Raw genomic sequence first — 116960 nt, 5'->3', positions numbered from 1 at the left:
AATAGCAACTACAACCTTGACAAATATAAACTGACCCTAGCAATGGGAGAAATGTCAAACAATTTTTATTAACATAATGGAATACTATAGTTTTTGAAAAATTTCAGATACCCCTTGGGTATCTGAAAATGTTGTCTATAGATTTTCATAGTGACTAAATTGCTAGCAGCTTTCATATTTTGGTAAGATTATAGATGACATTTTTTTCTTTCCAATTTCTCTTTAAAACGTTAACATGGATGGAGCTAGAGAGTATACTGCTAAGTGAAATAAGTCAGTCAGAGAAAGACATGTATCATAAGAACTCACTGATATGAAGAATTTGAGAAACAAAATAAATAAGCAAAGGGGAAAAAGAGAGAGAGAGATGAACAAGAAACAGATTCTTATCTATACAGAACAAATAATGGTTACCAGAAGGGCAGGGAGTGGCGGATGTGTGAAATAGGTGGTGGGGATTAAGGAGCGCTCTTGTAATGAGCACTGGTGATTATAATAAAAAAACTTTTAAATACACTTAATTGAGGTGCATTTGACAGAATAATCTGCATATATTTAAAGTGTATAATCTGACCTATGTGCACACTCATGAAATCAACACCATGAGAAAGATAATTAAACCTCATCCCCAAAGCTCCCTTATGTCCCTCTGTAAACCTTTCCTCTCATTCCTCCCAGTTTACTGACCCCTTCCCCCTCAATAATCCCCAGATAACCACAAATATAGTTTCTTTAACTATAGCATAACTTGTGGGGCACCTGGGTGGCTCAGTTGGTTAAGCATCTGTCTGCCTTCCGCTCAGGTCATGATCTCAGGGTGCTGGGATGGAGCCCCGTGTTGGGCTCCCCACTCAGTGGGGAGTCTGCTTCTCCCTCTGCCTCTGTCTCTGCCCTACCCTCCTCCCCGCCGGTGCTCTCTCTCTCACTCTCACTCTCTATCTCACATAAATAAATAAATAAAGTCTTTAAAAAAGAAACCCATAGCATAGCTTGCATTTTTTTATATTTTATATAAATAGAATAATATAATATATTTTTAATCTACCTTCTTTCTCTCAGCATAATTATTTTGAGAACCATTATTACATCTATCAACAGTTCCTTCCTTTTTAGTAATGATTTGTATTCCATTGCACAGATACGTGAAATGTATTGATCTATTCATATATTAATGGACATTTAGACATTTAGACTGTTTCCATTCGGAGGCAATTACAAATAAAGGTGTTGTGAACATTCACGTACAGGTCTTTGCATGAATATATGTTTTCATTTCTCCTGGGAAAATCCTAGGGGAGATGATTAAATATACTATGAACCCTAAAGCAACAAATGAAATGACAAAACAGAGAGCTATAGCTAATAACCAAAGGATACACATGGAATCCAAAAATAAAAAGAAAGTAAAAGAGAAAAAAGACAACAAAAATCAAATGGAACAATTAGACAAAAAATAAGATGATAGATTTAAACCTAATCACATCAATACTCTCATTAAATATGAAGGTTCTAAACATTCCAGTTAAAAGGGATTATCAGATTGGATAAAAGAGTAAGACATGCTGCCAACCAGAAATGCACAAATAGATATGCCAACACTAATAAATAGAAAACTAGAGAGCATACACTATATAACAAAGTATATATCAGAAGAAAATATCACCAGGGCTAAAGAAGGTCATTTTGTATGATAATGTGGTCAATTCATCAAGAGGACATGATAATCCTGAATATTTGTGCACCTTATATTAGATCTTGAAACTATATGAAGTAAAACTGATAGAAATATAATGAGAAATAAACGAATCCATAGTATAGAGATTTCAATATCCATACTCAATAATTGATAAAACAAGTAGACATAAAATCAGGAAGGATAAAGAAAACAAACAACACAACCAATGAATTTGATATAATTAACATTTATAGAACACTCCTCCAACAATAGCAGAATACACAGTCTTTTCAAAGTGCACCCAGAACATTCACTAAGATATGTTTACCAAGGTAGCCCATATTCTTGATCATAAATCAAGTCCTAATAAATAGAAAAGAATTTAAGTCATGCAAGGTATATACAAGGCATATCTGACCACAGCGGAATTAAAGTAGAAATCAATAACAGAAACATCTTTAGAAAATCCCCCAGTGGGGACGCCTGGGTGGCTCAGTCAGTTAAGCATCTGCCTTCAGCTCAGGTCATGATCCCAGGGTCCTAGAATCAAGTCTCACATGGGGCTCCCTGCTCAGCGGGAAGCCTGTTTCTCCCTCTGCCCGCTCCCCCTGCTTGTTCTCTCTCTCTCTCTCTCTCTTTCTCTCTCTCTGACAAATAAATAAAATCTTTAAAAAAAAAGAAAAGAAAAGAAAATCCCACAGTGTATGGAAACTGAATAATACATTTCTTTTTTTTTCTTAAGATTTTATTTATTTATTTGAGAGAGAGAATAAGCAGGGGAAGGAGCAGAGGGAGAGGGAGAAGCAGACTCCCCACCCAGCAGGGAGCCCGATGCAGGACTCTATTCCAGGACCCTGAGATCATGACCTAAGCCCAAGTCAGAAGCTTAACCGACTGAGCCACCCAAGGGCCCCTGAATAATACACTTCTAGACAACCCATGGGTCAAAGAACTCAAAAGGAAAATTAGAAAATATTTTTAACTAACCAAAGATGAAAGCAAAACATACCACAATTTGTGAGATGCCTCTAAAGCAGTACTTCAGGCAAATTTATAGCACTAAATATTAGAGAAAAAAAAACTTCTCAAATCCATGACTTTGGCTTGCACTTTAAAAAACTAGAAAAAGAGGAAAAACAAAAGAAAACAAAGAAATACGGTCAAAAAAAACTGGAAAAAGAAAAATATCTCAAAATAAGCAGGAGAGAGGAAATAATTAAGATCACAGCAAAGATCAATGAAATAGAAAATGGACAAATAATAGAGAAAGGAAATGATTCCAAAATGATGGTTCTACGAGATTAGTCAAACTGAGGGAAACCTCTAGCCAGACCATTCAGGATAAAAAGAAAGAAGGTACAAATTACCAGTATCAGGAATGAGAGAGATGACATCACTATGGATTCCAGAGATATTAAAAAGACGATAAGGCAATAGTATAATTTTATTCATTTAATAAATTAGTTGAAACAAAAATACTTGAAAGCCACTAACAAGTTTCAACCAAGAATAAACAGATGACTTGAACACTCATATATTTATAAAGATTGAATTTTCCCACAAACAAAACTCCATTCTTAAAGTGTTTTTGTACTTTTTTTTTAAGATTTATTCATTTTAGAGAAAGAGAGAGGGTGTGTGAGCAGGAGGAGGAGCAGAGGGGGAATGTGAGGGAGGAGGGGAAAGAAACTCAAGCAGACTCAGCTGAGAGTCTGGTTACAGAACCTGACGCAGGGCTGATCCCACGACCCTGAGATCATGAGTCAGATACTTAACTGAATAAACCACCCAGGCACCTGTGGCTTGAATCCTTGGTCACTTACTGAGACTTGTTTTATGATGTGGAGTATGGACTACCTTGGTAAATATACCTTTGTAGTGCACTTTGAAAAGAATGTATATTCTACCATTGTTGGGTGGAGTATTCTATAAATGTGAATTTACACAGGTTATGCAAGTGAATAAAGACTAAAAATGAAATTGAACCAATATAAAAAATTAGATTTTGGTGTTCATTAATGGGTTTCTCACCCATGCAAATTGCTTAAAATCATTACAAACATATGAGGGAAAATTATTATCCAAGCAAGGAAAGCCATTTACTGATGGCAGGCTCGTTAAATCACGTGTGATTGCAGCAAAGAAATATATCCAGAGAAAATAAACTTTTTTAAGATTATTAGCCTTTCCATTAGAACAGTTGCTCAGAGTAGAAGATATTAAGACCAACATCAATAGTCAATTAAGAAACAAGGTAAGTGATGTCAACTGGTTTTCCTGGACTTTCTTTTTTTTTAATGATAGTTTTTGAGATGTAATCATCACACCATACAATTTACCCATTTAAAGTGTAATTCAGAGTTTTGCAACCATCACCAGAATAAATTTTAGAATATTTCTATCACTCCAAAAAGAAACCCTGTACCTATTAGCAGTTTTTACTCATCTCCCTCCTAACCACCCAGTCATTGGTAACCTCCAATCTCTTTCTGTCTTTAGGTTTGCCTGTTGTGGACATTTCATACAAATGGAATTATATAATATATTGTCATTCGTGGCTTTGTTCAAATAGCATAATATTTTCAAAGTCCATCTATAGAAGAGTATGCATCGGTATTTCATTTTTTTATTGCCAAAGGATACATATTCTATTGTATAGACATACCACATTGTTTATCCTTTCATCCAGTTGACATTTGGGTTGTATTCCATCTTTTGGCTATTATGAATAATGTTGCTATGAACATTGTGTACAGGTTTCTGTGTGGACATATGTTTTGAATTCTCTTGTGTATATACCAAGGAATGGAATTTCTGGAACATATGGTAACTTTATGTTTAAACTTTTGAGGAAGTGTCAGTTTTCCAGAGCAGCCGTAGCATTTTACAATCCCAACGGCAATTTGCGAGTGTTCCAATATCTCCACATTTTACCAACACTTGTAATTATCTGTCATTTTTATTATAGCCATCCTCATGAGAATGAAGCAGTATCGCATTGTGGGTTTTTTTTTTTAATGTTTAAATGTTTAAATTGTATTTATTATTTTTAAAATTTTATTTAAATGCAATTTAGTCACATTGTGGTTTTGATTTGCATTTCCCTAATGGCTGATGATGTTGAGCATCTTTTCATGTGCTTATTGGCCATTTACATATCTTCTTTTTTTTTAAAGATTTTATTTATTTATTTGAGAGAGAGAAAATGAGAGATAGAGAGCACGAGAGGGAAGAGGGTCAGAGGGAGAAGCAGACTCCCTGCTGAGCAGGGACCCCGATGTGGGACTCGATCCCGGGACTCCAGGATCATGACCTGAGCCGAAGGCAGTCGCTTAACCAACTGAGCCACCCAGGCGCCCTACATATCTTCTTTAAAGAAATGTTCATTCAGATCTTCTGCCTACTTTGGAAAAACTGGGTATTTGTCTTTTCACTTTCTTGATGCTGTTCTTTGATGGACAAACGTTTTTAATTTTTATGAAGTCGTTTATCTTTTTTCTTTCATTGCTTGTCTTTTTGGTGTCATATTCTTTTAAGTTTCCTAGACCCAATTCCAACATGGAAGGGATTCCCCCACACCCAACACCAAACAATTCTTGGACACCTGGTGGATGTCCAAGAATTCAACTCAACTCTGACACTATCTACCCTAAGATAGCATCAGATTCCACACATTAAGGGCTCAGTCCTACAAGATGCCTTCTATCCCCCACTCCGGATACCAGACACAAGCCCCAGGCTATTACTTGTGCTTCTGACCGACCAGCTACAGATTGTGGAGGTTCTAAATAACCTCCTCCTTAGGTTCTTTTAATAAGCTAGAGCAGCTCATGGAACTCAGGAAAATAGTTATGTTTACCAGTTTATTGAAGGATATGATAAAGAATATGAATCAACATGCAGATGAAGAGATACACAGGTCAAGGTATGGGGTAAGCAAGCAGAGCTGCCACGCCCTCTCCAGGTATGCCATTCTCCCCCAGAAGCTCTCAGAACCAGTACTTTTGGGTTTTTATGGAGGCTTCATTGCATAGTGATGATTGATTAAGTCATTGGCCATTGACTGATTCAACCTTTCTCCCTTCTGGGAGGTTGGGGAGTAAGGTGTTGGGGGTGGGACTGACAGTTTCAACCTTCCAATCACATGCTAGGTCCTCCTGGTAATCAGCCTCCACCCTTAGGTGAATCCCAAAAGTCACCTCATTAATAAACAAAAGACACCTTATCACTCTCAACACTTAGGGAATCCCAAGGGTTTTGGAAGCTGTGAGCCAGAAACTGCGCACAAGCACCGTGCGCACAAATATATAAGAAATACAGTTGGCCATTCATATATAAATATACATTTAAATTATAAATCACAATATCACACTATCTAATAGACCACTGCCTAATCCAAGTCTTAGAAACTTATGCCCATGTTTTCTTTTAAGAGTTTTATAGTTTTAGCTCTTACAATTAGATCTTTGATTCATTTTGAGCTAATTTTTGTATATGGTATGAAGTAGGGGTCCAAATTCATTCCTTTGTATATGGATATACAGTTGTCCCAGAACTCTTTGTTGAAAAGACCATTGTTTGCCTATTGAATTACTTTGGAACCGTTGTTGAAAACCAACTGATGAGAAATATTAGGTATTATTTATAATTTCTCAATTCTATTAATCCATGTTGTCTTGACTCTTGATAAGCCCAGGGATGTTAAACCATACTGTCAGTTTGTTTATTCAAGGAATCAGTGTTGAGTTTGAAGTAACCAAAGAATTATCCTCTAAGAGTAGTCTGAGAATATTTTCTTTTTTTTTCAAGATTTTATTTATTTATTTGTCAGAGAGAGAGAGAGCACAAGCAGGGGGAGCAGCAGAAGGAGAGGGAGAAGCAGGCTCCCTACTGAGCAGGGGCCCACGATGCGGGACTCGATCCCAGGACCCTGGGATCATGACCTGAGCCAAAGGCAGACACTTAACCGACTGAGCCACCCAGGCGCCCTGTGAGAATATTTTCTACATGTGAGAATATTTTCAAAGAAGGTGAGAAAACACTAATTCAGTATAACCTGAAATTGATTGGATAAGATGTGTTACAATTGATGGTACTAATATGTGAGGAGCAGGATGAACAGATTTATACAGTTTTTGAAAATGTAAGGTGTCTAAAGTCTTGTGGCCAACATTTGAATTTATCATGTATTATTGAGCCAACAGTGTCAACAATGAACTTCATTTGTTCCTCTGGATTTAACCATCATGAGTTCCAGGAATTTCTTTCAGAAATAAACCTGGATATCCTGACTCTGCCACACAGTAGTTTCATGGTTTAGTAGTGGTCCAAGTATTGTTGTGATTGTTGGAGCTCAGGACACAGATGGAAACTTTTTTAAATGATGGTAAAATAATAAAACGTAAAATTTAACATCCTAACCATTTTCACGCGGCCATTTCAATGGTGTTAAGTATGTGCCCATTGTTGTGCAACCATCACCACCATTGCCAGTATCCATCTGCAAAATTCATCTCATCTTGCGAAACTGAAACTCTATACCCATTAAACAAAAAGTCCCCATTCTCCCCCTCCCCGAACCCCTGGCAATCACCATTCTACTTTCTGTCTTTATGAATTTGACTAGTCTTGGTACTCACAGAAGTGGAATATTACAGTATTTGTTCTGTGACTGGCTTATTTCACCTAGCATAACGTCCTCAAGTTTCATCCAGGTTACAGCACGCGTCAGAGTTTCCTTCCTTTTGAGGTTGAATAATAACCTCTTGTATGAATATACCACATTTTGCTTATCCATTCATTCATCAGTGGACACTTGGGTTACTTCCACATTTTGGCGATTACAAATAATGTGAAATGGAAGTTTTTATGAATGAGAACTGCCCTCCTCCACTGTTGAACACGAAATGGTTTGGAAATTAGCTTTTACTGAAGACTCAATAATGCTTCTTAATGAATTCAACCTAGAATTAGAAGGCAAACTGTTCATATGGGAAGACTTATACCGCAGCAAAGTTATTTAAGCAACAGTAACTTTTTTTGAAGACAAGCCATGTCAAATTGCTTCACACACTTCCTGTGCTGTCAAAAGTTACAATGAGAGGTAAAATGTGCATTACCACCCATATTTGCTACATATGTCTTTTCTGAGTTCAGTGCCTACAGAGTTTCTGGACTTCACTTCAGATATAAAGGAAATTTTCATATTTCAAAATCCACTTATCTGTACAATTGAGGACCTCCCATTCAATCTTCAATTAGAGGTGATTGCCCTTCAAGACAATGATCTGTTCTAAGGCATATATCAAGAGAAGAACCTAGTGAAGTTCTATACATTTTTTCCCAAGAAATGAATATTCCTTTTTTTTTAAGATTTTATTTATTAGAAAGAGAGAGTGAGGTCTGGAATCAGGACCTGAGCCAAAGGTAGACGCTTAACAGACTGAGCCACGCAGGCGCCCCAAGACATGAATATTCTTAATTAATATCACATGCCAACAGATCTATATCAGTATTTGTTAGTACCTATCTGTGTGAAAAGATGTTTTCCAAAGTGAAATAGAATTTCATTACAGATCAGCATTAACAGATGAGTATTTGAAAGCACTTTTTTCTTAATTGTAAGCTCTACACACCCAATGTGGGGCTTGAACTCAAGACCCCAAGATCAAGATTCACATGCTCTACCACCTGAGCCAGCCAGGCACCCCTGAATGCACTTCTGGTGATACGAAACACTAACTTTGGATGTTATTTTCACTCCCTGCCAAAAAAGAAAAATTGTTATCCTCATTAGTAGACTTGAATTACAAACCTTACTCAATCACTATATTTTGAATTTTATCAAAAAAATTTATGGAAAAAATTAAATCTATTGTTTTACACCTACATAAAATCCTTGATTTTGCCACTTGGCCTGCAAAGCCTAAACCATTTACTATCTTGCCTTTATAGAAAAGGTTTGCCAACTCTGGAGAGAAAGTGAAAGAGCTCAAGACCAAATCTGTATTCAGAAGTCAAGAAAAGGTAAAGGCTCTCCTGCAAATGAGCCTGAAAAACAACATCCAGGGGGTTAAGAGGGAAACTCGAAAGTGGGGCGTCTCTAAAAAATAGCAGAAGTGTTTCAAACCAGAGAGAATGGTCAGCGATATTAAATGCCACTAAGGTAAAGACAAAGATTCAACTTCGGCGTTTGGCAGTGTGGTGGTCATTGGTGGCGTTCTTGGTGAGTGGTTTCAGTGGCATGGTAGCAGTGGACAAGACAGGAAAAGGTCGGGAAGATGAAATAATACATAAAAGTATTTAGCACTGGGGAGACTGGGGAGCTCAGTCAGTTGAACGATCGACACTTGGTTTCAGCTCAAGTCGTGATCTCATGGGTTGGGAGATGGAGTCCCCCATCAGGCTCCGCACTCAGCAGGGAGTCTCCTTGAAGATTCTCTCCCTCTGTCCTTCCCCTGCACGTGCACGTGCGTGCACACACACGCACGCACATGCACTCTCTTTCTCTCAAATCAATCAATCCTGAAAAAAAATGTATTTAGCATCATGCCTACCATAGAGTATATACAGTAACTATCATTGAAGCAGACATTGTTGGTGCCCCATCCGTCTTCCCTTGCCTCTATCATTTCAAAACCGTTCAGATGTTCCTGATTTTGTTTGCTTGAAGACTCTCTTGCTGCTGGAGCCGGCTCTGCTCACATGCAACAGGCTGGAGCTGCTGGTGAATGAACATCCCCAGGAGCGGCCTTCACTAGTGACCTACAGGAGTAGTTGTATAAATACTCCAGCTCCCTCATCCCTCAGAGGGGGAACTCTGAGGGATGTGTTCTCCAGTTTTCTCCCGAGTTCCCTAGTAGTATTAAAAGTGGGAAATCCTGGCACTTATGCAATTTGGAACAACTGCCCCCAGAAATTTGATTCGTCATTTTGACACTTGAAATAACAGTGAAGATTTGGATTGATCATGGCCCCAGATGTTAATGGCCTCCAGCTCAGGTTGAAGAATAACTATGAAGTGGGACACTGAGAACTGAAACCATCTACATCCACAAGAGTACTGTCAGCATTAACATAATGTAATTATTTTATTGTCATCTTCAACATAGCTACAATTCCAGGGACATTTTAACCAGGAAGAGAAAAATTGCAAGAAGCTTTATTGTTCATTTCAGGAACTTCTCAAAATTCCATTTAAATGAACATCAGACTGCTCCGCTTTTCATTAGATGACTTTATTTTTTAAATTTTTTTCTCACAGTGCTGAATCTTTTCTATTTTTGCAGTAGATGGCTTTAAATGACTGTGTACACTGTGCTAAGCAAAATAGTGGCCCCCCAAAGATGTCCATGCACTAATCCCTGGAAACTTTGAACATGCTATGTTACATGACAAAGGGAAATAGGGTGGCAGATAGAATTAAGTTGCTAATTCAGCTGACCTTAAAATAGATCTTTCTGGGTTATCTGAGTTGGCCCACAGTAATCACCAGGGTTCTCAAAAGTAGAAGAGGGAGGCAGAAGAGAAAGAGTGATGTGATTTAAGAATGTACTCACCCAGCATTTGCTGACTTTGAAGATGAAAGAGGGTACAAGCCGAGGGAGGTGGATAGCCTCTAGAAGCTGGAAAAGGCAAAGAAAGGGATTTTCTACTAGAGTGTCCAGAAGAAACAGCCTTGCCAACAACCTGGTCTTAACCCAGCGAGATCTGTGTCAGAGTTCTGACTTATAAAATTATAAGATGATAAATTCGTGCAATTTTATTTTTATTTATTTATTTTTAAAGATTTTATTTATTTATTTGACAGAGAGAGACACAGCGAGGGAAGGAACACAAGCAGGGGGGTGGGAGAGGGAGAAGCAGGCTTCCCGCTGAGCAGGGAGCCCGATGCGGGACTCGATCCCAGGAACCTGGGTTCATGACCTGAGCTGAAGGCAGATGCTTAACGACTGAGCCACCCAGGTGCCCCAATTCGTGCAATTTTAAGCCCCTAAGTTTGTGGTAGTTTGTTAGAGGAGCAATAATAACGAATACACTCTCCAAGATTCTTAAAAACACTTACTTTGCTGTGTCCACTAATCCTAACCTATTATGTCATGATTGTCACCAAATCCTAATCAAGCCTCCTGATTGAAGAGCCCCCTTAAACCGGACCCCAAAACCTTCCCCCTTGGAAATGTTACTGAGACTGTCAAAATACTGATCTCTCTTACCCGTAAATAATAAACTCAGTTTTGCCTATTACCATATTGTTTGGGTGGTATTTTTGGGGGAGGGGAATTTGACAATTGTTTCACCCATGTGCCTAGAATAGTACCTGCTATATATAGGTGTTTAATAAGGGTTTGATGCATAATGAATTACGAGTTTCTAAAATAATATATAATGATATTTATGTAGATGAAGTTGTGACTTGGTATTTCCTAAACCTAGATGTGACTCTCAGAAAATAATTTTAGGGGCACCTGGCTGGCTTGATCTTGGGGTTCTGAGTTCAAGCCCCACGTTGGGTACAGAGATTACTTAAAAATTAAATCTTTTTTAAATTAATTTTTAAAAATCATGAATTTAAAGCCTGAATGAAACTTTGCACATAGATTTTTATATCAGCTTTATTCATAATCATTAAAAACTGGAAACTCGAATGTCTTTCAACGAATGAATGGATAAACAAGCTATGTTATATCTATATAATAGATTACTGCTCAGCAATAAAAGGGAATAAATTACCGGTACATGCAACAACAGTGAATGAATCTCAAAGTCATTATGCTAAATGAAATAAGCGAGATTTAAAAGGCTACAAAGTGTATGATTCCATTTATGTTACAGTCCGGAAATGGTAAAAGTATAGGGAAAGAAAGCATATCAGTGGTTGCCAGGAACCAGGGTTGAGGTGAGGGGTTCACTACAAAGGAGAATGAGGGAATGTTTTGGTGTAATGGAAATGTATGTCCTGATTATGGTGATAGTTACACAACTGTACACATTTGTCAGAACTCATTAAGAAGGATGCATTTTATTGTATGTGAATTGTACCTCAAAAAGTGACTTTAAAAAAACCAGAACTCGGGCGCCTGGGTGGCTCAGATGGTTAAGCGTCTGCCTTCGGCTCAGGTCGTGATCCCAGGGTCCTGGGATCGAGTCCCGCATCGGGCTCCCTGCTCCTTGGGAGCCTGCTTCTCCCTCTGCTTCTCTCTTTCTCTCTCTCCCTCTGTCTCTCATGAATGAATAAATAAAATCTTTAAAAAAAAAATAAAAAATAAATAAAAAAAAAAACCAGAACTCAGGGTGTCTGGGCGGCTCAGTTGATTAAGTGTCTGACTCTTGATTTTAGCTAAGGTTGTGATCTCAGGGTTGTGAGATGGAGCCCTAAGACGGACTCTGTGCTGGGAATTGAGCCTGCTTAAGATTTTCTCTCTTCCTCTCCCTCTGCCCCTTCCCTCTCCCTCTGCCCCTCCCCCTCTGAAAAAATTTTAAAAAATAAAAAACTTAAAAACCAGAACTGTACTCAGAATTGCTACCGAACAATACACATTGAATATTTTGTTAAAATCTTGCATGTAAATAAAACAATCATATATTTCTTTGAGTTTTTTTTTCCTCTTACAGCTATATGGTTGTTATTTTTTACTATTTCTCCATTCTGTGCAGTTGACTTACATTCTAGAACATAAAAATAGAGACAGAAAATTCACTGTTAAATGGATGCATCTGATTAAATAAAATAAGAGTTTTAAAATGTTACCTATTGAGAAATAATTCTAGGATTGTTTTCTCCCATTGCTGATAGGGAAGAAAATTCTTATTTGCAAAATGCCAAAGAAAGGTCTCCATTTTTAAAAAAAAGACTTTACTTGTTTATTTGAGAGATTGAGAGAACGAGTGGGAGGAGGGGCAGAGGGAGAAGCAGACTCCCCACTGAGCAGGCAGTCCAACGTGGGACTCCATCCCAGGACCCTGGGATCATGACCTGAGCCGAAGGCAGATGCTTAACGACTGAGCCACCCAGGCGCGGAAGTCTTCATTTTCTACCCTCAATCCCTCTTTTTTGTTTTTTAGGTAAGGGCCTCACTTTATATTGAAAGGTTATCGGGCGCCTGGGTTGCCCAGTCATTTAGCGTCTGCCTTTGGCTCAGGTCATGATCCCAGGGTCCTGGGATGGAGGCCTGTATCGGGCTCCTTGCTCAGCAGGGAGTCTGCTTCTCCCTCTGCCGCTCGCCCAGCTTGTGTTCCCTCTCTCGCTGTCTCTCTCTCTGTCAAAAAATAAGAAAAATCTTTAAAAAAAAAAAGAAAAAGGTTATCATGATCCTTTACAGAACAAAAAGCATATCATCATTTGATTAGCATTTGTTCCAAGTAACATTTATTCCAATATAAGTAAAGGAACTTTCTTGTAAAGTTTATTTAATATCAATTTGCATCTTAAAACTTCTTTAATTACTGTATAAAATGATAAATAATCTTCCTTTTACCCCTTGTCATCCCCACTCCCTCCCAATATAGCCTTGTAAATCTTCCTAGGCGAAATTTGAAGGAAAGCAAATAAAATTGGCACAACTTCTGTGGAGGACAATTTGGCAATATCTGTCAAAATTAAAAATACCTTTTGCTCTAAAGGTTCCCGTCTAAGGATTTATTGGTATAGTTGCCCTTTGTATGGTGTAATTAGTTATCAGTTGCTGCTTAGTTTGTGATAATATTGGCTTGGCAACAATCTAAATGTCCAGCCATGGGGATTGACTAAATATGATATTTGCATACAATGGAAAATTATACTGCCACTAGGAAGAATGAAGCAGTTCTTTATGTAGTGATATGTGATGATGTATAGAAGCAGAAAAATGTTCACCTTTAGCCCAGAGAGGTGACCTATAGCCCGCGTAGTTTAGATAAGGATCAAACAGGGGCTGATTGCTACATTCTTAAAGGGTCTCATGACTGCCTGTAAATCTCACTGATAGTTAATATCCAGCCGAATGATAAGCACCGGAGAAATCTTCCAAAACTAGTTTTACTAGTAGAAATTCGAGGAAGACGTTTATGATGTAATACTCCCTGCATATCCCCTCACCCTTGAGCTCTAAGCAGGTCACCACTGGCTTCATACAGCAGAAGTGCAGCTCCTTGCCCACAGCTCCTGTTCTCATGCTATAATAATAAGCACCTTTTTGCACCAAAAACGTCTCAAGAATTCCTGACCATTTGCTTGTGGCCCCAGATCGATATGGAAGGATATCCAGGATATTTTAAGTGAAAAAAGGAAAGAACTTAACAGGATATATAGTACATTATCTTTCCTGTAAAAAGAAGTACAACTTTTTTTTTAATATTTTATTTATTTATTTGAGAAAGGGCATAAGCTAGGGGAGGGAGGAAGAGGCAGGGAGCCCAATGCAGGGCTCAATCCCAGGATCCTGGGATCATGACCTGAGCTGCAGGCAGATTGCCAACTGACTGAGCCACCCAGGTGCCCCTGTATAACTGTATTTTCATGTTTATTGATAACATCTCTTGGGAGGGACACATTAGAAAATCCTAAATGATTGCCTCCAGGAGTATGGTAGTTGAAGGGCAGGGATGGGAGCAGGAATTATTTTTCACTCTGTTTCATCATAGTCCTTTTTGAATTTTGCATTAGTATACTTCCTCATTTTTATAGACATATATAGATAAAATCTATACAGATATAAACAGTGAAGCTTAAAAAATAATAGGTGGTCAATTCAGAATTTTAAAAAGAAAAAATTATATTTCTATTGATGTCGGTGAATTACCATTTGTTAGGGCTGATGAAAGCATTTTCTTTTTTTAAAAAAAAAGATTTTATTTGAGAGAGAGAGCAAGGATGAGTGAGAGAGAGAGAGAGGGGGCGCACAGGTGCACAAGCAGGGGGGAGGGGTAGAGGGAGAAGCAGACTCCCTGCTGACCAGGGAGCCCGAGGAGGGACTTGATCCCAGGACCCTGGGATCATGACCTGAGCCAAAAGCAGATGCTTAACAGACTGAGCCACCCAGGCACCTGATAAAAACATTTTCATACGCACATCCCTTATAATAGTTTATCACAAAGCTCCTCAAAAACCTTGAACCTTATCAAAAGCAATCTTTAAAATGCTTTTTCCAAAATGAGCAGAAAGTAAACAAAACAAAACAAGACAACACAGCTTCCTCAGGCTTCTTCACAGAAAGAAAACAGATGAGAGGCAGGAGATTATAAAGTGTTTTTCCAAATGATGAGCCAGAGGTAGTTTCTCTGAACAGTTACCAAACTGGGTTCTATGAGACCCTTTGAAAATCCTGTCTGGTCTATAACTATTATTTTACTCTCAATTAAATTACAGCTTGCCCTGACTGGCAGGATGTTAAGAGATGAAGGGAAGTGTTGAAAACGATATACTGAAGAACAGTCTTAGTGGCAGAAAATGTTTCGATGACGAACAAAAAGGGCTGGCGAGGCTTCACGGGAAGAAGCTCAAGGGAGGTTCCAAGCATCCTCCTGCAGTGAGTCCCTGGAGACTTCCTTTCTCTGCCGACCTGTTGAGGGCCGCTGGCCTCGGGGCACCGACGTCAGCACCGGGAAGCCGGTCTAGGGGGGGGCTTCGGGTTCGGCCAGACCCCCGGCAGGGGCGGACGGCCTGACCCCCGCCACCTGCCCCAGAACAGGTCCATCCGGCTCGGCCCGTCCCCGCCCTTCCGAACCTCGGTAGCGGCTACGTGCACAGGAGGGTGTGACCTGCAGGCCGGGTCCTGCCCGACCGCCCTGCCCTGAGCGGCCGCGGGACCCAGGAGCTCGGGCCTAGGCCGCCGGGGCCGGTGCTCCGCCTGTCCGGGGTCGTCCGACCCGACAGCCGCGCACGTCACCGCCCCCGTGTCGCCTCCCGTCGCTGCAGGGCCCCGCGGCCCCGCAGCCCCCCAGCTTTTCTGGCGGGGAGGGGCGCGGCGTCGCCACGTGACGCCTCGCCCCCGCCCGGCCCTGGTCACATGGGTGGCACGGCCGCTGCGTCAGTCACAGTCCTGGCTGCGGGAGCCGAGTCGCCGTCGCCGCCGCCGCCGCCTCCAGCGGACGGGGCGGGGATCCCGGTGCCAGGTCCTCGTCGGCCCGCCCCTGCCGCCTCAGTCGGCCGTCCCGGGCTGGGCCCGACAGTCATGGAGCGGGGCGGGACCTCCGCCTGTTCTGTGTGAGGCGCGTCGCCGCCGCCCCCGCCTGCGCCTTTCCAGACCTCCCGAACCCCCGCCGCCGCCCGGAGCCCCACGGCCTTGGCAGCCTGTCGCCGTCCTCCCTCCTCCCCCCGGGCGGGCTCGTATGCGCGTCCGGTGAAGGTGCAGGCCCGGCGCCGCCGCTGCCGCCGCTGGGAGATGGTTCGGGCCTAGCGGAGCAGGGATTGGAGGTGAGAGGGGCCGACGGAACTGGCTGAGGGCCGGGCCTGGCCGCCGGGTGGGGGTGGGGGAGACGGAGCACAGGGTCCGCCTGGGGGCTCGGGGAGACCTTCCAGGCCCGGGGCTGCTCGATCCGGCTTCGCCCCTCTTCTTCCCGTTTCACCCCACGCCCTCGGAAAAAATAAATAAATAAGGCTAACCCATCCTAACAAAAATTCCCAGAAATCCGTCTTTTCGCCGTTTCTCCTTTCCGCTTTCGTTTCTTAATCCGTTCCTGCCCTCAGAAATTCCATCGACTGATTTGTTACTTTTTAATACCCTCTTCAATTGGAAGTTATTTCTAGTTAAAGAGAAAATGGGCCTAGATTCTGGCTATCATTACCCAACTAGTTCTCGCTTTCCCTCTCGCGATCCTGCGCACGTCTCCCCCCCCAACCCCCACCTTCTCTGCAAAAAAAAAAAAAGGAAAAAAAATTTCCACCTTCGGCTAGCGAAGGGGATTAACTAAAAATGAGAAGGTGGGGGGTGTAATACTTGAATATCCCCCATAACTTCGCAATCTTTCTGTTATCCCGATAGCTTGTATTTGGATATTGATGTTTAGGCCTTTCCTCCAGCTTGCCTGTGCCCGGGGTTAATCTCGTAATTGACGTCAGTGCTTTGTTCCTTCCACTTTGCTGTTCTTCCACTCTTTGAGGATGGATCATGGGGTATAGGACTTTGAGGAGTATCCTATTGCTTTTTCGCTCACAATAGATATCATTTATAGGAAGTTGAAAGTACAAATCTGAAATGCTCGTGTGTGGAGTTCAAGTAAGAGGAAGAGTTCGATTTAGGGTTCTCGTAGTCAGTTGCAATTCAGAATTGTAAGATCTCTTTCCTGATGGCCTTATGGAAATTTTCACCTCAGGCCAGTCCCTTTTCCAGTGACCGGTATTTGTCTTGACGGAATCTAAGCTGTAGGTGTCTGTGAATAAGATGTTTGTAAATGTGACGTTTTAAAATATGTGTTGATTTTTAGGACTCAGGTGTTAAAAGCTCCAAGCTTTGTTTCCATATTGATTCTGCAAAGCTTTGTAAAGTGGGTTTTTTTTTTATTTAACTGTACTTTGACTTATCAAAATTGAAATATGTATGAGAATTTTCTTAATTTGGCATTTGATAAAGAGCCTTTGTGGCCTGCGAATCTGCTTGGAATCATCTTTGGTCATATGTGCATAAAGAAGTGTTGGCAAGTGGCCACTTGGTTTTTAACAAAGCTGGCTTCTTTAAATTTCTCAGGTTTGTTTTCCTTATTCATCATGCATCTTTCATTCTCTAAACATTTAGAAAAACCCTCAAGAAGTTATTTTTAATTACCTTTTAGAGTCACTACCTGGACGCAATATATGTATTTTTTTAATATCACCAGTTTCATTCAGTTTGTGGTGGCTTGCGTGCTGATGACTTTGGTTTTGTTAGCTCTGCAGGAACAGTAGGCAAATTCTACTTTAAATAAAATTTTGCGTCAAGTGGGGACAAGATAGCATGTCTGTGAATGACCCAACCTTTACTGTCTGGTTAAAAAAAAAAAAAAATCTTAGCTGTGTTAATTGGAAAGTGCTCTACAGTTTTGGGGTGTAAAGATGATTGTTCAGTGCTTTGGTGAAGCTCTGTAATTAAGAATTCCTAAAGATAGAATATTTTCATTCAGATTCACTTTCTGCTTGTCAGATGATACATTCTCTGTGTTCTTGAGTTATTGTATGCCGTTTGTAACAGTTGATACATTCTCCTTTTCTATTGTAATTTCCTTATAGGTCTCTTGTAGTGTGTTTAGAACACAAACTATATTCATCTCTCTCCATATCCTCCCCAGTATTTTACACAACTATTAGATTGAATTTGAATATGATACCCGACCTAATATTTCACAAAAGGGTAATCTAAAGAAAACTATGAGCAAGTGATCTGTATTTGAAGGGGAAAAAGTGACTCTCAGCTGCAGAAGATGACAGAAGATGAAACCTTCTAAAAGTTATTTATTTTACCTGTTTTGAAGAGTTAAGGTAAATGTCATGGCTTTATGTGTACCTGAGAGGAACAAAGAAGACAGGTATTTCTTCTTTTGTGGCCATCTACTGGTTTAGAATGGAGTCCAAAATGTATGAGGCCTCCCCTTCATAGTATTTTTCATAAAATCTAAGAGATGTTCTTATAAGTATTGAAGACACACCTGGACAGTGATCCAGAAGTGCAGTGTGTACTATAAAAGTTGATGACTTAGGTGTTATTTTTTTATTTTAGCTCTATTCTCTGGGTAGCTTACTATTAAAACTTTCCTTGTGTCAACTATACTCAAAAAATTTTTTTTTAACTTTCCTATATAAGGTATAGGTTTCCCTGCTTTTGAACTCCCATCCTCATTATGTTTTACTCATTTCCTTTTTCATTTCCTCTGATAAGTTGGAACGATTATGCTTGATTTCTGGGAGGGTGTGTGCCATTCTTAGTTATTGTGAAATAAGGTGTAGTGAGTGATTAAAGACTGCTTAAAGCTAACCTCACTCTGCTGCTTTTTCCTTTGCTTTAAGAAAAGCACCCCTACTTGAAGTAAGTTTTTATCCTCATCTTGGTTGTTTGAAGCGATACTCTAATACCTGGAAGAGAATGTAATAAACATGACAGTTACTGAGTTTTGGCTGGTCATCTGCATTCCTGTTTGTCTTGATGTTCATTTTCACTGGCATCATATCCTAAGAATTTTAATGGTATTGGCATACAGAAGATATTAGAACCACTGAATTCATTTCCAAAATATTCCCGAAGCATTTTAACATTGGGACTACTTATTAATTCTGTTTTTGAAGGAAAAAATATTAGACTCTACCTTCTTCAAATGGCTAAAATTCAAAACTCAAGAAACAAGTGTTGGTGAGGATGTAGAGAAGGAGGAACCCTTGTGCACTGTTGGTGGGAATGCAAACCAGTGTGGCCACTGTGGAAGACAGTATTGCCTCAAAAAATTAAAAATAGAACTATCCTACAATCCAGGGATCGCACTACTGGGTATTTTTTACCCAAAGAATTTGAAAACACTAATTCGGAGGGATATATATACCCCTATGTTTATTGCAGATTATTTGCAATAGCCAAACTATGGAAGCAGCCCACATATCCATTGGTGTGTGTGTGTGTGTGTGTGTATGCGCAAATGTGTATATATCCATTCATATATATGTAGATGCACACATACACAATGGAATATTACTCGGCCCCACACATATACAATGGAATATTACTCTGCCATAAAAAGGAATAAAATGTTGCCATTTGCTATTTGCAACAACATGGATGGAGCTAGAGGGGATAGTGCCAAGGGAAGTAAGTCAGAGAAAGACAAATACCATCTGATTTCACTTACGTGGAAATTAAGAAGCAAAACAAATGAAAGAAAAAACAAAGGAAAGAAAAAAAAGACAAACCAAATAACAGACTCTTAACTCTATGAGAATAAGCAGATGGTTACCAGAGGGGAGGCGGGTGGCAGGAATGGATGAAATAGGTGAAGAGGATTAGGAATGCACTTGTCTTTTAAAAACATTTTTATTTTAATTCCAGTATAGTTAACATACAGTGCATGCACTGTGCAAGAGGAGTGCACTTTTCTTGATGAGCACCTGAGTAATGTATGGAACTGTTGGACTACCATATTGTATACCTGAAACTAATACAGCATTGTGTGTTAACTACAGTAGAATTAAAAAAAAAAAAAATTGGTAGATACAACCAAAAAATGATATCTACCTGCTTCATCAGCTATACTTTATTTAAAAACTTGTAACCTGAGGCATGTTCTGAGGGAAGGCATTTCATGTAACTTTACCTCTGTTGGAGTGCCAAATAAACCATGGTGGTAGCTTTTAGGTGGGTAGACAAAGCTTATTGTTGGGTACCATTTTAAACTGATTTTTTTCGATTATTTCCTAGGATGGGTAAAAGAACCTTGTGCATTGTTTTTCCAAAGTTATGTGTGTGTGGTAGGGGAAATCAGGGATTGCCATGGATAGATTGCCCTAGAAAGCCAGTATGGTTTTGCTACCGGTTACTGTCGTGACCTGTCCTGGGACTGTGTTGCCTGGAGCTTAAGGGCTGAATGGCTGTCATGATTTTGTTAAGTTAGAGAAGCCTAGTGGGTTATGATTTTTCACTTTGACTTTCCTTTTCTTGTCATCATTATGGTAACACCAGTTTTATGGAGAGGTGAGTATAAGCCAGTGCTCTGCATTGACAGGCCTTCCCACTGCAATTGCTTCCATTTCTTCCATCTGGAATATCACTTTTCCTTTCTTGTTCTCTACCTGTTAAAATTTCACTGTCTTTTAAGGCCCGGTGCAAATACTGTTGCTTTCCTAAATTTTGCTTGACTCCCCTCACTACTCCTTTGGCACCTAGCTCCTTTGAATCCCTGCATCACTTTATTATCTCTCTTAATTTGTTTTGTTAACTAAGGGACTATAGCCTGCTGGGTGACATCCAGCACAGTGTATCAGGGAAGACATCTTAGTAAAATAAAGACTGTTTAATATTGTTTCAATATGTATTTCTAAAGAATAAGGATTAAAATAATCCAACCTTTCACTGAAGAAATTTATACTAATTCCTTAGTATCATCATGTATCTAGTCAGTGTGCAAATTTCCGTGATTACAGTTTTTGTTTTAACAGTTTGTTTGAATTAGGATCCAAATGAGATTGTATCTTTTTTGTTCTCTAAAGGAGGCATGTCTTTGCGCTATGAGAATTCTCATGGTCCAGATTGTGCTGATTACATCCCTGTGGTTTCATGTAGTATGTTCCTCAGTCCCTTTTTCCTGTATATGTGTAGTTACATCTAGAAGCTTAATCTGATTGAGGCTTGAATTTTTATTTTTAAGTAAACTCTGTGCCCAACATTGAGCTTGACTTCAGGACCTTGAAATGAAGAGGCACATGCTCTACTAACTGAACCAGCCAGGCATCCTGAGGCTTGATTTTTTTTTTTTTTTTAAGATTTTACTTATTTATTTGACAGAGAGAGACACAGTGAGAGAGGGAACGCAAGCAGGGGGAGTGGGAGAGGGAGAAGCACGCTTCCCGCAGAGCAGAGAGCCAGATACGGGGCTCAATCCCAGGACCCTGGGATCATGACCTGAGCGGAAGGCAGATGCTTAACGACTGAGCCACCCATGCGCCCCTTGAATTTTTTTTTTAATGGCAAGATTACTTCATGGGTAGTGTTGTGTACTTCCTCTACACTCTTAAACCTTCAGCCTGGCTTCTCATCTTACCAGTGAAGTTGCTATTACCAAGGCCACCTGTGACTTCTGTATTTCCAAATTGCATAGTCATTGCTTACTCCTTTGCCTCTTCTCTACTAGCTTTTGTTTTGTTTTGTTTTGTTTTAAAGATTTTATTTGAGAGAGAGAGAGAGAGGAGAGAGCATGATCAGGGGGAGGGGCAGAGAGAGAAGGAGACTCCCCACTGAGCTGGGAGCCCAACGTGGGGCCTGATCCCAGAATCCCAGAATTATGACCTGAGCTGAAGGCAGAAGCTTAACCAACTGAGCCACCCAGGCACCCTCTGCTTGCTTTTGTTAACCGTTTTCTCCTTGATAGTTTTCTTCCTTGACTTTTATGACTCCCTTTTCTGCCTTTCTGCCTACCAGTTGCTTTTTTGCGGACTGTTAATTCTACTAATCCCTTGATATTGATAGTTCTGGATTTTAGCCTTGGCATTCTTGATTTCACTCTTGTGGATGATCTCATCCATTTATATTGCTTCAGCTACCATCTTTAAGTGTTTTGTGGGAACCAGAACTCTTTCATTCAATTGAATACCTCCCTTTAGATTGCTCGTAGGGACTTGTTTTAGTTAGGAGAGTGACATACATAACTTAAGCAAAAAAGAATTTGTTGAGAACATATCAGGTATCCAGTGAATTCTAAGAAAGGCAATCAACCCATAGGAGGACAGCTAGAACTCAGGAACAGGTGGATCCAGGGGCTGCAAATGTGGTTAGGAATATCTCTTTAGGGGCGCCTGGGTGGCTCAGTTGTTAAGCATCTGCCTTCGGCTCAGGTCATGATCCCAGGGTCCTGGGATTGAGCCCCGCATTGGGCTCTCTGCTCTGCGGGAAGCCTGCTTCTCCCTCTCTCACTCCCCCTGCTTGTGTTCCCTCTCTTGCTGTGTCTCTCTCTGTCAAATGAATAAAATATTAAAAAAAAAAAGGAATATCTCTTTATTGCTCAATAGATTCTCTTTGTGTGTTCAGTTAGTTCTCCCTTCTTACAGACCAACTTAACACTTATTAATGTCTCTTGAGTTGTAAATTTTACATCTGCTACTATCAGAGACTGTCTTGACTCTCAATCCCAGTTCCAGGGAAAGGACTCGTTAGGTTTATATGTCCACCTCTGGACCACAGGGGGCTACACTGTAATAACATGCTCTAACTGCAGCATTCCAGAGAAGTGGAATAAAAGGCACTCTACAACATAGTTGTCCCCCTCATTCATTCCATGGCTATTTAGTATACACACAGCCCTACTTTTTCTTATACTTATATATTTAATATTTTTTAAACATACTCTCACTATCTGTATATACTAGCAAATACCCTCAGATCTTCAATGGAGACAACCCAAATTCTATCTGGCTAACACATCCAGAGGTCATTGTTCTCTGAGTCCAAATTCGAAAGGTGATATCATTCGTTAATTGGGTCTAGATATGCTTTGTCAGTGTCTGAAAATTATGGGCTAAATACTAAATTTAATCATCCCTGACATAACTGATAACACAGTTGTGGAAGAAAAAACAACAAAACTAAAACTCTTAGGGAGGGGATGGGAGGGGAGAGGAAGGCATCGTTGTTCCAAAACTTGTACCATATCTTGCTGGGCAGGTACAGTGTAAGGTAAATGGTAAAACCAGCCAGTTACATGGGCCTTCATTTGTTGACCTACTTCCTTGCAAATGGAGTGAGTTCTTTGGTAAGCCAAATGAAGATTTTCAGTTCTGTCAGCTAGGATTATTTTCCTTGTCTATTGTCTTAAGTTAAGGTTAACACTGAGGATATCTGGAAGGAGTTTTATGGGAAGGCAGTTATGTGTTGCCTTAGCACAAGGATCAGTAAACCATGGTTAGCAGGACCAGCGCTCCCTTTTGTATGGCCTGTGAACTGAAAGTGGTTTTCACATTTTTAAATGGTGAGAAAAAATCATAATATTTTGTGGCCTGTGAAAATTATAGGAAAGTCAAATTTCAGTGTCCATAAATAAAGTTTTAGTAGAACACAGATAACATACCCATTTGTTTCTGTATTGTTTGTAGCTCCTTTTGCTGCCACCATGACAGAGTGTGGTGACTGTAGGGTCTACAAAACCTAAAATATTTACAGGTGTGGCTTTAAAAAAGTTTGTCAACTCCTGTCTTAGCAGATCCGTGGTGGGTGCTTGGGTTTGAGGACTGTTTTAGGATTGAACAGTTAGTTACACAGTCCCTATTTACTGTGGTGGTAGTTAGGGTTTTTTGATTGTAGAGTGTATGTGTGTGTGTGTGTATGAATAGATATAAATAAATTAAATATATATATAGGGGTGCCTGGGTGGCTCAGTATGTTAAACATCTAACTCTTGATTTTGGCTCAGGTCGTGATCTCAGGGTTGTGGGATCAGGCCACATCAAGCTCCACACTCAGTGGGATATCTGCTTGGGATTCTCTCTCTCCCTCTCCCTGTGCTCCTTCCCCCCACCCCATGCACTCTCTCTCTCTTTCAAATAAATAAATAAATCTTTTAAAAAAATATGTATATATGTATGTATTAAACAGGTGTGTTCTGGGCATTGGCTTAGCTTTAGTTAGGGATTCAGACTTCATTGAACCCTTCAACTGTAACCCGAAGGTAGCGTAAATGGGGGCAAGAATTTCCAGAAAAGCTGGGGGAGAGGTAAGGCTAGAAGCTGATCAGGTAGTTTCTATAAGTGTTCATCATGTACAAGTTAACTCTACAAATTAATCCTCTGACCCCCAAATCTTCCACTTTTCTTGCCTTGGAGAAGGTAGCACTATCCTTGCTTTTTCCAGAGACCTGCAAGTTGCCCTTGATTCCTCTGTTTTACTTCTCACATCTGGCTGGTTCCAAGATTCTACTTCCTTAACATCTTTGAATCTAAACCCTGTCTCTACAATATCTGCATTCCTAGTATTACTGCCTTAATCCAGGCTTTCATTTCTCACCAGGATTGATTATTCCAACAGCCTTCTCATTTGCTTCCTTACTTCTAGTAAAATAATCTACTCCACCCTGTATCATAGTAGTTTTTCCCTTTAAAATACGAGTCTGATTTCATCGTTTATCTTCTTAAAATTCCTTAGTAGTGTTTGATTTTCTGTAGTATTCTTCTAACAGAGATTCTTCCAACATTAATGAGTTTTATGTTAACTTCTGAAGCACTGCTTTGTAGCCAGCTACTCCCTTAGGAGTTTGTTGCTGTTTAGATTTTGTTTATGATTGTGTTTGTGCCAAGTTACAATGCATTGTGCTAATGATTTTGCAGTGGCTCAGACAAGGAGAGATGGTAAGTAAAACTGGATCATGTCATGGTAGGTTGTTAATATAGGCAGGCCAAACCCAAAAGAACCCTGGCATAGTACTTAGCCTCATGTTTTCACTGTGAAATGTATCTGCTGGATCCCCTCTAGTTTGTTTGCAGTATCAGTGTTTTGTTCCAAACCTCAGCAGTGATTATATTAAACACGCGTTTATGTAGATTTCAGTAAGGTACTAAACCACAAATGGACAAGATTGCCAGAGTTAGCAAGTGTGAGGCTTCTTTAAAATTGACATTTAAGGACTGCTAGCTGGTATGGTAGTATGTGGTTGTATTTCCCTAAACTAGGAAATAAACATTTGCAGTTGTTAAATCCATTTAGTGTAACATATTTATAAGCATTTTCTTTGTTAGTATTATTGAAGTCATGTTATAGAAGTGGTTTAATAATATAGAACCAGACCTGAGACTGCGTATTTCCAGGACGGAATACATCATTGGTCTAGTGTCTTCAAAATAACATGATCTGTTACATTAATGTTATTTTAAATTTGTTTTGTATTTAATTTTTAAAATTTCAGTTTTACAGTTGCATAAGAGCTATAAACATAAGGAGTTCATACCTAATTTTATATTTACTAACAGAATAAAGTCCACATTCAAGATATAGGAGATTTTGTTTTCTTTGAAAAGATATATTCAGATCTGAGAAACAAACCCCACAGGTCTAGTCTGATCCCCTATATCTCTCCAGTCTTATCTTTTATTTTGTACTCCCCCAACCCTGTTTTCCAGCTACACTTGATCTACCTGTTTTCCCTGTGTGTGCTGTGCTCTCTCTTCTGGTGGTTGCACTTGTTCTCTCTGCTTAGAACCAACCTCCCTCCCTCTCTTCCCTTCTTCCTACTTTACCTTCCTCCTCCTCTCTGGCCATTTTTCTCTAGTCAGACTAGCTGCAACCAAATCTTGGAGATGAGGGTTACTTTAATTTTTTTTTTTTTTAATATCCTTGGCATTAGCCCAGTGTCTGGCACAGTATACACATTGGTTAAGTAATTGTTGAATGAACTAGAATGTTAACATGTACCTTATATATAGTATAGGTCTATACTGAAGAGGTAGGTTTTAAAATCAGAATTGTAAAGCCTTCAAAATTCCTTCTGAATTCTGTTTAAATATGTTACAAGTCTGAATTAGAAAATATTTTGAGGGGTGCCTAGGTGGCACAGTCAGTTAAGCGTCTGACTCTTTGTTTTAGTTCAGGTTGTGATTTCAGTGTCGTGAGATCCGAGCCCTGCGTTGGGCTCTGTGCTCAGCATGGAGTCAGCTTGGAACTGTCCCTCCCTTCTGCCCCTCCCCAATGTGTGCGCGCTTTCTCTCTCTCCCTGTCTCTTAAATAAATAAATCTTTATTAAAAAGTAGATATACTCTTCTCACTCACAATTTGATCTTTCCAAAGTAAATATTCTTTGTGCCATGATAAATAACTCATAACTTATGAGTTTCTATTCCAATGATTAAAGAGCAATAGCCTTAAATGGCCTTAACCTTCTTAAAGCAATATTCCTGTTTACATTTTAGTAGAACCTTATTAACAGAATATAGGGTAGGGGCGCCTGGGTGGCTCAGTCGTTAGGCGTCTGCCTTCGGCTCAGGTCAGGATCCCAGAGTCCTGGGATCGAGCCCCGCATCAGGCTCCCTGCTCAGCGGGAAGCCTGCTTCTCCCTCTCCTACTCCCCCTGCTTGTGTTCCCTCTCTCGCTGTGTCTCTCTCTGTCAAATAAATAAATAAAATCTTAAAAAAAAAAATTCTAACAGAATATAGGGTAGTTAGGACTGGGGCTGATTTAAATTCATAAGCTTTGAGCATAGGCTTTTTTCATTCAGTACATTAGCATTTTCCTTCCCACATTTATTTTTTTATTTTTATTTTCTTTTGGCTTCCTCAGGTACTACAAATCTAAGCAGCCTCATAGTGCTCTGTCGAACAGATAATTTCTTTCTGGATGTTGTAGACTGAAACATTCAGTTTTTACACCTCAGTTTGCCAAGTATGATTCTGAGATTTTACAGTCTAGCACTTACATTTGGTGAACATTTGAAAGTACAGGGTTTAAGTAAAAATAGAAATTGATCATTTCTGTACATGTGGTTTTTTTTCTTGAACATATGTTGTTTTCCTTTTAGATAAACTCTTGTAGAAAAATTCCTTTAAAAGCAACACAATTCATTTAGTATCAATATTAATGCTTTTATTGGATTGATAATATATTGAATGTGGTAAAAAGAAGGCCTACTCTCTTCTTGGTACCAGATATAACCAAAAGTCTTAGAGAGGAAATGGGAGACTATCTGTGGGTAGAAAACGAGGGGCGACATCATCTTCTGAAACCCAACTTTTAGTGAGTATTCCCACTGACTCTTTAACTCTTGGGACAGTAACACTACAGTTGTGATCTTTGTAAAATTCATCACTTGTTTTGAGTATCTCTTGTATGCCTGCCACTCTGTAAAGCACTGGAGGGGAAAGAGGGTAAGTTCAATGATCTATAGTTCTTACTCTCTAGAGGCTTATGATAAGGAGATGACTAGGGAGGGCAGATAGAATAGCAACAAATAATCCTAATGTAAGGCAAGTGTTAAGTGCCAAATGAGATACAAAGAAATGCTTTGGGAAGTAAGTAATTTTAGTGACAGGAACCTTGGAGGGCTTCTTGAAGGAAGTGGGATATGTGGTAAACTTTGAAATGTATGTATTTAGAAATGGGGAGAAGGAAGGACATTCTAATTAGAAGGACTAGTTTGAGTAAAGATCTGGATCTGAACGTGTGTAGGTTATTTTCAGGCTCAGATAAACCCTGAAGGTTTTATAGAAATGGCTGAGAATTGAACTGTGGGCAGATTTAAATCCTGGGATGAGAACTTTGGACTTAGATTTTTCATAGAGCTTGGAGTTGCTGATGACTTTTAAGCAGAAGAATATCTTAAGTAGGTCTGTTTTATGAAGATATAAAAGTAATTATCAATGCATATATTACAGAAGTTTCCAATAAGAGACCTTTGTGGGTTTTAGATATTTGCATGCTTTTAAAGTAAGAAACTGAGTCAAAAGGTTGTTTTCTTATTTATAAAAGGAACTGTAAGCTCTCAATTTTAACTATTATCTCCACCCATTTATTCATCTTCCAAGATGAAAATAGGCTTCTCAATTTATTTGTCCATATGCTTTGGTAGTAACAATTTTTGAGCTAAGTTTAAACTAGTTAAATTTCATTTACATGTATCTCAAATATTAGTAAAAGCACAAGAAGTATATTTGATTTGGTTTTGACTCTAAAATAGCTACATGGTGTGTAGAACTGTGCAGAGCTACTAGGAGAAGGAGCATTTAGTAGTGTTACAGAGAGAAACGTCCAAGGGGAGGCAGCTGCTTACAAGTAATATGAATATTCCTATGCTTACCCTTAAGTGTGAGCTTATTTGTGTATGTAATAAACATTTCTTTTTTTTTAATATTTTATTTATTTATTGGAGAGAGAGAATGGTAGAGAGAGCATGAGAGGGGGGAGGGTCAGAGGGAGAAGCAGACTCCCCACCGAGCAGGGAACCCGATGTGGGACTCGATCCCGCGACTCCAGGATCATGACCCGAGCCGAAGGCAGTTGCTTAACCAGCTGAGCCACCCAGGCGCCCTAAACATTTCTTTTCTTGAATTGAGGTTTAAAGTTGTATAATATTTTTATTTTATTTTATTTTAAGTAGGCACCATACCCAACATGGGTCTTAAACCCACAACCCTGAGATTGAGTCACAGTCTCTACCAACTGAGCAGAGAGGTGCCCCTGACCACTGTCCAGTGTTTTAAAAAGAATAGGTTTATCACTAATCAGTTTGGAAAATACTGTTTCAGATTAGTTACTGAACAATTGAATGTCTGCTTAATAACATAACATACATTGATCGTGGTACTGTTTGGCCCCTAAGGTGAGGAAATAAAGTTTTACTGTATCGGCAAAAGCTTCGAGAGGAAGTGAATTGAGTTATAGTTACAGAATCAGGTTGTATAGCTTGACAGAAGAGTAAAAAAATGTGTTTCAATTCTGGTTGATCTAAAATAATGCAAATGTTAAGTGTCTGCGGAATTAAAATTTGTTGCAGATGGTGTCTGATTTTAGTGTAATTATGAGTATTAGTTATTCCAATTTTGAAATATTGGTATTTTGTGGTATCAGGTAAAGACTATCATGATCTTCAGGTATTATTTTGTAGTAAGTGAGATGACTGTTCCTTTCTAACCAGGCCATGAAGTTCATTAGTTTACTTAGTCAAGTCATTGTCCACTAGGTTATGTTCTAGGTTTGCATTGCTGCACACAATACACATTCCCTGATTATCATCTAGTGGGAGAGGAAATATTAATGACCATCAAAAGAAGTGTATAGTTAATTGTGATAAAGTACTATGAAGGAAAGGGGAATTGTCTACATGAATTTCCTGAAGCTGAAAAGAGCACTACAAGTTCAAATAAATAAATAAATAAACACCGACCGACCCTTGGTGGGAACTGGGAAGGGAGGGTAGTAAGATATAAAATAGATCTGACGAGATAGGTGGGAGTCGCATCAAGGAGGAGGTCAGATCATTGCTTTGTAGGCCGTATCGAGGACTTAAAGTTTATCCTAACGTAAATGGTAAGTTTGTTAAAAATTTTTTAAGCAGGGGTTGGGTGACCCAATCTGGTGTGTGTTTTAAAAAAGATCACTTTGGCTGCTGTATGAAGTACGAGTTAGCGAGAGAACAGGGGAACCAAGAATCCAATTAGAAGGCTGTAGCCTTTGTTCAAGCTGTAAAGTGATGACTTGTTTTGAACAGCGGCTGTGGAGAAAGTAGTAAACAGATAAATTCAAAATATATTTAGGGAGGGGATGCCTGGGTGGCTCAGTTGGTTAATAGGTATCTGTCTTCTGCTCAGGTCATGATCCCAGGGTCCTGGGATCGAGTTCCTACAAAGGGCTCCTTTCTCGGTGGGGAACCTGCTTCTCCCTCTGCCTGCCTCTCCTCCTGCTTGTGCATGCTCTCTCTCTCTCTGACAAATAAGTAAAATCTTAAAAAAAAAAAAAAAAGGGCACCTGGGTGGCTCAGTTGCTTAAGCAACTGCCTTAAGCTCAGGTCATGATCCTGGAGTCTGGGATCGGTCCCGCATCTTCCTACTCAGGGGGGAGTCTGCTTCTCCCTCTGACTCTCCCCCTCTCATGCTCTCTCTCTCTCTCAAATAAATAAATAAAATCTTTTATATATGCTTTATATATATTAGTATATATAGTCAAAGAACATGAGCAAACAGTTTCTTTATCTCAAAAGAGAAAGTGTGATAATAGTGCGTATTTGGGTATTTTTATTGTAGGAATATAGATAGTATTTTTTTTTAAAGATTTTATTTATTTGACAGAGAGAGACACAGCGAGAGAGGGAACACAAGCAGGAGGGGTGGGAGAGGGAGAAGCAGACTTCCCGCGGAGCAGGGAGCCCGATGCGGGACTGGATCCCAGGACTCCGAGATCATGACCTGAGCCGAAGGCAGACGCTCAACGACGGAGCCACCCAGGCGCCCCATACATAGTATTTTAAGCCATGAGACTGTAGGGAAAGAATGTAGACTGAATCAGAGTAAGACCCATGGCTGAGCACAGAGAAGTACCAATTTCTAAGAAGTTTGGTAGGTAGAATGGGAGGAGACAGAGGTGATGGGATAACTAGGAGACCTGGAGTTACAGAAGCCAAGAGTATATTAAAGAGGGAGCCTGTGGGTGTTTACTTCCTGCCTTTGATGCTGTGTTGCGGTCCAAGTTGAGTGAGCTCTGGAGGTATCCAGAGGAATTCCAGTGTTTGTGCTGCAGTAACCTCATCAGCCCGCCAAGAGGGTGAACGTTTGACTTCCACTTGAATTAAATCGGATTTTTTAAAAAAATTATTTATTTAATTGAGAAAGAAAGAGCATGAATGGGGGAGGGGGCAGAGTGAGAAGCCGACTCCCCACTGAGCAGGGAAGTAGAGAATCACCAAAGTCCTTTTGAGAAGTTTGGCCATGAACAAGAACAGAGAAGAGAGAGAGTGATATCTGGAGGAGAGATACAGGGTTGGGAAGTCTTTTTATTTTTTTAAAGAAGAATATGCTTTTTTTTTTTTTTTTTTAAAGAAGAATATGTTTGAATGCTACTGGAAAGGATTCATGAGAGCAGGAGAAATTGAAGTTGCTAGGGAGAAGTCAGTAACTGTTAAAGGTCTAGAAGATAGCAAAATGGGCATACTTGTTCTTTCACAGGAGAGAGATAAGTTCTGTTTTTTAACCAGAGGAAAGAAGAGAATGGATGAGATACTGGTAGTTCGAAAGTTGATGGTTGATTGATAAGATTTCTCTCTTAATCTTTTTTTTTTTTTTGAGAGAGAGGGAGGGGGGAGTGGGGAGGGGCAGATGGAGAGGGAGAGAGAGAATCTCAAGCAGGCTCCACCCTCAGTGTGGAACCTGATGCTGGGCTCCATCCCACAAACCCATACAAACACCTGAGATAATGACCTGAGCCTGTATCAAGAGTCTGACACTTAACCAACTGTGCCACCTAGGCGCCCCTCTCTCTCATCTTTAATATTCTATTTTTAATCTTTGTCCAGTAAGACAAGGTCATTTGTGGAATGCAGCTTAGGAGAGAGGGTCCTAGGATTCCATGAAGATATTTGTGAGGAATAGGAAAGAGCATCCATCTGCAAAAGATGGTGAAATTTTGGGAAGCTTTGAGGGCCTGGTTGAGAGTGAGTTATGAAAAATGATGATAAGTTCAGATAATATATAAAGATACAATGAAGAAAGCACAAAGTAGTATGGAATTATCTTTGCTTCCATGTGTTTCATGACAGTATTTTTAAACCCAAAGGCTGTGGAAGTCTCATGACTGATTTTGGGGCAGAGGTCTTTCTCTGCAAAATAGTTTTGGGACCTGATGTTTTGTTAATAGTGGCTTTGATCTCCAGGTGTACAATCTTTGTTTCCCCGCCTTTTAGGAATTAACCTCTTCAGATTCATTGTGATCTTAGCTGAAGTCTCATTTAGACTTTTGGAGTTTAAATCATTTGATAATCTGGTAGTGGAATGGCTCTGTTTATCAGCAGTATAGTTGTTCTAAGACAATAATTGAAAAAAACCGTTGTAATAGGTTCTGAACACCACTTGTAAGAAGCAAGTTAAAGGTCACATTTTACTTTTTAAACTTTTTAAAATAAAAAAATTTAAAGGGTGCCTGGGTGGCTTAGTTGGTTAAGTGTCCGACTCAGCTCAGGTCTTAATCTCAGGGTCGTGAGCGTGGAGCCTACTTAAAAAAAATTAAATTTAAAATGCTATAAACTAATACATGTGTTTATTAAAAGATTACAGGAGATACATTTCTGGTTCATTGGGAATGCACATTAAAATTTTACTGTGTGCTTACTATAACTTTTATTGTAAAAGATATATAACATAAAACTTATCATTTTAATCATTTTAAGTGTACAACTCAGTGGCATTAAGTACATTCACAGTGTTGTGCAACCATCAACATTGTCTGTTTACAGAATTTTTTTCATCGTCCCAAACAGAAACTCTAAGCCCATTAAACTTAATTCTCCATTCCTCCTTATCCCCAGCTCCTGGCAACCACAGTTTTACTTTCTCTCTGAATTTGCCTTTTCTTTGAACCTCATGTAAGTGGGATCCTATAGTATTTGTCTTTTTCTGACTGGCTCATTTCACTTTGTGTAATACCCTGAAAGTTCATCCATGTTGTAGCATGTCAGAATGTCCTTTTTAAAGGCTGAATAATGTTCCATTGTATGTATATGCCACATTTGTTTATCCATTCATCTTTTGATGGGCGCTAGAGTTACTTCTACCTAGTGATTGTTGTGGATAGTGCTGCTGTGAACATGGGTGTACAAATATTTGAGTTCCTGCTTTCAGTTATTTTGGGTATAGACTTAGGAGTGTAATTGCTGGATCACATGAAATTCTATGGTATACTTTTTGAGTAACCACCAAACTCTTTTCCACTGCAGCTGCACCATTTTACATTCCCACCAGCAATGCACAGGGTTCTGATTTATCAACATTCTTACCAACAGTTGTTATTTTTTTAATTTTAATTTTTTAAAAGTAGCCAAAAGGTGTGAATATGCAGTTCACAGAAGAAGAACTATATAAATGGCTAAGTAACACACAAAATAGGTGCAATCTAACTATCAGGAAATTCAGTAGAATGCAGTTGACTGTGAGGGACTATCTATGTGTGATTCTCCATTTTATCCCTAACTCCTAGCACAGTGCCTAGCAATAGTAGATAGGCTCATATATTTGTTGCGTAAATGAACTTGGGTTTTTGCCCTCTTGGATTGGTGGTGCAATTTAAAAAGACTCCAAATGCCTAGGATTGAAAATGTCATGATTGAAGTGCACAGTCTTGTATTTTGTTGGTGGGGTTGTCCATTGATACAGTCTTTTTGGAAAGCAATCTAGTGATGTACATTAAAAGGGTATAGCATGTACCCTTTGACTCCGCAATTCCACATCTAGAAATTAATCTGAAACTAAAATAGTTTCACATACAAACGTTCTGTAATGTTTGTAATACTAAATTCTGGACATAACCCAATTATCTACGAGGTGCTTTCTGGTTAAATGAATACTATACAGTCACTAAAAGAATGAAAATTCATATGTCTTAATGTGGAATTAAGTTCATTGTTGTATGTGTAATAATTTTTGCATGTATATGACTATATGTGACTCCTCACAGTATTGTTTATTTCAAGGGAGTGAAATTGTTGGTGACTTTTAATTTCTACTTTATATTAACCATATTTGAGTTTTTGAGAAAGAGTATTACTTTTATAGTTGGAAAAACAAAACCATTAATATTTATCTCTTTTGAAAAATGCATAGGTGGAAGAATACTCCTTAATCACATTTATAGGAACAGCCAAAACATTTACTGAGGGCCAAGAAAGAAGATACAGCTAAATAGGGAGACGTCCTACTGTGTATGAAAACTGCGTATTCACATTTCAGTTTTCTGGTGTTTCGCTTGTGAGAGTGTTGTCACATTCTGATGTTAGTTGAGTTAGTTGTATCTAATTTTTATCTGTATGCTCAGCACCTAACAATTCTATTTCTGAATTTACCCTAAAGAAATAATGAAGTGATCTCAGTCATATTATACATGTTGTGTTGCATCTACTTATTCTCATATAACAGCAGTTACAGAAATTCCAACTTCATTGGCAAAGATATACCTTATTTGTTTTAATATACTATGGTTTGTTTAACTGTTAACTGTTTTTCTCTTCTAATTATTTTCAGTTGTTTTACCACTAACAGTGCTTCAGTAAACATCTTTGTAGGTAATGGCAGTATAAGCCATAAGCTTATGAGGCTGCTGAGTTGAAGGGTTTTTATATTTTTCTCTTTTTTTTTTAAGATTTTATTTATTTATTTATTTATTTATTTGACAGAGAGAGAGGGAACACAAGCAGGGGGAGTGGGAAAGGGAGAAGCAGGCTTCTCGCCAAGCAGGGAGCCCGATGCAGGGCTCAATCTCAGGACCCTGGGATCATGACCTGAGCTGAAGGCAGATGCCTAATGACTGAGCCACCCAGGTGCCTCCCTTTTTTTTTTCCCTGAGTTTGAAATATCACTTTGCCATTTTAATGACTATGTCATTTTAGAGATTTTATTTATTTGAGAGAGAGCGTGTGAGCACACAAGCAGAGTGAGGGGCGGAGGGAGAAGCAGACTCCTTGCTGGGCATGGATCCCAATGTGGGGCTCGATCCTGGGACTCCAGGATCATGACCTGAGCCGAAGGCAGACACTTAACCGACTGAGCCACCCAGGTGCCCCAATGACTATGTCATTTTAGAAAAATACTTGGCTCTTACTGTTGTTATTAAATAGAACATTTTATTTATTTTCAGATTATTTTTATTTATTTTTTTAAGTAATCTCTGTATCCACTGTGGGGCTCCAGCTCACAACCCTGAGATCAAGAGTTGCGTGCTCCACCGACTGAGCCAGCCAGGCACCCCTAGAACATTTTTTTTTAAGATTTTATTTATTTATTTGAGAGAGAGAGAGAGATCACAAGCAGGGGGGGAGTGGGAGAGGGAGAAGCAGACTCCCCACTGAACAGGGAACCTGGTGCAGAACTCCATCCCAGGACCCTGGGATCATGACCTGAGCCAAAGGCAGACACTTAACCAACTGAGTCAGCCAGGCACCCACCCTAGAACATTTTAAATAAGACATTCTTTTCTCATTGAATTTGATTTGTTAACTGTTAAAATCCCGTGTATCTTTGAGTTTTTTTCTGGCTTCTATTCTGCAGATCATTTTGTTGATTTCTGTGCACTATCATGCTATTTTGATAATGATGATGGTTTTATAGTAAATATTAGTATCTACTATGACAAATTCTTCTTGTTCTCTCTCCAGTGCTAAGTATATGATAGATGCTTATTGCACATTTATTAAGTTAATAAATAGACTTAATAAATATTAAATCTTGCCTTAGATAAATTTGGCAAGCCTCTTTACTTTAGGGAAACTGAAGCTTGGCTTGGCATATTGATGGTGTCCCTTGCTAGCCAAGAACAATATTACACTTTCTCAAGTGTAATAAACAGTGACGTAGAGGAGGAGTTGAGGATTGGATGATCAGTTTGAACATGGAGATAGGAAGGGGCACATGTTAGACATGAGAGAAATACTTTAGGCCCTGAGAAGAGACAGTTTGATAGTAAATCCCAAGGCTGAAAAATGCTAGAAAGTACCCATAGTGCTCTACTATATAAACTTTATCACCCTTTCCATCTTTTATTTGAAAAAATTTCAAACTGATAATATAGTGTATGTCTATATTCCCTTCACCTGGTTATACCACTTGTCAATATTTTTATTGTAATTGTTGGTGCTGCTCCATTATTTTTGTCTGTTAGTTCTCTTCCTCCTTCCTGCCCCCCACCCCCCCTGCATGCAAGCACACACACACACTTCCTCTCTCTTTTTATCACTCACTGTCTACACATACTAGATCTATATTGAGGTGGATGCTGAACCATTTGAGAGTTGCAGATCTGATGATGACATTTCACCCATGTATGTTTTGTACATCCTGAGAACCCAGAACATTCTCTTATATAACCAGATACAATTATCATAGTTCAAAAACTAAACATTGATATGATTATCTGAAATACCGTTCATATTCAGGTGTCCCAAAGTTTCCCTATAATGCCCTTCACAACCAGTTTTTCCTCCCTAGATACAGTGTGTGTATCATGCATAGCCTTTAGTTGTTGTCTCTCCTTGAATATATAGGAATATAGAAGAAATCCCTAGCCTCTTTTTTTGTTTGTTTTCATGATACAGGCATTTTTGAAGAGTCCAGGCCAGTTTTGCAGACTTAAGCTTTGTCTGCTTATTCCTGATTAGATTCAGGTTAAATTTTTAGCAGAAAGAATACCTAGGTGGTGACGTATCTTTAGTGCATCGCATCAGAAGACACATGATGTCATTTTATACCATTATTGATAATGTTAAGTCTGATAGCTTGATTGAGGGTATTGTTTACTGTACTTCTCTATTTTAAAGATTTTTTTCTAATAGTCTGTGGGATGATGCTGAAGATTCCATTCCCCCCCAACTTTTTGCCCAGTGGTTTTGGCATTTATTGATGATTTTTTTTCCATTGATGATTCTGGCCTCAATTATTAATGGTCACAAAAAAAGTGATTTTCTAATTCTTTTATTTCTTCTGCATTTATTAGTTGACATTCTTCTCTAAAGAAGGGCATTTACTCCCTGCTTTATTTCTCTTCATTTTAGTTTTTTGCTATTTTCACTCTGGACTTAGGGATTTGTGTTTTTTGGGGGGCTTTTTGTTTGTTTTTTAAGATTTTATTTATTTGAGAAGGAGAGAGAGTGTGTGAGAGAGTGAGTGAGAGAGTGCGTGTGCACAAGCCAGAGCACGAGAGCAGGGGGAGGGAGAAGCAGACTCCCTGCTGAGCAGGGAGCTCCATGCTGGGCTCAATCCCAGGATGCTAGGATCTTGACCTTACCCGAAGGCAGCTGCTTAACCGACTGAACCACCCAGGCGCCCCTGTTTTTTGTTTTTTAACTAGGCTCCACGCCCAACATGTTGCTTGAAAACTCATGACCCCAAGATCAAGAGTAGCACGCTCTACTGACTGAGCTAGCCACACGCCCCCCAGGGATTCTTTTTTTGCTCATTTGGTTATATTCCATTCTTGTCTTTATTTTGATGCTCATGTTTCTAAATCTAAATCTGACTGGTGAGAGCACCTTCAGGCTGGTTCCCGTGCCCTTTTGATGTCTCCATCTGTTTTTGTGCATTTTCTTGCTGTTGAAACAAGATGTTTTAAGATCTCTTTGGACTTCCTCTGCTGCAGCCTTGGAATGAACTGTTTTTTTCCAAGAAGTCCTATTCCACTTTAGTAGGAAATGATATTAGAAATCAGAATTTGGGGGAGCGCCTGGGTGGCTCAGTCATTAAGCATCTGCCTTCCGCTCATGTCATGATCCTCAATTCCTGGGATCAGGTCCTGCATTGGGCTCCCAGCTCAGTGGGAAGCCTGCTTTTCCCTCTCCCACTCCCCCTGCTTGTGTTCCCTCTCTCGCTGCGTCTCTGTCAAATAAATAAATAAAATCTTTAAAAAAAAATCAGAATTTGGGTGCTGAGGGTGATTCTTTCTTCTGGTATGTTCCTGCTCCTAGACTCTTTCAGTGTGCAGAAATGGAGACTGTTTCTCTCTGTCGGTAGATTGATAGAGATCTTTAAAATACAAGCATGTGTTCATAGTACTATTTCTAGCGCCTAATCCCCAAAAGTTATTTTTCTCCCTATTCCTTTGTATATTTGTATCCCTCATCTCTCATAGTAACATGCTTGGATCCTCAAAAATCTCAGTATATTTACTCATTTGCTCCATTTTGTAGCAATGAAATTGCTACACCATTATGCTACACCATAGAATGTTGTTTGCAGTAAGTGTATCAACTTAACATAAGTACTTGATGGGCACTTAAAACAATTTACCTTAAGTAGAGAACTCTCCTTTCTACTTGCAAATATTCTTTTAAAAATTATTTTTCTGGTTGTCCCACAGATTTTGTTTTGTTGTAGCAATTAGCTAATTTTAACCAGATTCTTCTTCAGTATAGTAGTTGCACATGTCCTGAGGGAAATGCTATGAAATAGGTTTGCCTATACAACAAAGATATACCTCAAACTGACTGCTTTAAATTTCATGTTAATTTTAGGGGAGCGCACATTGATTACTGAAATTATTGCTTTGTGGGAAACTTTATCTTAGGCAGATACTAATGTTTAAAGACATGGGAGAAAAATGTGGATCTGATAAATCAGATGTGAAAATAAGGGAGATCAGAAAAAAATTAGAATAAGAGCTACAACTGGGATATTGGTTCTTATAAGCAATCATTTAATTTTGTTCTGCTTCTTGGCAGTCTTGTTAAAAGGAATATTCAGTCAGATGACTTTCATTGTTTAAGAAAAGAGAACACTTTTTTATTGGATTATAGGAAGAATTTTATTGTGGGAATCAAATCTATTTCTACAATAAATATACAAGTGTTTCTTTTTTTTCTGTAAAGATTTGATTTATTTGACAGAGAAAGGCACAGCAAGAGAGGGAACACAATCAAGGGGAGTGGGAGAGGGAGAAGCAGGCTTCCCACTGAGAAGGGAGCCAGACAGATGCAGGGCTCCATCCCAGGACCCTGGGATCATGACCTGAGCCAAAGGCAGACGCTTAGCGACTGAGCTACCCAGGCACCCCGTACACGTGTTTCTTGCATTACTTTAGCACTTTAATTAAATCATAGTTTAAGGAAGACATTTTTTTTAAGGACTTGAATTTAGGAAATGCAAAGAAATTAGTATTTAATATGCCCCTTAGACTCTTAGGATACAAATAACTTCATATGCACCATAGTTGCAGAGGTCTATCTGAAACCTGATTGTTAGTGATACACACTTACTAGTTGGTTCAAGTGTACTGGAGGATAATATATGTTCTTTGGTTTCACTCAATACCAAAGTATAGATATTTTCTAGTATTTATTAAAGAAGGAATCAAAAACTTTTTTTTAAGATTTATTTATTTTAGCGAGAGAGAGAGCAAGCAAGTGGGGATGGGAATGGGAGGGAGGAGCTGAGAGAGTCCCAAGCACAAGTAGGGTCGGTTTCACGTACCTGAGCTTGGATGCTCAACCGACTGAGCCACCCAGGCACCCCCGTAAGAATCAAATACTTTTTGTGCTTCTGTATGGTGCTAAGTACCAGGGAGACCAAAGAAAGCACATACTATTTCAATACCTCAAAATAGCTTATATTCTTGTCTAAGTTTATTAGAATATTATACAAATAGAAAAAGCTGAATACTCATTTGGAACACTTAAAATATTTTTTAAATATTAAATTGCTTTGATAGTAAATTTTTACTTTTGAATGTTTACTAGCACTGTTCTAACCACCTAAAAATCCTCAAGAGGATATTGGTTTTGCTGTCCATTCTTTTTTTTAAAATTTTATTTATTTAAGAAAGAGAGAGTGCACGAACGGGGTTGGGTGGGGAGTGAGGAGGCGCAGAAGGAGAGGGAGAAGCAGACTCCCCATTGAGCAGGGAGCCTTACACGGGCCTCAGTCCCAGGACCCTGAGATCAGGACCTGAGCGGAAGCCAGACTCCTACCTGACTGAGCCAACCAAGCGTCCCTGCTATCTATTGTGATTTTACAGTTACAATTTCTTTCCAATCTTGATATACTTTAATTTTCCGACTAGATTTGATTTATGAATCATAAAGCTAGAAATGCTCTACGAGTATAACCTGGTTTTCTCCTTCAGTCTCTAGCAGGACTCCCTGCGCCCCTGTCCCCCCCTTCCCCCAGACAAAACCAAGATAGATGGTTTACTCTAATTCCAGGGAAGAATGTTGCAGAGTCCCTGGTAATCCCTTATTGCAGGGTTCGACAGCCTTTTTCATTATTACCTATTTAACCATAAGTCCCTGCCGCTATAAACAAACTATCTTCTTTAGTTTGTTCTTAGTGAAAATACAACATGCTGTAATGTTTATAGAAATGACACCCTCATTTTCTCCTCCATTCCAAAAGACTTTCTTTTTCAGTACAGTTTTCAACTACTATTACTAACCCAAGTTAATTTTAGATTCTATTACTGAAAGCCTCAGTTTTGCCATTTATTGAGGTATTGATTGAAATATTACTGTATTTAGAGCAGAAATGTCGTTTTTTAGGGAATCTAGAGCAACAGCAAAGCTGAGGTCAAACTGCCATAAGGATGGACACCAAGGAAGCTGTGTTTGGGACAAAAAGAAATCAAGATAAGGTAGATGCAAAGTAGAGAAAAGCGCTGGACCCCGGGGGGGTGGGGAGGGAGTGGTAGGCGGGAGTGGGTTTGTGTGCCAATAATGGCAAAGAATAGTTAGATTTCTGAAGAGGAAGCTGTGAAAGGCTTGTAGGAATCTTAAGGATTTGGGTTGAAGTACTACCTTCCATCTATGTGAATGTTTAAGTTTTAACTGACTTTTAGCTAGCTGAATACTTAAAAATTGATAAGGTTAAGTGTTTCAGTGGGGTGGATCCTAGTACTCTGGGCTAGTGTTTACTATCTCAATAGTTGTGCAAGACACTATTGGTATTAGTTGGTAAAACCATTACCAGTACCCAGCTTCAGCACTAATGCCTGCTACTACTTGGAAGTCGAAAGGGAATCTCCGAATGAAGCATTAAACTCACAAAATGAGTACAGAGCATTTTAATTTTAATTTTCCTTTTTGTGATACGAAGATTGTGTTTCTCTTCTTAGCAACATGAACCGTGAAGACCGAAATGTGCTGCGTATGAAAGAACGGGAAAGGCGGAATCAGGAAATTCAGCAGGGTGAAGACGCCTTCCCACCTAGCTCTCCTCTCTTTGCCGAGCCATACAAAGTTGTGAGTAGTCCTGTGAATGGTTTTTTCCCCCCAGCAGTGTGACATTTTTGCTTTTCAAGTGTATAAACTTGAATTTTGATAGTAGAAAAGAGTTACTATCATATATGCCATTTAACATTTTTCCTTTCCTCTAAATAAGAATGTACATTTTTGGGGTAAACTTGTCATTGGAGTATAACATACATACAGAAAGGTACACAAAACAAGTGTTTTAGCTGAAAGAATTCTCACAACATGAACAACTTTATATAATCAGTACCCAGACCAAGAAACAGTATTATTAGCATCCTAAAGTCATCCTCAAACCTAAATCTCCTCCCTTCCCCCTGTTGCTATCTCATACCACATTCTTGAAAATGTGGTCTGGATTAGCTCAAACACTGGTATCTACATCCCAGGCTCTACCGCTAACCCTGGGCAGGTATTTCAGCTTTCTGAATTAAATTAAAATTTTGTAAATGGGTATGGATCGTCTACTGTTTCTTACATTCTTTTGGGTATAATATAATGTCAAAGACAACTTTTTCAGAGATTCTTTTGTTTTTCCCTTGTTTCTTGCCATTTGCTTACTTAGTTTACTAAATATCAGTGACTACTACTGTATTTGAATAAATGTGTCTTCAGTATCAGTCCAGTTCCTTTTTCTGTTTTATACTAAATTATCTGACTTTCTTTTTTATGGGCTTAATGAACAATATCCAATTTAGATTAAAAGCTTCTTGTCAGAGATGTTCAGTAAAGTAAACCAATTACTATTTTTGTAACTATCATTAAACTTGATTTGGGATTACATAAAACACTGAATGATATCACTTCTGATGACTAATGTGGCTGTAGTGGCCACAAATGTCTCTAATGTTTGATTTGGCTTTGGCTCATTTGATCTACCTTTACATTTTAAAGGCTTGTACTGTGTATAATGGCATTGCAGCAGTAATGGCCATTGTTGGTTTACGGTGTGAGACTGAGAGTGTGTTAGACATTTTTCTGATGAAATATAAATATAACAACATATTCTAGGTTTACCCTGGTAACATTTGGTGTTTGTAGAAGCTATGAGATCTATAAAAGCCATTTTTTTTTTAAGATTTTATTTATTTATTGAGAGAGAGAAAGAGCACAAGCTGGGTGGAGAGGGAGAAGCAGACTCCGCACCAAGCAGGGAGCCCAACGCGGGGCTCGATCCCGGGACCCAGGGTCAGGACCTGAGCTGAAGGCAGACCCTTAACTGACTAAGCTACCCAGGAGCCCCTCTAAAAGCCATTTTTTACAAGTTCTTAAGGATTTTCATTTAAAGGCAATTACACTGATATCATTTATATGAGTATAACATGATAACATGAAACCTGGGGTTTGGGATTAGGGATTAAAGGCATTTCAAAAAAACTCCAGGAGTTTGGTCCAGAATCTTCAAATCATACTACCATTTATTTATTTATTTATTTATTTATTTATTTATTTATTTATTTATTTTCTCAGAGCCGCTTCTTTGTTTTTTTTTTTTTTAAGATTTTATTTATTTATTTGGGAGAGAGAGAATGAGAGATAGAGAGCACGAGAGGGAAGAGGGTCAGAGGGAGAAGCAGACTCCCTGCCGAGCAGGGAGCCCGACGCGGGACTTGATCCCGGGACTCGATCCCGGGACTCCAGGATCATGACCTGAGCCGAAGGCAGTCGCTCAACCAACTGAGCCACCCAGGCGCCCCATATTTTGTAATTACATTGTAATGAATTGGATTTGATTCCTGAACTTGTTGTTGTCTACAAATTGCTATATATTTCCCCTTCTTGTTTAATAGGGGTCAGACTGATTTTCAAATAATCTAAAGTCTTATCAATTCATGCCAACCTCAAAATAAATAGTGGTTCTGTCTTGAGTTCCTATTTAATGCAATCAGTAAGCTTACACTCTTTCATGTTTGTGAACGTGAAAGAGTACTAAAGCTTGTAGATATTTTGGACTTACTTATTGTCCAAGAATGATTTTTAAAATTTACAGTCTATACCATTGGCTTCAGAACTTGGAGTGTTTCTTGATCAGAATTAATAGAATTAATATTTGAAACTTGATCAGTAGATTTTCCATTCTTAATTTGTTGTTGACTTTTATTAACTTAATTAGTCACAGTAACTGAAGGAATTAAAATTTTTTAAAAGGTCAGTTGGGTATAACATGTTTCATTAAATTTTTGTTTCTCCTTTTAACTATAACATTGAACTCCAGGAATAAAATATTTTTCTACATTGCCAAAATAATGAGTGTTGGCTAATTTGCTCACCTAGAACTTAACTACAGAAAGGCCCATTACTTTTCCTGCTCTTCAAAAGATTTCTACTACTGTTTCAGTATATTTATTGGTGAAATTTGGATTTTTTTTCCCTCCTGGAATCTTTTGTACATACCTCTCAGTATCCTATAGAATATTTGTGTTTTTGCATGAATGTTTTTCACTTTCGATGCATTTTTTCCACTATAAAAATTATATATTTGGAGTTTGCTTTTGAGATGTTAACCTTAAGATATGAGATACGAGGCCTCCCTTTGAAAAACCCCTTTGCATTTGAAGTTTGGAAAGTCCATTTATAGAAGCATCTTTTAGTTCCAGTTATACTAATTATATCGTTTTATTTTACAATTTTTTGTAGACTAGCAAAGAAGATAAGCTATCAAGTCGTATTCAGAGTATGCTTGGAAACTACGATGAAATGAAGGATTTCATAGGAGACAGATCTATACCAAAGCTTGTTGCAATTCCCAAGCCTACAGTACCACCGACAGCAGATGAAAAATCTAACCCAAATTTCTTTGAACAGAGACATGGGACCTCTCATCAGAGTAGCAAATGGACTCCAGTAGGACCTGCACCCAGTACTTCTCAGTCTCAGAAACGGTCCTCAGGCTTGCAGAGTGGACACAGTAGCCAGCGGACCAGTGCAGGTGGCAGTGGTGGCACCAACAGTAGTGGCCAGAGGCATGACCGTGACTCATACAGCAGTAGTGGAAGCAGTAGTCGGAAAAAAAGCCAGCATGGATCGGAACACTCCAAATCGCGCTCTGCCAGCCCTGGAAAACCCCAGGCTGTTTCTTCATTAAGCTCCAGTCATTCCAGGTCTCATGGGAATGATCACCATAGCAAGGAACATCAGCGTTCCAAATCACCTCGGGACCCTGATGCAAACTGGGATTCTCCTTCCCGTGTACCTTTTTCAAGTGGGCAGCATTCAAATCAGTCTTTCCCACCTTCCTTGATGTCAAAGTCCAGTTCAATGTTACAGAAACCCACTGCCTATGTGCGGCCCATGGATGGACAGGAGTCCATGGAACCAAAGTTGTCCTCTGAGCACTACAGCAGCCAATCCCATGGCAACAGCATGACTGAACTGAAGCCCAGTAGCAAAGCACATCTCACCAAGCTGAAAATACCTTCCCAACCATTGGATGTAAGTTGCACATTTAGAGCCTTTTTTATTTTTTAATTTATCCATTTATTTTAGACAGAGAGCAGGGGAAGGAGCAGGGGGAAGGAGAGGGAGAGAACCTCCTGCCACCCCAAGATCTGGACCTGAGCCAAAATCAAGAGTTGGCCACTTAACTGAGTGAGCCACCCAGGAGCCCTTTAGAGCTTTTAATATTATAACTCTGTGAAGCAGTTTACTAGTAAATTATAATTGAACTTAAATTTTTTCTCAGTTTTAATAATAGGGTATATATAAGTTTAAAAATAAGACTCGTGATTGACTCCAGAGTGGATCAGTAGACTTGTTAGCTTCCCCTGTTGGGCAGTAGAGAAAATGTGAATAAAAGCAGGATCTGTGAAATCAATACCTTAGATTTCCTCCTTTTGATTTTATGAAAGAATACATCTTGTGTTCTTTTGTTTAAAAAAATAATTTGTAGTCTCATTGTGATACCCATGAATGCAATGTGGGCTGTGGTTCATTGTAGTGAATGTTGGGATTTTGGGGGGGGCGTCCATCAAGATGGTAATGTTGTATGGTTTGGATGCCATGAGTTTTTTTCTCTGTTTACACTTAGGGGTTTGAGACAGCTGCTCTAGATTCATAGTGGTGGTTTGAAATTTACAGTATTTATAACTCCATACCAAAGCATCAGAATAACTAAAGAAACTGAGTATTCACTGTGAAATAGTTTAAAGTTTTATCTTTTAAAAGAAAAAATTTTAGAAGTAGTCTTCGTACTTTCGTAGAAGTACGAAAATCATAGTTCATAGCTTAAAACGGTTGTGGAAGGGGTCACGGGTAGGTGAAATGGTGTTTTAAGAATATTTAGACATTTTTCCTGTGGCCTTAGGAAACTCACTGTTCATGGCAGTTGTCATCTAATTACTCCTCTGAAGAGAATAGTGAAGTGGTTGTTTGTTCTTTCTTCAAACAACTTGATCCTTGGAGGTAGACTTGAGTTCAAACTCTAGCTCTCCAGTTCCTGACTGTGCTTTAGAATAAACAGCTTTGCCATGATTTAAGGAAACTGTGTGAAATGTCCATCATATTCCAGACAAGCATTCTTTCAATAATGCTGATTTTATTCTGTTTGTTAGTTTATGTGAAATAATGTATTTCAGTATCATGGTATATTTTGTATATAAATAAACTCAAATTTTTGACAAGTTGCTCCACCTGCAAAATAACATTTAAAAATTTATTTCTAATCTAAGTATAAGAAAGATAAGACTTTTCAAAACTTTTGATAAATACAGAGTTCTTCAAATCCTTGTACAGTTGGTGATTAAAATTTTTTAGAGCTTGAAAAATTTGCATTTAGGGAAATTTGTCGAAAGATTAGTTAGTGTTGTGATTTAGAATAGTGGAATCATAAATAAGTCTTTAAATTTAATTCGTTTTCTAATAGTGTTGTTGAATCTGTGCAACAAATAATAAAAATTTAATAATAAATGACCCCAAATCTAATGTGTGTTTCTTTTCCTCTTAAGGCATCTGCTTCTGGTGACGTGAGCTGTGTGGATGAAATTCTTAAAGTAAGTTACTGTTGTTGTTTTAATACTTTGTCTTTTTTGTTTATGATCCTCTGCTATCTTCTTGCCCTCTTCCCCCCGATATTTCACAAAGGATCTGGGGCAGCAGATTGCTTACATGTGAAACCTCATTATGTCTATAAAAAATAATTGACTCTGTTATGCCTATTTTCATACTTAGTTTCTGAGTCATTTGGTTTGTTTACTACCTGCCCTTGAAGAACTGGTTTTGTTTGTTTTTCATTTTTAAGTAAAACAAATTCCCGTCATAATAGTTTGCCTTGAAAAGAGGAAGAAGCCAAATGCAACAGTACTTTCTAAGGCTTATCAGTAATTACCAGTCAAACCGTTTCACTGAAGATAGCTTGCTTTGTAGTTCATTTGTACCTACTGGTCAGTTCCTACAGTGAAAGACCTCCTCCTAATACAGCTCACTTTGAGTGTTGGATGGAATATGTTTTAAAATCGACACATGACCAAAATGTGCATTCCTCTTCTGGGAAAAGAAAAAGTTGTCAGTTGGAAAAAGAGACAGTCTAGTGGATTAATGAGTGACAGTGACTGCTTTTGGCTCAGTAGAGAAAAACTGTCCATCACGTCTGACTTGTACTTTCTGCACAAGCTCCTAATTTTTTTGTTTCTGTACCTGCATTTCACCGTGAATCCTTCTTCTGAGAGACTACTTGCATTGCTACTTCCGCTTTATTCTCTCCTTCCTTTCTTCAGCCCAGCACAGTCTCTCATTCATCTCAGTCATGTTGCTGAAGCTGTTTCTCTAAGCTCATCATCTTCCCCTTCACTGGGGGCTTCATTTGAGTTCTCTGCTCTTTCTGCTGTTCTCAAGAATTTTTAGTTTTTCATTCAAGAAACCCCTTCTTCCTTCCTTGACTGTTATTATGCTTCCCTGTTTTTATTTCCATCTACCTTTCTTATCTCTCGTTCTCTGCCTTTTGGGAGCCTTGGTGTCTTCTCTTTTCAACATGGGTCTTTTTCCTAGCTTCTCCATTTTTTTCTGCTCCATCTTGATTTTCCTCCATTGTTATGGCTTCCCCTGTTAACTCTTCAGTTTTTCTCTCCTCCTTGGCCTCCTCTGAATTGTGGTTTATGTCTCTTGCTTCGTAGCTATGTGTCCATTTGCATTTCTCCCTGCTTCTTTAGATTGAACATATCTAAAGGCAGATTTATCAGACTTCCTTCTCTTAGTAGTACCACCATTCTCCTGTGCTTCTAAGTGTAAAATCCTAATTTTCTCTCATGTTCTATTTAATCACAAAACTTCATGTACAGTTTGAATTTTCCTTGGAAATGCCACTCCTTTATTTCCATTTCTGCCACCTTGAGCTTCAAGAATTGCAATCTACAGTCCTGGCTTTGCTCATCTATCTGTCTTCTGTATTGCTACCAGATTCTCTCTTTAATCCATTGTCTTCATAAGTTAATTTCTGTCTTAGACATTTCAGTGGCTCTCTCTCTAATCCCCATAGAAAGAATAGTGTCCAGGTTCAACGTTCTAGACCTTTCACAGGCCGGTTCTAACCTCTCTCACTATTGATTCACCACTTTTGTCAAATTGGTTTCACTAAGCCGTACGCTTTCTTTTTGCTCTTTTACCTTTTTTATTTCTTTTACCTTTTTAAAGTAAACTTTTGTGAAATATGTTTCTCCTTTGTCTTTAGTCATACACAGATTCTGTTTTTTCTTAGAATCCCAGTGTAATCCTTCTTTCCCCTGTGTCGGACCATCAGATCACATAACTCTTTCTTTTGAATCTCATATAGCAAAAAAAAAAGAATCTCATATAGCATGCATTTTTCAGTTGCCATGTATATGAAAAGTGTAACAGAGCATTTATCTTTTCTCATTGAATCCTCAAAGATGCATGGCATTGTAATACCTGGTAGAATCTTAGATATTCTCACATTTAATTATCTCTTTGATGATACTGACCATTTATTCTTCATTTTATATATATAGGGCTTGGCACATGGCCTTGGGTGTAATAGGTGCTCAGTCATTTAATGATGGAGTTAAATAGATTTTCTATTGAAAGTACTTCGGTATTTGAGGTGTAAAATGCCAGCACCTAGAGCGTCTGAGTTTCTGTTTCCTTTCGCTGTATGCAGTGCATAGGAACTGCAGGTCCAAATTGCCTTCATGTTTTCTTGATATTTGTAGTCATACTATCTCTAGGAACTCCATCATAAACTTAAAGAAGAAAATTTTAATCTAAAAATGATAACTGTTTATTGTAAAAACAAGCAAGATTAATTCACGGCTTACTAATGAAGCACCTGTCATGTATCAAGCTCTTTGGATAACAGTGGTGATAATGATAGTGTCAAAGAATGAGCTGACATTCTTGCTGGATATTGGAAATAATCAACTCTTTAATATTATTTCAGAAAGTGAAATGCTATTAAAAAAATAAGCATTGTAAGAAGATAAAGAGCAATTAATGGTGCAGGTGGCTGTTTTACAAAGTTCCAGTAGTAGAGACTGTATTGAGTGTCCAGGTCTCTTTCCCCTTCTGTTGTTCTGTTGCCCAAAGGTAGCCAGAGATTTTTTTTTCATATATATTTTTTCATATACAAACATTTACTAGAACATAGACTGTGATTTCTGTTTATCACTTAACAGTATATTGTGGACAGCATTTCATAGCAGTAGTTAAATTCCTCATTTACTGTCTGCTTGGTGTTCCATTTTATGGCTGTCTGGTAATTTATTTAATTATTCTGTGCTGTTGGATATTTTGGTTGTTTCCATTTTTGAAGTGTAGGCCCCTTGAACATGTATCTTTACCTAACTGTGTGGGTATAGCTACAGAGTAAATTCCTAAAAGTTAAACCACCCTTACTGTATTTTCTCAGTCTACCTAATGGCTTACTTTGAACTAAATGCCAGAAATAAAACACTCCTTCCTTATTCTAAATCTGATATCTCTCTTTCCCCTGCTCCTCTAACATACACATTGTGATCTTACCCAAATCTCCACTTGAACATAGTTGGCATGTGATTAAACAGAAGGCATTGAATGAAATCATACTTATGGCCTTGCTTGTCTGTCTTCCTTCTCATGTGCTTTTGGTAATCTCTTTTCTGGTTTCCTCCACCTGACCAAAACTTCCCATCAGCAAATGGGCTCTGCAGCCAGACTTCCTAGGATGAAATTTTGTGTCCATTTGTGTCCACAAATGTGTGGCCTTTAATAAATAACTTCTGTGCTTCGGTTTCATCCTACATAGAGTTAGGGTAATAATGGTGTCTACCTCCTAATATCATTGTGAGTACTAAATGAGTAACAGACCTGTAAAACAGCACAGTATCTGGCCCATTAAAGGTACACAATAAATGTTAGCTCCTTTTCTTATTATTACCCACCCCTCCCGCTCTCACAGCACGCTCTTCTTCAGTACATTGTACTGTGTACCTTGTATTTGATTACTGGTGTATTTCTTTGATGATTCACAGGTTTCATCATCTTAGCTGCAAGCTCCTTGAAGCCAGGGAGTGGATATTATTTATCTATTTCCTGCCCCATAGTGCCTTGCACACAATTGTGCTTAATAATTAATATTTATTGATTAAATATGTATACTTTTGGAGGACCTATCATGAAACCAGCATTTATAATACAAATCTGGTTTTTAGTTATGTAATTTTTATCCTTGAACTGGTTGAAAACAAACTGTAATAATTACATTTCAGGAGATGACGCATTCATGGCCTCCCCCTCTAACGGCTATTCATACACCATGCAAAACAGAACCTTCCAAATTTCCTTTTCCAACTAAGGTAAGTAAATAACATGTGTCTTTGATACTGTTAGAAAACTCTAAATGGCTTGACTAAAATCATATGAATTCAAAATTGTCTTGCCATTCTAGTGGGAGACAGACAATAGATATATAAGTTCAAATAGTGATCATTGCTATGAAGAAAATAAAACAAGATAATGGAATCAAGAGCGACTTGGATTAAGAGGTTCTTGAAAAAGCTTTGAAGGCAATCGGGAAGAGAATTAAAAGGCATCAATGTTTGTTGCAAACTGTTCTAGGCTGCAGGTGGTAAGGGCTTCTCAAGCTCTTGCCTGAGGAACCCCCCCCCCCACTTCCATTGGACATAGCAGCCATACTGATGTGCTGTGGAGAGGTTCCTCAGACAACGGTTCCAAATTCAACGACAATCAGCAGATGTGCTTTTCTTTTTTTTAACATGAATTTATATTTACACGAATAATAGAAGAATATATTCTCCTTGTGGAAGTTTGACCAGGACCTCTAATAATAGCCTTTCCCAGTGTTGCCTCTTCCATCTCACCAGAGCAACTTCATGCATACCTTTGCAAGTCTTTTCACAAGCATTTGCAGACATACATATGTGATCATTATGTGTAAGCACTCTCTCTTTGACTTTATTTCTGCCCAGATTTATTGTTCTGGATTTTTAATCAGCAACAGGCCTTAGAGATCATTCTGTGTTACTAAGTGTCATAGATTACATATACAGGTATTTCATTTCTTATATTTGCATCTATAGTATAAGTGTATTTTAGTTGAATTATTTCCCTTTGGTATTTAAGTTGTTGCCAAGTTTTCATTTCCATAAACATTGCTTGTGTGGTATCTTTTTCATGCCTTCTTGTGTGCATATGAGTTTCTTTTGTGTAAAGTAAGAAGTAGAATTGTTGAGTATTGAGTTGGTATATTTAATATATATTCTCAAATCCCCTCTGTATCAGTTGTATCGGTCAGTACTCCCGCTTCTATTCCCTCTGATTCCTCACATGCACATCACCATTTGTTATTTGAAGCACCAGTCTTTTGAGTGCAGAATGGCATTTCATTTCCTAGATTGCTAGTCAGGTTTGTCACCTTTACACATTGTCATCTGTGTGATTTCTCTGTAGGTGAATTTACTCTGTACGTGAATCTCTGCTCTTGGGGTTGCATCTTTCACCTAATGAGTTTAAGGAGGATTTCTTTTTGTGTTGTTTTGTTTGAATTCTGGATTCTAATAATTTCTTCTATGTGCTACAAATATATTGCCCCGTTAGAGTCCTTTTAACTACTATGGTCTGGAAGATTTTAATTTTGATGAATAAGTAGATCGTTCTCTTCTATGAAGCTTTTACTTTTCAATGTCTTGTTAAAGAAGCATTTTCCTTCACCAGGATCATAAGCCTACCCTCTTATTTTTTACCTTAATGTAATTGCAATTTTGTTTTCTGTGCTTATCTTTAGCCCAATTTATTTTTGTGAATAATGTGAGGTAGGCATGTAACTTTCTGCCTGTATGTGTACCCTCACCCTCTTTTACTTCAACCTTAATACACACCTAATAAATGTACAGTTGGAGTTTGGTAGGTGTATGCCCCTGTGTAGCCACCACCCCAGTCAAGAATTAGAATATTTCCAACACCGCCAAAAGTCCCCTCATGTTTCTTTGCAGTCTGCCTCACCCCCACCACTGGCCCCTCATAATTACTGATCTGTTTTATGTCACTATAGATAAGTTGTGCTTTTTCTAGAATGTCATGTAAATGGAATCCATACAGTGTGTACTCCTTTAGTATATATATGTTTACCTTCTTTAGCTCAGCATCTACTTTTGGAATTCTTCCATGTTCATGAATATATTGGTAATTTGTTCTTTTTTATTCCTGAGTTCCTTTTTATTTGTGTTGTATGAAAATATCAAAGTTTGTGTATCCATGTACCTGTTGATTAACATTTGGGTTTTTTCCAGATTTGGGCTATGAAGAAGAGAGTATCTATAAATATTCACTTACAAACCTTTTTGTAGACTTAAGTTTTCTTTTTTCAAGGATAAATACTGGGCTATATGGTAAAAAGTAGAATTGCTCAGTCATATGTTGAATTCATGTTAAATTGATACTAAACTAAAACTATTTTCCAAAGCGACTGTGTCATACTCCTACCTCGCTCCACTCCCATCCGTCAGCAATAAATTGTAGTTTGATTTGTTCTGCATCCTCGTCTACATCTGGTATTGTCTGTCTTATTTAGTTTTAGCCATTTTCCTGGGCACGTAAAGGTTTAACTCATACTGGTTTCAGTTTGTGATTCCCTGATGACTAATGATGTTGAACCTCTTCTTATGACCTTATTGACCATTCTTCTTTTTTGGATATCAGTTCAAATCTTATGACTCTTGTGTATTATGTGTGTGTGGTGGTGGCAGGACTGGGAGATGTTATTTGTAGTTTTCCTGTCTTTGGTTTTAGTATCAGGGTAACTCTGGCTCTTTAAAAGGAGCAGGGAAATGTTCTCTTCATTTCTGTTTTCTGAACTGGTTTGTGGAATTTGGTTTTAATTCTTCCTTGAATTTTTCTTTTTTTAAAGATTTTTTTATTTGAGAGAGCAAGAGACAGCAGGACAGAGCATGAGTGGGGGGAGAGGCAGAAGGAGAGGGAGAGGCAGACTCCCTGCTGAACACAGGGCTCCAACCCTGGGACCCTGGGATTATGACCTGAGCCAAAGGCAGACGCTTAACCGACTGACCCACCCAGGCACACCTTGAATATTTTAATGTACTTCAGCAGTGATGCCATTTGGGCCCATAGTGTTCTTTACTGGAAGGTATTCAATTATAAAGTCAAGGTTTTCATTAGATAAAGAGCTATTCAGATTTGCTATTCCTTGTATCAATCTTGTAATTTGTTCATTTCATCTAAGTAGTCAAGTTTATTGGTATAGAGTTATTTATAATATAAATACTTTTAAAGTCTGTAGGATCTCTAGTAAAGTCATTCTTTCCCCTGATATTGGTGATTTGTATTTTCTCTTTTCATTTTCTTTTATTAGTCTAGCTAGAGTTTTGTCAGTTTTTTTTTTAAGTTATTTATTTATTTATTTATTTATTTGACAGAGATAGCGAGAGCAGGAACACAAACAGGGGGAGTGGGAAAGGGAAAAAGTAGGCTTCCCGCAGAGCAGGGAGCCTGATGCAGGGCTCAATCCCAGGACCCTGGGATCATGACCTGAGCCAAAGGCAGACACTTAACAACTGAGCAACCCAGGCGCCCTACTTAACTGTGGGTTTCATTTACTTTTCTTTTAACTTCAGATGGAGGCTTACATCATTAATCATAGACATTTCTTGTTTTCTGCATTTAAAACTATCAATTTCCCTCTGAGCCCTGCTTTAGGTATATCTCACAGATTCTGATATGTTGTGATTTTATTACCATTTAGTGTGTGATATTTCCTTACTCCCTTTGTGACTTCTTCCTTGATCCTTAGAAGCATATGGTTTCATTTTCAAATATTTGAGGATTTTCCACATATCATTTTATTACTGATTCTAATTTATTTATGTTCTTGTTAGAGAATATAAGCTATAATTTGTTTTTAAAAATTCATTTTAATGTTTTATGGCCAGTATATGAACTTTCTTGGTGACTGTTTCATGTACACTAGATAGAATATGTTCTTTTTTTTTTTTTTAAGATTTTATTTATTGGGGCACTTGGGTGGCTCAGTCATTAAGCATCTGCCTTCAGCTCAGGTCATGATCCCAGGGTCCTGGGATTGAGCCCCGTATCGGGCTCCCTGCTCCATGGGAAGCCTGCTTCTCCCTCTCCCACTCCCTCTATTTGTGTTCCCTCTCGCTGTCTCTGTCAAATAAATAAATAAAATCTTTAGGAAAAAAGAAAGATTTTATTTATTTGAGACAGAGCAAGAGAGTGAGCACAAGAGGGGAGGAGGGTCAGAGGGAGGGGGAGAGGCAGACCCTCTGCTAAGCAGAGAGCCTGACGTGGGGCTCAATCCCATGACCCCGAGATCATGACCTAAGCTGAAGGCAGACGCTTAACTGACTGAGCCACCAGACGCCATAGAATATGTTCTGTATATATCAGATCAAGTTGGTCGAGAGTGATTAGTTGTCTACATTTTAATGGGCTTTCTATTTGTTCTATCAGCTAATGAGAGTATTGACATCTGCACCTCTGTTGGTGGATTTGTCTATTTCCTCTGTCAGACAGGTTTTGTCCACTTGGAGTTCAGGTATTTTGAAGTTTTGTTATTAGGTATGTTTAGGATTGCACTATCTTTCTGATAAATTGATCCCTCTTTTTTTATTATGAGATGTCCATCTTTATATGTGGTATTAATGCTTATTCTGAAGTCTACTTTGTCTGATTTTCATGTAGTCACTCCAGCTTTCTTTTAATTTACTATTAACATGATTTAACATTCTCTTTTATTTTTAATCTATTGGTGGCTTTATATTTAAAGTGAGTTTCTTATAGGCAGCATATAATTTGGTCTTGGTTTTGCAGTTTGCCAGTCTCTAGTATTTAATCTTGGAGTGTTTAAACCATTTTCTTTTAATGTAGTAATTGATATTGTAGGTGGGTTTTTTTTGTTGTTGTTTTTTTTGTGGGTTGGTTTGTTTTTTTATATTGTAGGGTTTAAATGTACCATTTGTTATTTTTTTCTATTTGTTCCAACAGTTCTTTCTTTCTTTGTTCCCTTTCTTGAGATTCTTTTGGATTTTAATAGTATACCTCTTTCTTTTTATTGTAAAATTAAAGCTTGAGTTTATCGGAAGACTATGAGCATAAACTCATAGTTCTGGCTTATGAATGCAGGTCCATTCATAATTTTTTTTAGGTGACAGTTTTTTTGAGGTATAATATACACATCCTACAGTTCATTCATTTAAAATGTACAATTAACTGGTTTTTAGTATATTCATAGTTGTGTAACCATCACCACAATTATTTTGGAACGTTTTATCATCACAAAAAGAAACCCTATACTATTTAGCAGTCACCCTTCTATGTCCTTCAGCCCCCACCCTAGCCCCAAAGCAGTCACTCATCTATATTATATCTCTATTGATTTGCCTGTTCTGGACATTTCATGTAAATCAAATCATACAATATGTGGTCTTTTTTGACTGGATCTTTTACATCTAGCATGATGTTTTAAAGGTTCATTCATGTTATGTTGTCAGTATTTTGTTCCATTTTATGGCTAAATATATTCCATTGTACAGGTATATCACATTTTGTTTATCTATTTATCAGTTCATTGACATTTGGGTTGTTTTCAGTTTGGGGCTATTAGGAAAATTGTTACTGTCAACATTAGCGTAGAGACATGTTTTCAGTTCTCTTTAGTTTGCTGGGTCATTTAGTAACTGTGGTTAATCTTTTGAGGAACTGCCTGATGGTTTTCCACAGTGTTTGCTACATTTTATCTTCCCACCAGCAGTGCATGAGAGTTCCAGTTTCTTCAAATCATGGCCAAGTTGTTACCCTTCCTTGGGAATAAAGCTGTTTTAGAGGGTGTGAAGTGGTTTATCATTGTGGTTTTGATATTAATTTCTCTGATGGCTGATGATGTTAAGAATCTTTTCATGGGCTCATGGGCCTTTGTATATCTTATTTAGAGAGATACCTATCCAGATATTTTGCTCATTTTTAAATTGGGTTATTTCTCTTTTTATCATTAAGTTATAGTGTTTGTATATCTTATAGTCCCTTATCAGATGAATGATTTGCAAAAATTTTCTCCCATACTGTGATTTGTCTTTTTTTTTTTAAGGTGCATGAGTGGGGAGAGGGGCAGAGAGAGAGGGAGAAAGCATGCTCCCTGCTGAGCAGGAAGCCCCGACGTGGGGCTTGATCCCAGGACCCTGGGATCCTGACCTGAGTCGAAGGCAGGCGCTTAACTGACCAAGCCACCCAGGTGCCCCTCTTTTTGCTTTCTTGATAGTATTTTTTAAGGTACACAAATCTTTCATTTTAATGACGTCCAATTTATTTTTTGTTGTTGTTTGTGCTTTTGGTGTCATATCTAAGAAACCATTGCACAATGCAAGGTATTGAGGATTTACATCTATATTTTCTTCTATGAGTTTTATAGTTTTAATTCTTACATTTAGGTCTTTGATCATTTTGAGTTAATTTTTGTATTTGCTGTGAGATAGGAGTCCAGCTTCATTCTTTTGCATGTGCATACCCAGTTGTCCCTGCACAGTTTGTTGAAAAGACTGTTCTTTTCCCACTGAATATACTTCATACCCTTGTTGAAATAAATTGACCATAAATGTGAGGGGTTTTTTGTATATTTGAGAATATACAAATTCTTGTTTACTGGTCTGTTTATCTTTATGGTAGTGTCACATTGTCATGAGTACTATATAGTTTTGTAGTAAATGTTGAAATCGGGAAGTGTGTGTGTGTGTGTGTGTGTGTGTGTGTGTGTGTGTGTGTGTGGTAGCTCTAGGGTTTACAGCATTACATACCACAATTATTTTCAAGCAATACATCATTTCATGTATAGGTTAATTGCCTTGCAACAGTTTAACTTCACTTCGTCTTTTTGTTCTTTCTGCTTTTATCATACATATTTCTTATCTATATGTTATAAACCTCACAATACATTATTATTTCTTACATTTTAAACAGTCAAGTATATTAAGTAACTTTATTGAGGATTAATTATATTCAGTAAACAACATATTTTAAGTTTAAATTTGATTTTTTTTACTTAAGTGTAAACCTGTGAAACTCATCATGACAGTCAGTACACTTAACATATCAATTACTCCCAAATGTTTCTCTTGAAACATTTTTTTTTTCAGGGTGGGTGCCTGGGTGGCTCAGTCAGTTAAGCATCTGACTTCAGCTCAGGTCATGATCCCAGGGTCCTGGGATAGAGCCCTGTGTGGGGCTCCCTGCTCAGCAGGGAGTCTGCTTCTCCCTCTGCCCCTACCCTCACTTGTGCTTTTTTTCCCTCTCTCTCTCAAATAAATAATACCTTAAATTTTTTTTTAAAATTCCAGTGTAATTAACATAGCACGCCGTACTAGTTTCAGGTGTACAATATAGGGATTCAACAATTCTGTACATGACTCAGTGCTCGTCATGGTAAGTGTACATACTCAAACCCTTCACCTATTTCACCCATCCCCCCCACCCACCTCTCCTCTGTTAACCATCTGTTCTCTTTATTTCAGAGTCTTGGGTTTTTTTGTTTATCCCTTTCTTTCTTTGTTCATTTGTTTTCTTAAATTCTACATATGAGTGAAATCATATGGTACTTTGTTTTTCTCAGACTGACTTCATTTAGCATTATACTCTCTAGATCCATCCGTGTTGTTGCAAATGGCAAGGTTTTATTCTTTTTTATGGCTGAGTAATATTCCTGTGTGTGTGTGTGTGTGTGTGTGTGTGTGTGTATACACACCACATCTTCTTCTTCCGTGCATCTATTGATGGGCACTTGGGCTGCTTCCATAATTTGGCTACTGCAAATAATGCTGTAGTATACATAGGGGTGCTTGTATCTTTTTGAACTAATATTTTCGTATTCTTTGGGTAAATACCCAATAGTGCGATTACCAGAACATAGGGTAGTTCTACTTTTAATTTTCTGAGGGAACTCCATACTGTTTTCCACAGTTGTTGCATCAGCTTGTGTTCCCACCAACAGTGAATGAGGGTTTTTTCCCTCCATATCCTTGCCAGCACTTGTTGTTTCTTGTGTTTTTGATTTTAGCCATTCTGACAGGTGAGAGGTGAGATCTCATTGTGGTTTTGATTTGCATTTCCCTGATGATGAGTAATGTTGAGCATCTTTTCATGTGTCTGAGGGCCAACTGTATGTCTTCTTTGAAGAAATGTATGTTCTTGTCTTTTGTCCACTTTTTAATTAGATTATTTGCTTTTTGGTGTTATGTTGTATAAGTTCTTTATATATTTTAGATACTAACCCTTATTGGATATATCATTTGTACATAGCTTCTTACATTCATTAGGTTGTCTTTTTGTTTTATTGATTGTTTTCTTTGCTGTGCAGCAGCTTTTTATTTTGATATAGTCCCAACAGCTTACTTTTCCTTTTGTTTTCCTTGCCTTAAGAGACATATTTAGAAAAATGTTGCTATAGCAAGTGTCAGAGAAATTACTGCCTGTGCTCTCTTCTAGGATTTTTATGGTTCCAGGTCTCACATTTAGGGCTTTAGTCCAATTTGAATTTATTTTTGTGTATAAAATAAAAATGGTGTGAAAGTGGTCTAGTTTCATTCTTTTGCATTGGTTTTCCCAACACCATTTCTTGACGAGACTTTTTCCCATTGCATATTCTTTTTTTTTTTAAGATTTACTTATTCTAGAGAGAAAGAAAGCATGTGTGTGCAAGTGGGGGGAGGGGCAGAGGGAAAGAAGGCAGACTCCCTGCTGAGTGCAGAGCCTGATGTGGGGCACAACCCCACAACCCATGAGATCATGACCTGAACTGAAACCAAGAGAGTCGGACACCCAACTGACTGAGCCACCCAGACGCCCCCTTTGCATATTCTTGCACCCTTTGCTATAGATTAATTGACCATATAATCATGGGTTTGTTTCTAGGTTCTCTTTTTTCTTCCATTGATCTTTGTGCCATACTGTTTCGATTACTACAGCTTTGTGTAGCATATCTTGAAATCTGGGATTTTGATACCTCCAGTTTTGTTCTTTTTTAAGATTGCTATTTGGGGTCTTTTGTAGTTTCATACAAATTTTAGAGTATTTGTTCTTGTTATGTGAAAAATGCCATTGGTATTTTGATAGAGATTGCATCAAATCTGTACATTGCTTTCCATAGTATGGACATTTAACAATATTTGTTCTCCTAATTCATGAGCATGGAGTTTCTTTCCATTTGTTATGTGTTGTCTTCAGTTTCTTTCATCAGCATTTTGTAGTTTCAGAGTACAGATCTTTTACCTCCTTGGTTAAGTATATTCCCAGGTATTTTATTATTTTTGGTGCAATTGTAAATGGGATTGTTTTCTTAATTTTTCTTTCTGCTATTTCGTTATTAATGTATAGAAATGCAACAGGTTTCTCTATCTTGCTTTTGTATCCTGCGATCTTATTGAATTCATTTATTAGTCCTAGTTTTTCGGTGGAATCTTTTACAATTTTCTATATATGGTATCATATCATCTGCAATAGTGAAAGTTTGACTTCTTCCTTACCAATTTGGGTATCTTTTATTTCTTTTTTTTTTGGTCTGATTGTTGTGGCTAGGACTTGCAGTATATTGTGTTGAATAAAAGTGGTAAGAGTAGACATCCTTGTCTTGTTCATGATCTTAGGGGGAAAGCTTTCAGTTTTTCCCATTGAGGATGATGTTCACTGTGGGTTTTTCATGGCCTTTATTATGTTGAGGTATGTTCCCCCTAAACCTGGATGTTGTAATTTGTCAGATGCTTTTTCTGCATCTTTTCAAATGTTCATACGGTTTTTGTCCTTTCTCTTGTTGATGTACCCCAGATGTTTCCTTATGATCTTTTATAATGTCTTCCTTGTAGTCTCTGTCCTTCCCGTCGCTAGGCAGCTACTAATCTGATTTCTGTCACTATATATTAGTTTGCATTTTTGAGAATCGTATGTAAATAGAATGATAATACATGTACTCTTTTTGGTCTGGTTTCTTTAACTCAGCACAATTACTATTTTTTTTAAAGATTTTATTTATTTGAGAGAGAGAGCATGAGCTATGAAGGGAGAGGGGAAGCAGGCCCTCCCCACCCCCCACCCCCCGGGGCAGGGAGCCCCATGTGGGGCTAGATCCCTGGACCCTGAGGTCATGATCTGAACTCATCCAACTGAGCTCAGCACAGTTATTTTGAGATTCATCCATATTGTCAAATGTATAAATCATTCTTTTTTACTACTAAATAGTATTCAATTTCTTAGTTATACCACAGTCTGTTTACCCATTCACCTACTGATGGACATTTGAGCTCTTTCTGGTTTTTAGTTGTTAAAAATAAAGCTGCTGTGAATATTTGTGTACAAGTCTTTGTATGGGCACATGCTTTTATTTCTCATAAGTAAATACCTTCAAGTATAGGGCAGATGTACATTTAACTTTTAGGAAAATTTCATACTGTTTTCTAAAATGATTGAACCATTTTATATTCCTACTAGCGATAGGTGAGAGTTTCAGTTGCTCCACATACTTACCAGTGTTTGATATGGTCAGTCTTTTTAAATTTTAGGCCTTTTAGCAATTGTGTACGAGTGCTTCATTTTGTTTTTTGTTTTTTTTTTAATTTTTTTTAAAGATTTTATTTATTTATTTGACAGAGAGAGGGACAGTGAGAGAGGGAACACAAGCAGGGGGAGTGGGAGAGGGAGAAGCAGGCTTCCCGCGGAGCAGGGAGCTGGATGCAGGGCTCGATCCCAGGACTCTGGGATCATGACCTGAGCCGAAGGCAGACGCTTAACGACTGAGCCACCCAGGTGCCCCTTCATTTTGGTTTTAATTGACATTTCTCTATGACAGATGATGTTGAGCACCTTTTCATGTATTTATTTGTCATCTGTGTGTCTTCTTTGGTGCGCTGTTTAAATCTTTTGCCTATCTCTTATTGGATTGTTGTCCTCTTCATTTTTTTTTTAAAGATTTTATTTATTTATTTGAGAGAGAGTGTGTGTGAGAGAGTACAAGCAGGGGGAGAAGCTGAGCAGTGAGCCCAACGTGGGGCTCAATCCCAGGACCCCAAGATCATGACCTGAGCTGAGGGCAGACGCTCATCCAACTGAGCCACCCAGGCGCCCCTGTTGTCCTCTTCTTACTGAGTTTTTGAGAGCATGTTCAGGATGTAGGTCTATTATCAGATACAAGATTTGCACATTTCCCCCCCAGTAAGTAGCTTCCCTTTTCATTATCTTAATTGTCTTTTGAAGATGAGAAGTTGTTAATATTGATGAAGTCTAATTCCTCAGTTTTTTTGTTTACAGATCATGTTTTTGGTGTCTAAGAAATTTTGCCCTACCCACATTCTCCTTTTTTTTTTTTTTTAGACGTTTTATAGTTTTAGGCTTTACATTTAGGTCTGTGATCCATTTTACGGTAATTTTTGTGTATGGTGATAAGATATCGATCACAGTTTATTTTTTTTTTGCGTACAGATATCCATTTCCATCATCATTTGTTTAAAAAGCTTGTCTCTGGGGGCTCCTGGGTAGCCCACTCATTTAAGTGTTGGACTCTTGATTTTAGCCAAGGTCATGAACTCAAGGTCTTGAGATCAACTCTCCCCCCCACCCCCCCACCCCCCGCTGGGTGTGGAGTCTGCTTGAGATTCTATCCCTCTTCCTTTGCCCCCCTCCCCCACCTCTTAAAAAAAGAAGGATCTTGTCTCTGCATGGAATTGCCTTAGCAATTGCAGTTGTTCATATATGTGGTGCCTTTCTTTTCTTTTTCTTTCTTTTTTCTTTTTTTTTTTTAGATTATTTATTTTTAGAGAGTGAGTGGGGAAGGGGTAGAGGGAGAGACTCTCAAGCAGACTCCCCCACTAAGCACAGAGCCCAACATGGGGCTTGATCCCATGACCTGAGCCAAAATCAGGAGTCGGACACAACCAGGTGAACCACCCAGGTGCCCCTTGAGGTTTTCCAGTTTTATTGATCTTCTAAAAAACTGCTTTTTCTACTTCATTGTTTTTGGGTTTTGTTGCATTGATTTCCATTGTCTTCTTTATTACTTATCCTGCTTTCATTTGGTTTAATTTATATTTCCTTTGAAAAAACATTGTATTTTTTAAATTCTATTTTTTTGTTTTAATTTACACTTCTTTTTTAAAAAATTCTATTTTTTTTTAAAGATTTTATTTGAGAGAGAGCCAGAGAGAGAGCACAAGTGGTGGAGAGGGGAGAGGAGGGGGAAGGGGCAGAGGGAGAAGCCGACTCCTCACTGAGCAGAGAGCCCATTGTGGGGCTTGATGCCAGGACCCTGGGATCATGACCTGAGCTGAAGGCAGACGCTTAACCAATTGAGCCACCCAGGCGCCTTTAAAAAAATTCTTAAAGAGGAAGCTAAGGTCATTGATTTGAGATCTTTCTTACTTTCTCATACAGGCTGTTAGTGCTATAAATTTTCCTCTAAGTAATGTTTTATTTGCATCCCACAAATTCTGAAATGTGTTTTTATTTTTATTCAGTTCAAAATATCTTCTGATTTCTTTTTTGATTTCTTCTTTATTCTGTGGATTATTTTGAAGTGTCATTTAGTTTTCAGGATATTTGGAGGTTTTCCACCTATTTTCTGTTACCTTATATATTTTCTCTTACTTGTGGCTTAATTCCGCTGTGGTCAGAGAATGTTCTTTGGGTGACTTGAATTCTTTTACATTTACTACAACTTATTTCATGGCCCAGAATATTGTTTTCTATGGTAAAAGTTTTGTGTACACTTGAATATGTATTTTGCTGTTGTTAAGTGGAGTGTTTTATAAATGTTGATTAGATCAACTTGATTTATAGCATTAGTCAAGTTTTCTATATTCTTACTCATTTTAATTTAACTTGTTCTGTCGGTTATTGAGAGTTATAGTTAACCTCCCAATTATTTTGAATTTGTCATTGTTCACTTCTTCATACTTTTAGGAGTTCATGTTTTAGGTGCATAAACATTTGGGATTGCTATTAGTTCTAGATGAATTGATATGTTTATTGTTATGAAATGACCCCTTTAATCCTGATGATAATCTTTGCTATAAAATTTACTTTGTCCAATATTAATATAACCATCCTAGCTTTCTTTTGATTAGTGTACATATTGTATTCCTTTTTCCATTCTTTATTTTTAACTTATTTGTGTTCATTTATTTAAAATGCACTTCTTGTAAGTAGCATATAATTTTGTCTTGCCTTTTTTAAAAATCCAGTCTGGTACTCTGCTCTTTTATTGGGGTATTTATTTATTTTGGGGGTGTACTTAGACCATTTATATTTAATGTGGTTATTGATAAACCACTTTAATGTGGTTATTGATATGCCATCTTGCCTTTTGATATCTCCTTGTCCCATCTGCCCTCCCCCTTTATAGCCTTCTTTTGGATTGAGTATTTTTTATGTTTGCATTGTAGTTTTGGCTTATTAACTTTAACTGTTTTATTTTATGTGTGCTCCAGGGTTTGTGGAATATGTCTTTGTCAAAGTCTATCTTCAAGTAATATACCATTCTTTTCTGTTATATAAGAACCTTTCAACATTATACTTTTTTCCCCCTTCCCGGTATCTGTTCTATTGTTGCATACATTTTACTTACATTTAAGTTATAAACCCCACAATATTTTTATTTTTCATTTAGACAGTCTCTTATCTTTTGAAGACATTTAAATAATAGAGGCAAAAGGATTTTTGTCTTTCTTTATATAGTTACCATTTCTTTTGCTCTTTATTCGTTTGTGTTCATCCAGATTTCTGATTGGCATTTTCCTTCTACCTGGAGGACTGACTTTTAACATTTCATTTAATGCTTGTCTGCTTGTGATGAATGCTTCTTGCTTTTGTGTGTCTGAAATTTTTATTTTACCTTTTTTCCTAAGGTATTTTTGCTGGAAATAGAATTCTAGGTTAAAGATGTTGTCCACTGTCTTCTGGCTTGCATTGTGTCTGGTATATAATTCCTTGTCATTTTTTCCTTCTTTGTATATAATTTGTCTTTTTTCTTTCTGGTTGCTTTTAAGATTCTTTTTGTCTCTATCACTGATTTTAAGCTGTTCAGTTTTGATGTGTCTTGGTGTGGTTCTTTTCATCTTTTTTGTGCTTGGGGTTATTTTTAGCTTCTTGGAACTTTGGTTTATAGTTATCACATTTAGAAAAAAGTTTGCTGTTACTTTCTCAAGATATTTTTCTGTACTCCCTTTTCCCCTTTTCTCCTTTACTTGAAGGGCTCCAATTACATGTATATTAGGCCTCTTGAAATTGTTCCATAACTCAGTAATGCACTATTCATTTTTTTGTTCAGTCTTTTTTGTGGTTTCATTTAGGAGTAGTTTCTATTGTTATATCTTCTGTTTCAGTAATCTTTGGTTCTGCAGTGTCTTAATCTGCTAATCTCATTTAGCATATTCTTGATCTCAGTCATTATGGCTTTCATCTGTATAAATTTGATGGTTATTTGTCAAAACATTTACTTACGAAGTTCTTACTGTGTTCCCGGTATCATATTTAACAGTGTATTCTTTATTGATGATGCACTTTAGTTAGAAAGGTGAGGGCAAAAAATGATTACAGAGGCACAAATTATACTGGAGCCCGTGAGCTTCTTTTGAGGCATTGTCTGTAAAAGGGAACAGAGAAATGTGATGATGCCAAGAAGGGTATAGTGATGTTGTCAGGTGAGTATTTTTATAAGATGAGAATGTTTTATCTTATATGTATGTGCTGATCATAATGTTTCAGTAAGAAGGAAAAGCATATGATACATGAAAGATAGAGGGTACCCTTAGGAAATCACCACAAGAGAGGTTGAGATTCAGTGCTCAAGTACAGGATATTGACTTTAGAATAGTGCACAATTAGCTCATTCTTTGTCATTGGAGGGAAAGCAAATGAGGTGGGTATCACTGGAGATAGGTTAGTAGATTTTTCAGTGATAGTTTGAAGCGTATTGAAGCTTTTGACTGCCCTTGCATTTATTCAGTGTATGTTTGAAACAACTCCTGGCAGTGTTCTGGGTGCTTCGGAGGTATAGCATTGAATCATTTGGATGTTACCCTGTTCTAAGATTGGTATTTAAAAAAGCAATTAGAGTAGTATGTGCCAGTGCCTAGAATAGTTCCTGGCACCTATGGCGGTTCAGTAAATGTTTGTTTACTGAATTTGTATATAAATACTCAGGTAATGTGTTTAGATTTTTGGTTTTTCTGAGACACTTCAGTTAGGTACTTAGTGATCATTGTTTCAGTTGGGTTGCTTTTACAAGTTGGGTTTTGGTTTTTTATAGCTCATCTCATTCTTTGACTTTTCAGTGAATACACCTTCGTGTGTATTTTAGTTTAAGACTTTATCCGAAGCTTTACTAGGTATTTATTCTCTGTGTGTGCTGACCATATGAACTGGGTCCACTGAGAGGACAGAGAAGGGAGAAAATTTTGTTAGGGAATTTGGAGATGACATCCTAAAGATGATAACAGTAACTGGGCTTAGAAGGAGAAGTATAGGAGTGCCAGAAGCACATGGGAAGGTAAGGAGCACGATAGGAAGGATTTCACACTCATTAGCAGGTCGAAAGAGCAGCTCACATATGGCTTGTGGTGGATGAGAAGTTGACTTTAGGAATATGTTTGGAGAGCTGGTTGAGTGAATCCGTTGTCATTCATTAAACATCCTTGATCTGTCCCATTTAAAAACAACACAATACATACATACATACGTACATACATACATACATACAACAAAACAAATAAATCCCTCTGTTCCGTGTGATTCTTCAGCCAGTCCTCCTCCTTAGAGTTAAACTTCCTGAAAGAGTGGTTAATACTTGATGTCTGTTCTTCTTCCCTCAGGCACTCCTCAGTCTAGGCTGGTTGATCTTGCTTTTACACATGATACCTCACCAAAACCATTTTCATTATGACCACCAGTGGCCCATTTTGTAAATTCAATCATTGTTTTTCATTTTTTATCTTCATATGGCTTCTCATGAGCATTAAATATTGTTTTAAGCTATTTCTTCCTTGTCTCCCACTATATGTTGCTCTTCTAGAGTTACCTTACTTCTCTGACTTCTTTTTCTCCTCGATCTCTGCCTCTACCAATAAATACAAGTTTTCCAGGCATTGTGCTCGGTGCTATAAAAGAATACAAATGAAGAAACGTGTTTTGCCTCAGTCTGCCCAACATTTCGTTGTGGAAATAAAATAATACAAAAGAATGGAAAAAATTACATATTAGTGTTTGTGTGGATGCATAGTTATACACACCATGCTTAGACCTAGAATTGTCTTCTCTTTATATCCTATTCCTCTTTACTTAGGTGTTCTACAAATTTTTATCTTAATAAAAATTTTTATCTTAATTCCAGATACATACATTCAGCTGCAGAGTTGACACTTCTTAGATGTTGAGTTTTAAGTGCCTTTGAGACATCTTCCAGGGAGAACTAGTGATTCTCCCTGCTAGTTCCCAACCAAAAAGCAAGAGAAAATAAGCATGATCCTCTTTGACTTTCCTGTCTTAGTGAAGCTAGGAAAACTTTTTTGGAATTATCTTTGGCACTTCCCTCTCTGTTGTACCCAGTAAACTGTCATCAAGTCCTAATGCTTTTACCTCCTTTAATGTGTTTTAATTCCACTCATTTTTCTCCATCTTTATTCTTACCACTATGGTAAGTCAGTGGTCTCCAAAGTGGAAAGCATTTATATACTCCAGTGTTGTGTGTATTGGAGATTGGGGGCAGGGACAGAAACAGGATGAAAACTTTATTCTTATTTTTTAGTTCAAAAAATTCTCTATTTTTAAGTCTAAGAAAAAAAATCAAAGTAGTATTGTTTCTCTTGATCTGAATGGCAGATGGTCACATTTTATTTCCAAGGTATTCCAAGAGAAGTTTAGGTCTTTTCATTATGGAAAAGTTGGTGGAATTGCTTTCATTCATTTGCTCTTACTGGCTGTAGCATATTACAGTTTTAAATTGGATCAGTTAAGATGATTTACAGATTATATTAACTGGTTTTAATTCAACTAATCTTCACTTATGGACAAGCGGCTTAAAAGTTATACCTGCAATGAAGCTACTGAGTGAAAATAACACTAAAATGCATTTCTGAGCAAACAAGAAAATGACAGAGCTGAGTTTTTTCTTCTCCTCATATGAGCTCTTAATCTGTCACTGTACAAAGTAGAAACAAGGATGCCCTAAGCTGAAAAAAGAAGAAAACATCCAGATTATCAACAGTAGTTTGAATATGCATTTATGTCTTTAACCTTGCTTTTAGTGTGTAATGTATCTTGGGATACTAACTAATGAAACTATGAAAGCGTCATGATTCATACTCTCTGGTATTTCGAGTTGTGTGATAATTCAATTCAGTCCCTAAACATCCAAGTTTAGTAAATTGTATTAAAAACATGTTTTGAGAGTTCTCCCAGTATTCTATACCTTTGTCCAAAAACTTGGTCATTCTGCTTTACCGAAAAATGAGTAAAATCCAGTAAAGGGAGAATATACTAAAATGCATTTCTTTGTCAGGAAACACTTTTGAGGTAGACTTAGAAAACATAGCTGAAGATTCAAGAAACAGATATTAGAATAAATCATTCATTGTATAAAGTTAGCTATAATGAGGTGGATGAAAGTGCAGGTGCTTCTAGTAATCTCAATTTATGATTTTTTAAAAAAGATTTATTTATTTATTTTAGGGGGGGTGCATGGTAGGAGGGGCAGAGAGAGAGGAAGAGAGAATTTCAAGCAGACTCCACATTGAGAACATGGAGCCTGAAGCGGGGCTCGATCCCAGGATCCTGAGATCATGACCTGAGCCAAAGACAGAGGCTTAAGCAACTGAGCCACCCAGGCACCCTCAATTTATGATTTTTGTTAGATTCTTTTCCAGTTATAAAACACTTGAAGAGATACTTCTTTGTGCATCACTCAAAGAAAGATAAAGATAACAGAGGCAATATAATCCCTCAAGTATAATGTAAATAATTTAATCTCCTTCCTCCTCTTTTTTTCATGGATAACCTTAATAGTACTCCCAAATCTTTTTACAGTAACACAGAAGTTCATATCTTTTTTTTTTTAATCAGCATATGCTGGTTGCTTTATTTAATTTTTCACTTTACAAAGAAGACTAAAATCAAAACCTTTGAACTTACTGTACTTACCAACCTGAATCAAAGAATAGTTACAATCTAAAATAACATCAATAAATCCAATATTATTCTTAGGAGTTTCATTAGGCTATACTGAAACAAGGTAAAATATAAATATCTTACCCCATACTTAATTTGAAGTGTTGCCACTGAAATCACTTATACATGTTTATTCTGCAAGGTGCTACTATGAAGGTTACAGACTCAAATGCTGCTAATGGTTGTTCAAAATTAAATTTATAGAATATCCAGAAAATAGGCTGGATGAGAACCTCTAGATAGTTTTAAAATATTCATGATCAACAAATTTTTAAAGACATAGAAAGCTATTGTTTTCATATAAATTGGGAGTTTTAAAGTCATTTCCCTTTAGGGCTTTCAGTTGTCACTTGGCCATAAACCAAAGACCCAAATAATTTCAAATGATCACAGATACTGTTTAGGCAAAAATTCTCATGTGTCAGTAGTTTTAAGGTTGTGTACATCAAATTATAGTAAAAAGAGGACTATAAACAACATGCAGCCCCTCTATTTTCATGAACAGACAGCAAAATGGATTACAGTAACCCGAGTCTATATGCCACCATCAGGTGTGGTTCTTTCATTAGTTCACTTTGTGACGGGTCATGAAGAATATCTTCAAATCCAGTAGTCCCATCATTGCCCCTCAAAATAGCCAGTGAAAGGTTTGAGCTTTGAAGAAATGGAAGACGCTGAACCTGCTGCACTGCCTTCATTTCCATTTGTAATTTTAATGGAGCAAACAGACCCTGGATGCCTCTCAGTGTGGAAAAATTCATTTCATCTTGGTTGAGCTGGAAATTTTTTCTTGATAATTCAAGAGGATGACTGGGCAAAAGTTCATTTTTCACAAAAGGAAGACCTTTTCAAAGATCATGACTTTCAAAAGGGTCCCCTTGCTGAAAGTTCAGTAACTAGAATACTGTCCTTTAGCTGAGATCCAAGTCCCCTGGCATTCATTTTCACTTGCTCTGTGGACAGCTTCTCAGCCCCGTTACTGTCAGCCTGCCTTACTGCTCACTTCCCCATATCTTTTTTTTTTTTAAGATTTTATTTATTTATTAGAGAGCGTGCATGCGCTCTCGCTTGCATGAGCAGGAGTGAGGGAGGGGTAGAGGGGGAGGGAGAGGAAGAGGAAAAAAATCTCAAGCAGGGCTCCATCCCAGGACTCTGAGATCCTGACCTGAGCTGAAAGCAAGAGTCAGATGCTCAACTGACTGAGAAACCCAGACGCCCCAGAAGTTCAGATCTTATACATTAACTTCACTGGTTGTTTCGTGACATAAGTTACCTCATGTAAAAATGAGTTATACCTCCCCCCGCAACCCCCCTTCCCCTCCATCTGTCCCACAAGACTCGAATTTTACTAAACAGATATGGTTGTATATATATTATATGTTTTTAAATATAATCTATAAAGTCTGCATGCTTTATGATCTAGCTTTTCAGGTCTTGAGTCTCATTTCTCACCACCCTTCCTCCTGTACCTTTTGCTCCCATGGACTGCCTTTAAGTCCTCCTGTCTTTTCTGACTTTATACATGCTGTTCTCTGTACCCTGAACACTTATTTTCCCAGTTTACTTCCTACCTATATTTTAGGTCTTAACTTGAACGGTATTTGTTTTGTTTTTTTTTTTAAGGTTTTATTTACTTATTTGACAGAGACACAGCAAGAGGGAACACAAGCAGGGGGAGTGTGAGAGGGAGAAGCAGGCTTCCCGCGGAGCAGGGAGCCCGATGAAGGGCTCTATCCCAGGACCCTGGGATCACGACCTGAGATGAAGGCAGACGCTTAACGACTGAGCCACCCAGGCGCCCCTGAACGGTAGTTGTTCAGGGAAGTCTTTGCTCATCTTCCTGGCTGGATCTGTCTTTCTGTCTCTCTTCTCCGCCCCCCCCTTCTCCCTCTTACTCACACATTCACTCACATGCTCATGCACACAAAATTGTAAGCTCTTGCCTTTTGTTGTACTTGCCACAGTTACCATTTTACCTTTATATGCATGAATAGTTGCAGAGATAGTCATTGACATTATACAGATGAGTGTTAAGCTCCATGATTATAAGTCCTTGTTTTTGCTTATCATTCTGTTTTTCCAGTACTTAGATATATGAATGGATATCATGTCAAAGAGTTTGGGTTTCATTCCTAGGAAAAACAAAGAGCCTTAATTGAAGGCTCTATCAAAAAGAATAGTGATGACTCATACTAGGATTTGGGCTTGAGGAAGATTAACTAGAGACTATAGTTGAGTGAAGGAGAAAGATTAGAGCCAGAAAGATCCATTAGATGGCCTTTGTAGATTAAAAAATGTGAGGGGCGCCTGGGTGGCTCAGTCTGTTAAGCATCTGCCTTCGGCTTGGGTCATGATCCCAGGGTGCTGGGATTGAGTCCCACATTGGGCTCCCTGCTCAGCAGGGAACCTGCTTCTCCCTCTCCCTCTGCTGCTCGCCTTTCTTGTGCACTCTCTCTGGCTCTCTCTCTCAAATTAAAAAAAAAAAAGTGAGGACCTGAAGTCTTGCCGTGTAGATGGAGAGAAGAGGAGATTTTGTTGCAATCACTGTATGTTTTGGAATCCACTAGCATTTGGAGACCAGCAGACTTACTATTGTCAGCGGTGTGAGGAAAAGGAGAGATGACTTGAAAGTTCAGGCTATTAAGTTTTAGGCCATTTACCAGGTAAACGAGTATAAGATAATTGGCGATTCAAGGTGGTGGAGGATTTTTTGCATCTTTAACACAGTTCACAGGCATGACCTTTGCCACTGCTCTATAGTTTTTCAAATAGCTTTATTGAAATACAATCCACATACCATGCCTTCCACCCATTTAAAGTGTACAATTGGGCGCCTGGGTGGCTCAGTTGGTTAAGCAACTGTCTTGGGCTCAGGTCATGATCCTGGAGTCCCGGGATCGAGTCCCACATCGGGCTCCCTGCTCCGCGGGGAGTCTGCTTCTCCCTCTGACCCTCACCCCCTCATGCTCGCTCGCTCTCTCATTCTCTCTCTCAAAATAAATAAATAAATAAAATCTTTAAAAAAATAAATAAAGTGTACAATTACATGGTTTTGAGTAGATTTATAGACATGTGCAACCATCACAACAGTGAATTTTAGAGCATTTTCATCACCTCGAGGAGAAACTCCCTCTTCTTCATCTATTACCCACTTTCCCTTTGTCTCCCTCCCAGCTCTGTGGAACCACTCATCTTTTTTTTGTCCCTGTAGATTTCTTTTTCTGGACATCGTATGTAAATTGAATCTTACCATATTTGGTCTTTTCCAACTGGATTCTTTCACTTAGCATAATGTTCTCAAGGTTATTCCAAGTTGTAGCATGTTCATTAGCTGATGGATGTTCAAGTTGTTTTGAGCTTTGGGCTGTTGTGAAATAATGCTGCTATAAACATTTGCGTACAAGTTTTTGTGTGGACATAATGTTTTCATTTCACTTGGTTATATACCTAGGAGTAGAATTGCAAGGTCATACAGTAACTATATCGTTAACCATTTGAGGAACTTCCAGAATGTTTATCAAAGCTAGTTGCACCACTTTACATCCGCACTCGGATTTCATTTTCTCCGCATCCTTGTCAACACTTGTCATTATCTGTGTTTTTTATCCTAGTCATCCTAGTAGGTGTGAAGTGGGGTTGGATTTGCATTTTCTCCATGACAAATGATGTCAGACAACATCATTATTGACCATTGTTTATCTTCCTTATAGAAATGTCTGTTCAGATCCTTTGCTCAGTTTTTCATTGGGTTGTCTTTTTATCATTGAGTTGTAAGAGCTCTTTCTATATTGTAGGTAGCAGTCTCTTAACAGATATATGATTTGCAGATATTTTCTCCCTTTCTTTGGGTCATCTTTTCAGTTTCTTGATGGTATCCTTTGAAGCACAGTTCTTAATTTTGCCCAAGTCCATTTTATCTATTTGTTTCTTTTGTGTCTTATGCTTTTTGGTGTCATATGTAAGAGTTCTTTGCCAAACCCAAGGTCATTAAGGTTTGACTCTAAGTTTTCTTCTAAGAGTTTTGTAGTTTTAGCTCTTACATTTAGGTCTTTGATCCATTTTGAGTTATTTTTTTAATATCATCTGAGGTAAGCATCCAACTTCATTCTTTCGCATATGGTTGTTCAGTTGTCCCAACACCATTTGTTAAGAAGACTATTCTTTCCCTGTTGGATGCTCTTGGCACACTTGTTGACCACATATGTAGGTTTATAGTGTTGTTGTTGTTGTTGTTTATAGTGCAACTGTCTTTTTTAAAATTCATATGTGGATTTCTTCTTCACAAATGGTTCTGTCATTAAAGTAAGATTGTGCTTATTTTTAAGAAGGCTTTTAGGGATGTTTGTATAATTTTAATACTATATTGTGTACCACAGGCTTAACCTAGAAAAATGCACAATTTGCACATGTGAAACAGGTGTTGTGATCATGAAAGTTGGGTTTGGGAAGCCACGTTTCTTTCACTGACAGTGACATTTGGGCTTCCTTTTTTACTGGTACTTCCTGAGTGCCACTGTACTAGTAGTACGCAGCTTACAAAGAATACATGACAGTCTTTTCCTCAAGTTGCTAATTGTTTGTAAGATATTGGGAGCGGGAAAAGGAAGGTAGTAAAATGATGTGTGAATACTATGTGAGGTTTTTAGTTCATAAAGGTGGTATCTTTTGAGTCTATATAGGTTGTACAGCTGTTTTCGCTCTAGTGTAGGTTTTTAGTTTATTTATTTTAGAGAGAGTGCACATGCCCATGAGCCGGGGGCAGGGGCGGCTCCCAAGGAGAGGGAGAGAATCTTTTTTTTTTTTTTTTAAGATTTTATTTACTTATTTGACAGAGACATAGCGAGAGAGGGAACACAAGCAAGGGGAGCGGGAGTGGGAGAAGCAGGCTTCCCGCGGAGCAGGGAGCCCGAAGCGGAGCTCGATCCCAGGACCCTGGGATCATGACCTGAGCCGAAGGCAGATGTTCAATGACTGAGCCACCCAGGCGCCCCGAGAGGGAGAGAATGTTAAACAGGCTCCACATCCAGTGCAGAGCCTGACACAGGGCTAGATCTCATGACCCTGAGATCATGACCTGAGCTGAAACCAAGAGTCAGACACTTAACAACTGAGCCACCAGGTGCCCCTAGTATTATTATTATTAATTTTTTTAAACATTTTCTTTTTTTTTTAAGATTTTATTTATTTTTTGGCAGATAGAGACACAGAGAGAGAGAGGGAACACAAGCAGGGGCAGAGGGAGAGGGAGAAGCAGGCTTCCCACTGAGCAGGGAGCCCAAGGCGGGACTTGATTCCAGGACCCCAGGATCATGACCTGAGCCGAAGGCAGACGCCTAACGACTGAGTCACCCAGGCGCCCCTAGTTAAACATTTTCTTAAGACCAAGAATCTTAAATTGAAATCATTTGCTTTCCCAGGGCTCTAAATTAGGATATGAGTACCATGGATGCTGCTGAAAAGAAATGAATAATAAAGAGGAACTATTAGGTAGCTTGATGCTTTTTGTAGTGAGCTTTGGGAAAGTTCATTATTGTGACCACATGATTACTGAGGCCGATTATATGTGATTGCTAAATTCTTTCAGTGTGTTTTCTTTTATGCATTCTTAGGAACTCAACAGGATCTTTCATTGAATTAGCTGGAATTGAATAGTTTAATTTGAAGCATTTGTCACTACCAACAGTTCTCTTAATGCCACTATATAATTTTATGTTCCTTTTTCTTAGGAATCTCAGCAGTCCAGTTTTGGCCCTGGAGAACAAAGTGAGTATGTCTTTTCCTCTTGGTTTTCAAGTTAAGCTTTTTATTGAGCATTCATTTCTCATGGTCACATCATATATTGCTTTTATAATTCCTTCACAAACATGCCTTATCCCAGTTTTTATTATCTGTCGATTAGTAATGAGTTAAACCAAGTCTTGGTTTAAATTAAATTAAATTAAAAAATGAAGAGTTATAGATTGATGGTGATTAAAATTAACTATTTTTATTAAATATTTTAAGTAGTAGTTCAGAGTTCATGAATTCAGTTTGATGGGCACCTAATAAACCCAAGAGCCATTCTTCTGTCTTCTTTTCTCCTTCGTGAAGATAATTGGTTCTGCGAGAGTTAAATTATAAGCAAGAAGGGGTTGTAGCTTACCAAAGCTCTTCTCTTCCTGTGTTTGTGTTTGTTTATTCTTGCCGGGTCTTTAGGTCTGGGAAGAAAGTTGGCTGTTGCAGAAACCGCTTTCACCTCCTGTCTTTTGGTTTCTGAGAAGAACTTGAAGGAACAATAGCCTTAGGGAATTTTTTTTTTAAACATTTTATTTATTTGACAGAGAGACAGAGAGCACAAGCAGGGGGAGGAGCTGACAAAGGCAGAGGGGGAAGCAGGCTCCCCGCGGAGCAGGGAGCTGGAGGCGGGGCTGGATCCTAGTACCCTGGGGTCAGGACCTGAGCCGAAGGCAGATGCCTAACCCACTGAGCCACCCAGGCATCCCAGCCTTATGGAATTTAAGTCTCGTCCCGAGAGATGATGGCTGTATGAATTGATAGTGGTAGGGTCAGGAACCTTGGAAATGTCTAGGCCTCCCCATATAGCTCTATAACAAAATAAATGGTCTTTTTGCCAAGAGCAGTAACTTCTTTAATAAGTAGATTTACACTGGTTCTGCCTTAAAGCTATAGTTGTAGGAAAAAGGGACCCGCCATTATTGATATGTAGAAAGCAGCTATAGGCCAGAAAGTTTACATTTTCTATCTTAAAATCTTTTAAGAATGTCGCATCTTTAGTTCTGTCCTCCTCCTGCTATAACTAACTATTGGAAAATGGGATCATAAGCTGCTCCTACTCTTTTATTACCTGTGTTTTTCACTTAAGTTGTTTTAGAGCTGTGTCTGTATCAGTATAAAAACTCTAGCTCATTCTTTTTAACATGAAAATTGTTTTACATTGTATGAACGTACCATAATTTATTTAACTAGTCCCCTCTTGATAGACATTTGTTTCTAGTTTTTGCTGTTACAAATCATACTACCATAAACATCTGGTGTGTGTGTTTATGTATTTTTCCAGATACACCTATAAGGTAAATTTTTTTTCATCATAATTGCCACATCAGTGGATATGTGCATTTCTAGTATCAGTGAGATAATATTACCAGATTGCCTGCCAAAAAGATTGTATGAGTTAATAGTATTACAGACAGCTTCTGAGCATGCCTGTTTCCACCAGTATCTCGTATTTATTGGACTTTAAAATGTTGCCAGTTTGTTGGAGGGACAAATTCTATCTGGTGGTGTTGATTTACATTTCTTTTGAGGATATACTGATACATATCTTACAATCTAAATAGCCATACTGTAGTTGTTAATTTCTGCATTCTTTTTGTTCTAGAAAGATACAATCCTTCTTCTAAAACTTCAAATGGACACCAATCTAAATCGTAAGTGTATTGCTTAATAAGTTTGTCTGTTTTGCTAAAAGTCTGTCTGTAGTGTGTACATATTAGCACAATGCTTAAATATGTGTACTTAATCTTTTAAGGAAGGGGTAGGCAAACTTAATGTAAAAGGCCAGATAGTGAAATAGTTTAGGCTTTAGCGGCTTTAGATAATTTTTGTCCCAGTTAGTCAGCTCTGCCATTGTAGTATGAAAGCAAATATAGACCATGGGTGTGGTTGTGTTCCAATAAAACTTTTCTACAAAACAGGTGTTAGTCTGTATTTACCTGTGGGCCATAGTTTGCCTACACCTCCTCTGAGATTACGGTTTTTTCTCATCTCTTAAGAGATGTGTGTATTTGTGTTTGTGGGTAGGTTGATAGTTTGTTTTTAATAAAGAAGACTGACCGATACAGGATTCTTAGTAAGCCCTCCATTTAACTGCTTTGTGTAGAATATTAAGTCAGCATAGTTTGTACTGTCTTTAAGTTTTCCTCCTTCTATAGGTAGAACCAGGAATATATGTCAAAATGTAATTAGGCTAATATATTGGATGATAATAAGTTCCAGCTTAAGAAGTGAACTGAATTCCTGAGACCACAAGTTAACTCACCAATTAAAACAAAATTCTGAAGAAGCTGTGGCCCCAGTGCTGGCTTTCTAAGCTATAACCTGTAGTCTGTATTGATAACCTCAGCCTCTTACACTGAACAAAGGAAGAACTGAGAATGAACTTATATGAATGCAAGAAATCCCCCTCACTGCTTAAAGAGTTGAAATTATATTCATATTTATCATATTTATTCATATGCAAAGAACTGGTAAAAGCCTACCATTTATGTCCGAATCCGTTCAGTTGCTGAGGGAACAAAAGCATGCAGGACCTTGAGCAGTCTGGTAAAAGCTTTGACATATCCACGTGTGTGAACAGGTTCATTGAGCTGCCATTATTAAATCATAAGGGCTGAGAGAATTCAGAGTAAGTACATTTCCTTACAGGTATCAGTCATAGAGATGCACTAAGCCCTTGTCCAAAAGAAAGCTCTTTTTTTCTGTCCCGCTTAACTGGGCCAGCCTTAAAACACTTTTCATAATTCTGTAATCATCTGGTTACTTTGTTTCAGGGTGATCTTTTAGGGGATAATCTGAATTTCGGGTCAGATACAGAAACTCAGGTTAAGCTTTGAGGGGAAAGTATTAATAGTTATTGGAGTGAAAGAAGATTTCCTTTCCACTGATTGGAGACTGTCATGAAATTTTAAGAAAGGTAATGGAACTACTAGTAATGAGAAATTAAACATTATTCTAGTGGTTTTCCCTAAGTTTTGTATTAATTTTTGCTCCCCTGTAAAAAGGCAAGGAATATTTAATGGGTCATTACTCGGATTCTTTATTTTAATGTTGATTTTATGGCCTTAAGGAAAATTTAAATCTGTAATCTTACTTTGAAAAATGAATTTTAGAAACTATAGTTTACGGAATTTGTGTGTTTTTTTAATTGATCTGAACTTTAATCAAGGAAGATTTAAAACCTGGAGTTTATTTTTAATTCATACACGGTCATTTCTGTTTTATAGCTAAGGTTCTTACCCCAAATTGTTACTCCTCCAGAGGGCAGTCATCTTTCATAGCAAGGCGTTTATGAACTAGCGCTTTGATTTTGTGTTCTGGTTTCCACAATTATGAAGTTGTATGAATCTCTTCGTGGAACATGAGGGACAATGAAAGAGAATTGCTGATACTTTCATTTTATCTTCCTTCTTTTTAGGAGTTTTCTCTCTAGTGGACTGTTGGGTATGCGTATGGTAATTTGTTTTAATATGAATGAGTGGGTGTGGATGCAATTAGAGAAAAATAGAGATAACAACTGAGTGTAAGAGTTTGTAGGAGGTGGCTTATTTAATTAGAAAAGAAGGTTACATGTTTTACTTACGGAAACGTGAGAGCTTTTGAAATGTTCACTTCCTCCTTTCTCAGTTTTTACTCTGGATGTGAAGCACACCAGAGTAAGACTTACTGGTTCTTTTCTTTGTTTTTTAATTAAATCTATGGCTACCACCATGATTATTTCTAGAATGATTCATAGATATTTAATACTCTGGTGTGCCATGATACACTGTTACAGAATTACTAATTCTTTCTGCCTTTTCCCTCTAGTATGTTAAAAGATGACTTAAAACTAAGCAGCAGTGAAGACAGCGATGGGGAGCAGGTGTGTCTACTGCTTTATGAATTTGCCAGTATCATACAGTATTGGTTTGCATTGTATTTTATAAGAATTAGAATTGAATGATACATATATGATTCATTTATTTAAAATAAATTCCTTACTGCCTTTTGACAGTGGAATGTTGTCATGTTCTGCTCTGTGTTTAAAACTCCTTCTTTTTAAATTGGCTTTTCCTTACTACCTATCATGGATCAGAGTGTACTCATGAAATGTGTGAGATTGTTGACAAGAAAAACTTCTAACAAAGCTTTTCATCTTAGCCTGGCAGTTACTCTTTAGGTACAGTGTGTCCTACGTATTAGGTAAACATTGATGCATACATTAGAGCTGCTAGTGTTCTGTTAAGAATTCAAATATTGTTCACATTAAGCAGATAGAGTGCTATTTATTCATTCACATTTCCTCTCATGTTTTACTTTTAGGATTGTGATAAGACAATGCCAAGGAGTACACCAGGAAGGTACGCATCCTTTTATTTTTTGTTTTATTTGGAGGGGTGGGGGTCACCTGATAGCATTGTAGTAATATAATAATCGACCTTATAAAGTAAATATTATTGTAATGGCGATTGTACAACCTTGTAAATTAACTAAAAATCATTGAATTGTACACTTAACATGGGTGAATTCTGTGGTATGTAAATTACACCTCAGTAGAACTGTTTTTAAAAGGTAAGTGCTAATGGCTGAGGAGCATATTAGAAACTTTTTTTTTTTAAGGAAGTGTTTCATTTATAAATGATGTTCTGGATTCATAGATCTGTAACAGCATAACAGTAAACATTTTAAATAAAGTTAGTTGTCAGATTTGGGTGTTTTCCTGTTGTCAGTGTAAAAAACAAAAAAACACTTTCAGTCATTTACATGTTTTATCTCTTTTTAGTAACTCTGAACCTTCACACCATAATAGTGAAGGAGCTGATAACTCCAGGGATGATTCTAGCAGCCACAGTGGATCTGAAAGCAGCTCTGGATCTGACTCAGAGAGTGAAAGTAGCTCCAGTGACAGCGAGGCAAATGAGCCGTCGCAGAGTGCATCTCCTGAGGTGAGAGGGAGGCAGGGGTATCTTCCGCAGGCCTTGCACGGCCCCTGGTGATGGCCAGTTAAGACCTGTTTCAAATATAAAAGGTGAAGGGAAAGAAGGTTAAGAAATTGAACTGTGTATCTTGGAGGAAACTTAGATACTTGAGTTTCCTTGTTATTTGAACAAACAGTCTGGATTAGGAATTACTTGAGGTCATATTTCAGGTCCCTAAAATACTGGATTGGTTCAGTTTGGGCTTTCTTTTTATATCTCAGCATGGTAATTCATGTTATGTAGTTATTGTGACTAAAAGGAGTCGTATAATTTTACTGTAGGTTGATAAAATATGGTTAAAAATCTCTATCAGTACCTATATCACTTCTTTACTTTTCGGAATTAGGCATAGCCATGGTCATTTGTAATTTTACCTTTGAAGTTGGGTTCCTGACAGGAATCTTTAATGTTTAAAAGCCACTGTAACATCAGGCTTATCTTCTCATTCAAGAGATGAGAGCTCTGAGAGCCAATAGTCAGCCCTTTGCTTAGTTCAGTCAGAACTCTGAACAACAAATGCCTTTGTGGTCTTAGACGTGCTTTTTCCTCTTCGTTGAGATTGTTAAGGAGGGAGAAGGCTTCAGGATTGACAAAAGCATATTTATTTCTCTGTTTTTCAGCCTGAACCACCACCAACAAACAAATGGCAACTTGATAATTGGTTGAATAAAGTGAACCCACATAAAGTGTCACCAGCTTCTTCTGTGGACAGTAACATACCATCATCTCAAGGCTATAAAAAGGAAGGCCGAGAACAGGGCACCGGGAATAGCTACCCTGATCCAGGCGGACCTAAAGAAACGAGTTCTGCTACTCCTGGACGAGACTCCAAAACTGTCCAAAAGGGATCAGAAAGTGGGCGAGGGAGGCAGAAGTCCCCTGCACAGAGTGACAGCACAACACAGAGGAGAACTGTAGGCAAAAAACAACCCAAAAAGGCTGAGAAGGCAGCCGCTGAAGAGCCCCGGGGAGGCCTGAAGATAGAAAGCGAAACCCCGGTAGACATGGCTACCAGCATGCCCTCCAGCAGACATAAAGCAGCCACCAAAGGCTCAAGGAAACCCAATATTAAGAAGGAGTCCAAATCTTCCCCTCGACCTTCTGCAGAGAAAAAGAAATACAAGTCAACGAGTAAATCTTCCCAGAAATCAAGGGAAATCATAGAAACAGATACCTCATCCTCAGATTCGGATGAAAGCGAGAGCCTTCCTCCTTCCTCACAAACTCCTAAGTACCCTGAGAGTAACAGGACTCCCGTGAAGCCCTCCTCAGTGGAGGAAGAAGATAGCTTTTTTCGGCAACGAATGTTCTCTCCTATGGAAGAGAAGGAACTTCTTTCACCCCTCAGTGAGCCTGATGACAGGTATCCACTTATTGTGAAGATTGACCTGAATCTCTTGACCAGAATACCAGGAAAGCCTTACAAAGAAACAGAGCCGCCCAAGGGGGAAAAGAAAAATGTGCCAGAAAAGCACACAAGAGAGGCTCAGAAACAAGCCTCAGAAAAAGTTTCCAACAAAGGCAAAAGGAAACATAAGGTTTGTGAAGAGTTTTTGTTGTTTTGTTTTTAAACATCAGAACCTGAAATGCAGTGGATATCCCAGTAAGCCAGAAAATACCTGGTTGAGTCATAGCTATGAGAGAACATAGAGGTTGAGCCCAAGACCCAGGGGAGGCTACAGACTAAACAATCTCTTGAGGACCACTGAGCCTCTTCCTGTCTCCTTTAGTTTCTAATCCAGTAAGAAATGAGCCAGTGCTTCTGCTCATCCCAGGATCCTGGGATCATGACCTGAGCCGAAGGCAGACGCTTAACCATCTGAGCCACCCAGGCGCCCCTGACTCACCAGTTTTGACACATCCTCAGGAACTTCACCAGTCCTCTGTACATATCTGTGCCTTAGCTTTTTTCCCTTTTCAAACACCCATGTCTGCAAGGTCAGGACTAAACACATCTGCTCACACATGGCCAGCTCTTGTTTTTAAATTCATCTCGGATAATTTTTTTTTTAAAGATTTTATTTATTTATTTGACAGTGAGAGAGGGAACACAAGCAGGGGGAGTGGGAGAGGGAGAAGCAGGCTTCCCGCCGAGCAGGGAGCCTGACACGGGGCTCGATCCCAGGACCCTGGGACTATGACCTGAGCTGAAGGCAGATGCTTAACGACTGAGCCATCCAGGCGCCCCTCATCTGGGATAATTTGAATTTAGAGGTGAAGCTTGGTATATATTCAAGGTCAGCCTTTTTATTTTTTATTTTTTTTATTTTTTTATTTTTTAAATGTTTTATTTATTTATTCATGAGAGTCAGAGAGAGAGAGAGAGAGAGGCAGAAGGAGAGGGAGAAGCAGGTTCCCTGCAGAGCAGGGAGCCTGATGCGGGACTCAATCCCAGGACTCTGGGATCATGATCTGAGCCGAAGGCAGACGCTTAACCATCTGAGCCACTCAGGCGCCCAAGGTCAGCCTTTTTAGACCCAGGAGATGTGAAAACCCACAGATGTCTATGATTGGAGGATAATGGACATATTGAATGAAAAGAGCTGAACAACTGACATGTATAGACAGAGATTCTTTGGGAAAAAGAGCTTGATCTTTCAGCTCTAGTGAAAAATTTGTAGAGGAAAGTAAATTTTAATGATTTGTATTGAAGAATAAAATGCTTTCCTCTGATACATATGTGTGAATATGATTGTATAACACCAAAGAGGTGAGCAGGTGGACAGATAGGTACCAGAATAGTTGTACCAGGTAGAGTCAGAGCAAAACCGCAATCCCAGCTGACCTTGAGAATCTCACATCAGGATAGGAAGAATAAAACATTTTCTTAAAATGAAGTGAGCTGGAGGTCTTTCCTCTTTTTCTCAAGGCCACAGTACAATGTGCAGACGATGATGTGTATTTGAACAAACTAGAATAATTACCCCCCCTTTTTTTTGACTCTTCAGAAATTGAAGATATTTAGAAATTTGAATTTATAGAAAACTGAAGCTTACTACTATCAGTGCTATAGCTAGTGAGTTTCCATTATTGTAGCATAGGGAAGCTTTTTTGACTGCTAGGTTTAGGGCTAACTGGCCCCTATAGAGCTACCACCTCAGATTGCTGGACTTGGTATGGGATTTAATTCATAGAATTACATGAAGTAAGAGCTTATGTATGATGGACCCTGCTCTTCAGAAAACTAAGGTGCTTATGGAATTAAGAATTGGTCCTTTTGTGCTTGAAAAGTATTACATATTCTTTATAAGATTTCATATAATATAGAAATACAATGTAGAATGCCCTTTTTACTCTTTTGTTTAAAATTGTACAATATATATAACTTAAAATAGAAAATCCCCTTCTTCTAAAAGAATTGCACCTTACTTCTCCCCTTCTCCACATTTCACTGGCATGTTTTATTCCTCCTGAGTTTTTTTATGTCAACACGTGAAAGTCAGATTTTGGTTTTATAAAATCAGAATCAAGTCTGGAAACTTGGAATGATTTTTGAGATTCATGGCTTTGGTAAAGTTAAGTGTCAGGGACAGTTCTTGAAGATGGAGCAGATGGTGCTGAGAGGAGTCTCAACCAAGGGTAATGAAGGATGTAGATTCTTTTGTCTCATGTTTTTATGTGTCCACTTTCAATCATTTGTGTAGGGAACAGATTCTTTTGTTATGGCAGAATGTTTTGGATTCTTGGGCCCCAATATTTAAAGCAATAGGAAAACTTAGAATCAGGAAGGTAGCTTTGGCAGTTATAGATGGGCTCATAGCTTTTGTTTCAGCAAAACATTTTTCACAGTCATTAGGCTTGGCTATAATAAAAAATATGGACAGTAACAAGCGAAGATATGGAGGAGTTAGAATTTTCATACAGTGCTGGTGGGAATATAAAATGATAGGTAGCTGCTTTGGAACGCAGTTTTGGCAGTTCTTCAAAAAATTAAACACAGTGTTACTGTGTGACCCAGCAATTCCACTCCATTTCACTTAGGATATATACCCTAGAGAAATGAAAATATGTTTACACAAAGACTTAGACTTGAATGTCTGCAGCAGTATTATTTATATTAGCCAAAAAGTGGAGACAACCCATATGGTCATTAACTGATGAATGGATAAATAAAATGTGGTATGTGCATACAATGGAATACATTCAGCTATAACCACGAATGAAATCCTCATACATGCTACAGCATCAGTGAACCTGAAAAATATTATACTAAGTGAAGGGAACCAGAGACAGAAGGCCACAAATGTGATTCCATTTATATGAACTGTCTAGAATAGGCAGATCCATAAAGACAAAATATATAGATTAGTGATTACTAGATTCTGGGGTGGAGGGAATGGGGGGAATGCCTGCTGAAGGGTCTAGGGTATCTTTGAGATGATGAGAATGTTCCAGAATTGCTTGTGGTAATGGTTGTACACCTCTGTGAATATACTAAAAGTCATTGAATTGTTAACTTTTAGAGTGGATTTTATCGTATATGAATTATATCTTTTTTTTTAGATTTTATGTATTTATCTGACAGAGACACAGCGAGAGAGGGAACACAAGCAGGGGGAGTGGGAGAGGGAGAAGCAGGCTCTCCGCAGAGCAGGGAGCGATGTGGGGCTCAGTCCCAGGACCTTGGGATCATGACCTGAGCCGACGGCAGATGCTTAACGACTGAGCCACCCAGGCGCCCCTATATGAATTATATCTTAATTATAATTTCACAGCCCCCCCCCAAAGTCATTAGGATGAAAAGATGTCACCTAAAAGACTGTAGGAAATGTGTTTCCGTGTTTGGGCTCTGTTTATCTAAAATAGACTTCTTGGGCACCTGGGTGGCTCAGTCGTTAAGCGTCTGCCTTTGGCTCAGGTCATGATCCCAGGATCTTGGGATCAAGCCCCACGTTGAGCTCCCTGCTCCGCGGAAAGCCTGCTTCTCCCTCTCCCACTCCCCCTGCTTGTGTTCCCTCTCTCGCTGTGTCTCTGTCAAATAAATAAATAAAATCTTTAAAATAAAATAGGAGACTTCTTCTCAGCCTTGAAACTCAGTTCACTGAACATTGTTTAAATGAGTTATTTCACTTCACATTTATCTTCTTTCTGAAACTTATCAGGGATAAATTATTGAGGGTGACTCCTGCTGGAAACTGAAATTAGATGAATAAAAATCAAACGTAGTAGTTGCTTTTTTCTATTTTTCATCCAGAATGAAGATGATACCCGAGCCAATGACAGCAAGAAACCCAAAACAGAGGACAAGAATTCAGCAGGTCACAAGCCATCCAGCAACAGAGAGTACGTCCCCAAAACATGTTACATGTGTGTTAATATGTGTATGTCATTTGCCATTGGGTACTTTCTAATGTGCTCTTAGATTGTTCCTTTCAGTGACTATATGTCATATCCATGTATATGTGTACATATACCAACTAGTAGAGGAGGGAGCTTTTGCTGTTAGCTAATTACAATGGAAAGTTTTTAAGATTCAGTCTCTTCCTTTCTTCCTTCTGTAGTGGAGTAGGGTTGAATACAGGATAAGAATTAAAGTTTTAGCACTTTCTGGCTAGATGACAAGCTTATCTGTATCTGGCAAGAGACCGGTTTCTAACTTAGGAACGTCATATCTTCATCATTCATCTTCTCATTTATGTAACCAGTATTTATTGAATACTTGTGTGGCAGGCCAACATTTAGGCACTGGGTATACGTACAGCCAGGGGGTGGAAAACAGCTAAGAGGCCTGTCCTTATAAAATGTACACTCTTGTTTTGTAGAAGTCATGTTGTGTCCTCATACTTAAATAGGGAGAAACAAATTTGTCTTGAAAGCAGGCAGAAAGAAATAGAAAAAAATCCATCACCACCATATGACTGTGTTGGAGAAATGAAGGCATTTGTTTGATTTGGCAGGTCATCTAAGCAAAGTGCTGCAAAAGAAAAGGATTTGTTGCCTTCTCCCGCGGGGCCCGTTCCTTCAAAAGATCCAAAAACAGAGCATGGCTCTCGGAAGAGGACTATTAGTCAGTCGTCTTCTTTAAAGTCAAGTAATAATAGCAACAAGGAGAATGGTGGCAGCAGCAAAAACAGTTCCTCCACATCAAAGCAGAAGAAGACTGAAGGGAAGACTTCCAGTAGCTCTAAGGAGGTCAAGGTAAGGCGTTGGGGGTCTGAGCCTCTTGGAAAGCAATCTCATTGCCATAGGAATTCTTTAAGGTGACATTGTGCTTGAACGATCATGTACAACTCTGATTAAATTTATAGGCCTGTGCATTTTTACTCTCAGAATGTCATAATCTTGATAATAAACATATGCAGTTGATCTGAGACCATGAAAGCAGTACTTCACCTGGCCACGTGCATGTTAATTAAGAGAAACCCATAATTGGGAAAGTTGGTTTTGGAAGAAAGTAGTCGATTATGATCTAATTATAAATCACTCCAGTTCTTACGACTGAGTTGTCTGTGGTTTGAAATTGGCTTTGGATTTTTTAGAATTAGATTTTACAAGCAAGTATATTACATAAAGTGATAAAGCAGCCAATCTGGCTTTGATTCATGAAGAAGGGAAAATTCTTTAGCTGAGCTAGTACTGGAGCTATTCCTGGAGCATGATCATAATGTAGGGGACTATTCTTCATGTTCCTGGGTGGAGAAATGGATCATAGAAGCTTTTTCAAGGCTGTACTGTATTAGACTTTCACCCTCACTTTATTTACCAGGTTATTTGCATTACTTTCTAAACTGTTTTGATCACGAGCAAACTCTGACAAAATTAAGAAAACACCTAGATTTTTAAGAATATAATTCACTGGGTTGTTATTTGTGACTTGAGTAAGCGAAGGTTTGAGAGTTGAAAAAATTGACCATTAAAGGTAGTTATTCATGCTTATTAAATGTGGCGATTTAATTAAGTCTTTAAAATTGAGGTGATTTTAGTTGCGAACAACGGCTCAAATTGAGATATACAGATGGCTTTTTCTCCAGGTGGACACCCTTCTGTAATAGTTTAGAGAGTTCGTTCTAGTGTTCTTAAGGAACCTGACTGGCCTCTTGGCCTCCTTCTACCGTCCAGTTTTGTGTCTACCTGCTAACTGGCTCTTTCTCCATTTTCCATACTTCACCTGTAGGATTTGAGGCCTGAATGCTTATTTCTTGAAACCTCATACCATTATCTCTCTCTCTTAAGATTGATTTATTTGTGGGCACCTGGGTGACTTAGTTGGTTAAGCTTCTGCCTTCAGCTCAGGTCATGATCCCAGGGTCCTGGGATCAAGCCCCATATCAGGCTCCCTGCTCAGCTGGGAGCCTGCTTCTTCTCCCTCTTCCTCTGCCTGCCATTCCCCATGCTTGCACGCCCGCTCTCTCTCTTTCTCCATCAAATAAATAAATAAAATCTTTTTAAAAATGTATTTGAGAGAGAGAGAGAGAGAGAGAGTGTGCCTGAGTTGGGGCAGGAGGAGAATTTCAAGCAAACTCCCCGCTGAGCACAGAGTACAATTCGGGACTTGATCCCACGACCCCAAGATCATGACCCGAGCCGAAATCAGGAGTCAGAGGCCTAACTGAGCCATCCAGGCGCCCCCCTCCTACTGCCTTTTTAAATGTATTCTTTAAGTGAGGTCACCTGTTCATTTAGTTGTGCGATCTCATAGGTAAAACTATGTGGCTCTTCTTTATTGGTTTGTCAGATCCTTGAAAGCAGGGATTTGTATCTTGTTTTGTTTTGTCTCCATTGTTTAGCTTACTGGGTAATCAGGAAATATTTGTTGGATCAAATGTAATTATTTGGTACTCTATTGTTATTGACAGAATATAAAATATAGGCCCTGACCACTTTGATTTCAAGATCTTAGGGCTTTTAACAGTTGTTAAAATAACAGTTGTTAAAATCATTAATGTTAGGGCACCTGGGTGGCTCAGTTGGTTAAGCGACTGCCTTCGGCTCAGGTCATGATCCTGGAGTCCCGGGATCGAGTCCCGCATCGGGCTCCCTGCTCAGCAGGGAGTCTGCTTCTCCCTCTGACCCTCTTCCCTCTCGTGCTCTCTATCTCTCATTCTCTCTCTCTCAAATAAATAAATAAAATCTTTAAAAAAAAATCATTAATGTTAGCCTTGGCAATTTCCAGTTTAGGCAATTACATATGGGTTTATTATAGAAGAATCTGTAACTTAGTTGGAAAATATGCTTTTTCTTATTTTAGCTAAAGGAAAATTAGATAATATGGAAAACCAAAATTACATATCATTTTTATTTTTTCTACATATTTGCTTATATTATTAAATATTTGAAATATGTTGGTATAAAGTTCAGTCTCTTAATATGCTTTTGATATCTGTGACATCTCTACTTATGTTTCCCTTTTGTTTTTTATTTTTTTAAAGATTTTATTTATATGAGAGAGAGCACATGAGAGGGGGGAGGGTCAGAGGGAGAAGCAGACTCCCCACTGAGCAGGGAGCCCGATGCGGGACTTGATCCTGGGACTCTAGGATCGTGACCTGAGCCGAAGGCAGTTGCTTAACCAACTGAGCCACCCACGCGCCCTCCCTTTTGTTCTTCATATTAGTTCTCTGTGCCATTTCTCTTTTTCCTTGATCAGTCTCATCAGAGGCTTATTAGTAAAATTACTTGTCTTTTCAGAAACTAGCCTTTGTTTTTGTTGATTCTTTGTGGTTTATTTTTGTTTTCTATTTCATTAACTTATAGTCTTTATGATTTCCTTTCTTATTTATTTATGCTTCTGTTTACTGACTTAAAAATGGATACTTAGCTCATTAATTTTTAAATTAGTTTTAAGCCTTTTTTTCTTTTTTTTTTTAAGATTTTATTTATTTATTTGACAGAGAGGGAGGGAACACAAGCAGGGGGAGTGGGAGAGGGAGAAGCAGGCTTCCCGCTGAGCAGGGAGCCCAATGCGGGGCTCGATCCCAGGACCCTGAGATCATGACCTGAGCCGAAGGCAGACGCTTAACACCCGAGCCAGGCAGGTGCCCCTTTTTTCTCTAATATAAGCAGATAAGCTGTATAATTTCCTCTAAATAACTGCTTACGTGCATCCTAGAAGATTTGGTTTGTTTTTATAACTCCGTTTAAAATATTTTCTAATTTCCAGGATGATTTTATCTTTGACCCAAGAGTTAACTTAAAAGCATGTTAGTCAATTTCCAAACATACTGAGATTTGCTAGTTGTCTTCTGATTAGTATTTCTACGTTAATTGCATTGGGGCTGGAAAGTAATCTGCATGGTAGCAGTCTTTTGAAATTTGTTAAGATTTACTTTATGAGAGTATAGTATGTGGTAGATTTTGTAATGTTCTGTATTTGCTAGGAAAGAATGTGTATTCTGCATATATTTAGACAGGGAATCCATGTAATTCAATTATATTAATCATGTTTTCAAACCTTCTTTATGCTGATATTTTTGGTCACTTTGTCCTCTTGTTCATTTTTCCACAAACATAAAAGATTTGTCTATTCTTTTAGTTCTGCCAGTTCCTTTTTAATGAGATATACTTGATATATAACATATTAGTTTCAGGTGCACACCATGATTAAACATATGTATATATTGTGAAATGACCACTACAGTATTTTTAGTTAACCTCCTTCACCACGCAGTGATTTTACATATCCCATGCATATAATTTTTATGTAAGAAAATACGTTAAAATACATAGAAAGTTTTTTAATGTATTTTTAGTAACTTCAATTTTCCTTCAGTAAATCTAAACTTAGGCAGTTGTGGAATTACTTATAAAACATAGAGGGAAAGCTGGCCTAGTAATGTTACATTCCATCATAATAGGCAGGAAGCCATTTCAGAAACATGTGAACTTTACCATGAAGAGTGTAGTATTTTCTCAAATCCCAGGGCCTTTATTTTTATTCCTTGAGATAAGCTGTATTGGGTAGAACTGAAAAGCTGTTATCATTTGAGAAAAATGGTTTATGGTTCCTTCTCAGTAGATTTTTAAACACAGGCAGTAAAATTATATATTAATCGGGTTTTTTAATGTTGAAACATCATTTCGTAGGATAAATTCTGCTACTTATGGTGTTTTATTGTGGGAAAATGTGTATAGGGAAGCAGTTGGGAAGACAGGCTCACAGGCCCCGCATAAAGGGCTATGTTGAGAGGAGGTAGAATTAAGTTTAAGAAGGTGGCTAGGCTTTTAAAATATGGCAGATCTGGATTTAAAATCCAAATTCCAGGAATGCCACTTAAAAGTTGTTTGAACTTGGGTGAGTTACCCTCCTTGCCGTTGCTTTTTATTCTGTCCCAAAAGCAGTATACATTCCATAAAGTTGTGGAAGGATTAATGACACTGCTAAGTACCTAGTTAACTTAGTGCCTGGTAAGTAGTAAGCGTGTAGTAAGTGTTAGATCTTACCATTGCTGTTTTCATTGACCACTAATTATCAGTAAATTTTGTCTTAAGCAGTATTCCTATTCTCAGAGTAGGAATGTTTTAACTAGTGTGTAGTTCAGTGCCTCGTACATAGTAGACCTCTGCTATTAGAATGAATATTTTTGGTTATATAAAATGGACCTGTTCTGCAAAAAGGGCTTTTACATTTTGAAATTTAAAAATTTTGTAACAAGGAAATTAATTACTGAAGGCAGTGGAATTTTGTTTCCTTTCTCCTAGTGGCTCAAAAGATACTTTCAGTTTAATTTTAATCACCTCAGAATTTTCAACATATATTTTCAACATTATATGTTTTTCTGGTCAGGAAAAGGCTCCAAATAGCTCCTCTAGCTGTCCTCCATCTATACCAACTCCTGATGCTTCTAAGCCTCGGAGAACAAAGCTTGCCTTTGACGACAGGTGAGAGAAATGTTTTTTTATGCATTGGAGAAATCATTCCAGTCAGCATGTGAGAAACTCATTTAAATTCCCATCAGTGATCAGAAGAATTCATACTTGTGTTGTGCTCCATAGAACATTCAGATTTTAATTTGAAAGGCACCCTACTAGTCCAGGTATTGTTCCTTTTAACTGAACTCCATGACTCCTCGGGCATGTGAATAATGTACCTTCAAGTAGAACCTGACTGCTGCTGGTACCACTGTTTAACATGAGGGCTTTCTTAAATAAGTGAGAGCAGTGTTGGGGTTTTTCCTCCGTTTATTAAAAGGATATTTCTCTTACCCACATTCCATTTGTTCCGAATCTTTCAAACAACTTGGGAAAATAAGCATTTAATACTAGGGAGCTTGATTTCTGTATTCCTAAGTAGAAAATTTGCCATGAGTTGGCCAACACAATTTATGCTCTTAACCCAATAAAAACATTTCTCAGAAAAACTGGAACTGAATGTTTAGTAATGGGTCATTTTCTGAGGGATGCTAGAGACTAAAATGAACAAGTAATATCTTATGAAAATATTTACTATTTTATTTACTATAAAAATTTACATTGCAGAAATTATTCAGCAGACCATTATTTACAAGAAGCAAAAAAGCTAAAGCACAATGCCGATGCATTGGTATGTAAACATTCTCACATTTATTTATTTAATCAAATTAACTTAAGTTTTCATATATTGTTTGTTCCCATAGTACCTCAGTGTATCTCTCATTACCTTTATTCTCCTTTCTTCAGTCTGATAGGTTTGAGAAGGCTGTATACTATCTTGATGCTGTGGTATCTTTCATTGAATGTGGGAATGCATTAGAGAAAAATGCTCAGGAATCCAAATCCCCATTCCCTATGTATTCAGAGACAGTGGAGCTCATCAAGTAAGTGGGAAAACTTTGCTGCCATGTCATTGGCACTATTACTTCCTTGGTTCATCTAGGAAGGGGCTGATACACCTGTGTACAGTAAAACTGTGAAGGAGCCTGACCCTTTATTGTCCTGGGATAAGGAGAACTAGATACTTCCGTGGGTATTTTTGCCTTTGTTTAGGTTGGGTTCTAATGTTCTGAGGACTAAGGAAGTCCTAAGATCAAGATGAAGTACTGTGTTTTGTGTCATTTGTTGCTTTAACTCACAGATACACTATGAAGCTAAAGAATTACTTGGCCCCTGATGCTACAGCTGCAGATAAAAGGCTCACGGTACTTTGGTAAGTGTCGTGTTCCAGCCTCTGCTAGATGACAGGCTGTTCCCTAAGAAATTACACTGTTTATGCCCTTCTGAAAGCTGTCCTTGAATTGACTTTTCATAACCCAGGCATAAATCTATTTTTGATGGGTAAAGTAGAAAATAAGTCAAAATTCCTACTGAAGGATTTTTAGTTCTCAGTCTCTGATCCATTGTGCTCATGGCAAAAGCCTTGGTAGAGTAGGGCTGACCGTAGAACTCCCCATGTCTCACATGGTGCCTTTACCAGGCTCTTCTTTTGGTATGCGCTCTCCTTATTCACATATCCTGTACCTTCTCTTAGGGAGCAAGTGTTTAGTTTATTCAGAGTAAAGAATGTGGCTTGGTGGCTTGGTCCCAGGGAGATGTTATCAGATTGTTAAAAGTAGTTACTTTACCTGGCACTGGCTTTAACAACTAGGAATGTAGCTGTGGATAAACTGACACGGTCTTTTTTGTCGTGGAGTCTAGTATCTAGTGTGAGGAGACAGATTAATCAGATCGCCACACAAGTGTATGAATTCAGTACTTTGTGGGTTTTTTGTTTTTTTTGTTGTTTTTTTAAAGATTTTTTAATTTATTCATTCGAGACACAGAGATACAGAGAGAGAGAGAACATAAGCAGGGGGAGAAGCAGAGGGAGGGGAAGAAGCAGGCCCCCCTGCCGAGCAGGGAGCCCGATGCAGGACTCGATCCCAGGACCCTGGGATCATGACCTGAGGCGAAGGCAGACGCTTAACAACTGAGGCACCCAGGCGCCCTGAATTCAGTACTTTGAAAGGAAAGTATAATAACTCTTAAGAGAGTAGAGTGTAGAGACACCCAGTCTTCAGGTAGAGGGAATATGTGCAAGGGCTAGATGGTGGCAAGAAACTGGGAGCTATCAAGGAACTAAAGCAACTCCTCCAGAGACCGGGGAGAAGTGAAAGTGACTGGGGAGGTAAGCAGTGGCAGGGCTTTTGCAAGCCATAGTAAGGCTCCCATGTGTTGCCTCAGAGTTGTCCTGTGCATAGTTGAGTTTTCTAGTTTTTGTTGCTGAATTTTAGATAGTTATAATTTGATCTAGAGATTCTGCTCCTCAGTAATTTCTTTGAATGCATATGTTATAATGACATGTTGGTGTCTTGTGGGTGAGGTTTTGATTCTTGATGGTCAACAAATAGGAGACCATTCCTAAGTGTCTTCCCCTCCTTTGGGTGTGTACCATAATCAGGACACATCTTCCAGTTTTGCCTGAGGGTTAGCGTCGTTGACCTTATGCCATGGTCTGTTCACACGAGCCGGTCCTGTACTCTTGCACAATACAAAAGTTGTCTGCGCATGTGGCCAGTCTGTTGTGCTGTTAAATAAGCTGCCCTTTTCCATTGGCTAGCCTGAGATGCCAGTCTTTGCTGTACCTGAGGCTGTTCAAACTGAAGAAAGAAAATGCTCTCAAGTACTCAAAGACACTGACAGAGCACCTGAAGGTAAGTGTGGCAGTGGGGGAAGGTCCCCGTCCTAGGAGACAAGATTTGTCTTCTCCTTTCGCAGCCCCACAAGGGCCTCTTCCTGTTTGGCCTGCCACAGCAAGCGAGGAGCTACTGTTGGTAGCTTTCAAACAGAAAGTTTGAAATTTCTTGGAAAGTTTTTAAATGTACATATATCTGATTATAGAATCTATGTAGTCATATGCAGTAGCTCTTACTAATATTTCAGTTGATGTAGCGTCTTTCTATCATGAGACCTAGTTTCTACTTTGCAAATGGCCTTCTCTTTTCACTACCACCCTTCCTTAGACTGTTAAATTGTTTCCTAAAATGTCTGTGTTTTTTCACCACACCACCACATAAATCTTAAAATCCTGCCCTGGTTCTGAGTTCGAACCCTTCAGTAGCTTACTGTTGCTTGCAAGGTCAGGTCTGAGCTGCTTACCCTGACCTCAAGTCATCAAGGTCTCTTTCTCTTGTTCCTTACCTAAACCTCTGCTCCAGGGAAACTGCATATGGGTCACATCTCTTCACAGCCTTTGCACATAGGATGACACACCTCTGTCTGTCTGAGTGTTACTCATTCTTTGTCCTTCCATTTAAGTCTTCCAAGAACCCCCGGCTCTCACCTAAATAGGGTCTTTCTTTTGCACATTTACACACACATATTCTCTCTCTCTCATGCTTACATTTTGGGTTCTTAAATTTGTAAAGCTTCTTAAGGAGCAGTTCTGGCCCAGTGTGCTTTTGAATATGTTTAGTACTTCAAAAGTAGTATTTTTTTAATTACATACATTTTATTTTTTCCACAGAATTCTTATAATAATTCTCAAGCACCATCACCTGGCTTGGGAAGGTAGGTAAATTTTACTCTATAAAATGTTTTTTGTGACAAAATGATTTATTTTTATGTAAAAGTGGAATGGGTAGGGTCCAGTTCCAGAAATGGAAAGATGACAAAAAAAAAAATTAAAACCATCTCTAATAAAGTATTTTTTAAAGTTTTCATTTTTTTTCTTTATTTTTTACTAAGTTGAAAATATAATAAACACAGTCTTAGAAGGAGTAGACAGCGGACATTTCACCTGTAGAAATCTGAGTTTTTTGACAGCACCTCAGTCCTTAGAGTTTAATAGTTGGGTTTTTATCATTGAGGTTATCTTTATTTTACTCAAGTCTTGACACAAATTAATAACAGTGGCGTGATTGTGGTTTCTCCTTCATCCCACATCACCCCCCCAAAAGGAGGACAATTACCCTGACAGCTTCTGTTTTGTAATTTTTTTCTGTTCAGGTATTATTTTTATGTTAACTGACTTTCTGTCTTTGCTCTTGTATATTTTCTGAACCAAATTTATAGTGCTAAAAGTGAAGATAAAAAGATATTCATAACAAATCGCTTTTGTCCCCCCAACTTTTATTTCATTTTCTTTTTTGTTTTTATGGTCTTGGGCACTTCCACAAATTTTAGTACTCCTGAAATGAACCTCTCAGATTTTAACATGTGTTTCCTAAGAAATATTTAATTGACAGGAAGTTTGAGATAATTGCAGTTGATTGAAGAAACTGTACCTCTTTGTCAGCTTTGAATAACTTGGTTAAACTAGGAAAGTATCAGAAATAATGGCATTCAAAATAAAACGTTCCTATCTGCTACCACAGTCTTCTTGTGTTAAGTTGCAAATTCCTCCCAACTTTCTACAAAACAACTTGAAAAGTACCTAATTACCTACCAGAATAGATGGAAAGTGTGTGGAGCTGGGAGTGAGGTGATCTAGCTTCTAAGCCTTTGAACTGCTGCTTTCCAGGTGTGTGACTTCCTCAGTTCTTTGCCGTCTTTTGTTCTGTTACCATTCATTAAAACAAAGAGTCCAGATAACGATGATTCGCCATGGGTTTTCGTAAGCTAAGTGCTTACTTAGAAGAAGTTGTACTTCTCTGGGAACTCTTCCAGTTTAAAAAAAAATCTTCAAATTTTAAGAGCCTTCATGGATGAACAGCCAGTAGAACATTGGTTTCATCACGTTCACCATATTCACATGAATAAGCTTTCTTTTTGTCTCTGTGTAGCAAAGCTGTTGGGATGCCTTCCCCTGTTTCTCCTAAGCTGTCGCCAGGCAATTCCGGAAATTACTCTTCTGGGGCCAGCAGTGCTACAGCAAGTGGTTCTTCAGTGACCATTCCACAGAGGATCCACCAGATGGCAGCCAGCTATGTTCAAGTTACGTCCAACTTCCTCTATGCCACGGAAATTTGGGACCAAGCTGAGCAGCTTTCCAAAGAGCAAAAAGGTAGGAGGGTCTCTGGAGAAACTTGGAAGGACGAAATTGTTAAAAGAGCTTTTATGATCTAGTTAAATAATGTCTGATCTGCATTTAGTTTATTATGTAGTCTGGAGTTGCCGGTAAAGTTTCCTAATCACCACTGCTTACCAGTCATACTGAATGTACTGAGTTTGGTCCAAAATACCTCTCACTGTACCAGTGACACACACGAAACTAAAAACAGCTTTTGCTCTAGGACATACGTGCTTTTGTTCAGGCACATTAAGTGCAGCTCCGGTTATAAAAGTAATAAAATACCTGTTCTATTTTAGGATGGTTCACAGTAAATTTGGCTTAGGCATAGGATTACATGCAGACATCTTGTACATACGAGATTTAGTATATAAGAAATCACATTCAGGGGCACCTGGCTGGCTCAGTCGGAGGAGCATGTGACTCTTGATCTTGGGGTCATGAGTTCAAGCCCCATGTTGGGTATAGAGATTACTAAAATAAATAAATAAAACTTAAAAAAAAAAACCCAACCACATTCATACTGGATTTTTAGTGAATTGGAAAACTTATGTGTTAAAGGAGACCCCAAAATAAATTAGTTTCTAGCATTCTTCAGTATTAGGTTATTTGAAGCTTTGTACCTTAAGTTTGTTATTGCCCAAACTAAGAACATTGATAATTATAAAGTATTTAAAGATCCTAGGGAAGAATCACTATATTGTACACCTGAAATAAATGTAACACTATATGTTAACTATACTGGATTTTATTTTATTTTATTTATTTTTTTAAAGAGCGTGCACGCACACAAAGTGGCACAGGGAAGGGAGAAGGGTAGAGGGATGGGGGAGAGAGAATCCCAAGCAGGCTCCACACGCAGTGCAGAGCCCAAAGTGGGGCTCGAACTCATGACCCTGAGATCATGACCTGAGCTGAAATCAATAGTCAGATGCTTGACTGACTGAGCCACCTGGGCACCCCGACTATACTGGATTTTAAATTAAAAAATAAGTAAATAAAGGATCCTAGGGAAAAGTACTATATAAACACCATCTTATTTTTGTAGTTGTTAGTAGCAAATGTGCGTGTGGGGCAGCTATTCAGGTAGACCCTTTGTAGAGAAACACTACACTAGTCAATCAAGTGTCCTTTTTTCAGAGTATTTTTAAATGTTTGTAGTATAAACAGGTCATCAGATGAAGATGAAAGATTACTATCCCTAAAGAAGGATAATGGTGGGAGAAAGCAGAAGAGGAACCCGAACATCTAACATAAAATTGTGTCTCTGAAAACCTAAATCTTTCCTAAAATTTTAAATACTGTCACTATTGCTCAGGAAAGGTTACAAAGCAGAAATTCTTATTAAATCACTCGTGCTTTACTTTCCATTTTTCTTCCTGATGCCAGTTTTCTAGCCTCGTTTTTCCTTTTTAAAATTTTCTTTCTCCTTTCAGTTTTACTTTTTTGTGTGGTACTTTTCCAATGTTGACTAAAGGAAAGATAATGGCATAATGATCCCTGTGCACCTTTCATTCGATAGCGACACAACATTTTCCTAATCTTGTTTCACCTTGCTCTCTCTCTGAATCATACTTTTTTTCCCCCCCTCTGGAGTATTTAAGCATTTCCCCTGAACATACTTAGGTGTATGCATCTTTGGGTGACAAGGATTTTTCAAGAACACGATTGTCGTGCCGTTAACATAACCACCAAAATTAACAGTAATTCCTTTGTGTCAGGTCTATCATCCAATTTTACTGTTGTTACAAATATGCCTTTTTTTTTCTTTACTGTTTGTTTTTAACAGGATCCAAACATTCCTTCATCTGTGTCCGAAGTCTGTCTCCTTCTTCCAGTTTTTGGTGTTTTGGAGGGTGGGGCACTGTGCCATTTATGTTGAGGAGGAAATGAGTCCTATTATGGATTTGACGGATTCCTTCCTCTTATCGTTTAGCTTGCTCCCCTGTCCCCCTTACTTCCTTCATACTCATAGTTACATTTTGAGACTTGATTAGATTCAAGTTCATTATTTTAAATAACATTTCATAGGTCGTGCTCTAGATTCCTATTATGTGATATTATTGAGGCATTTAATTAATGGTTATCTCTTGTTTAGTGATATTTGATTTGACCATTGATGGAATTCAAGTGGTTTCAGCCTGACTCAGTTTGATGTAAGATTCCCTGTTAAACTTTAACTTAGGTTTTAGCACCCATTGATGGTCATTACTTACATCCATTATTCCACTAGGAAATAGGAATTTTCAGGGCTCCTGGGTTTCTCAGTAGGTTAAGTGGCTCTTGATCTCTGCTCAGGTCATGATCTCAGGGTCATGAGTCCCAAGTCCCACATTGGAGCCTACTTTTAAAAAGGGCAGGGGGACAGGAATTTTCTATTTTGATATTGTACCTGCATTTATTATCTGGAATTCTATAAAAAAGAACCTTTTCTCCTCTTCTCTTTGATTGCTTCTTGAATTATTTGAGTAGGCCTAGGTGTTTATCATGAGAATGACCCCTTTTTCTCTTTGTGTATAAAAACTCCCCTTTCTGTCTGAGACCTACATCCCTCTCTCCTCCCAAATTGCATCGGGATCAAATGTTAGGACACTGTCGTTCCTTCCTCCTCTCTGCACCCACCTCACGTGCAGATCAGCCTTTATTTGTTCACATAGGAAGAATCCTTTCATTTCCATCCTTTGCATTTTTAAACTATACTGTCTAAAACATGGGATAATTTATCAGTATTGCATGGCATATGATTACAGCAGAAAGTTTGTCATAAATGTCTAACTTCACAGGAGCTCTTATGGGGACCAGTGCAAGGAACTTTTTGTATCACTTGCTTCTTACACAGACAGTACACAGAGACTGTTCTTGAGTAATAGTACAATGTAGTACATTGTCTCCATTTTAGTCATGTGTACTGCATACTGGTAATTGATAATTTCCTTCAGTGGAATTCTACTTTTATGTATAACACTTAATTCCTAACCATACAGTCTGTTTGAAGCGTTTCATGACTTAGGGAAAATAATAGAACTTGAAAGATAGACTATGGCATGGTTTGTTCTAAAACATGGATGCTCCTCATTGTAGTGCAGGAGGGAGTGTTTTTTTTTGACTTCGTTTGACTACTGTTTTATAATCTGGCTTAAAACTCTTAAAGCAGTGTTTCAGGAGAATGTGTATATCATTTAATGACTGGTTTTGGTTTCCTAGAATTCTTTGCTGAACTGGATAAAGTGATGGGCCCTCTCATCTTTAATGCGAGCATCATGACAGACCTAGTTCGATACACCCGGCAGGGACTGCATTGGCTTCGCCAGGACGCCAAGCTGGTATCTTGAACTGAACACATCCTCGTTGCCTCTGATTTTCTCCACAACACTGTGTCACATCACGAAGGAAAACTGCCATAACATGACACCTAGTCGACACTAAGAATGAGGAATGGTTTTCTCCTCCCTGGTTCATGTGTTGTTGTTATTTATAACCCAAAGCCATGATGTCAGTTGACCCCTTTAATATTCCCAATATGAAGAGTTATTTAAATGTTTTTAAATCTGCAGCACATTGATAAGACGGTTTCAGTGATCTGTAATAAGATTGAAATTCCAATTGCAGTTCATAACTAATCAGTTGAAATTCTATTTATTTTAATTTTTTTTAAGTTCCCAGATTGGGGCTAGTTTAAAACTTAGTTATTTCTGCCTATAAATTTACTCTGTTGAACATTTAGCGTAAATTTAAGGTAGGCATTTTTTATTTATATACTTGGGGAGCTTTGTTACCTAATGTCTTTTTGTGGTAGCTCTTCTAAGAGTAAGAGTTGGTTCATCTAAAATATGGACGTGTTCTATACCTGCTACCTGATATTATTTTAAATCTTAACTACAATTTTATTGCAGAATTTATGCTTAGTATTAAGGATATTCTTCTACACATGAAAAATCATTTAAATATGAGAAGATGGCATTCTACAGATAGAAGATGAAATGTGTCTGATTCGGTATGCATTATTTCAGGAACTGTGAATGTGTGTTAACACTATAGCAATCACAAGGTGACTGTAGCTTGCATTTAATGCATTACAAAGGAGGGCAGGCGAACTTTCTAGGAGAAGGGTATCATGTGAAGGGTTTCATAAAAGGACAATCTTGAACTTAATGGATTTTATCAAAACCATGTGTTCTTTTTTTGTTGCTAATAATTTGACGGTTAATTGAAAACAGTAAGTTACTGTGGAACAAAGGATGATCCACCTCCTGAGGGTTGCTGCCTATATCTCTTTCAGTGATGATGTTTGAAGGGTTAAATCTCTCTTCAGAATTCTTATTTGTAAAATGTTTTTGCCACACTAGATTGTGATGCGCTCACGGGAGCGTGCAGTGACTAACGCAGGAATGGGCTGGAGCTTCGCTGTGGGCGCTTTTGCTATACAATTTAAGGTTATAATGCCTGAGGTAGAGATGAAGTTCTCCTTTTAAACTTGTCTTGTACTGACTCCCTTTGTATTATGAAGGCCCTCATCAATGATTTATGTTTCTGATGGGATCAGAAAATTCACACTAGAAAAGTACCTAATTTGGTTCAATGTTAGCCCTCGTGGGAAGGGAAGGGGAGCAAGGGTAGAGCTTAAGCCAGCTCTGTAAGAGTTGTATATCAAAGTACCTTTCCCTGTAAGGTGCATATCGGAGTCAAAGGTGAGAAATGTACCCTCTATCATGCCCCTGTCATGTGCCCCTATCATGTCTGGTGTGCCTTAAATCTTACCTTTGAATGAGAACTCTATGGATTGTTTACAGATGAAGTTTTACACTAGGACCAGATCACCCAGTGTGGCTGGTCTTTGGCAGTAGTCATGTTAAATTCTCTTTCTTTTTTAATCTTCCTTTAGGGTCACATAAAGATGAATTTATTTCAGAAAAGCTAACGCTTTGGTACATGACTTAGTCTAACTGGGTAATGGCTGCTCCAGAAAAATTGTCATTCTCCCCATTCCGAAAATGAATTCATCCAATCAGAAAAAAGGATTGCCCTGCTATTTATAGATGATGGCTAAGGTTTGAAGTGGGAAAGAAAGGATAGAAAATCTCCCCAAGCCCAGTGGTGCAGTGAATCCTCTATTTGAGCCTTTTTTATGCTTATTCCTGAAGCTAGTGAACCTTCATTGTCCTGTGGCTTCATATTTACAGAACTTTTGAACTGTTCTGTACCTCAGGTGGTTTTTGCATGTCGCTGGGGATTGGAATTTAGAAATTATGCTGAATTTAATCTTTTTCTCTTGGAGAAATTGCCTCTGAAATCTTTCTAACTTAATCTTATTAGTATGTTATCCCATGTTTTAGGAACAGTTTTCCTTTAGAGGACAACTTCTCAGTGACTAGGGTAGTTACTCGGTAAGACACTTGCCCCTGTTCATCGAGTACAGGTGTGTCCTGTCCTCTGAGTGCTGTTACTCTGATTCCTTACTTGGCAGTGAAGTCTTAGAAGTGGATAAATCTTTCAGCAGCGGCAGCCCGTGGGGCACCTCTGAGTTCCAGTGCATTCTGATCTCTTGTGTGTCCTGAAAGGCAGCAGGAGTGTTTCTGGGGTCACACTGGTATTTTGTGAAAACATAGTTTCCTGCATGTTTTATGGTGCTGTTCTAAGTTAATTCTCTCTCTGAAACTGTGTTAATTCTTTGGAAATGAATTTTTCAAGCTTTTCAGTGTGGGCAGGGATTTTCCCACCAGGTGGTAATGGGCAATGGATCAAAATCCTGTCCTAAATAATTGAATTTTCAGTGTCATAGTCTGTGGAAACACACACTCCCTTTCTTCTGTGTCCATCTCCTCAAAAGTTGTCTGTGTCTTCATCTGCTCCAGCACATACTTTGGACTCCCTTTATATGCCACCATTCCTCCTTCCTCAATAGGTGTCTTCAGTGTTCTCTAACCATTTAAAACTGAATTTGACAAGTGGCTAAAAACTGACTTCGTCTGAGACTTGTACTTAATATATAGTTAATTATAGAAATAGCAACTCTTTAAAAAAAAAAATCACTCTGTTGACTGCTTTTTAAGACCACATTGTATGCCAGAAGGCAGCAGCCTACAGCCCCGGCCTCTTCACAGGCAGCCGGTGAACAGTGGATGAAGTTGTCACGTGGTGGTTTTGCCCGGCCTGGGCTGGGCTGTGGGGAGCTCTCACCTCCAAGTGATTCATCTGCCACAATCCAGCCCGGGTCCGGTCTGGCTGGGGAGCATTCAGCCTGTTTCTTGCCTCAGTGCCACCTTTTCCTGAGCAAGTAGCCAAGAACTAACTTTATAAGCAATGAGTACTCCAGATAAATCTTCAGCTATAGTTGCTGAAGAGTGGAGAAGGTTGACCATCACGATTTAATTCTCCAGTGCACAAGCAGTGTAGAGTAATGTGTGCACGTGCCCACACATGCCCGTGCTCTGGCTAGCTCTCCCACTGCTGGGTCCATAGGCATCTGGGCCGCACTTTGCATTCACTTGTGGCTTTATTAGATTCACTGTTGTTGTTGTTTTTAATTGTTGTTTGTTTCTTTTTATTAAAGAAAGGTTTAATCAGCTAAATCAGACAAGCATCATTTTGTATTTAATGACAGAAACTTTGGGAACTTCTCTTCATTGAGTGAGCTTGCATTGTGAAGCAAGAGCCTACAGAAGGCACCTGTTCTAAATGAAAGTTCTGGTTCTGGAGGCTGGCAGCGCTCTGGAGTTTAAGGGCAGCCAGTGGTCGCTCCAGTCAGTGATGCCTAGTTGTGTAGAGGGGAGGTACACTGTGCACTCTTCTAGGTGTGAGGGTATGCAGCTTTGGATTTTAAAATTATGTACACATACACACTTTATATATATGTATGTATGTATGAAAACATGAAATTAGTTTGTCAAAAATGTGTGTGTTTAGTATTTTAGCTTAGTGCAACTATTTCCACATTATTTATTAAATTGATCTAAGACACTTTCTTGTTGACACCTTGAATATTAATGTTCAGGGGTGCAATGTGTATTCCTTTTAGATTGTTAAAGCTTAATTACTATGATTTGTAGTAAATTAACTTTTAAAATATATTTGAGCCCTTCTGTAGTATAATAGGGCTCTTACAGGGTGGGAAGGATTTTAATTTTCCAGTTGCTAATTGAATAAAATGGCCTCATTATGTATTTGGAATTATAGGAGTTTGCCTCTGGGTCCCAGGAACATCCAATGGGAATGACTGTTTTAGGCAGATTGTGATGATCTTTTTTTTTCTTTAAGCTAATTAAATTGGGAAGCAAAGCATTTCACATCCATGTAGACTCCTATCACCCATACTCCCTAATTATGTGGAGCACAGATTTCATTTTGATTTCACATATTAACGTGTTGGAGAGGTAGACTTTTTTCCAGTAATAACACTGCACATCTAAGGTTGCTATTGTGTAAAATAAAGAGAAGAGAGCTAAGTATCAACTGATTTCGAGTATGTAGAGGAAGAGACCAAGTTGGTCATGTTCTTTACGTGCTTCTCTTTCACATACTCCATAATGGAGAGATTCAGTTTAGACTTCTAGACCTTAGAACCAAGCTGACAAGTGACAGGAAGTAAGTTACTACTAGTAGGTAAAGCACATGCTGATTCTCTTCATTGGAACCACATGGTTCATTAAAAAGAAGTCACCGTCTCTAGAAAAGCAATGGAAAAATATCTTAATCGCTTCCTTTTGATGGAATCTGGTCACAGAATAAGGCATTACAGTTAAGTCTAAACCGAGTCTTCTGGATGTTTAAGTATCCTAAAATAGCAGCCCAAGGTTATCATTGTGTAATGAAGTTGACTTTAGGAATGTCAGCATTGACCTCTCCGTGCCACCATTGCTCAGCTAAGCATAAATTGCCGTTCTTAAAAAAGAAACAAAAAAGCTCTCTAAATGAGCATGGGGAAGAAAAGTTCCCACCCAGAAATTCTAGTAATCTGTAGTTTTTGACCTGTTACCGCTTCCACGTGGGGTTTCTTTTCAGCTTTTAACCACTGGAATTTTCTACCTGCTATTGTTCCTCTCTGGAAAATATCTGTTTGGAAATGCTGCCTTTCAAATCTCTGCCATGGTTATCCATACTGTTGAGTTTGTTGTTGCTGTTCAAGAAGTGTCCCCATTTTATAACTTTATGCACATTCACACACCTGGCAAATCATTGACATGAGCGTTCAACAGTACTGCGGGTGGGGTGGGGCGGGCGGGGCTCACCACCAGAGCTGGCCCAATTGGCAATGCCTAAAAAGGCACTACTTGGGAGGACCAGATGTGAGGTTGGTTAGCACGGTTATGAAAATTTCTATCTAGCCTCCGTTTTGAATGGTTTTAAGAAATTTTGTATATGGAGGATGGAAATGCTTATATATTTATTGAATCCTTTTATCTTATTTGAAATTAAAACTATTAGGTGAATAACGGTTTGATATTTGGGGAGGGTTTTGGAGGGGAAGTAATGCCACTGATAAATTAAAAGCCTTGTTGATTTTGCAGAAAGGTACTGTTAGTGTCTGTTAGGATGCCTTTGTTTTTGTACATGATCCAAATCTTTGTTTTACATTTCTTTTATCCAAAATATTTAGGCATCTGACATTTTCAACCAAAATTTCAATTATATACTGTGATTTTTATTTGTTGCAATACATTAAAATTTCAGAGGTACTTTGGGGCTCAAAAGCTAGGATTTCTAAGTATGTGCATTTCACATAATAAAGCTGTTAATGGTGAGCAAAGTATTATATACTAACTAGATTTTTCCACATCTGTATAGTATATTATATGTATTTTGTGGTATTGAGATTATAGAAAGTTTAGAGTGTCAAACATGCGTTTAATGTGTATTTTTAAACAAATTTATGGCAATTAAAATATTTGGAGACAAGGGTATCACATTTCAATTTGTAAAGATCTTTTTAACTCTACTGTGTCATTAAGATGCTTTGTATAATGCCAAACCATAGCTGGAGAAACTAAGTTTAATAAATATCAAATAGATTTTCTGTATTAAAGTTTATAAACACTGTGCTCTTTAAACTTCTTCCACTCTTACTTTGCCTTTTCAGTGTAATTTCTGCTTTGTACCTGAGTGCCCACTGCTACTCTACCTGAAAAGTCTGGACCCCCAGTCCAGCTCTCATTTCCTGATTACAGAAATTCTGAACTTGCTGGCCATGCGTCCTTTTGCATAGATCACAGTTTGCCCTGCTCCAGCAAAAATCTCAAAAGAAGTCTTTTCTGCTGTTCTTGGGGGCTTGGGCTTTTATTGTTTTATTAAACTAGATTCTTCTTCCAATTCTGCTTTCTGTTCAGTCCTCGACAAACTTGGGCACGTCATCAGGTCGCAAATGCCAGCACTGCCCATCTCTGACACCTCACTGAAGAGTCCTGACACCGAGTGAAGGGCCAGGATCCAGGGCCACAGCTCGTGAACTTGCCAAGGCTGATCACGTGGCTATTAGGAAACCTTCGTCTTTCAGCCTCTCATCGTGTTCTTTGTTTCTTAAGTGTTCACTTTCACTGCAGTTTGCAGATTGAGAAGTCTGCTATTGGGCAATGCTGGGGTTTTTTCTGTAGCATACAAAATGAATCCTTTTCAAGCCCTGAAAAGCTTGAATTCCAGACTGCGAAAATTTTGAGACATTTAATAATATACATAGAAAAATAAACTCTAAACTGACAAGTTTAGTAATGCTTATCTATATAACATTCTAAGAAGAAACAGAGACCAGTTTAAAGCATACATCTGTCTTTAAATATTAAAAATACAAGACTGCTTCACTTAAGTGTCTCCAGCCAAAATGCAGTTAATCAGTATCGCAGAGAACAGAGCATTGTTGTAGGGGAGCGCTGTCCTCTTTTCTCCTGATTAGTACATCATTCCTGGGCCACACTCAGGGAACAGCGTCTTTTTCTAAAGGAAAAGAAAAGGTGGTGTTTCTTTTTATAATTTATTTAGGACTTCATTTATTTATTTGACAGAGAAAACGAGAGAGGGAACACAAGCAGGGGGAGCTTCAGAGGGAGAAGCAGGCTCCCAGTGGAGCAAGGAGCCCGATGCAGGGCTCGATCCCAGGACCCCGGGATCATGACCTGAGCCGAAGGCAGACGCTCAACAGCTGAGCCACCCAGGCGCCCCAGAAAAGGTGGTTTTTAAGACAAAGGTCTAGCAGTGCCCAGAGCCAGCCACCTCTTGCGCATTTCCTTCCTCTGCTTTTCTATCCAACCTCAGGGTAAACTGCAGAAAGCAAAGGCACCACTCTTTCGTGGTACCTGTGTGGAGCTGTTCTTGGTTCTTGAATCCTGAGGGATTCTCCAGGGAGCTCTGGGCTACAGCCCAGGCAATCGCCTATTCCACTTTTATTCTTAGGTAAGTGTGTGTGCTGATCTTGCCTCGGCCCTGCTCTCAAGTGTGTGGAATACCTGCACAACATCGTGATGCACTCAGAATCGTCCCGGCAAGAGGATCCAATGGGCCTGAGGGAGACCCCTCTCCAAAACGGGGTCATTCTCCGGGACCTTCTCTTTGTTGAACTCAGTTGCAGTATGGGGGAGCCATCTACCTGTAGGGCAGAGACAACCTCAGGTATGGAACCGTTGACCCCCTTCTGCACACCTGGGGAGAATCACCCCCAGGACGCTGTAGACTCGAGAGCAGAGGGACCCTTCCTCAGGGCTGAGTCCCATTCTCAAGTTCTGCTTGTGATTTTCCCACCAGTACAACGCCCACACAGGCACTTCCTACCTGGTTCAGCAGCAGCAAGCAGATCATGAGCACTGCAAAGAGTTTGAGGTGCCACATCTTGCCAGAGGGAGGTGGTTGGAGCCTGGGACCCAGCAACGGTTCCCACTGGCTTTTATAGACTGAAAGTCACCTCTTTTATGGTTGCCAGGTGAGATGGGGCAAAGTTTGTATTTGCAGTCAGGGTCAATTTAATAAGTTAATGTCTACCAGAGGAATGTGCTCAAGGCCTGCCTTTCAGGCACGTTGTATTTACTGATCCCTCACCTGGACTTTTATGTTGCTGGCTTGGACCCTTTTGCCAAAAGTCAGCACCACCCCCTCCTTCCCTTTGAAAGCCACGTGAAGCCACTGAGGGAAACCAGGCACCTAGCCACATTTTGATTCCAAAATAGCTCAGTGAGATCACTGTAATCAAAATAGAAGTCTCATGAGGTCTTTGCGTTGACCCCTCTCAGCCTTGTCTGGGAAAGAGGCACCAATCTATTGCATTACAGGCAATTGGATAAGGCCCTTACCTCCCTTCTGTGGGAGGTTCTTCAGCAGGTGTGATCTAAGAGTGCCCCAGATCCCCCTTTTGTATAGATGGCCTGCCCTCCCAGTTACCTGCTCCAGATCATCTCCCTAGAAGAACGGACCCAGCTGTGGCAAGTTCAGAGTCTGGCCTACCTCCCTTCTCCCAAAGGAAAGGCAGTCAAGACTGATGTGGGACTTCCCTGAACTGTGGGTGAATTGAATGAATGAGTATAGGTTTGTTTTGTTTTTAAAAAATGTGAATGAGGAGTTAGTAGGGGCTCCTAAATCAGTGGGATTGCTTGACGATGGTGACAAATCACACTGCAATCCTTGAATTCTGGGCTTTCCTCGCCATAGTTGACTGGGTCCCTCTGCGGGGCAGAGCCTTCCAGCAGCCTCAGGGGAGCAGGCCTAGGGCTGAGGTATCGCTAAAGCCCAAAACATTCATCAGCTTAAGCAGAACTGCTGCAGGTTGCTAGAACAAGAAAGGGCATGTACCTAAGTCGTGAGGTGTTATGGGTACTCATTAAATGATTTGGGGGAAAGGTGTAACTTTTGAGTAGGATTTATAGGACTTCAGATCTTCCTATGACCAGGAAGGATGAGCCAACAAGACACCTTAACAAGATTATTTCTCTGACTGGTGTCTCCGTAAAAACGTGGCTGATACCTCTTCCCAAGGCCCTTACCGTTGTCAGAGGTCGGATATTTGGTTTGAGCCTGCCTGTTCCACAAGGTAAAGCGGAGGAGATGAGGTACAGCTGAAGGTGGAACGGGATGGTTGCCAATCCTCTCGTCAAGGGAGAAGACGGTGGTGAGGTAGGCCTAGGGACTGGGACAGGGCAAGAGGGGGGTGTGACTCCACAGATCTGTCTGTCCTGGTTCTGGTCCATTAAGGACCATGGAGCCAAGCCCAGAGGGAGACACCACTGCGTGCATGTTAGGAACATGGAGAAGCAGACTAGTCAGCTGCTCCTTCGCTTTTTACCCCTGAGCTTGGATGTTGAATCACCCCACGTAGGGGCTTAACTAGGAACCTTTGTGGGGTGGGGAAGAAACTATGTGATGACCTAGTGAACATTGGGTAAGAACACAAACCCGATTAGATAAGCGAGAGACTGAACAACGTGATGTCCTAGAGACAGTTGGGTCTGGTGTGGCCTCAGTGCCAGCCTGCTCTTAAGAGAGGGATATGCCAAATGGGATTTGGAAACTTCTAGTTCCAAACATGGGTACTTTCTCCTAATCCTCCATATCTGCCTTCCTGTACCCCAAGCAAAATCAAATTAGCCTTTGTGTTAATTTAATATATAGCCAGTACCCCAGCCAAGGAAAGGGCCTGAGGCTCCAGTGTGCCTAGGGGGGAAAATGTACCATTCATCATCATGAATGGGACAACACTGCAGAAGCCTTTGGGGTTTGAGCCTCTATCTTGTATGCCACCCCTCCTCCCAGAAGAAAAAACCTATTAGTTACTGCCCATGGAAGGAACCACTGTTAGGAAAAATATTTCTTTTTGTTGTTGTTGCTGTTCTTAGAGGCAGGGGGAGAAGCAGGCTCCCCGCGGAGCAGGGAGCCCGATGTGGGGCTCGATCCCAGGACTCTGGGATCATGACCTGAGCCGAAGGCAGACACTTAAGCATCTGAGCCACCCACCCAGGCATCTCAGGAAAAGTATTTCAACATGTCTACATTACCTCTTTGTTTTGAATCAACCGAGCAAAAATCAGTTTTTAAAAGCGAAGCGGCATCCAGACAACATTAGCTGAGGTGACAACAGTTGTCCACAGCCATCCCACAGCCCTTGAATAGTTGTGAAATCCTATTCCTGAAATTAATAAATTTAAAAAATTCGTGAGTTTTCTACAGCCAAGTATTTTGCTGAATGAGTAAACACACAACTACATACGCCTTCCTCCAGCAGAAAGGTCTAAGCAGCCTTTACTAATTTCAGCCATAAAGAGAACGCCTGGCCGGGAGGCAGGAGCAGGGGGTCTAGGTTAACTGACCACAGGCCAGCCCTTTCCCTTAGAGCTTTAGTCTCTTGTTCTCCCAACGAGATGGGAGTAGAGCTGAGGCTTCTCAGCCGCTGACATTTGGGGGTTCAAATGATTAATTTACAGGAAGAAAATGAGAAGCTTGTTTGACAGCTTCTAGCTTGGTAACTCTACTTCAAGTCCCAGGGACTTTCTGCCACTAAGTGCACAGGAGGAAATGGGAGAAAGAGGGTGTAGCTACACGAGCAGTTTGAAACACATTCCAGGGGGAGAGGAGACCATGAAGGCTCGGCAGTAACTGGAGAGTTTGCTATCCCTGAGCAGGACGTGCCTAATAAAAAATGAAAGACTCTGAAATGGAAAAGTTCCAGGTAAAACTTCCAGGGTCAAAGTGTATTTGCTTTTCTGCTGGCTGGACCTGGCACTAGATAGGCCTGTATCGCCGGGACTTGGTTGGCAAACCGGAGTTCACTTTGCCACACTGTACAGCGCAGAGATAAAAGCCCTGGTCGGGGCAGGGCCCCGCTGAGAAGGGCCGAGTGAGTAAGTGGCTGTGCCCCGGAAGCAGATGAAATGCCACACCCAGGGCTGGAGGCTCCACGTGGATGGTTTCAGGCAGTGGGGCCCGCAGCAGTGGTCCCTTTCTTCCTTGAGAGACTTCACCCGTTTTTCTTTTCTTTGTGGATTTCGGCAGATAGAATGGCCCCTAAAATCATCCCAGATCCCCTATCACTTACAGGGGCACCGAGCTATACAGCTCACCACGTTCCAGCCCCCCACCTACCTCAGCACCCTGCTACACAGGGCTCCGTGCCCCCCAGCTTAGAGAAGTCAGCCCTTTGGTGAGACAGGCTGACGGCAGACTTTCATAATTTTCTTCAAAGGCAGAAGCTCAGCAGGTGAAAGGGCTTGCTTACAGCAGGGTCGTCCTTTTTTTTTTTTTTTTAAGGATTTTATTTATTTATTTGGCAGAGATACAGAGAGAGAACAAGTAGGCAGAGAGGCAGGCAGAGGGAGAGGGAGGAGCAGGCTCCCCGCCGAGCAGGGCGCCCGATGCGGGGCTCGATGCGGGGCTCGATCCCAGGACCCGGGGATCATGACCTGAGCCGAAGGCAGCGGCCTAACCGACTGAGCCACCCAGGCGCCCCTACAGCAGGGTCTTCTCAGAGCACTCCTGGGATAAAAATGATGCAGACCAGACCCGGTGCCTGGTCGGAGCTGAGAAAGGGTACATTTGCTTTTGTGCTGTTATCTCCAAAGAAGTCAAGGAACCAGGAAGAAACAAAGTCTTGGGGTAAAACGAAGCCAAGAAGATGGAAGAGGGTAGCCATCTCCCCGAAGTTCGGGGCTAGTCAGAGGGAGAGACCGACGAATGGCCTGTCAAGGCAGTGGCTCTCCCCTGGTGCCCGAACCTGTTGAAACTATGCAGTCAGTTAAGCGTCTGCCTTCGGCTCAGGTCATGATCCCGGGGTCCCAGGATCGAGCCCCACAACAGGACTCCCTGCTCAGCAGGGAGTCTGCTTCTCCCTCTGACCCTCCCCACCCCTCATGCTCTCTCTCAAATAAAATCTTAAGAAAAGGAAAAACTATGCGGTGTGAAGGATGGGTGGTGCGTTTCCATCTTCAGGTCCACAGCTTCATCAAATTCTCAACAGTCTATGCCCCAAACATGCAGCAAACCCTCGGAACAAATATAGACGAAGAGCCCAGGAACACTGGGCTCCACCATGTTGGGTGAGGCAGGAGTTTCCATCGTACAGGTGTCCTTTGTTAAGCTTGCCAGCCTCCTACAGATCACTCATTCCACCATTACCACAACCCTGTGGTTTTGTATTAACACATCATCTTACCAACGAAGAGGTCAAAGCTCAGGAACGCAGGTTTCTTTCTTCTATCATACAGTGAAGCACCACAGGTTAAAGGGTATGGGCCTAAGTTCACCAGACTCAGAGATTCTTCATCCTGCCTCCCAATCAATACAATTTATATTACCATTTTTTTGTTTGTTTTGAAGTATTTTAACTTCAGTTCCTAACAGACAAGAATAATCATTAGAATAAGAAAAAAAAAATACAGCCAGAAGCTGAACTACACTGTGCAAGTTGCTGCTCTAGACAAGCAGCACGTGTCCTTGGAAGTGAGGAAGTTTCTGGAAATGGAGCAGGGAACCAGAAGCATGACACTACCAACACCTACCTCTACCCATCTCCTGGTGAAGGAAAAAGGGTACCTTTCTACTAAAAAGATAATTCAAAGGCTCTAAAACGGGCAAACTTTTCAACAAAGGGCCAGGGAGTAATGATTTTAAGCATTATGGGCCATATGTGATTAAAGCCCACCATTGGCAGGCTGGTACAGACACAGGCAGTTTAGTTCTACAGGCCAAGGGGTGACCTCACTGCCCCCCTTTTATAGCTGACTTCCTTCCCCTCAGGCTAAGGAAGGCCTGTCTTAGGGTGGAAAGGCAGTCTAGGAAAGCTTTAAGAGCAAAACCTTTAGTGCCAGACTCCACCACTCATTAGCTGTGTCATTTTGGTCAAATTACTCTCACTGTGCTCCTGGGTCCTCATCTGCAAAATGAACACAATACTACTCCTTAATTCAAAGATAGTTCTGCAGTTTACAAGTACTTATTTGTGTAAAGGGTTAAATACTTGACAATACTAATTATAATATAGTTACCAGATCTTATTATGGGAGGAACCAACCCCACAGTTCACGCCACCCACCACTCATCAGCTGCAGGAGTAACTGCCACTAATTTCTTGTAGATTATAGAACGAGCACTGAGCCCAGATCCTTCACCGAACTCGCAGACTAGCCAAACTGTTCAGGACTCACGCTAGGAAGGGGAGTTCATGAACGTGAGCATCAGCAGTCACACCAAGGACTTGCTCACAAAAACACAAAATCACAACAGTGCAGTCCATAAGAAGTTTTATTACATCTTTCAAGTCTTCAAGACCTTACAGGGTAGACTCCTCTCCCAGAGAAGGATCCTTCAGACACTGGGAACCACTATCCAGATGAATGGCTCATTTGTCATTTTCATAGGCAGCTGGATTCTTCCTCTTGGATTTCTCAAACTCCTGGGTCCCCCATGTGTAGACAAGATAAAACGCTACAAACGCTTTAAAAATCAAAAGTGAGAGTTCAGGATCGAGCCCACGGAAGACCCCAGGGTCCCGGTCTTTTCTGACTCACTGCAGGCTCTGCCCTACTGTCTCTAGTTTCCAAGAAGCCCCTTTTAAACCAGACGATCAAGGAAGGTTACATCCTACACCCATTTCGCAGGTGACCAAAAGAAAGGGCCATCCCAGGAAAGTCTGTCACCAAACCTTCCCTCTCTCTCCCCAGTTGCACGTTTTTTTAAATGTTAGAGGTCAGTGAGACATAATTCAGTAACACATACTTCACCATTTAACACCAGCGCACACCTGTGTGGGTTGGGTTTTTGTTTTTTTTGCCAATTCACAGTGCGGAGCTACTGTCATCACCACCTGCTGCACACTTCACCGCTACCAAGTGGGTAAAGATGGCCTCGCAGGGAGACGCTGCAATCACACAAGTGACCTTGGGCCGGTCGTTTGTGCCTCAGTTTGCCCCCCTGGGAGATGGGGAAGGCACACCAGCGCAAGGGCCTTCAGGAACACTGAAGCACGAGAACACGTGTGTGCGGCAAGCAGAGGGAGCTCCCTGAGGGGGCCCGCTGTCGCTCAGCGTCTGACGGGAGTCCGGCCCCCCAACCGGGCCAAGGCACTCACGGGGCACGACGCGAAGGGCGCACGCGCGCGCGCGGCGCAGCACGTTGGGGATGCCCTTGCTGAAGTAGTGCGGGAAGGCGCGCTGCTCGAAGGGCGACAAGCTGTAGGTGATCACATGCCGCATCCGGACGAGATTCCCAAACTCGCGGCCCATGGCGATGGCGGTGGCGGTGGCGGCGGCGGCGGCGCCTGCAAGACCGAGGGTGGACGGGCGCTTGCCTCAGTCCCGGGACGCGCCGCCCCCGACCCAAGACGCCCGCCCCGGAGCTCCTCATCCTTCCCGACCCAGGCGGCGCCCCACCCTCCCAGGGACCCCCACGACCGCGCGACCGGACCTCACTCCCGCGCGGGGGCTCACCTCGCCCTCCGCAGTCCCGGGAACCACCGGCCTCCGTCCGTCACTTCCGCTAGGTTTGGACGCCGGTCCAGGAGGCCGTGAAGTCACTTCCGGGGAATACCATTTTCCGGCCGTCTCCAGGGGGAGGCGCCGTTGCTCCCCCTTCTGCGGGGAAGTGCCCTGGCCGGGGTGGGGGTGGTGGCCCGCCTGGGGGCGGGGCCGAGCGCGGGACTCCAGGCCCCGACGGGCTCTGCGGCCGGGGCGGCGGGGGCGCGCCCCGCGAGGCCTTCACGGCACCCCTCAGCCTCCTGTCACCGCAGGGAGCGGCCCGCGCCGAGGGGCGCAGAGAGGTGTAGAGAAGCGCCAGCCGGCGTCGAGGGCCTGTGGAGAGCGCCCGGGGGCCGGAGGAGGGGCCGCCGCATGCGGCCTTCTCCGCCCCGCTCCGGGCGCTAAAGGGGTCGGTTCTTCTCAGAACATCAGCGACCCCGGGACCAGGATCAGGGACGTGCCTCTCGGGGCTTCTCTCGGCCGCCGCGGTCCGAGAATCCACGGGCGGGGCTTAGACTGTGACTGTCCCCGGGTAGAATAAAAAGGCTTCCTCAAGTTGCGCCCCAGGAGGAGTCCCCAAGGAATGGGCAGACAGATGATAACCGGCCGGGGGTGGCGGTAGGAGGGACGAGGCCACCTCCGCAGCCGCGGGCTGGCCACCACCTCCCACCCCGGTCTGGCCGGGGGCGGGCTGCGCAGCCGGGGAGGGCCCGCCGCCCACGCTTCTCCACTGCCCCGCGGGCGTCCTCGGCGTTTCCGAAAGCACTTTCTACGGAAGGATGCTGCTGGCCTGGCCTTTCTGCCTGAAGCAGAGCGTCTGTAAATGTTTTGTTCGTGGATATTGCCGGCCATATGTGATGTTGGAGTAAGCTGTCGTTCAGCAGTTGGCGTGGGTTTTATGGAACCCTGCCTCCTAGCCAGGGGCCGGGGAGTCTTGGCAGGCAATGAACTTAAAATTTGCAAGCATGCCTCGGTTTCATCAACCTAGGTACTGCACCGACTGCTTTCTGAATCTCGTACCAGGAGTGTGGGTTGACTTCCTTTCAGCGTGGTCTGTTCGCGGGTGCACTGGAGATGCACTCGTTTCAGGCTTTCATGGCGCACCTTTGTCTCGTTTTCCTAACACATCATTTCTAGCCTTTGTCTCAGCTCCAAGAACTTAAGCCCTTATACCAAGAACAAAAACACCCTAGCAAGTTAAATTAAAAATTAAAATTAAAGTAATTAAAAAAACAAACCCTGCAAACATCTCCAAACCTTTCGACCAAAATATGTATAGATGAATGTGCAGACCAAAGGTTCAAGATATTATATTTAAAAATGAGTAGGGGCGCCTGGGTGGCTCAGTCGTAAGGCGTCTGCCTTCAGCTCGGGTCAGGATCCCAAGGTCCTGGGATGGAGCCCTCCATCGAGCCCTCCATGGGGCTTCCCGCTCAGCAGGAAGCCTGCTTCAGCCTCTCCCACTTCCCCCTGCTTGTGTTCCCTCTCTCGCTGTGTCTCTCTCTGTCAAATAAATAAATGAAATATTTTAAAATAAATAAAAATGAGTCAAGGTTAAAGGTGATGTCCTTTCTAAGGCATACTTCAGTATTCCAAGTACATATTCCATAGGACGCTCCCTGAGAACTGGGCAACCCAACAGTTCCCTGCTCTCTGGAATTTCAATGCCAATTGTGACTTTTTCTCACTCTCCAAATCAACACGCAGTAAGTAATTATTCAAAGCACCTGGAAGTGGGAGCGGTGACGAGGATGAGGGGAGAGGAAGAGTGAATCCAATACACCGAGTATCAACAGATCTTCCTATCATCCTGAATAGCTTTCCCACGTGCTTTGGAAGTTTCAGCAAGCACCTAAGGAACGTTTTAAGAATCCTAATCTCAAAAAAATGGGTGGTTTTAAGATCATTTCTCAATTCTCTTGGCCTTTCAGCTTGCATAACTAGTCCATTGGCATAACAATAACCTAAGAGGTTTTAAATAAATGCCTCTTTAAAAGGGAGAAGGGAAAAAGGGGGAGAGGAAACCTAAATAACCAGATGCATCTATATCTAATGACAAATTGGGTAAATAGGACGTTATCAGCGGTTTGATGCACAGCTGATAAAAATTATCTTCAGCTAGGCATCCTTGAGGTCTGATTACAGAAGTGACCCTAGCCTACCCACGCACCTAAAGTTTATTTAAGAGATTGACCTAGGCTCTTCCGGGCTTTTAGCAAGAAGACTGGTAGGGGGAAATGTATCCCTTGCTAGTTCTTTGAGGCCATGGCACTTCTCAGCAACTTCTTCCTTTGGTGTTTCTGCTCTTCCTGGCTGTGTTTTCCTATTAGCCTTGGTTCTCAGGCTTCTAGAGGAGAACCTCAAATTGCAGCTGGTGCTGAGTTGGAATCTGAGGCTGAGCCTTGGTCTTTGCTGCGGCCTCTAGATGGAAGAGACAGATCTGGCTTCCTTTCTCCTCTTTTCAAGGTTCTGTATGGTGGGCAAGGTGGCAGCCCCAGGCTGCAGCCAGACTCCAGAGCTTTGCGCTACATGAAGAGGCTTTATAAGGCATATGCTACCAAGGAGGGGATCCCTAAATCCAACAGAAGTCCTCTCTACAACACTGTTCGGCTCTTCACATCCTATGCCCAGCACAAGCAGGCTCCTGGGGACCAGGCAACAGGTATGTAGGAGCAGATCTGTCCGTCTGCCCCAAGGGTTAATGGGTGGTGGGAAGCTGATAGTCTTGTCTGTGTTTCAGTTACAGAATGGAGCTGGGCCTTGCTCTTTGAATTACTTTTTATTTTGCATGATACTCAGTATCCATATTGAAACAAATCCGGTACTTGACCTTACTGTTTCTTTCTAATGCCATCATGGATTAACGTGGGCTCATAGGGTGAAACTTCAGAGCTGCAAGAGACTTAATGGCTCTAAAGACTGAGCAGAGTGTTGCTGGAGGTCAGCATCTTGTCCAAAGTCACAAAATCAAGACTGGAAACCTGGTATTTTGACCTCTGTTTGCTTATTATTCCCATTCTATTCATGCTGACCTGGAAATGTGTCTGAAACGTCTCCTAGCTACTGGTATATTGTGTTAAATAGGATGTTTTCCCCTTGTTTGTTGCTTTCTGTGAGAGGCAGACTGAAGACAGCATTTGGAACAGTAGGTCCTCCCAAGAACAAAGTGTTAGTCATCAATCTGACCCAGCACCTTGGAGTCCTGTGCGTGTGAGAGAAAGGAGCGGTGCTTTAAAAAAACAAAACAAAACAAAAAACCTAGATTCACTAGCTCACGACCAAAACCATTCTAACCCAGGGGGTCAGCTGTGGCTGTTTATTTTTTTCTTCTTAAAGATTTTATTTATTTGATAGAGACACAGCGAGAGAGGGCACACAAGTGAGGGAGAAGGAGAAGCAGGCTCTTCGCTGAGCAGTGAGCCCGATGCGGGGCTCGATCCCAGGACCCTGGGATCATGACCTGAGCCGGAGGCAGACGCTTAACGACTGAGCCTCCCAGGCGCCCCCAGCTGTGACTGTTTAAAACCTTTCCTTCTTCCTTGAGGTCCTATTTTATGAGATTGGTTTTAAAGCTTCCATTTGTTATCAATCTCAAGTGTTCCAAATTAGACCATTAAGTTCTTTATTCTGTTCATTAGGGCTTAGAAAGTCTTTAATAAGGCTGGTAAGTGTGTTTATTACAGTTATCTCTCCAGAGACTTTCCTAAGAGGAAAAATAGTATTTACTAGCTTCTATGTTTGGAGTCATTTACTGAGATTGGGAAACTAGAGATTGGGAAATGTAATGATTCTCTATTGTTTTTATTCACCACCAGAGCTGTTCAGAATTTTTGGTGATAAAATAGCCAGTTGTAGTCACTGGCAGTTAATTATGGTATCTATCCCCAGTATTTTCTCTAAACCCACCCCCCACCCTTTTTAAGGCTGGAGGAAGTGGGGAAGGAGAAGGGAGAAAACGCATTATGAAGGATAAATGCCTTGATTTGACTTGCTATTATGTTTTTGTATTAAAGCACTACCGGTGGGTTGTTTTTCTTCTCAGGATCCGTTCCATCAGTGGACCTGCTGTTTAACCTGGATCGTGTTACTGCCGTTGAAAACTTATTGAAGTCAGTCTTGCTATACACTTTCAGCAACTCCATTTCTTTTCCCTCTGCTGTTAAATGTGTGTGCAACCTGGTGATCAAAGAGCCCGAGTCTTCTAGCAGGACCCCCCATAGAGCTCCGTCCTCATTTACCTTTAACTTACAGTTTGAATTGAAAAAGACATACACATGGTTTGAAGTTGATGTGACCACTCTTCTTCGGCCTCTAGTGGCCTCCAACAAGAAAAGTATTCACATGTCTGTGAATTTTACCTGCTCGAGAGACCAGGGGCAGGATCCTTCAGCTCAGGACAGGCCATTTAACGTGACCCTCCAGGTGCCCCCTTCACTGCTTTTATATCTGAATGACACAAGCGCTCAGGCTTATCACGGGTGGTGTTCCCTTCGCTATAAACGGAGGCCTTCACAGAGTGCTGACCACAACAGGGGTCTGTCTGTCTGCCCCAAGGGAGAAGGGTCGGCTGAGGGTGTAAGATTTCCTCGTCACCGGAGAGGTCAGGAAACCGTCAGCTTGGCATTGAACAAGCCTCTGGTTCCAGCTTCTTTGAATCTGAGTGAATACTTCAAACAGTTTCTTTTTCCCCAACACGAGTGTGAGCTCCATGACTTCAGGCTAAGCTTCAGCCAGCTGAAGTGGGACAACTGGATCGTGGCCCCGCCCAGATACAACCCTCGATACTGTAAAGGGGACTGTCCAAGGGCAGTTGGACATCGGTACGGCTCGCCAATTCACACCATGGTGCAGAACATCATCCACGAGAAGCTCGACTCCTCAGTGCCAAGACCGTCGTGTGTACCTGCTAAATACAGCCCTCTCAGTGTTTTGACCATTGAACCCGATGGCTCAATTGCTTACAAAGAATATGAAGACATGATAGCCACTAAGTGCACCTGTCGTTAATGTAGGGTTCTCTAAACTAAAACCTTGAGCCTCTTCAGCAAAGGAAATACCGTGTGCCTCTCTGTGCCTTCAAGGGAGAGCTCTGTGCCGAATGGCTATAATGGGGTATGTGTTGTGTAAGGAGGTGCCTGTGTAGATTCTGTGACATCCATCAGTGTAAAGTGGTAACATCTGCCTCTTTTATTTTCAAATGTAAATGAAATTATTTTGGAGGGCTTCAGACTTTTTTTCCTGAGCGATTTTTTTCTTTTCGTTGGGAGTCTGGTTATTCATGTAAGAAAAAAATCTTAACATAAATCTTGGATGGAATTGCAGCTCTAAATACAGTTCTGAGTGCTATAGTTTTATTTAATGGAAGAATAAATCCCTCTAGTGGCATAAATTTACCGTGTGTGTTTTGTTTTTTTTTTAAAGGATTGCTCTTAAATGGTCTTTGGGGAGAGAGAAGTAGTATAATCTATAAGCTAGTCTTGGCTTAACTTTTTAGTTAAGAGAAGTTAGCTTTTCTACCTAAAACCTGGTGAAGGACATTTACTGGGACTGGAAGCACATAACCTATGCCTGCTGTATCAGTGTGATGGGAG

The 116960-nt window shown here is 39.6% G+C and overlaps 4 protein-coding genes and 1 pseudogene across 7 annotated transcripts; 2 read left to right on the top strand and 3 right to left on the bottom strand.

The window, feature by feature from the left end:
- Positions 1 to 15708: 15708 nt before the first annotated feature.
- Positions 15709 to 102977, top strand: AFF4 (ALF transcription elongation factor 4). Of its 2 annotated transcripts, XM_028103501.2 has the most exons (22): positions 15709 to 16067; positions 40010 to 40101; positions 40582 to 40708; positions 43355 to 44149; positions 45661 to 45705; positions 49411 to 49497; positions 73111 to 73147; positions 74763 to 74811; positions 76967 to 77021; positions 77462 to 77499; positions 77922 to 78084; positions 78738 to 79655; positions 83312 to 83400; positions 84015 to 84255; positions 88841 to 88935; positions 89533 to 89596; positions 89713 to 89849; positions 90107 to 90178; positions 91568 to 91661; positions 92474 to 92517; positions 93732 to 93952; positions 97163 to 102977. In XM_028103501.2, exons 3-22 carry the CDS (start codon positions 40586 to 40588, stop codon positions 97288 to 97290), a joined length of 3495 nt encoding a protein of 1164 aa, XP_027959302.1. In that variant the 5' UTR covers positions 15709 to 16067; positions 40010 to 40101; positions 40582 to 40585; the 3' UTR covers positions 97291 to 102977. The 2 variants fall into 2 exon arrangements, with proteins under 2 accessions (XP_027959302.1, XP_027959301.1); XM_028103500.2 differs by lacking the exon at positions 40010 to 40101.
- On the bottom strand, positions 67903 to 68326 carry LOC114209452 (proteasome maturation protein pseudogene; annotated as a pseudogene).
- Positions 101984 to 104767, bottom strand: LEAP2 (liver enriched antimicrobial peptide 2). The gene is made up of 3 exons (XM_088023159.1): positions 104711 to 104767; positions 104389 to 104528; positions 101984 to 102119 (listed from the first exon to the last, which is right to left on the bottom strand). Exons 1-3 carry the CDS (start codon positions 104765 to 104767, stop codon positions 101984 to 101986), a joined length of 333 nt encoding a protein of 110 aa, XP_087879285.1.
- A 5373-nt stretch (positions 104768 to 110140) lies between these two features.
- Positions 110141 to 111418, bottom strand: UQCRQ (ubiquinol-cytochrome c reductase complex III subunit VII). The gene is made up of 3 exons (XM_028103589.2): positions 111343 to 111418; positions 110985 to 111173; positions 110141 to 110350 (listed from the first exon to the last, which is right to left on the bottom strand). Exons 2-3 carry the CDS (start codon positions 111136 to 111138, stop codon positions 110256 to 110258), a joined length of 249 nt encoding a protein of 82 aa, XP_027959390.1. The 5' UTR covers positions 111139 to 111173; positions 111343 to 111418; the 3' UTR covers positions 110141 to 110255.
- Positions 111419 to 111569: 151 nt separating this feature from the next.
- Positions 111570 to 116738, top strand: GDF9 (growth differentiation factor 9). 3 transcript variants are annotated; one of them, XM_028103431.2, is made up of 3 exons: positions 111570 to 112234; positions 113836 to 114031; positions 115412 to 116738. In XM_028103431.2, the coding sequence occupies exons 1-3, from the start codon at positions 112193 to 112195 to the stop codon at positions 116374 to 116376; spliced, it is 1203 nt and encodes a 400-aa protein (XP_027959232.1). In that variant the 5' UTR covers positions 111570 to 112192; the 3' UTR covers positions 116377 to 116738. The 3 variants fall into 3 exon arrangements, with proteins under 3 accessions (XP_027959232.1, XP_027959233.1, XP_027959231.1); XM_028103432.2 differs by having other exon boundaries at positions 111570 to 112357; XM_028103430.2 differs by having other exon boundaries at positions 111570 to 114031.
- The last annotated feature ends 222 nt before the right edge of the window (positions 116739 to 116960 follow it).

Source organism: Eumetopias jubatus, unplaced genomic scaffold (genome assembly GCF_037043125.1).
Source record: "Eumetopias jubatus isolate StellerSeaLion01/CBP00866 unplaced genomic scaffold, mEumJub1_p1.0 scaffold_5, whole genome shotgun sequence".
Lineage (NCBI taxonomy): Eukaryota > Metazoa > Chordata > Mammalia > Carnivora > Otariidae > Eumetopias > Eumetopias jubatus.
The sequence above is the reverse complement of the archived record's forward strand: the minus strand, read 5'-3'. Positions and strand labels throughout refer to the sequence as shown.

Bases quoted from the DNA above. Each gene is read 5' to 3' on its own strand.
- AFF4 (XM_028103500.2), top strand. From the start codon at position 40,586: ATGAACCGTGAAGACCGAAATGTGCTGCGTATGAAAGAACGGGAAAGG. The intron at 40,709-43,354 runs GTGAGTAGTCCT...AATTTTTTGTAG, and splicing joins TTGCCGAGCCATACAAAGTT to ACTAGCAAAGAAGATAAGCT. The intron at 73,148-74,762 runs GTGAGTATGTCT...TTTTTGTTCTAG, and splicing joins TTTTGGCCCTGGAGAACAAA to AAAGATACAATCCTTCTTCT.
- LEAP2 (XM_088023159.1), bottom strand. From the start codon at position 104,767: ATGTGGCACCTCAAACTCTTTGCAGTGCTCATGATCTGCTTGCTGCTG. The intron at 104,529-104,710 runs GTAGGAAGTGCC...TCTGCCCTACAG, and splicing joins GCTTGCTGCTGCTGAACCAG to GTAGATGGCTCCCCCATACT. The intron at 102,120-104,388 runs GTATTCCACACA...ATGATTTGCCAG, and splicing joins TGCATCACGATGTTGTGCAG to GTGTGTGAATGTGCATAAAG.
- UQCRQ (XM_028103589.2), bottom strand. From the start codon at position 111,138: ATGGGCCGCGAGTTTGGGAATCTCGTCCGGATGCGGCATGTGATCACC. The intron at 110,351-110,984 runs GTGAGTGCCTTG...TGATTTTTAAAG, and splicing joins CGCCCTTCGCGTCGTGCCCC to CGTTTGTAGCGTTTTATCTT.
- GDF9 (XM_028103430.2), top strand. From the start codon at position 113,635: ATGGCACTTCTCAGCAACTTCTTCCTTTGGTGTTTCTGCTCTTCCTGG. The intron at 114,032-115,411 runs GTATGTAGGAGC...TTTTCTTCTCAG, and splicing joins TCCTGGGGACCAGGCAACAG to GATCCGTTCCATCAGTGGAC.